We start from the raw sequence: 144,179 nt of genomic DNA, 5'->3' as shown, positions 1-144,179 counted from the left end.
TAATTTATAAGTATTACAATTTAAGGTTAGAGCCTGTCTGTTACAAAATTTCAGCTAAATAAGGATAACATTACCCTTTCTCCTAACCGAAGATTGGTAATGTTTCATTAGATTGTTAATCTCAAATCCTATGGCGCGCATAGTAACTTTAAGTAAAGGCACACCAGTGGCGTATACAGAGGTGGACGTGGAAGAATTTTCTTTCAAAATAGAAGAAGTTGAAAAGAAAAGACATCAATTAGGACTCAAGAAGAGATACAGGAAAGACTAAAACAGACCGGTAAAACTTTTAACATGGATCTTTTCAATATAAATCCCGACTTACCGGAATACCAGAGATTAGCTGTAAGCAATTTATTATACAAATACTGGGATGTTTTATCATACAGTCCGGAGGATATAGGTTATTTTAGGGGATACGAGCATAAAATATGCATAGATAAAAGTGCATCATTTCACCACCGTTCCCCACCTATTCCATTAGGAATTAGGGACCAAATTGATAAGCAGATACAACAACTGTTAGATGCCAAAATCAAAAGTGAGACACAGACGAGTAATTACTCTTCGCCTCTAATTGCGATAAAAAAACAAACATTTTAGATTTCAGGCTTGTGTTGAATCTACAGGCATGTAATAGTTATACCAAATATTTAAGCATCTTATTTCGGTCTAGAAAAGATGTTCTGCACGTTTTGAAAGGAAAACTCTAATTTCGACCCTGCACATCTCCCAAAGTTATCACTAAATCTTATTGCATCCAAAAAGCACCAACTACAAGATTTTGAAGTGAATCATACCTGCAAAAGTTATAAATTCCTAAGGTGCGTGATGGGCAATTGTACTAGTTCCCAATCTTTGAGTATTGTAATTAAAATTATATTAGATATTTTTCCAAAACGTATTACCAGTTTTGCAGATGTCCTCGTGATTGGTTCATATAAGTGAGAACAACGCGTACTCACACTTACCAAGAAAGCACACTCAACCAAGAAGACACACTTACTATACAAATAACTCCCAGTATTGGATTTTCTTGTCTCAGGGGAAAGGATCAGCATCTCACCGAAAATAGCAAATAAGATAAAGAATTTTAAGAAACTAACTACTAAACAAATACTTAAGAGCTTTATAGGTATTTGCTCTTATCTTAAATATTTCACGGCCAAGGTAGAACCGTTTCAACAATTTCTTACTAAAAATGCTAAATTCAAATGGACCGAAGAACACGATGAATTATTTGAGAAGCTGAAAGAAGACATCTCGAATGCCCCATCTCTCTACCATTTTGACGAAAAACTAGAGATAAGACTATATACTGACGCAAGCTCACACCAAATCAGGGGGTACTAGCTTGTTATAACCCCCACACAAACAATGAAAGAATTGTTTCGTATTGCAATCCTTGTCTTACAACAGTCGAAACTAAAAGTTCAATCTGGCAAAAAGAACTATACGCTAGGGTGGGCCGGAAACAAGTTTTTACTTAAGTTGCTATAGCGCGAGAAAGTTGCCTTTGGTACTGATTAGAAAAATTAAGAACAAAAATTTGAAATCGGTTAACATCTTGTGTTCGCGCATCGCAGTTAAAGTTTACCAAAAATGACGTAAATCTTGTGATTTTTAATTTCTTTTGTCTTATAAATAAATTTTAATTAATCGATTCCATGATTTATTCTCTGTATTATAAATTGTATTAAACTGTAAAAAATAGTTATTGTATTTTTTAATTTCACAACATAACTGAAAATTATTTTCCAAAAAATAATATTTTTCATTTGTATAACATAGTTTGGATTATTTCAGTTAAATGGCTGGTTTAAAAAGCAAAATGAACATGTAAAACATTCATGCAACTTTTTTTATTTTTAAAAAAATTGTACTTAAAATTTAAATAATTTCATCTGCAGCTCTTCGCCCATTCGTAAACAGGAATGACCCAGAACTCACCACGAGGAGGTGGCTGCAGTTCGAGTTCCACCCACACCCTTCCCAACCAACCATCCAATGCAGGTGTGGTTTATATATTTTTAGTTAATCCTTTAATTTTGTGGATTTTTTCAGTTGTTTTAGTAATGATGATTCACTTTGAAAAGGTGATTTCTGGCTGAAGTGTGGCATAATAGCTCTGGATTCCAAAGTTGCCCACTCTTGACTCAGCACCACATACTTTGCCAGCTGCTTCTGTTACCAGTTTTGCATGTCTCTCGACAGCTTGTGCGTGGCAAGGGAATCCTCTTACAACTTCCCAATCGGGTATCATGCCACCCTGTATAAGGAGTCTGATTTCATCATTCTTGATCGATGCAACAATGGAGGAGAAGATAGCAGGACGACGAGTCAATCATTTCAGTATAATTTCTAGCACCAAAATTGAGTTTGGGTGGTATGAAGTCCCTGATTGTCTTTCCTTTAGTTTTTGCCTGTCTTGTCTTTATTATTCGTCTAAGAGCAAGTTCTATAATATATTTCCTTTCCGTTATCATAGGCAAGAACAAGTTTTCTGGATGGGCAAAAAATGCGTTTCTCTCAATTACAGGCTCTACCACTTGCCGAAGAGTTTCAGGGTGGTATCTTGTAGCAATTGCTGTTTCGAACCATCTGAAAAAGAATGTCTTGTTTTGATTTTAAACCACAAAGGCACGTACGAACGCAATATAAAAAGTACCAATTCTTTAAGATCTTCTGAGGGATTTTCAGTACTGATGTGCAACCTAAGAATTCTGTTTGCGGCTGTCAGTCATCTTGAGTGCGACATAGGGCCAGGGTCTCGATAGGACAAATCTTTTGGACATTCCCCTGCATCTACTGATCTTGAAATATCCAAAAGGTACTGCTGGTTTTTGCTGAGAATTTGACGGTCTATTTCAGGGATTATGCAGTCAACTCTTTCAAATTCAACTACAGGTATTCTTTCACAGCCATTAAGCAGTTGACCGATCGGCCCACTAAAGGCTTTCGGACCTTTTGTTTCCCATCAACGTGTTGAGATAAGTGGTGGAGAGGGAACTCATTAAAATGGACAAGACATACGGCCCACTACAACGGTCTACCTATATGAAGTTCAATTTGCCGAATTACACCATTCCTCCATCCTGTGTTGGTAACAGTACAATCACAGCCAACAACATCTAATTCATCCAAAGAAATGTTAACTTCAGTCAAGTAGGAAATTATGCTGGAAGCGATATCAGTAGAAGATCCCGATTATGGAGAAACGTGGCCAATATATGTCGACCCAATTCTTGAATGATAGTGTAGTGCTCCTCTTTTTGAAGTATACGAAATAACTTAGAATCACGTTCTTCAACTACAAAGGTATCATCTTTGAGCCCATCAAAGTATAGACCACGAAGCAAAGTATCAGGTTTACACTGCAAAGATCTCCTGATATGACTTTTCTCTCTCCGTATTTTATTTTTATCGACCACGTGAGCGTAGTCCGTGTCCGTCACCATTCCATTATGTTGAAGAACGCTGGAAGCAATTGTAGCAGTAGCACGTTCAGATACACCAAACCTATCACTATTAAGTGCCGTTGCCTTCAGTTTTATTCTCATTTGCCATTCTGACGGAGTTCTGGTGGGGGTATCTGGGATGAACCCATCATTTTCACTTTCACAGAACTCGGAAGAGCCCGAACTGTCTTGTTGGAGTCTTGAACTGAAACAATCTGTAGGGTCGTTTTCAAAAATGGTTCATGAACTCAAAGGCGTATCATTAAAAACACGTTTATGTTTGTAGTTCCTTCTTCTCGGTCTTGAAGTTAGCTTTTCGTTTCTTGAAGATCTATTGATCCAATTTCGCCGAAACTACACTTCCTTTGAAAATAGATGAATCGTAACTCAAGGGCAGGTATCTTCTTCACTTTTCACACTTGCACTTAATAGAAATTAAACATTCACACAAATCTTTTATCTTATCACACGTACAGTTCAAAATGATAGGACATTTGCATGCTGCCACATCAAATAACGTCAATGATCTTTGTTTGAAGTCTTCAATCTTCTTTGCAAATGTTGGCTTGTTCAAATCACGATCGTACGACTTTCTCAGTTTATAGTAACTGCCATGATACGCAACAACAAGCTGCACGATCCTGTACTCAGCAACGGTAGGAATGGACGCTCTATCATAAATATTTTTATTTTTCTTGCTACTATCCCAGCAACGTTTGAAAAGCTCACTTTGCATTGTTTGTTTGTGGGTACAATTGTAGTCTTTCGTGAAAACTACACCGAAGTACATCTTTATATATAGGCAGTTTAGTTAGTGACAGATCTCTGCGATGACCAAAAACAGGACATTCAAAGTTTTCCTCGTAATGATCTTCAAAGCTGCCATTGTAGCGCTACGATAGATCACGCTACGAAAGAACAGAAAGTGTCATATTCCTGTTTCAGGCGATTTAATTTGTACGACATTTCGTACCTTTCCATTTGAATACTCCTCATATAACACATTTTCAAGATTCATCGTCCGAATTTGTCAATAAAGTTCGTCTCATCTATCACAACGTTATTTACATTTATTTACAAGGTTATAACATTTCTGATAAAACTCTTTAATAGGCCTTAGTTTACAAAGAGGTTTTACGTGACGTAGAACCAAAAATTATTGTTAATTATAATTGCTCGAATATCCACACTAATACAAAAGTTATGTTTTGAGCGTTTATATACATATTCTTGATTCAAACTTAAAACATACTAAACACTCCCATCTTATATACCGCTGAAAGAACACGATGTACAAATTATTAGTGATATATGATCAGTTCATCGGAATTTCATTCAATTTTTATCCACCTCTTTATTGAGGAAATTATACCCACTAATTTACAATCCTGAGTCAACAACATTCAATTTATTTACTGAGAATCCATATTTAAATCACGTATTCTCAAAACACCAGCCTAAGCGAATTAGTTACATTGAACACTTCAATGTATACCACAACATCTAACAAAGTAGCCTATTTCTATTCACAATATGCTTTAAAAGTGCCTTAAGTGAACTATACTCTCCGCGTCAAATTGTCACAACAATGTCAGTTCCTGTAAGGTCCTACATAACATATATTTCTGGTTATACTCATAAACTTAAATCAAAAATTAATTTAATACAACATTGTAAACATTACCGTTGCAATAAAATATTGTAAGTAATAATGAAATTAATTCCATCACAACCTAGGTATTATGATGTAAATAACTTTCTTACTATTTGCCTATTAGGCAAATTAGCCGGCTAGTATTACCTTAGTGCTACAATATCTTAGGAATAACAGCAGTGAAAGAACAATAGTATGCTTAATTTTAAAATCGGGACAGAGTAGTAGTGTTATTTTTGTAAACTCATAACATGATATTATCAACAACAAACCAATTGAAGGACTCCACCGAATAATGTTGTATGGCACGTTTTAGTAAATTAATGAAGAACAGAAAAAGCGTATAGTTTGCTTGTGGTGGGAAAACAGTAACATAATTTTGCAAGCACATCATTCATGGTTGAAGTTTTCAGTACGTCTTCCTCAATTTTCGTGACGCTCGATCCCATTGGTAACTCAGTAGATTTCAGAATTACTACGCAGTGTTCTTCCGAGGGGTGGTTTAAATATGTGCTAGTTTGTGATTATTATTTCTTTTAGGTATGCAAAATATCATTTTACCATCACGTTAAAAGTCTAAACCTGTAACTAAAAAGGAAGGTTCTCAACTTAGACGCATTTTAGTTCAATATGAATCAATTCTAGTATTATAAAGTTAACTTTTACAAGATTACCTCTTCGTAATCATTTCTCAATGATTATCGACTGAATGAGTGGAAAAACAAGGTCGATTACTTATTGAAATAGGTAATATCCTAATTTTCAAAGCTTCAGCATTATACTTTCACTTACACAAGAATAGGTCAGTTTTGTTAATTCTTTTATAGAGTCAAATATTTCATTATTATTATCTAAATTTATATCGTTTAATCTACTTTTAAATACATCACCCTCTATGTGAAGTATAACATAATCGTTTTGAAATTAAATAAGAGATTATGTCATATAATCTAGCAGGTCCAACCCTACCACACGATTTAGTAACATATTACCCAAATCTCTTTTGTCATACCCGCGCGCTGATGATATTACCACTTCTTCTGCTGTTTTGTATTCAAAGGATGTACCGAAATTAGTCTTAGTTACCATCATCTACATTTTTTTGCACAAAGTTTACAATTTCCGTTAAGCCCTCTGTTCTTGCTTTATCTAGTGCTGAGTTATAAGTTTGTATACCTGAAACATTACCCATCATTTCTTGATAACTTTCCTTTAAACTTAAGTCTGCTAGTTCTTTATCAATAGACAACTTTTCATTAAAAAATCTTCTTACGACTTTGTAGTTTCCAGTAAGAACTACATTGAATAGAAGTTTGCATATATTCTTTTTAGAAGAGGAACATTTCAACTTGTCACATACAAATTCTGAAGCAAAATACTCAGCAAAAGTACGATGAACGAATCTTGGCTTGTTATCCACAACTTCAATAAGGACACCTGTCTTTTCACTTCCTTCCTTCACTTCTTCTATGAATTTACTTTTGTCCTTTTCCTCCTGCTCGTTGATGATATTTTCAAAATTATAATCGTTAAACATTTCAAACGCAGCTAATATTTTGTGGTTTCTAAGAAACCTCTCGCACTTTTTCTCAATCATGTCAGTGATAATCGGATTGGCAGTTCTCGCAAACATTTTTTCTTCGAATAGAATTTCCAGTAATTTGTGAATAAAATGTTCATAAAGTTTTACCAACTCGAAATTATTCTCAAGGTAACTTTTACACTCCTCAACCAACTGAGAATTTTTGGTAGCCAAATATTCTTCGAATTTACTCTGAAAAACGTCAGGAACCATATGTATATACAAAGGTACACTCATTAACGACCCTTTATCAATAGATTCTATCTTTCTGTTTGTTTCCAATAATGCTTTAATAAAGCTGGTAAGTATTTTCTCATCTTGCTCTTTACGAATTTTCTGTTTCCAAATTGATTGTAACACTTTCTCTTGGTCAGCTTTTGGAAGTGGTTCTAGTGAATAAGAATATTTTTTTAATTCATCTTCTAATTTAGTCAGAACATTGTACGGACGACTAGTTATATACATTTTTACTTTATTGCCACTCTTAAGAAGATCTTTTAGCAGCTTAATGACAATTTCTTTATAGTCAGGACATATTTCATCAAATCCGTCAAAGAAGAAAACTATTTTTCCTTCCTTATAGCATTTGTAAAACACTCCAAAATGTAGCAAACACAAGGCCCGTCGTTTCTCCTCCAAATATTCCACATTTGTTTCCTCATTCTTAATTATGTAATTGAATATTTCTTCTACTAGTATTATATTATCTTTTTCTTTTTCTGTTCGTCTAATCAATTCAAGATTTGTAGTTCTAAAGAAAAACTTGAATATTTCTTCTTCGTTTAATTGCTCTTTCTCTTTCAATTCAAGTAATTCTTCTGATAAATCTACCAAATTGCATCTCAAAATCCAAGAAGAAGGGTTCTTTCTTTTATACTGTAGAGACAAATCAGTCATGAAGGTAGATTTTCCCGTACCTGGATCAGCAGCAATGATTACTGTGTCGTCTTCGAGATCAACAATTGGCCCTTCTAGCGGGTCATCAAACTTATCAAGGACTTTTCTCATTTCTCCCAAACTTACGCTGGAATCTCTCAATAATAGGACACTGTTTCCTTCTTTAACTGTAGTAAATAAAAAGGGATGGGATGAGTATTTTTTATATTCCACTTCTTCAAACCAGTGAATCTTACAATCGGGATGTTTTAAACACAGCTCCTTAAAAGTCTCACCGTTATCAGACACTAGGATAATAGTCAAATTCAAGCGTGATTCAGGAATGTCGCTGTTGTAAGTCACAAAAAAGTTTTCAAGTTTTCCTCTCTTTAGTTCTTCCGTAAATATGGGTTTCATTCTGTAACAGGGAGTGGTCATACGAAGATCAACATAATATGCCATTGCATCATTATATTTTTTATCTGAGAGTGGTTTTCCAATTTCTAATTTCTTACCTTCAATAAGTTTCCATAAGACATAAGAACCTCTTAAACATTTTGAAGGATCGTGCAATAGTGTACCTAAACCAACTTCAGATCCTTGAAAACTAACCTTACGCTCTGCTACTATTTTGTTCCGCGAAGCTTCACTTAAATTGTCCAAGCTATATATCCTATCTTTTCTCTGCATAAATTTGTATTCTATAGAAGACTGAAATTTCTTAGCCAAGGAAGAGTTTTCTTCGCTAATGAGAATCAGTTTCTTTTCCGCGTTTGTCAGTATTATTGGAGAGAGCTTGTCATATAATCTTTTTATACTTGTTTTTACCTCTACACATTCAATTACCAGTATATCTTTGTTTCCTTTGAAACTCTGAATCAAATGATCTTGAAGACGCAAAGCAGAGTCGAGATGAATGAAAAAATACTTTTCATCATATTCATGCATTTTCTTTAAAATCTGGTATATTTTAATAGCACTTAATGTTCTTTGTTCAGTAATAATATTAAGGATTTGCTCAGTGGAGTTCTTGGGACTGAGAAACTTGTCTCGTATATCCTTAATTGAACACTCATCAAATTCTATATCGAATTCTTTAAGTCTTTGTATATTGTCTTTATGAAGACCAAGTAATTCTAACTCTCTTAACTTTTGTTTTACTTTTTCAAAGAACTTCGTACCATCTACAGGTGATATAAACTCGTTCCCTTTACCCTTCAACCAATTTAACATTGCGTCAAACAGTTCATTATACATGTATTCCTTTTCTAAAAGGCTTAACTCTTTACCTATTTCATGTTCAATCATTTTACCTAGTTCTACTTCATTTGGTTGATTTACTGCAAACACAAAATGATCTAAAAAGTCTTCTACGTCTTTAGGACATAGGGGATAGTCTTTGAGCTTACATTTTAGCAATTTAATCATTTCTCCTCCGAAACGATAAAGCACAGGTACATTCTTGGTACCAACACATTCTGCAACTATTTTTAAAATAAAATCTTTCTCTTGTATTTTATTAACTACATCTTGGATTTTTAAATTTGATGACTTATATTTACTACTCAAATCAAAGTTGATATTCGTACAAAGAATTACATTCTTGATTTGTCCATTCTTGAATATTTCTTCTTCTTTACAGCCTTGATAGGAATGGAAATACATACATAAGTTATAGTCACCTTTCTCCTGAAATAAATCACCAAATGTAATTTTTTTGTTTTCATCGCTTTTATGCTTAGCTTGTAAAAGATGATATTCCTTTCCACCATCTTTGTTGGTAATCTCAAAGTACAAATCATCGAATTTTTTTGCTTTCTTTTGCTCTGTACTTAAACGAAATTTATACTTTTCATTCAAACCACGCTTTAGGAATAACATTAGTAATTTCAACTGATATATCCAACCTTGAAGTTGTGGCAACCCTTCTTTCTTTGGACTGTCATCGTTGCTTTGATTAAACATACATGAAGTTTCTCTTACCTTTACAGAAGGCTCTTCAGTGATTGTTTTATTACCACTTGACGTACAGGGAAGATTTTGATCAAACGTGACTTGACTTGTTTTTTTCTTTTTGAAAGGTGGCTCACCATCTGATTGGGAATAGTTTTTCAATAATTCTATAATGTCTTTCCTCTCGAGACATTCAGTTATATCTGATGGTGTATAACCTTCTTTATTTTTGATAGTAAGATCTGGTTCATTGTTTAAGAGTAGCTCTACAATATCTTTAGGGCATATGGAAACAGCAATATGTAATGGCGTATTACCCTCACTATTTTGAGAATTGATGTTCGTTTTACATTTTGGAAGCAACAATTCCCCCAGGATTTTTCTTTTCCGTTTTCTTACCTGTACAGCACAGTGTAAAGGAGTATTATCTTTGTCATTCCTGTCTATAATATCAGTCTTCACTCCGTCATTCAAAAGTTTCCTAACTCTTTTAGGTTTACCCTTTCTTATTGCAAGAAAAAGCTCTGCATTTCTCTCTAGCTTCCTTTCGCTATCAGAGCTATCTGCATTTCTCGCTAGCTCCCCATCGCTATCAGAGCTATCTGCATTCCTCGCTAGCTCCCCATCGCTATCAGAGCTATCTGCATTTCTCGCTAGCTCTCCATCGCTATCAGATCTATAGTCACTTTCTGATAAAGTCGACATACTAAAGATAATTTAATCACAGAAGAAACTAGTACTTTTATAGTTAATCCTAAAGATAGCACATTACTAATTTTAAGTTTTTCAGGAAGTAATATACATAATGCTTTCTCGTTAAAAGGTCACAAAAGATACTTCAACTGTCATTGTGATTTAAACAACATAGACGATTTCTTATAGGATCACACAAGTGACTTTACAAATTCTTTCACTCAATATTTAACAATTGTGTAAAAGTAAGTAGCAAATACTATTTAATTTATATTATTTTACATTAACAAATATCAAGCTGGGTTTATAGTGTTTCAAAGACAAACAGTATAACTCTCACAGAAACATGAACATCTTCTGGGTTGAGCTTTTGTAACAGCTTTGCATAAAGGTTTTGGATTTTCTTAATAGTTTCTATAAGCAAAGAATCCTGATGCACGTTCTCGAGTCATTTACTTTCTTGAAAATTTAAAAAGAAAGGCACTTTAATCTTATGACATAATCACTTCTTTCATTACTGGCAGATCTCAGGTTAAATGTTATTTCCCACTTACTCCATCAATGGCCACGGAGTTAATTTCTTTCTTGTCACGTAACAAATGACATCATCCACCACTGCACAGGAGACCAAAGCATAAATAAACTTTATAGCATATGATTTGATCTATAATTGAACTAAAGTAATTTGTACCTAAAAATTTCAGTTAAAATGGTTGTTTTCGACAAATTTCACTTAAAATGGTTATTATTCAACTAATTACACTTAAAACGTTTGTTTTTCATGCACAGAAAAGGCACCGCCTGTTATTTTGGGGCACGCAAAGAACAAATTATTCAGACAATTACGAAAATATCAATTGATGAAACATTAGTTTTGCAGTTTTATCTTCATTGCTTCTTAGTTTTCATATTCTTCAAACAGATCTGATGAGTTGTCTGAAAAGATATGAATTGTGCTGTAAGCCCAGTTTTTGTAGCAGAAATTACTGTCGTACAGAAACCTATTCAGTTTATAATGGACTGATTTTGAGGGTTATTCAATTTGCAAGAAACACACTACATCATCCGGTTATTAGTTGGGTCAATTTAGCGAAAAAGAGACATTAATCTAAAACAAATTCCAACAAAATGTCTGTGAACTTTTTTTGTCTCTACCAGGTGCACGGATTGACAGAACAAATGTTTACCAAAATGTGGCAACTGGAAGTGACTTATTTCAAGATGGCCGATAATAACGTAAAAAACGAAAGAGAAAACTCCTATAATTTTCTTATTTTTAATCGTAGAACAATTATGGTTCCTTCAAACTTTGCATGTTTCGTGTCTATCAGGTGCAATGATTGACAGAAAATAGTCTACCATGATCTGGAAACCGGAAGTAGATTTTTCAAGATGGCCGCCGCTAATCTGAACTCTCTGTTTGAACGAAACGAGTTATTTGATTCTTCCTGGTTGTTTGTTTGTGACAATGTTGATGACATTGCTATGACAGTAGACGGTAAAGGAACATTTCATGAGATGAGCATGATTGCTGCATTGACACCAGGATTAAAGCAGGCATATCTTGTGTATACGAAAAAATGTCAAAAATTCATACAACAGAGACGTCAAATATTAAAATAGTGGAGTACAGTTTTGCCAGAAATACATTACGAGAAATAAAGGTTAAAGATTTTGCATGTTATCAAAACTGTAATATTACAGCTGATTTCGTTCATTTTGTGGAGCTTTCGTTTCGTTTCAAGCAGCCTGTACAAAATTGGCGTGGAATGAGGTATGTAATTCACTAGTTAAATTCTCATCCTGGCCAGTCCTCAATTTTATTTTTGCTCATGAGCAATATTTGTTCCGGTGACAAAACGTGCATTCTACCAACATTAAAATTTATCACCAAATTAGTCAGCAAACATGTCCCTCCTATAATACCTTTTATCAGTTCTTCTATCAAGTGAGATAACCAAAGCTGCACCACAGGACTCCTACTTAAAAAACATCGTACTTATTGTTGACAGGTTTCACAATTTCATGTTAGTTTTGGGCTGGTGTAGGTTGCGATCTCGTCATTGAACAAACAATAATGAGATCACTCAAAACCTCGGTTGGTTTAACTCACGAAAGCAGGATGAGAGAGGATCAGCGAGCATTGTGGACTATGTCAGCCCACATATTATGTGATTGCAATCTTATCATGCAGGACTTTAATGAACTCTCTTTCGCCACTAGTAAGCAACACAAATAGTCCAATGCTTCAAGAATTGAAAAAGGAGCCTCAGAACTTTCAAAAATATACGAAAAGATGTCGTCATGTTCATCTCTCTCTAGTGGCTATTCATTGAGAAATATTATCAACAGTATTGTGGCAAAAGAAGACATCAATGTGCATGGATTCCAGTCAAGGGAAAGGAGAATTATGTACAATATGATTGAACTAATAATGTATTTTTCTTTGCTTTTAAGAGGACTGACAAAGTAAGAACCCTGTCTAGCCCATCTGGAGTCACAGTTGTTCAGGCCAAAAGCGTTGATCTTGGCTTGCTGTTCCAGCGATTTCGTGTGTAGTCTCTAAGACAGGACAATTAGATCTAGAAATGATGAGGTATGAACTTAGTGGATACCCAACATCACATTTTGAGGATATACACATTCTAAGAATGGCCGGTAAACCATAATTAGCACATGCCATTGATGAGCATTGAAACAATCGAACATCATTTACTTCTGATCTATATAGACATAGATACATTATTAACGGAGGCTATTTGATACACAAGCTGAAGTGGGAGATATTTATCGTCAGATAGCCAGAGTATATACAGACTTACAATTAAACACTACGGTACGGCAACTGTTGTGTTTAATGGGTATGACATAGGTACATCAATAAAGGATGGGATAATACACATAAGAGAAAGCGACGACACATCCATAAGCCAACAGTTCATTTTAGCTCTCATACTGAGTTCAAAAGTAGAAGGAAGAATTGCTTTTTGTGGGAGGTAATAAACAACAATGACTACGGCTATTGAATCCTGTGAAGTAGGGTTGAAAACTCGATGACAATGAACTTGTTTCTGTAAAGTGCGATATGAATGTTGCACCAGACCATCTATTGCAAATTATGTACTGCAGTTGTAAACCTAACTGTAGTTGTAGCACGTATAGACAGCAGAATGAATAGCCTTCATTCAGTTCTGTGTGTGAATCACTGTGAAAACCCGGTGTCTTATAAACTAGCGGACAGTGATAAGGAATAATATACAATGACGTTCTGAGCTTTTACTGCTGCTAATGTTCATTACCAAATAAAAACGCATTTTGTAAAATATATGTTTTATAGAAAATTGTAATATGTTTTAACGAAAACTAGGAATGTAATCAGGCCAATTTAAAAATTCTAACCTAAAACTCATTCCAGTAACATGTATGTGAACAGTTTTGGTTTGTACCAAGTATACAGTAGTGTATAGAGTACAATTAAATTGTGTTATAACGATAAAGTATACAATTTAATATTATATACACGAGATCTAATAACTGGTATTTACATATACTGATCATTATTGGTATCCATTTTTGATCTCATAGATATCATTTATTGGTATAAATAAACTCCTTTAATATTAGAACACTACGTTTGTTGGAAAAATAATTGCTCTGCGATTAAAAATAAGAAAGAAGGAATTTCGCTGATTTTTGAGGCTAGAGGTTGAAAAAGTAACTTCCGGTTTACAGGTTATGGTAGACATTATTTTTCAGTCGATCAGTACATCTGGTAGTGATAAAAACTGTAATTTTAATGGAGAAACAATTGTCCTAAAATTAAATGTATTCAGATGTTTATAAATGATAATATATTCAGATATAAATATATTCGGAAAACAGTGTAAAAGCGATTACCAAGATTTAGACCATGAAAGTTAATTTGGTGACCAGTCAAGACCATAAGGATAAGCAGGAATGGTTCCTAGTTATAAAATAGGTTGCTTATAAATTACTGTGAAAGTAGATTTAGACAATAACTTATATCCTCTAAGGATATAATATATTCGGAAGATAAAGCTACTAATTGGCTAGAAAATTATGTAATGAAACAATAAAAATTTGAGAAATGTGAACCAACAAACTTGTAATATTTTAAGTTAAATTAAACAATTTTAAACGCACTTAAGCAAATTATAAGACATTATTGGTAACAATATATCGATTGTAGATGCTGTATGAAAACGTTTTCATTAGGATAACAGAACACACAACTAGACATACGGTTGCTACCTCAAACAAAAATTTGGTAATCTACAATTGCAGATTACGCTGAGTTTGAAAGCACAACAAAGCATTATTTTAAGATTGAGGCATATAAAAGTAATGTGGAAAATAAACCACAATTCTTTTTAAATTTATTTAAAGTATAATTCTGCGCTAAAAAGGCATAAGCAGATAGATATGTTGAGTTTTTGCTAAATCCGGATTTTTGTACATTTAAGCTTGTTGGGGTGAGATCTATGTGTGACCAAAGTAATATAAGCTAAATCTGCTTACTTACGGAGATATTAGCCTTGGCATTTTCATATATGTTATATTTGCAAAATTTCCAAGATGCCAGAAATAGGTATGTTATTTCGAACATTTTGGCTCTGTTTTTAAACATATTTTGCGTGCAGAATACAGGATGCCCAAATAATATATGCAACATATGTGGTTTTGCCATCCTTAATTTAACAAGCTGGTTCTTTTTCTCAAAGTTGGCAATATAAGTTATGCTAACATATCTGCTTATGCCTTTCTAAAAGAAACTATTATTCATGGCAAAAGAAAGTTGTTTTGTCAACATATCGTCAATTTCGCTCTTATGTTTTCTCTGTGCCGGATCATAGTCGGCTCGTATTCCTTACGGAAGATATGGCCAGTTATTGTTGTTAAATGGTGCCTTCCCCGCCTTCGGCTTGCTCTCTTTATTGTTGATACCCTTTTGTTATACTGCTGATATTGTTTCAAGACCAGCAGTTCACTTGTAATTGGGATGCTGACGTGTACGGAGTGCTCTGGCCGTTTCTATTCATATGTACACTTCTTATCACATACTTGTAAATTTATAAGGCAATAAGGTTGTAATGCGATGGATTTCAACGAATGCACAGAATCGGATGTGAATAAAGAATGTTGTCGATCTGATTCTCTGGACATAGTTACGTCTTCTGAAAGTAGTCAGATTGTTTTGAGTAACGATGCTCAATTGGTTGTCAAGGAGACAATCAGAGATGTAGCTACTAGAAAGAGTGATGAGAATGATGCTAATTTTACTACTATTGAACGTATTAAAGAAGCAAGACTCGAATCTATAGATTGTGTGGGAAAAGATAAAGAAACCGTCAACTGGAGTGATGATTCGACTGTATTGGTAAGTTGATTTTCTAACTCAATAATTTATTATTATTATTATTATTATTATTATTATTATTATTATTATTATTATTATTATTATTATTATTATTATTATTATTATTATTATTATTATTGCATGATTGTGGATTACTGAACTTAGAATTGACAGTTAAATTGTCTTAACATAATTTTGAAACCATATTGGCAATCCAGATATACGGTGACTCATAACGCCTGGAGTGTTTCTTTTTTTCACAATGAAGAAGGAAAATTAACCCTCTTTCTCATGCTGAGTTTCTCGGTAACACGAATGCATTCCATAAAACTTTAAAAGTTCTGGATTCATCAGGAATTACTAGAGACATAGTCTCCCCTCAGTAAAACTCAAGTCTAGCCTTGATAAATCATTTCGTATGTTAAACCCAATGTAAAATGGCTATTGTTGTATTTTCAATTTTTTATAATTTATGCCTACATAAAAAATAGACATGTGAGGAACTAATTTGATATTGAATTCACTCATGTTGAGTTAAAGCTGATTTATTCCTTCGCGTTTAAGAATATCAGGAAAACGAAATAAATTTTCTAGTTTACACTGTTCAAAATTCGTCAGACCCTTTCACTTCAGGATCTTATTAAAATCGACTGTACGTTTATTTTCAGGATGATATTCTTAACCAAGATGACTCGGATGTAGACTTAACTTGGAAACCTGAGAGCGACGTTTCAAAGAGATTTTATGAAAAGCGTTCTACAGTAAATGAAAATGAAATAGAATTCAGAAATCTTGATGGTACGTATGCGTTTTTTGTTAAATATTTTTTTGAAAAATGGAAGTACAAAATTCTGCTTTGATCAACAGTTAATTTTAATTTTGAGCTAAGAGGGATGTGTTCAAAATGAGTATTTTTCAACAATATAAAACTTTTACAATAGGAAACTCACATTTATTATTATGGATATTTTTGTTCTTTTTAACGATATCTTTTTCAATTACAAGCTTTTTTTACAAATATGTTATCTTCATGGTAGTAGGGACAGGGTTTCGTTCATGCCTGAGCAAGGTTAGACTAAGATTCTTATTTTCTATCTAGAACAATCATTGCCAGTAGGAAAGATGACACAATAACTGTATTCATTCCCTTTTATCAAGTAGTGTATTAAAAGAAATCTCAGATAACGTTAATATTAATTTGGATCATTTTAGTGACACGCAGAGTTTACTGTAATCTTTTTTTTTTATCACAGTGAACAAGTAACGCTTCATGTCCTCTACTGGAAAGGTCTCAGCATAACTTCCTAGTGGTGATCTGTCGTAGCATCCTTTTATTGGACAATACTAACAGCCATAAACTCTTAAGTCTAGTGGTTTATCACCTGGTTCAACAAATCATCGCAGCCTACCTTATTAGTGCTCCACCTACTATCCTGCTCGTGGCCGACTAATTAGGAATTCATGATTTTCCATTGTACTGCAGCTGCTGCCATAAAATTACCGCACGTACTTACAATGTTTTAATGCAGATTCTCTCCTTAGAAATCATCCTCATGCGGCTAAGATAATGAATATACATTGTACATTGGCCACTATCGATATAATGTGCTAGAATACGTTTATTTCTATGTTTCCTTTCAGATATTTCTAATGCGGAAAATCAATCGAAACAATGTCGAGGAACCTCTGTCACCCAGCCAGCAAGTTTGCAGCATTCCTCAAATCAGAAGAGGAAATCAAGGATAGGAAAACGTAAAGAGAAGAAGAAGAAGAAGGATATGGGCTTGGCATATACGAACAGGAAAGGTAAGAGGTTTGAAGCCAAACGATTGTACCTGTGCAAAAGTGTTGCGAGAGCTGGTTTCAAAAATGTGTTGAAGGGATTAAAGAATTTTCGTTAATTTTAATGCAATAACGTCACAAACACAAGACCAGTACCTGTGTGACCACATGGAGATTCGCGACAAGGTTCATGAATGTAAAGGAAGAGAGAAGAAGAATGGAACACCACATAATAGGATGATAAAAGTTATTTACAATATACACGTGGGCATTTCGAAACTGGAAATATGTATTTTTTAAATTCAAGTACATGGTGTAACTAAATCAAGATCGATGTACTAATTCAGAAACTTCGAGCGTCTCCTAATGGGATTATTGAACCTGACGGCAGAGATAGACATGAACCAGCAAATAAACTTAGTGAGGAAAGGAAAACAATTAGAGCCTTTACACATAGGTATCCAAAGCATGTTAGTCATTATTGAAGAAAACAGTCAGCGGAAGCAATTTACTTGCCAAGTCATTTAAACATTAGAAAGATGCATAATGAATATGTGCAAGAAAAACAAATGAAGTCAGAAAAATATGTAAGCTACGATACTTTTCGTAATGTTTTCTCCGAAACCGGTTACAAATTCAAAGAACCTTACGTAGATACCTGTAAAAAATGTGATGAATTCAAAGCTCTGAAGATGCATGCGTCTACGCGTGAAGAACGGGAAAACATTTCAACGCGTCACAATTCACATATATTTGAAGCACAGAAGGGAAACGAAAGTGGGCGTAAAGATATAGAAAAGACAAAGACTGATTTGAATACAAGAGTAATAGTTTTTTATCTCCAGCAGGTATTACCAGCACCATTCATTTCTACTGGTGTCACATACTACAAACGAGTGTTGTCTACGTACAATCTCACTATCCGCGATTGTCATTTGACTGAGTCATCAACGTGCTTCATGTGGCATGAACTTGTAGCTAGTAGAGGATCTGATTTCCTCGTGTTTTTAAAAGAAGTTATTGCAACTCCCAAGTTTCGTAACACGCGTTATTACATATTCAGATTCATGCGGTGGTCAGAATAGAAACATTAACATGGCTGTCATGTTCAGCTACGCAATTCTGAAGAGACCATGCATTAAAGTTATTGACCAAAAGTTTTTATTGCCAGGTCATACACGACTTGAATGTGACAGTGACCATTCTAGAATCGAAAAAAGCCAAGAAGCAAAGGGGGATGAGTTCAAGATAATGGTTCCACGAGACTGGTTCCAATTTGTGCGAATCAGACGTAAAAATCATTCAATTTTGTTGAAATGACACAATAAGTTTTTTTTTTTTTAGCTTTCTCGAAACTATTGACAGACGTATTGGTGAAACGAACAATTACGAAGATGGGCAGAAAGTACAGTGTCTGAACATAAAGTGGTTGACATACAGCGAAGAATTTGGTAAAGTGTACTTTAAAATATACTCTAGACGAAGAAGAACCGTTCAGAGTACTAAATTTGAGAAGAGGGAAAGCAAAAGGTAGACCAACGAATCTTACCAATAATGTTATACCGAAATCCTATAATGGTCTATTAGGCATTAATCCTTTGAAGAAGAAAGACCTGCTGTCTATGCTAGATTTGATCCACCGTGATTGCCATGACTTCTATGGTAATTTTCCAGTTTATGCCAGGTCCAGAGAATTTGACGAAGTGGATGACATTAATCAGTTTGATGAGGATGAGTAATGCTCTTATTATGATCATTGTTGTAATCTTGTTTAATTGAGGAGTTGAATGGAAAAAGGGTCCGAGTTCCATAATAAATGCACTCAACTCGGGCCCTTTTTCCATAAAACTCCTCAATTCTGACATTACAGTACATTATTACGCTGTTGTGGGAACTGATAAATTGTAAAATCTTTTCTTTTACAAAAATCCCAGTTACTATAGGTTTCTCATAATATGTATTGTGATCAGGCAAGGATACAGTTCAAAAAGGACAATAGTAAAAGATGGCAAAACAAGATATGTACAAACATCCTCAAAATTCCAAAATGGTGGGTCCTATCAATTTTAAATTGTATATAGTTTTAAAAGCAATGCATCCAAAGATTATTATAAATAAAATCTATTTCCTAGATGTTATTCTTATTTTTCAGAACACTTTAAACTTTAATTCCTTCTCCTGTAAAATTAGAAAATTAAACATATCTGCTTATGCCTTTTTTGCACAGAATTATTAGTTTAATGTTCTAAATAAGAGTTACATTTATTTTAAATTTTTTTGCCAACAAGTATGAAAAACTACAAATTTCATCAATGGATATTAGTAAAAAAATGTTTTCATATATATTCGATTCCCTTGAACTTCCCCGATTTGTTCTGAATTTTGTTCTTATTTTGGCGCATTTATAACAATTCTTTACCTTGACTTGGCTTCTCCGTGTACAATACAACGCATGCCATTTAGAAGACGAGCAGTTTGCCAAGGATTTTATTTTATTGTTTTTCTTTCTTTGATTTAGAACCACTTTGATTAATCTGGAACTAGATTAGTCTGAGCTCGGATAATTGGACTTAGAGAAAATGCATACAATAAAATAAGGAAATATGATAATAAACAACAGACGAATTCGTTTTGAATGTGACTTAAAAATATATATCAAATGTTCATTACAACAGAAATGTAGAAAATGTTTTATAATTGTTCGTTTCTTTGTAATGTACAGGTTGCGTGCCGATGTTCATCGTTCTAACTTGACAGGCTTGGTCCTAAATTGACATTAACTTTTCATAAATTTTCAATCCCAAATTCCCTTAGGATATGCAACGTGACGTGATGAAAGAAATAGTTCGTTATAGATTATAAATACCAGATATATTCAACTATCATTTGAAACAGTTCATCTGTTCTTCCGCTTTTCGATTACAAACAACATGCTTTCTGGTATATATATTAAGTACCGTTTACCTGTTTTTGATCCTTTCGATATTCGATATTAAATCGAACTGTGTAATTAGAAACGCTTAAAACTATTTAAAGCTCTACTCCTCTTAAGGATATATAAATTCTGAAACTTTGCTTTATTTGCGTCCAAAGGTCCAAGGAGAAAATTTAAATAAAATTGCAAGTTTCTACATAAAATAGTTTCAAAGATCTGGCAAACTACAAAAGCTATTTTCGTCCCGAACACTGCAATCTCACATTAGGGTATGTCATTTTCATAGCTTTAGATCTTTACAGCTAAGTCTGCAATGAGAATATTTATACAAAATTTAAATATTCTACGTATAATAGTTTCGGAGATGCGATGGAAAGCAAATATGTCATTTAATTCCCCAACATTCCTACTTAGAACACATATTACCCACAATTCTCTCTTATCTACAGCTTAGGTAGCAAGGGAAACATTTATATCAAATTTCAGCGTTCTACCTCTTACAGTTTCGGAAATCTGCCGAACGCTCACTCCAAATATACAGAGTGTTTCAAAACAACACAGACAACGTTTGGGAGGTGATTCCTGACACCAATATAAGACAAAAAGTAAAGACCAATCTGGCTGACCAAATGCTTCCTTTTCTAAGTTATAGGCTGCCGAAAAGTTGAAAGAATGAATTTCAATTAACTATGGGACCTACCTTAGTCGGGTCAAGACTTTATTTAGGAACTAGTATGTGCCCTATCGAAATATCCTAGTTTCAGAATTTTGCGGTACTTCCGCAACAATTTTTATAGACGGAGTTTAGCTACGGATATTTAATTTGAAGTACTCACGAACTATCCCTAAAAAAAACTGTTGCGCAAGTACCGCAATATTCAGAAACTTGGATATTTGTATAGGGCACATACTTGTTCCTATGTGAAGTCTTGACGCGACTACGGTAGATTCAATAGTTTTGGAGCTATGAACCTTCAAATTTCATTTGTTCATGTTTTCGGCAGGCTATAACTCCGAAATGAAGCATTTGTACACCCAGGTTGGTCTATACTTTTTGCCTTATCTTGGTGTCAGAAATCACCTCCCAAACGTTACCGGTCTTGTTTTGAAACACCCAGTATATAGTAGCCCAATCCTGTTCAGGATCTGCAATTAATGGATATCTAGCAAATGGGAATAATCAAGCCTTCTGTCATTTCCTCTTAAGTACGTGTTTCGTAAAATCTGGTCTTGTTTACACCTAAGGGTGAAAGAGGAACATTTTCACAAAATTTCACATTTTTAGGCCTAGTAACTTTCTGGGAACTATTGTTGAGAGAATCAGTGAGCCAGTCAGTGAATTTCGTATAATCTTGCTGCTGTAAGGAACGCTAAACTCTTATCAACAAACCAACCATTATCTGCTCATAATTCGCTTAACCCAAGTATCCAAAACTTGAATTAAACGACACGAGTTACGATCTACAGAGAATTGAGTAAAAGTAAATTCAAACTCAAGTACTCTAATATAAATTGCCTGTGAATTGTCATGTTCATTCTTATTTACTTCGAAAGTAACTGCAATGGTTAATAGTTTAACAATGTATTTGTTCATCTTTGGTATAGAAGTGATGTGTTTGGTTATCTGTGGGAATACATGTGGTTGATATCGTACATCAAGTGCCAGGTCAATGTGGACACCTAAACAGCTCAATGGCTAACGTGCAAACTTTCTGTGCGTGTATGCTTACGTTTGATTCTGACAGGAATGTTTATGGCATATTCAAATTCAAGGAGCAAATCGGGCTCCACTTTAAACACATATTAATTTATTGTTTTATGTTTTACTTATGTCATTATTAGTTTTGATGGATACTTCCTCAGTAGGTCATTTCTTGAATTTTATTTAGCTTCCGCCCTCAAAGGGAAAATTAAACGCCAATACGAGAAGTCAAGAGCTTCACCTTTGCTGCAGTATCTATAATGACTTTATCAAGTTATAGAATCTTGAAGAACTTTAACTGAAATGCATATTCCAATAATATTGTGAATCACCTCATCACAAAACAACGGCAGAAGATGAAAAACTAGTAGCCAGGATAACAGGTAATGGGATTTAAGAGAAGTACCTCTTGTTAATGAGTTTACATTAACTGTGCTCTTAAATATTCTTGTAAGGCGTAGTTCAAACTAATGGTCCCTCTATTGTAGTGATCTGAGGTATGTTCTTGATTTCGCTTACGTAGGTTTAATGTTTGGAGTTTATCGTACATTTTCATCATCGAGGTTATATGAAATGAAATCTTTAAGTTTAACGGCCCACGGTTATGCCGGTTAGTCTAAAGGAGACGGTGATAATGAGAAATGAGTGAAATGGTGGAATGAAGAAAGTGGGAGGAAACGGGAGAACCCCGAGAAAACCCACGCACACGGTGTTTGTCCACCACAAAGTTCACTTGACGAGGGCTGGGGTTGAACCCGGGACCCCAAGCACCAGAGTTTAGCGCTCTACCACTGAGCCACCACGGTCCTCTGAATAAGTACAAGTACACATACCCACCTGGAATTTATACCACGTCATTTGAGGATTTTGTAGTTTCCAATTTGACCACCAGAGGCTCTGGACATAAAAAATGTAATAATTTCGTTTTCTTGTGGTGAGAAGTCATTCTACATATTGAAATTTAAAACAAAATACCAGTATTCTGCGCAAATGCAACGTTCGTTTCGAATTAAATATGGTAAGAACGGCATATACATTTTGTCACAATTGGGTAATTATATTACCCGAAAACGTCTGGACAATCTGCTGTTCCTGAAGAATGTGTCGAACACGTAAAGGAGATCTTGCAAAGGATTCCGATCAAGTCTGTGCATACAAGGTCCCATGAGATAGGTGTGCCTCACCAGACCGTGTGAAGGATTGTAAAGAAACCTATCTATGCATATGAAGAGATAGAAGTATTAACCTCATCAGGCTAAAACCTTGCGATGAAGAAGAACGATTATAATTTGCACGTAAATTTCAAAAGTTAAGTGATAATGAAATTCGATTTTTAAATAAAACCGCATGTTTTAAGATTACAACTGGCACTTTGCAATTGTTTCCATGGCTCATGGTTTCTAAACTTATTACATTTTTTTAAGTTGGAGTCTTAAAACATGCGTTGAAAATTATGAGTGTTGCCAATTTGAAAGATCGAATATGGACGTTTGTTGCACATTAGAAGCAGTCCTAAATTCATACTGGTTAACTATAGAACAAAAATAAACATACCATTGGCCTTTTGGGAAAATTTGTTATTAAAATGAGGTGTCACATGCTATGGTTTTCATTTTTCAAACTTCATTTTAATTCTAAATGGTGGAATTCGAGATGGCTGCCGTCAAGGATACCCTTACCGTATCACTTTCCTTTATGCATAATATGTATTAACGAAGCTTTTATCCACTTATTATTAATACACGGGTTAGAAGCCGAGGTAAGGGACTTTCGCACGTAGTAAGTGAACAATTAAATGCCTGTAACTTTTCCACAAATGGGTCTATCTCAAAACTAGCTTCACCATTGTCTTCCTGATTAAATTCTAGCCAGAAATTATGTATCATATTACCCTATTCCTATTTTAAAAACTTGACCTTAATTCAAAATGGCGGATTTCAAGATGGCTGCCGTCAAGGTCATACCTACCATACGACTTCTCCCTAGGCCTTATATGTATCTACATGGTTGTTCTTCCATTAACGTTCCGTTTAAAAAGGTTAGAAAGGGACTTCTGCAGTAATCTCTAATAACCGCATCACAACTCTAAAAAAATAATAAATAAATAAATAAAAATAGAAAATATGCACCATGGCAAACATTTCTGTCATCCCAAATAATACATATATGTCCCCTATCAGCTAGAAGAATTTCATTGAAATCGGAGCCGGACAATTAGGTGATGTCTCTTGTTAGAAGGCTACAGGAAGGACTATGTTTACGTGCTTTTGCTTCCAGAAAATTAAGATAAACTGCAAATCAGAATTCAAGAAGCAGCAACATTGATCACACCAGATATACTAACCAAAGTCTGGCAGGAGCTAGCTTTTCACGCGACATACGTCCTCCGTATTTAATCAATTTATTATCTTTAGTCCACCATGAAACCGTAAAGACCCTTGTATGAAATAAAACTGGAACTTACTTGATTATGTACACTATTTTTAAAACATTTTTTTTTCAAAGTGGGACTTTCTTTAGACACACCCTGAACAGTATTACAAGTAATATACCAAAATACTATTAATATGTGGTTTCCCATTCTAAAACAAGCTAGAGCTTCTCAATATGAAACAAGCATTTCAGTATAAAACTTATGGGGAGAAGGTAAGATCCGACAACAGTAAACAAACTACTGAAAGTTTCAGGGATGTCTGAAAATGTCCATATGAGACACTAGGCTCCCCGTACCACTCCCAAGCTATAGACCGCTTTACAATTTATTAGTTTTCGCAGTGAACAACTATAGTACGTCGGTGCTACTGTTTTCTTTGGAAGTGCGTCTGGTTCTTTGTCTTTGGTGTTTGTCATGTTGCAATAATCGAGCAACTGAGTTTGGAAATTCTGAAAACAAGAAAAGGCCAATGACATATGTTTCGTGCATCCTGTAACAATCGTATAATCTTACGTGGAAATAAGTAAACTACGATAAATTTAATATAAAATTGTAAAGTTATAAACACGTAGTTTTAGTTTCATTCAATTTAGATATTCTCTTCACAATTCTGTTTCAGAGGGAGGGAGGAATAAATTTAGAGGGGGCAGTGCCCGGTCTTGACCGTCCTTAATTAAGAGAGTGGCTCAATACAAAACAAAATTTTGTTATAGACAGGACAAGAATTAGGACTGCCAGGTAATTAACAATCTTATTAAAAAGATGTCTTAAAATATTTGTATATCAAAGCACAAAATACATATACCATGCATGGGATTACCAAACAACGGTATTTAGCCTATAAGGAAATAGTATGATATCTCTGTGGTAAAGTTCTCACCCTTGTGGCTTGGGTCCAAAGTTCGATGCTAGTTCGCGCTCAGTGAGCTGGTTGATGGACTAACATTGGGTACATGAGTATTTCTGTTTCCCGTCACTTTCTTTATTCCATTATTGTGCTGATTCTCATCATTACTGCCTTCCCTGGTCCTGCAGCCCTTGAAGATAAGTGTGGATTTTGAACTGAAAGAAAAAGAATGTTGATTTCTAACTTCAGAAATAATTACATATTTTTTTTAAACACTGTCATTTCTTTCATTCTTCGGACGAAACAAACGAATTCTCTCTTTCCTTCCCGGTAACCATTGTCAGTAGGCAAGTTAATTACATACACTTAGTTTCACCATGGGAGCCCCGGGTTCGATTCCCGGCGGGAGCTCATGTGGTTCGGATTCCACGTTAATCAGTAGGTCCACGTCTCATATAGCCTCGCTGCTGAAAGGGACGCTAAACTAAAATCAACTCAACTCAATTAGTTTCACCATTGCAAATGCTGAGTAATTTTTGTTGGAAAGAAAACAAACGAAATATTATATTCTCGGTCGGAGCGTATAGAGGTTTGCAACTCACGCTAAGTTGTAGGTTCACGTCTCATACAACCATACTGCTGGAGAGCACGCTAAACTCAAATCCTAATTCTAAACGAAATGTATTGCAGTAAAACATTGTCAAACTATTACTTTTTCAGTTGTAAAGATCATTTTTTGTATTCCATAAGCATTCATTTCTCTCACATAATTGTAAAAGTAATATCATCTTAGCTTTCCGAAACAGGCCATGTCCAAGACACTTTTCCTTTCCATTAAAAACTTTCTGGAGTCAGATGTTTAGACCAGGCAACACAGTCGTCTTCGCTGGGCAATCTGATCCAATAGACCGAGAAAATAGAACATCTTTCAATTCAGTTGCCAGTCGATTAGTCGGTTTCGACTATCAGGCGATTAAGTCGAAATCCTGTTTACACAATCGAGACAGTGGAAAGCGAAGTCAGTTCCAGAATCGACCACAAATCGAGTAAGTGTAAACGCCCCATAGCATGCGCAACGCAATATTACATGCAAACATTACAGTGTTCGGATGTAAGGGGATCCACATGATTGTAAAATATATATGTTATGTTATTTTGGAACAGAAATATACAAACAACGAAAACATACTGGGGATTTCCAATAATGATTTAGCAACATACAAATACATAGTTTAATGCGTAATGCAAATGCAATTTTATGCCATATACAATATTCTGCGCTATCCTCGTGTACATTCACCTTTGCTGTAACACCTACTCCGTAGGACGCATCCCCCTCGCTTACTCTCGGGCCCACCTGCCGCGCTCCTGTGCTGATTCTGTTAGATGTCATTCTTGTTTTTTATGGCCAACTAGTACACGTTAAGGGCTCGCGGTGGCTCAGTAATAAAGCGTTCAACTGCGGTGCTTGGGGTCCTCGGTTCGATCCCAGCTCGCGCCGAGTGGGCTTTGTGGTGGACAATCACCGTGTTCGTTTGTTTTCTCGGGGTTTTCCCGCTTCATCCCATTTTCTTCATTTCACTCATTTCTCATTATCACTGGCATCACTATGGGACGTTAAATATTTTGTTTCACTTTAGTACACGTTAATGTATTATATCGTGTACCTACACTGAGTGTCATCTAAAGTGAATCTGTACGATAAATGCTAATCTATACCATAAAAACGATTGCTTAGACACAAAAAGTCGATTTACTGTAAAAGGAGTACATATACAATGAGTTTATACATGGATCTGTACAATAAATCTGTACCTTGTATATATTTCTGGCAAATAATAAAATAAAATTAACAGGTAGTAAATATTCGATCAGAAAGTATAAAAACATAGAAAAAAAATAAAAATTTAGTATAAGAACCCGTAATATGAGGATAGGCAAATAAATTAAGACCCCTCCTTATCTTGTGAAGTAATAGCTGAAATCTAGCGGTAGCTGAAATCATATTAAAAATACATTCAATGTGGGGCGATATTTGTTTATCAGAAAAGGAAAAACAACTTCAATTGTTGGAAGAATATTTATATTTTGTAGGATGCATACATTTTCTCTAGTTGCTCATAAATCGTAACTAAATGCACATACATTTTCCTAATTAGAAACGACAGGCGGAAGTGAGTTTTGCTTTCTTTAGAAACAAACGATAAGCGAAAATCGGTCTAGTTAATCTTTACCAACGAGGAGTGACTTAGGGCCTTATGCAGAGTCGTTTTGACGTATGATTAGCGTCATACTAAAAGCCTGACTACTGCAGGAAACATATGTTAGTCGAACTTTCTAGTATAGCAATAATCACGGATCAAAACGACTCTGCATAAGGCGCTTAGTCCTGTGCATAGAGCCAGTAATTTCGTTGGCATTGTGCTGTCATTTTAGACACATTTCTTACTCACTTCATACATATTTGCATGTTAAAAGAAGTGAACAAATCTCGTTACAGTTTATGCGAACAAAAAGTGTCATTTTTTTACAGTGCTTATATTCTAAAATTGAAGAAAATGAAATATATTGAAAATGTAACGTTTTAAATGTTTGTATCATTACAGGATTTGGCTTAAAGACAGTGTTGAATCCCCTCCTACTAGGTACCCCTAACAAAAAGGCAGTGTAGTAACTGGTCACTTTTGTTAATATAATTTTTTATTATTATAGTTTTAGGTATTACCATAGTCCGTAACTTAAATTACACACTCCGCAGAATATATTAAAGTAACACCAGTATCTGTTTATACTTTAATTAATAGTATATAGCATCCTAACTTTTATGGTCACATATTGGGCGTTCTTACCTTAAATGACACTCACGAGCAGGAAACATCCAGCGTGTGCTCACAGTCCCTTGGATTGGAACCTTGTTTCTATAGACAATCGACCACTGCATGAAATCATAATATGGTGTGATGTGTTATTTAAGACATACATTCCTAAGCTTTTAAAAGAGAAAGTGTTATTACTGCTTTACTGTGTGATCAGTTATAACAAAGGAAAAGCAGGATGTTATACCTATTGGAAATTCTTGCGGCAAATCGGTTTTTATGTACTGCTGCTACAGCAAATTATGGTAGAATTATTGGAGGAAACGTTGTAGATATAGAGAAATATAAGTATGTTGTCTATATGTTTGTTATTAGAGAAGACAGTCAAAATCTTTGTGGAGGATCTATTCTCTCTGAGTATTGGATCCTTACTGCAGCACATTGTTTTTCTGAACCATTCAAAGAAATTGTAGTGTTTGCAGGGCATACGCAACTAATCCCGCCAGAACCTGTCAACAGAGTCACGGTTTCTCTTGCGTTTCCACATCCCAATTTTATTCCTCGAGTTCAACATGACATTGGGCTTCTAAAACTTAAACATGGACTAACAAATTTTAATAACTTGTCTGTGGCAACATTGCCCAAGGATATTTTTTCTAGTACAGTCACACCAAACAGTAGATGTACTGCAGTCGGTTGGGGTGTAACGACGGAGGGTGTAAACAAACCGGCCGAAGTGCTAATGGAAGTTGAGATGCCTATCTTGGATGTAAATATTTGTGATAGAATTTACGGTGGTGTAGATTGGAATAATACAATATGTGCTGGAGTTTTAGAAGGGGGCAAAGGTTTTTGTTCCGGGGATTCAGGTGGGCCTCTAACATGTGATAATGTAGTTGTAGGAGTTATTGTAATGAGTGCTTGTGGCAAAGAATATTCTCCCGGTGTATTCACGAAAGTTGCTTCATATCTGAATTGGATTCAAGATGTAATAGCAAATAATTCTGAGGAAGATGGTTCTACATCAACAGATGGTTCTACATCAACAGATAGTTCTACATCAACAGATAGTTCTACATCAAAAGAGGTTTCTACATCAATTGCTCATCAAAATATTCCTAAAACTCATATCATATATCTCTTCTGCATATATATTGTCGTAAACACACTTTTCAGGGTATAATGCAATCAGTGTAAAGCCTTTCAAAATTCGTTGTAAAAATATGTTTGTTTTATTTCCACGAAAATAAAAATTGAACTTATATTCAAGATGTAATAGCTAATAATTCTAAAGAAGATGGTTCTACGACAAAATATGTTTCTAAATCAATTGTTCATCATTCCTAAACCTCATGCCATATATCTCTTTTGCATGTATACTATCGTACACACACTTTCAGTGTATAATACAATTAGTGTAAAACAATTAAAATTTACTATAAACTTTCAAAAATATATAAATAAAAGCTTATATTATATTTGACACTCAATCAATTTGGGGGCCTATTATCCCTCTGCCTCGGGCTAGATCAGTCACTGAGTATCACTATATATATTTGTTCAAAATCCCACAATCATTCTGCGAGACTGAGGTAGATGGTGATGACAATGAAAGAAATGATGAGTTGAAGAAAATGGGACGAAAGATGAGAAACACAGAAAACCCATGTACATGCTGCTTGTCCACCACAAGGTCCATTTGATGAGAGCTAAGATCGAATCACAGATCGATCACCCAAACACCAGAGGTAAGCGCTTTACCTTGACGACTGGTTGTTAAATGATTTGAGAGAGATCACTAACTAAGAAAAAATTAAAAGAATTTTATTTTTTTTTATTTAATTACCGGTATTACATTACTGGAGGATCTCTTTTGCTTTACCTTTTCCTGCTATGAAATTACTGATATATTCAAAATTTGCTGTTACTGTTGCTGAATTCATTGTATACATTTGCGTAAATAGGTAATTGCATATATCATAGGTACTTTTGTATAATAGTACTGCTTCTATGTAAGTACAATATATAATATTTGTATATAAACGATAGTATATAGCATAGTTTTATAAAAAGTACTCTTCAAGAAAAGAAATATAAGTGACTTACTTGCAACTATTGCTTATAATGTATTCTTCTAAGAAAAAGTATTCATGATCCAATACCCAACCATAAATTACACAATTTGGAAACTCAGGTGTAGTGTATAACATCTACTCTGAACACCTCCTTTATTGCAAATGAATTTCAGACTGATTCTACCGAGCTCTGATACCTCGAAGAGAGAAAAAATACTACAATTACACGAGCAGTATTGATCATAAACCTTTTGTTGTGTTTTGGAAACTATGGTGATATATAAACATACCGATTGATCGTCCACTTGTACATTCTAAAGAGTCCTTTGAGAATACAGGCTGCAATATTAGTCGACAACTCACTCTATTATGTTAATAAACTATTAAATACAATATCAATTAAGTTTTGTTAAAAAGGCATCAGTATAATGTTATGGAGCACTCAATTCTCCACACTTTCAAAACTACTTTTCTATGGTAAAGAAATATGTTTAAAACACACTAGTCTACCAAGCTGTATGTCTATACTAAGTACCTAGATACGTATGTCAAGGTAGCCCCCCCCCCAACTTTAGAAAATGGATCATCAATACTATTGGATCATGAATACTTTTTCTTAGAAGAATACATTATAAGCAATAGTTGCAAGTAAGTCACTTATATTTCTTTTCTTGAAGAGTACTTTTTATAAAACTATGCTATATACTATCGTTTATATAACAATGACTAGGTCATTCGTTTTTGCTAGGTTTGTACCGTTTGCACTGCAAATATTTTGTCTGTACGATTTTCGTTATAGGGTTACTTGAGAGGTCAACTAGGGGGACTATTTTGGCGACAAGATAACCCCTCGCTGTATCACAGCACAAAAAATTGAAATACAAAATTCGAAAGCAAATCGTTTGTACCGTTTATACCGAGAAAAGTTTTGTTACTACACTGATAGTTTTCGAGAAAGAGGGGATGACATTTGAGTGCGCTATCTTGAGTCCAAGATAGCCCCTCGTATCACAGCACAGAAAATTGTAATACACCATTCAAAACCAAATCGTTTGTACCGTTTGTACTGCAAAAATTTTGTCTGTACCCTGATAGTTTTTGAGAAAGAGGGAATAACGTTTGGGGGGGCTAATGTGGACATTTTTCATGCCCATTAATATGTATTATGTGAATGTATGTGTATTTAGAGCTCTGATTGTGCATATCTAAATAAAAAAAACTTTATGGGAATAACCCAACGTTAAAATTGAGTCGGCGAGTGGAAAAACAGCGTGAGTCCAAAATAAGCCATTTTGTGGTAAAGGCAAAAATATCACTTAAGATGTAGAGCCAGAAGTTGTAATGAAGAACAGTACAATTTGCAAGACCTCGCACGTTATAGTAGAATTCTACAATGTCGACTGTACGTTTGTTGAATTAACTAACGGAAGTTCTTTCTTCAAATATCTCAAAATGCGTTTCGTGGACTATTAGTGGTTTCCACTCACCGATTCAATTAAATTTTCTCTATTTTTGCCCGTTTCCGTAAGGAAAAACAGTATTATTCAGCAATGGCCTACTTGCTTTAGACTTTTGTCTATGATAGCAGCCAGCTTCTCGAACCGCTAATGTGACAGATATAAACAGTTGATTTCTTCAGTTGGTGTAAAATTGAAACGTGGGAGGACGCTGGAGGTGTGTAAACACTTCATTTTTTTATTTTTCTTTGTTTAAGATTATTTCTGTAAATCCAGTTTCTTTTCTGAATTTGTACACACTTTGTTATTCTTTTTAGTTTTTTTTTTTTAAATTTGGATATAAAGTTTATGTGCCTTGTTTCTAAATAATCGTTTAATTTACAACGTTTAGTTCTACATCTTTAGTGTTATTTTTGCCTTTACCCCAAAATGGCTTATTTTGGACTCACGCTGTTTTTCCAGTCGTCGATTCAATTTTAACGTTGAGGTATTCCCAAAATGTTATTTTTTAAATTAGATATGCACAACCAAAGTTCTAAATACATATAAATTCACATGAATAAATACATAATACTTCTAAATGAGTATGGAAAAAGCACACATTATGGGGCCTATCTTGCGTACAGTCACCCACATATGTACCTAGACCTCAAGTAATGGAATTATAACGGCCAGGGGTCCAGTACTTATGTGGGTGACTGTACAAGATAGCCCCCAAAATGTCATCCCCTCTTTCTCGAAACTATCAGGGTACAAAGAACATTTTTTGGGGCACAAACGGTACAAACGATTTGCTTTCGAATGGTGTATTTCAATTTTTTGTGCTGTGATACGGGGGGACTATCTTGGCGCCAAGATACCCCCCTAGTTGACCTTACAACTAACCCTATAAGGAAAATGGTACTAACGAAAATATTTTCGGTACAAACGGTACAAACGTAGTACAAACGAATGACCAAGTCATTGTTTCAATTTTATAATATCGGGTGGCTATCTTGCCAGACTTACCTAAATACCATGACAAGAGTTATAAGTCCGGGACAATGTCCCTTTAGTATATTAATATTGGCAACAGTGCTGATAGCATAAGAGATATACTTACTTAAAATGTATGTGGAGATACTACACTATTTTCTCCAAGCTTTCAGTTGTCACATAATACATGTACCAAAAAAGGTTTGTTTTGGTTTGATTTGAGTTGAGCGTACCTTTCAGTAGTGAGGTTATATGAGTCGTGAACCTAGAGCTTAATGTGGCATTTGAACCACATGATTTCACTCCGAGTATAGTACCAAGATCTTAAACGACAAAGCACGCTTGCTACCCATATAGCCATGAATGAGGAAATATACTATGAAGATGATCTAGAAAGGTTCCGAATGAAGTGTACATGTATTGGTTATTCCTTGCAATTTCACCTAACTTAGGCCTTTCTCCTACAATTGCTATAAACGAAACAAAAAGGGGCTCTAATAAAAGTTTCACTGTATTTAACACACTCAGAAATGTTCTCTAAAGTTCACCGCTCCAGATAGAGTAATTAAAAATAAAAATATTTTGAAAAATAATAAAAAAAATAATAGAAAAATAATAAAAATGCAAAGTCAAGCATAATTATGATTAAAAATTTTAAAGGCTCATTTTTTCATACATTATGTCATCAAACTTTTCATCTGACTCTAGTTTGATCGTATTTAGTAGCGAATAATAAGTCATTTTCATTTGAAATGGAGCATTTGATAGAAATTTTCTGAAATAAAATCCTTTCTAGTTTCCTTCTAACTTTTCTTCAAGTATAAGAAATAAAAAGCATCTTGCATGATTACTATTGTGGAAATTCTTGAATTTCTTTAAGAAATGGGATGGAAGATATGTTATATGGAAGATATGTGATATTCCTGATATTTAAGTATGAAATGGGTACAAGATACGTTTGAAATATTAATTGTAAATTATGGATAACACGTATACCTATTTGACTCAAGATGAGAACTATAAAGGTAACCAAGAAAGTTCTAACGCCTTTTGTGAAGGTCTGTGTTTAATTGGCCCACACACTGTGAGTTGAATGCGAATGGAAATAAGGTAGTCAGTTGTTTGTGTGGGCATATACAACATACTACCTGGTATACACCGGAAACTTTTGTAAGGACAGAGTGAACATGGCCCTCCATAGAGCTTCATAAGGGAATGAATGCTGTACGAGTTGAAAGTGGGGTTAAACGCCGCTGTAGCAGGGCGGAAGATACGCCAGGCCTTTAGTGAGAATGTTGTGACTACGCACTACGCAGAGAGTGCAACGGTGGTTTAACAAGTTTAAGGAGGGTGACAAAACACTTAGAGATGCGCCACGTACCGGAAAACCAACACATGTACAAAATAAAGATCTTCAGATTGCAATTGAGACGAAAAGTGGCTAGAAATGTTAGGAACTGGGAGTACAATTCAGTGTGAGCAAACAAACCATTCCTTAGCACCGTCATCAACTTGGGAAACACTACAAGTTGGGTCGATGGGTCCCACATGATTTGGCTCCGGGCCACAAGACAACGCGAGCAGATACCTGTGTTTCTTTGCTGTCTCGTGTGAGGAAGGAGCCATTTCTTGACATGTTGTTGACATGTTATGAGAAGTGGGTTCTGTAGGAAGCTCCACCGCGCCGTCAACGTTGCTTAGTATCCCATGAGCCGATTCCAGAACAGCCGAAACCAGTAGTGCATCAGAGGAAGGTCCTCCTGTGTGTTAGATGGACTGCTTGCTGCATCCTGCATCGGGAACTGCTACCAGCTGGTCAGAGCAAGATTGCAACTGTGTACTGTGAGCGTTTGAGCCGTGTTCAAGAAAAACTCTCCTTTCCCCTTCCTCTCTTTCCTGTCACCATACCCTCTAGCACAGTATCTTGTTACCCAATGACCCAACCAGTTCCACTTCAACTTCTTAATAATATTTAAAATTGTTCGTATTTCTACCAATATTTTTAACAACCTCTAGTTAGTTCTCCGCTCGACCCAGATAATTCCCTCCATTCGTCTCCACACCCACATTTCTAAATCTTCCAGTTGTTTTTCATCAATTTTACGTAGTATCCATGTTTCTAACACTTATAGTACAATACTCCACACGAGCCATTTTATAAGCCTTTTCTCAGCTCTTTATTCAGGGTCCCACACATTAATATAAATATGAGTTTGTTTTGGTTACATGAGAAACAAATATGAAAAAGTGTACGAAATGTTTGTTATAACACAACTAATATCTTTATTTATGATTCAAATGCTAATAAATCGATATACAATAACTTCTAAGAAATAATGGAATAAAATGAACGCCTTCTCAGATCAATTTAAGATGTCAATTTGCCTTTGGATGAATTCCTTCTTTTAAAGACCATTCTTTTTTCCCCTAATCGTATTGACATGTTTGAATAGAAACCTCGTGTTCCTAGAGATGCACATGAGATGAAACACGCTTTGTAGAATACTAGAAATTTTGGGATAGGTTTTGCTATTATTTAATTTGTTACTAAGCCAATGAAATCATAATTGGATTGAAGTCCCATTCTTTCAAAATGCGAACATGTTAAGAACACAAACTGCCCACCAAGCGTTGGTTTATGAGTACTAAGCCATTACGTGGAAAATTGTAGGATTATTTTTTGTATTTTAGAACAAAAATGTGACATGTGAACACCATGGGGTACCATCACAATTGAAGTACTGCTAATAGGAAAGTAGCTAAACCGGGGGTGACCATTGGGTCCACACAACCCTTTCGCGAAATTTAAGATAAAACGAAATAATACTGCCTATAGAAGATTAAATAGTGGTTTCTACATTAAATTTTAAAAGTGGCAACAGTGCGGCAACCGAAATAAGGAATCTGGTCATGGGCCTGGCTGCTATAAATACGTTTTGTCAAAGAAAAAAAACTAAGTTCGTGTGAATCTACAAGTTTAAAGTAGGTTTCTTAAATTGCACTTCTTCACATTTACTTTTTCTGTTTGATCTGAAAACAATAACTGTGTATGAATCGAGCATAGTTGTTAACATTTTAAATATCCATTAATAATATGAAATCGAAGGCACAAAATGCAACATATGTTTACTTACCTGCTTTTTTCACTGCGTAATTCACAAACCTTGTGTCCAACAAGCACACTACGTACATGGAACAATCTTTGCTGAATGCGTTAGCCTTGGTTCAATTCCTTTCTATTCCCTAACATAAGAAGAGTGTTCATATCCGATGTGAGTAATTTATTCTTTTAAGAATTTAACGAGAAACTGTGTATGTGGGATAACGCAATATTTTGTGTTAAGGGTAATGTATTGTGATTCTACAATGAACACTCAACAAAGTACTTTGAGCTCTTTCGTGGCTAAGCGGTTAGTGTAAGTGCCTGTGGCGTGGGAGACCCGGGTTCGATTCCCGGCGGGAGTTCATGTGGTTCGGATTCGACGTTAATCAGTAGGTTCACGTCCCATATAGCCTCGCTTCTGAAAGCGACGTTAAACTCAAAATCAACTCAACTCAATGAAGTAGTTTAGAAAACTGATTGACATATTATGCTACCAATGCAATGGATCTTGTGCGCTCGTAGTCAGAAGTGTACAGAGCCTCTTGTTTGTATGCTATCTACTAGAGCAATTGTTCAAAAGTTTACTTGGGTAGAAAGAGTTTTATTGCGCATATTTTCTGTAGCAAGATTTCATAGCAGTGTATTTATATTTGTACTGACTTTAATGTATTTGCGTGAGATATTGTTCTTATCTCTTGTGATTCCAACAACCAAATTGTGCTATATAAACTGTGAGCTGATCCAAGCATCCAAGATCGAATTGCTTGTTGAAGTATTGTTTTCCTTTTCAGCAACCAAGCTATTTCAGACATGACCCTACAATTTAAGATCCGAACTATCTTGATGCGTTCAATGCTTTTAGCTTTCATATTTGACAATGCACAGTAGATTCATATAATAAGATCAATATTCTATACCACAAGTAACAAGTAAACATTGATGCTGTATTCTATATCATACGTTTCGTTGGAACGTGGATGTCTATAGCGGAATTAAATGTAATGAAATTTTGTATTACAAGTTACTATAAAACACGCTCTTTATCCAAAGACACAAGAAAGAGGAACGGTGACTGAATTTACTTCGAAGTTACATTATTAAGATAACAGATCTAAGTTAAACAGTTACATAACTACCTACAACAGAATCTACGATTTGTATATACATACTTTCCTCTATGGGGAAAAAAGTAATGTGCCTATAACGTCTCCTGTTCAATTTACATATTCTGAAGAAAGAGTTCCATACAGGAATCGAAGATGAAAAACATCAGAAGAGCAAGCTAGTTTTATTTTTGGAAGAACCTGTGTGTGATACGTAGATAAATATGATTAAAGTACATTTATTTATTGTTTTGTTTTAGAGATAAAACATATGTATTTGGAGCTACAACTTTGTAAAGCATTTTCTTTACTTTTTTTCCATACCAGAAAATTTTGATTTCATGAAATAATTAGTTGTGAGTAAACAGGATTTTTTAATTTCCGGATTACTGTTACTTTTTAACAGAGCAATAGTCCAACACTTATAAAAAGTAAAGAAAAAATAATATAAATTAGAAAATTAATCTTGTAATGGAAAGCTATCCAACTCGTCGACGAGTATCCCCTTGAAACTTGCACAAGTGGAAGGACATATTGAAAGATGGAAATATGCTTACTCTTAACGATTTGCAACATCCTGGAACAGGAAGTAGAATTATCTTCCCCCATAGCCCTGAAAGTTATGTACTCTGGTAATACATACCAGAATGTGATACACTGGAGCTTATTTTCTCACGAAGGCAAATATTGCTGACTCAAGATGATAACATAGTTGGTGTTGGGATCTCTAATACGTCATTGATGCTAATCAATGTCAAATGGAACACGATACGTGATCGTAAGTTCCAAACGAACACTTTTACCCGGTGGAGAAAAGGGACACGCTGATAGCACCACGCTAAAATGGCTTTCAATTATTATTGTTATTATTAGTATGACGATGATTATTATTATTACTACTATTACTACTACTACTAGTAGTAGTATGATTAGCATTATTAATATGAGCAGTATGATGAATAGAAATAATAATAGTGAGGAGAAGAAGACGACTATTGCTGGGCCCGTTGAGTAACGAAGGACTTCGGCCCGTTTGAGTATCCTCTAGCACTGCTACAAAGCTTTTAAAAACCACAAACAGTCATATCCCGTCCGGGATTCGGAGTCAGGACACTTGAGTCGCTGGCTTCACGCATGAACCAACACGAACATGAGGTCGGTAATAAGATGAAGAAGATGACAAAGAAATAATAATAATAATAATAATAATAATAATAATAATAATAATAATAATAATAAAATAAATAATAACAACCTCTTGGTTGACATTGGAGTTTCCAGCCCAATATAAACAGGCTCGAAGAATTAGCTACAACTTCGTTGGATGTAATCGGAAGTGATTTCTGAGTGGCAGAAAGGGGTCGAAGAGCTTTGCAAATAATATGTTCGGAGTTGTCAGATTATTATGAGCACGAATATATGCAGGTTGATGTCACTTCTGTTTGGAAATCTCGGACCGGAAGTGGTCAAATGCAGCCGGAATTACATATTCTTGGTCCTTAGGCTATAAGGAGTAGGAGGATATATAGTTAATGTCTGGAACCGGTAGTACGATCGGGAAATGGATTCAATATATGAAATGCTGGTTGGACGGAGCCGACAACAGATATATTTTGATCCCAATTTTGCCACTTTCGACCGGACGTGACCTCTTGTAACCAAACGGAAGTGGCCAATTGGGATCGAATTATATTCGTTGTCGTCTCCGTCCGAACAGACTTCCAAATATGCAATCCGTTTTCATCTTCGGGAAAAGAAAGAAGCTCACATGAGCTAAACATGATAAGTAGGGCGGGTGCATAAATGATAATTATGTTGTGGTTTGGAAGATACTCACGAACAAGGATGTAAGTGTTGTTTGGCTGCTTAGTTTTAATAGCTGGCATAATGTCTCACGGATATCCATAATCTTTCACTAGCTGCGGAAAAGTGTTTCAAGATGAAGGAGCACAAAATTCATGGTTTCAAAGATGGAACGATGGCTAGTGCTTTTGTGTATTTGTGGTAGCGATGCATTTTCATCAACACCTTTTTGCTTTTATTTTACTGCAAAGTTCTGCATTGATGCAATCACCAAGAAACTTGCAGGTCAGGAGAAACACGCGAAGAAAATACCAGGCGCCACCTTAGATATCGCGCTCACATCTCGCTGAACAGTTGCTATACAAGCCCGCACGCACCCACAATGCACCAAAATGTTCAAATGTCGTACAGAGACGATATTTAACTGCATGGTAATGTGGTAGGAGAAGACAATGCTGCAAGCAAAGGTCTTGAGCGCACCACGAGCAGCTAATAATGAGACTGGGTCCACAGGAAGTAGTGTTGCAGATGTCATGAACAGCAAAATTTATATCTAGCGCATTTCGGAACGGAAGGGGAGTACCCTGCGCGATGTATCCTGACGTCTTTCACGAATAGCATAGCATAAGCTGGTATTGTGATGTACATAAATGATCATAGATGAAAGAATGGAATCTCAAAATGAAATGTCTGTCATGTTATTTGAAGGCAGGGTCCTCATCGAAACGTATATACTCTTCCAGGCGACGGGCAAATAGTTTATACTGGCGAAAAAATATACATCCAGAGGCTGGCAGTACCTTGTGGCGTTAGATTGTATGATCATTGTCTTCAAAGTAATGTCTGTATTGCCAAAAGGCTTTGGCGGATTTGTCGGTTTGACCAGACCAGGAATCCAATAATAAAAGGAAAGGTCGTTGTACTTACGGTTTAAATCCTTACGCATTCAGGTCAATACCAGAACTGTTGACCTTTTACCACTGGCACTGCAGTCAAATTCGATATTGGGTGGTTTGTTGCTTTGTAGAATTTTGAAAACTTGTTAGCTAAATTTACCACCCGATTCTTGAAAGCAGATGTACAGTTTCTTCGCAAGGCATCGAGAAGAGCACCTGAATGGTATAAGATTGAGTAGTAGATGCAACGGATTGTACGGCAATCGGTCGGTTTCTCCCCAGTCACTGATAGTGTTGTATTAGATGTGAGTTCGTACTTGAATCGACTTTGGTCGGTATTGAACACAATATGGGCGTCAATTGAATTGCCGTATACATAGTCCGTAACCTCTTGTACAAACTCCACTGTTTTGGTTCTCACGGTAGTCTGCATAGTAACATTTTGCCTAGCAACCATCCGGGTGACCTTTCGCGATGATATTTTATAGTGGCGTTTGAAGTGGTGAGGACAATAAATACTTGCTTTAAAATTGGGGATGCCTATCGCTATAGCGGCTTGCTTGTCCCACGATTTTAAATGTACGTTGGAGCCATCCCATCTATTGTGTACATCTGCGTAAAATCCGTCACTAATATTTATACCACAGCATGAGGATTACAAGCCAAAGCTCTAATGGTACCACACTTATTTTCCCACAGAACTAGTTATTAGCGGTCGAACAGGTCCACGCTGTGTCACGCTACTTCCAGGAATAGTCACTGCCATTAAACATGAACGTCATCTACCAGGTATATGCCCTACCACCCATTAGCCTCGTACCATCAGGAAGCCCGGTACTTGATCACTTCGATAGAGAGTATGGCCTGCGCAAATTACTGTACTTTGACGCGAATTACAGTACTACTTCTACTACTACTACTACTACTACCACTACTACTACTACTACTACTACTACTACTACTACTACTACTACTACTACTACTACTAATAATAATAATAATAATAATAATAATAATAATAATAATAATAATAATAATATCATACCAGTAGTTCTCAATCTAGTTCCGATCAGACCCCCATATTACCACATCCTCTTGCCAGCGCACCCTATTATAATTTCTGGCTTGTAATAAGCTTACGTGGGATATTTAGTTAACCTATTGCGGTGATTATAGAATCTACTTCTGTAATAGTAGATTATATTTCTTGTATGTAGTGGATACAGTAACTTCCCTAAAAGCGAATGGATTAAAATCACATTTGGTCAGTTCGTTCATATTACAAATATCGAATATTGTTTAAAAATGGAGGCCGTTTGAAAATTTTGAAACTTCATAACTCCCTTAATTTTGGGTCATATGATAAAAAAAAAATAAAGTGCATTTGCATTCTTATGTTATTTCAATATGCAGTTCTAATTAGTTTCATATCATACATCTTTCATTTAAATTGATTTTAAACCAACTGTGCACCTATTGAAAATGTTTAGTAGACCAATTTTCCGTTATTCTTGAAAGTATGTATACTTTCTCTATTAGAACAAAATTCAAAGTAATATTTAAAATATTTTTCGGTATTAGATTCTATTTATATTTATCTCTTTCGTTTATCTTCGCGAACCCCAAGTTGAGAAACCCTGTCCTATACTATACGTTATTCTTGCCTATCTCGTGTTCGTGTGGGTTCAGACGTACAGCCAGCGACTCAAGGGTCCTGACTTCGAATCCCGCCTGGGGTATGGTTGTTTGTGGATTCTAAAAGCTTTGTAGCAGTGCTAGAGGACACTCTAGAAGGACCGTAGTTTTTCGTTACTTAAGGTGCCCAACAATATATTTGTTGTCTTCTTCTTCTCATTATTATTATTTTTACTCATCATACTGTTCATATTACTAATGCAAATCATGCTATTATTATTATTATTATTAATAACAATAATAATAATAATAATAATATTCATACTACTAATAACAATAAAAATAATAGAAAGCCAGTTTTGCGTTCTGCTATCAGCGTGTCCCTTTTCTCCACCGGGTAAAAGTGTTCGTTTGGAACTGACGATCGTGTATCATGTTCCATTTGACATCGATTAGCATCAGTGGCGTATTACAGATCCCAACACCACCTCTGTTATCATCTTAAGTCAGCAATATTTGCTTTCGTGAGAAAACAAGCTCCAGTGTATCACATTCTGATATGTATTACCAGAGTACATAACTTTCAGGGGCTATGTGGGAAGATAATTCTACTTCCTGTTCGAGGGCCTTGCGAATCGAAGGAGTAAGCATTTTTCCATCTTTCAATATGTCCTTCCACTTGTGAAAGTTTGAATACGATAGTCGTCGAGAAGTTGGATAGCTTTCCTTGTAAGCGTACATATTAAAGTTCTATTAAGTGTCTTTGTTTGCTTTCCTTCGTTTTGCTGTTATTTTCCAGAAGCTTAATTCTGTAGATGGATGCTCTTTTAATAAAACTCGATTCATACACACTATATATATATATATATATATATATATATATATATATATATATATATATATATATATATATATATATATTAATTCATAGAATACATAGGTTAAATAATATTATATACAATTAACTTACAACGAGTAAGTGCCATAGAAAGGTCCAGTTATAGCTGGAACTCAACTTCGCAATGAGCCGCACCTCACCATGAAATATAGTTGTCCCTGGTGTTGACGCTTCAGCGTTATTGAAGCAGCAAGATCTTGAAGTGTACAACTGCTCTTTCTATACCAAAGCTTAGTGAGAGAAAGAAAGAAAAAAATTTAAATGTTTCAACAATTGTAGACTGAATATAAAATCCGTGCTAATTGTCAAAAATAGAAAAGTTCGGGCTAATGTAAAATGTTGCTATGTACCTAACACTAAGCCTACCCAGTGAAAAATTGGTTCGCTAGTATTCACTGTGGAAGTAGTTCAAATAATCCCCAGAATGTGACGCATGCCTCTATGTCCCATCAGTTCTGAAGTAACATCTCGGCTGTTTACTCAATATTTTCGTTTTGGCACTTAGCACAGATTTGATATTCAGTGTACAATTGTTACACTACATACATTGCTAGCTAAATTAATTTATTTTTTCCATTTCAATTTCACTGTTCTATTTATATGGACCTCTGTAATAAATCATATAACTATAAAAGACAACAAAGTGTGCAAAATAAGTTTTAAAAAACTTCTACATTTTAATTTCTGGAAGTTTCTTACTCATAGAAACGAATGAAATGAACCAACCGAACTTATAGAGGTAAATAGCTCTATCCTATACTTCAACTCCAAATTTTTTAATTAGTTTTTTTTTTTTAACTTGAAGGGGACCCTACGTCTACCGAAAATGTTGAAGAGTAATATCACAAATTCCATACTTTATTCAAGAGAAGAAATCTATGTTCTCATCCCTATGATCATGTGTAGCACTAAAGTATTGTCTTAGCGAACTTTGGAGTACTACATTCAAAATCTCAGCTCATGCTAATTAGAATTCCCATCCAAAAATAAAATTCCCGTGAAAACTATTGAATGTTGGTTATTTATAATTTTGACATTTTTATATTATATTATGATATGAGGTGAAGCAACCAAATTTACAGAAGCATGTACTTACGCTCTCGAGAACATTTACCAATTTGTATTTTTAAGAATTCTCAAAATTTAGGTAGGCCAACACACCTCTTCCAAAGTTCAAAACATTGCATCAAATTACAAGTGTTTTATGAAGCACAATTGAACAGTGTATCTATCTCTTTGAGCATATAGTGTATTAAAGCTTTGTCAGAGAAGATAAATTAGAGTAACATCAACCACGTGGTGATTACATGGAAGATATATATATAAATATATTAATTGGATAATTTTGATTTTTTTTTACCCTTAGAAGACAAAAAGCATTAACCAAAATCACAAAAGTATATATAAGATTCGTAGAAAATATTTTGCAACTTTTCCTTGATAATTGCGAAAATTCAAGGGCGGTTCAATATGTCTCTACCGGAAGTTTAGGAGCGATGCATCAATGTACTCACGTCTTTTAAAAGAGAACGACCCCCTGCACAAATTCATGTAACCATATAAGGAATTAAATATGAAAAAACAAACTCTCGCATTTGAATTTTGGACTTTTTGTACGCATACCAGGAAACGAGATGGACCAACGAAACTTAGAAAGTTATATACCTAGCCTACACCAAATTATTAAGTTTCGATATTTTGAAAATTTAAAGAGTGCTTCTTTGCACCCTTTCAAAAACTAAGGAGTTTGGCAAGCTTCCCCTGCCAGAATCAACGGTATGTTGAACCCTATGTCATAATAATACTTAGTCAGATCATGTGACGTACCACAGCCAGTCAGGGTCGAGTTTTCCAGGCAGTGGCGGATCTAGGCCAGGACCAGGGGGGCCTTACTCCCCAGTTTTTTCAGTGACAAAATAATTTAAGCTATTGTTTATCACTAGAAGGACGGCATGAGTCAAAATGACTCTTTTTTTTTTCAAATGGAAAATAATATAACTATTTTTCACTCGGGTTCTTTGACCTTTTCTGACTATTATATATTTTCTCAGTATGTTATGTCTGTATTTTTAAAATATTTGAATGATTAGTTCTCGAGATATTGCTATATATACCTACAAGGACAGTGAGAGTCTTTTTGATTAATTATTATTAGAATATCAGGTTTTGATTAAAATTCTTAATTATTCGAACTAAAATTTTAGTAGCAAGCTTTGATAGCAGCAATGTCTACTTATTATTATTATTATTATTATTATTATTATTATTATTATTATTATTATTATTATTATTATTATTATTATTATTATTATTACTTGACAAACAACAGAACATTCCGTGTTGTAATGTTTCGTGTTTGTCATATCTTGAACTCTCCATGCTACATGTATACCCAGGCACAAATACACATAGTTTTTGGGATATAAATATCTATGAATTCCAAGTGCTGACATAATAGTTTTATAAATACAATGTATTTCAAAACGTTGCTTTCTTTATTTGTCAGTCTTTTTGATTTCAAAATACTTTGTTAGTTTCTATCAAATTATTATTGTTATTGTGCAGTCCAAATCAGATAGCAATGGAATATTTTTTTTTTTTTTTTTTTTTTGGAGAAAAGGTTTTGTGCAAATCAAGGTCAGTATTTCTGTTTCTACATTAGTACAAATTCTGCCTTTCGTGTGAGAAGTTGTGTCGAGATAATGGCTCAAGAATTTTTGCGTACTGAAGAATATATATTACGAGAATTGCAGCAGTTGTCTCCAAATGTGTGAGGTAGTGAAAAGGATGCAATAAAGAAAAAGAGCCCTGGTTCATGCTAGTTCCAGTCCAGAGAACTTAGTAATGTGCTAACATCGCGACCATGGGTTTTCCTGTTCCCTCTTCTTCCTTTATTCCATTCTTTTGTTCATTTTCATCATCACTGTCCCCTTTTAGCCTTTGATCATACACATAAACGTTAAATTAAAAAAGGGGGCGAGGTGGTTTACCTCTAATGCTTGGGCTTCCTGGTTCGATCCCAGCTCGCGCCGTGTGGACTTTGTGGCGGACAAACACCATGCTCGTGGGTCTTCTAGGGGTTCTCCCGTTTCCTCCCACTTTCCACATTTCATTCATTTCTCATCATTAACGTCTCCTTTAGCCTAACCGGCATAACTGTGGGACGTAAAGCTTAAAGATTTCATTTCATTTTTTCATTTAAATTAAAAGAAACAAAACGTTGATTTCTACCTAAAAATCCTCATAAGCGTTTGTTAACCGAAGTCATTTGTTCCATCCTTCAGGGAAAAGAAACGGAATCATCCTTTCCTTCCCCAGTAACCACTGTTGCTAGGTAAGCTAATTACACACTTTCGCTTTCAGCATTCCGCATGCTATCTAATTTATGTTTATCATATGTCCAAACTATGAATTTTCTTCTTATCAATATTGGCCTTCTCTTTCTTTCTATCTTTCCTTCTATGATGCCATGAAGAATATAATTTCATCTTAAGACCTACCAACCCAGTTTTCCTTTTACGCATTATGTTGATTAAAATCGTTTCAAATTTTCGTTGATCGGAAAAACCTCTCTACATTCTACTCAAACACCAATTTTCGGAACTTTTCAACTGATCTCTTATTTTTTGAATGTCTAAGTGTCTAAGCCTTACAGCCAAATGACCCTGCTCTCCTTCGGTACGAGCGGTCCCGTTTTGGATTCCCGGTGGGAACACTCGGTCGAAAAATTGTAAAACACTTTCTAAGACTAGCCACCCTGAATGAGGTTTTCCTGGGTTTTTCTCATTCACACCATGCAAATGCCGGGGTGGTACCTAACTTATAGGTCCCAGGCCGCTTCCTTCCTTCCGTTTTCCCGGATAGTGTGCTCGCCGAGGAACATTATCCCTCAAAAACGTCACGGGATAAATGGCCTTACATGCTGTAAGCCCAGAAATCTAAAAACCTAAAATTCTAAATTAAAAAGCCTGCTCTTCCTTCACATTAATTTAATAGCGATTATTATTTTACTGTTCAGTATGCTACATCCCTATATCTTCTTGACCTATTTCCTCTTCATCATGTTGTAAATATTTACTGGAATATGTTTACTTTATGTAATAGTTGTTTGAGCTCTTATCCTATATCAATAAAATATCTCAAAATCAAGTTCGATTTTCTTTATTTTTAGATGTGTTAAGAAAGTGGAAAATTCCGATCATGATGTACAAATGCGATCAAACTATTAGCTTCGGTGCATTTGCATTAGAGAAACTTATAAGAATATGAAATTCATTATCGTTTGAGTCTTCTGGCACTCTTTCAGAACGGCATACCCCTCCCAAAAAATTTATGAACCAAAATTGGTAGATACTTTACTTGATTAAAATTAGCATAGAATTTAACCTTTGAGAGCTATAACAACGTACTTCATACACATCTAATCCAGGTACTATATCAAAAAATTTAGTAGCAAAACTTAACTAGTGCTTTTATAACCATCCTTTAAATTTGAACGTGACACAGCAGCTTAATGTGTGCTAGTACTCTGACATTTATGGCAATATCAGCTATTTATTGACATTATAGTTTTGAAATGTAATTGGTAAATACTAAAAATCAATCTACATAAATTAATTTTACACTTTGAATTTTAGAATTTATAGTCGCGACTCATAGTATAAGGTCATTAGCGTATTTGAATAATTGCAAATCGTTTATTTTATTAATTGGATAGTTAAAAACAGATAAAGTCTGATTCGGTTAATAATGAAATGTGTTTCATAAAACAATTTCAAATAAAAATTTTAAAGCAAGAATTTTCAAAGAGTTATCGAAAATAATTTTTGAACTAAAAATGTAAACAATTGTTTTAGAAAGATATTTTAAACAAAAGTTTCTCAATAAAAAAATTTAAAACTTTTATAAAACAATATTTTCAAATAAAGCATTCTTTATAACAACATTTTAAATAAAAATATTTTACATAAATGTTCAATGATCCTAAAGCTCATGAAACAAGAAAAAATAAACATATTTTTACAACTCTTGAAAGCATTTCAAAATAAACAATTTTTAAGTGATTAGCTAAGTAGGTTGTTCCGAAAATACTTTCAGTCAATGACTATAGACTACGAATCGAAACTACAGGTCCTAAAGTTCAAAGCGTTGCAAAGATTTTCTAATGAAATCTACTATAGATAACTTTCCACCAATAAACTTAGACTATGATTCACGCCTACAAACTCTAAAGTAGAAAGTATGAAATATTTGTTGTTGTATATAAATTCGTTTTAATTGTTTTTTTATCAGGGTTCAAGCCCTACACTTATAAGCTTTATTTGAAACTATAAACATATATTAATGTGACGTCAGAACATTTCCTTATTACATGTTTCAAACCGTTAGATGAACAGTCTTATTTTATCTGATTTCTATTTGAGGATAAAATATATGGATGAGATACTAGAATATTTGTATGTTAGGCGATAAAACAATAAATATCATCGTTTAATTATTACAATTAATATTGCAAATTACCCGCTTATTGTATAAAAATTAAAATCATTAGTAAGTTTGGTTCCAAACATTAGCAATTTGCACCTTCGGCCAGCAACATGTAAAACACTTAACTTTTCGAATGCTTTCGAGTAGTTCAGGAAAATTGATGTAAGATGATTAAGATCAGGTAAAGTATTTCCCAAATTAAGAGATATCAAATTTACTCAGAAAAGTCAAGCATTACTTTAAATTATGATGTAACAATAGTGTTACTTATACGTATTTTTTTGAATAAGTTCTCTTGTATAATTTCTAATAAATAACAATTTAATCATCATATACAGTTAGCAAAAATAACAAATTTTGTAAATCTATAACAAAAGCTATTATTGCACAAGATCCAAGTTACTGAAACTGTTAACGAATTATCAGACGAGTTTTCTAGACTGAAACAATTTAATCATCATGCATAAATTTTCAAAAATGAAATGTATATCTAACTTAAAGTATAAGAAAGAATCACAAAAGTGAAACTAATACCCAATCAAGCATTTAGTAAACTCTTAGGCGGATTCTTCAAGGACAAACAATTTATTCTCTGAAATAAAATAAAATAAAAAAAATAACGGAAAATAATATCGTAATTCTAATTTTGATGCTGTATAAGAATCATGTTCGTGAAACTGTTACTAATTCAAACTTGTAAACATTCCTCAGGAATAGTTTTCGAGAAAAAACAGTAACAAGTTTATCCTTATGTGCAGCTTTTGAATTCAATCTACGTCATTCGATATTTATTTAATTTTCATTAAGGGAAATAACACACATATTCTTTACAATGACTCATACTATTTTTAAAATGAAATTTTCTTTAAAAAATAAAGTTAAATTTAGTTCAAAATGGTTAAGTTGAATATCGAAAAAATAACTGAGTTAGATATTTAAATACAAAATAAGAAGAGAATAATTGCTTATAAAACATACATTATAATGGTAACGCCTGTCACTGATGCAGATTGTAGAAATGAAATCTAAACACTTTATATCAGACTGACTAATCAGAAATCAAATAAGTAATCTTATAACGACACCCGTAGCCAATGAGAACAAAGCTTACAAATATTGCGCAATATTGCACCATATTGCGCAATGTTCAACGCAAAAAATAGAATACCTGCAATGTCTTTATTCATCACGAACATAATCGGAAAATATCGACTCCAGTGATTGGCTAAGAACTGTCATGACGTCACTCATCAATACAACATAATATTGAATCACAATTACGGAAAATGCGCTTCTCGAAAATTACCGACTGAGTCATCGACATCAATATTTTTGGCATGACATTATTTGATTAGCATAATTTATTTCTTTGTGACATCATTAAGTTGCTTCGATATGTTTTGCAAAAGAAAAATGTTTAATTGACTTATTGCGACATTCAATAATCAAAACAATGAAATCGATTCATAATAAAACCATGAACATTTTTCATTTTAGCAAATGTATTTACAAACACACTTTATTGCATCATTCCATTCAGAAGTACACCGCTCATCTATATAAATTGTGAAATGTCTTTTCATTCCATTTCTTATCCATGATATCAATTCTTTTCAATCACAATCTGTTTTAATGCCGAACTTTATTTTAAAGCAATCACTGCATTTTAACTGAATCAACCTGAATCAACTGCGTCAAAAATAAATAAATTAAACCTGACTTAGCATTAAAGATTATCTTTCTGAACGAACTTGCATTTCTAATGGAATTTGTACTTTTATTGTGTGCAACACACGTAAAGAATCTACGATTCTTTGGATTAGGGTTTAACGTTACTTTCTTTTTTTAATCAGTAGTGCATGTAAGCATAAACCACATGGTCATATTGGATAACAAATACTTCCGTCCTTATCAGAAGTACATACATTAACCCTAAGTGATCAAAGTTAATATTATAATAGCTTAAAATGAAATTGCGAATACATGCGCTTCCGCCAGGAATCGAATCAGGGTATCCCACGTTCAAGGTAAGTATGCTAATCTTTAATGACCTTATCTATATAAAACATTTATACATTTTATTGAAAACAAAACAAAACCCGACCATGGTGGATCATATTGATCATAAATAATTAATATTTCTCTGACCAGAGTATGTACTTATTTATTGAAACTAAAATAAGTCGTAAGAGTTTCAATCACGTATTGTTATCTCTCTCAAAGTGACGTTATTGAAACTGCTAAGACTTATTTTAATTTTAATAAATAAATACATACTCTGGTCAGAAAAATATTAATTATTTAAGTAATAGTTCCAGAGTCAAGATGGAAGAAGTTATATATTGATCATGTATATATTGGTTTTAGGTTCAACGTCTTATGCCATGATTATACTTTTAGGATAGAAGAGAAATGAAACGTCATCATAGAAGATAAATTAGGTCACAAGTCTCCTGAACTTGAATTTTTTTTACCAACTTTATACCCATAATAGGTAACGAGTTCAAAGGACCCATGATCCTGGTCATTAACCCAGGAAGCTTTCAATGACGTCTTGCCACATGAGAAGGGCGCACTTAAAGAATTAAGTTTCCCTTGAAGACGTGAAGGGACATGGCCTGAGACCACAGTATTCACCAAGGAATCTAATTTTATATTAGAAACTAATCTGATTGGTTGTTCTTCCTGAGCTGGTTTTACAATATTGAAACATATCATTCAAATAGCTTTCTTCTCCTATGAGCTGATTTCCACTAAGAATATAAAAGGAACATATTTCACCTTTACGCGTAACAAAAAACAGGACGTTGAAATGAAATTATTTTTAAAAATAGGCTGTATATCCCCTCTCCTAGTTCCTTTATGGAAGTCTTTTGCATTCTAATTCTTTCACTAAATTATTATTATCATGTATAGAATTGTTGTCCTATATCATATCTCTTAAAGATAAATCAAAACTGTTTTAATTTTTATCCAATAATTGCATAACTGTAAATTGTTGCTTTCCTTTTACATTTTTCCATATGTCCTGCCTTATTTATACTTATTTTGCCTTTATATGCCTTACCATATGGACTACCTGCATGTGTAATTCACTGTTACTCTTTCTGTACCAATTGTTACATTTGCATAAAAATATCAATTTGAATGTTTTGTAGTTCTTACATACTAATTGTATGTTCTATATCTGTAATGGTTCTGTGTAAAGCATATTACATAACACACTGTTTTTTTTTTTTTAAAAAAAAGAGTCTTTAACTACATAAGGTATTAGCCACTTACTTGAATGGGTCCATAAGCAGGTATATAATAGTTGTTGCTTCTAAATATAATAAATTTCTAAGCTTTTTAAAAATTAACTACATAAACTATTAGTGACTTACTTGTGACTATTGTTTGTTATATCTTCGTCTAACAGGAGCATTCATAATCAAATACATAGCCTTAAACTACAGCTCCTGGAAACAGAGATATAATATACATCCACTATGAACACCTTCTTTACTGCAAATGAGTTCCTGATTGATTTATTCCATGTTTCGAGACCTCACGGACAGCAAACAAAGATCAGAATTGCATGACTAGTATTCACCATTAAAACTTTTCTGAAGTACACTAGATTATGTTGATAAAATATACTGATCGATAGTTCTACTTTGTATATTCTAGTTAGTCACCGCAGTATTGATTTATAACCCCTTGAGGTATTATTTATACATACAATCGTTACTATATTGTGCAGATATAGAATATACATACATCAATGAATTAATGGACATCGGTGCAATTTTCTGGCACATCCATTTTCTTACACTTTCAAAGTTATTTCCTTAAGGCTATTCAAATTAGTTAACAGGGTACCAATCCACCAATTTTATGGTGGTAGTAGCTAAATAGCTATTATGACTTTTATTACAGGGGCATCAGTCAGGACTAACGCCCGTTTAACGAAATGTGGTTAGCAACAGCGCTGACTGCATAAAACATATCCATGCACAAAGAACCTATGCACGAATGAGCACGAGCTATTCTACAGATGTCTCTGTTAGCGTACAGTTAATGTTGTGTGTATATTAGTAACATAAAACAAAATACACATTATATATAATTGCTAACTAAGTAACTCTATGGCCCACGAAATTCGGAGGTTAAAAACTGAATTCACAAAAGCTCTCCATTGACTTTTGTTCTCAATCAACTGCATCCATTTTCTACTCTGTATTTCTATTTCTGAGAGATTCGTCTTAAGTTGTCTTCTCAACTGAGACTATGTATTTCCAATGGTCTTTTCCAAATTCGGTTTCCAGTTAAAATTTTAAGTATTCCTACTTCCTTCCATTCTGGTTACATGATCTGTTGGCCGTAGCCTCCTAAATTAATTCACCCTAATAATGTTAGGCAAACCATATTAATTATGCAGTTCCTCGTTATGGAGATCCCTCCATTCACCATTCCCGCTCTTCATGGGTCCCAATATTTGCCTCATAATTGTATTTTAAAATCCTTTCAGTCTGCGTTCTTCCATCAACATAAGCGACAGTGTTTCGCATCCATACAGTAGAACAGGCACAATTATCGTTCATCATATTTTAAGTTTCAAATTTTTCGACAGACATAGCGAAGATAAACGATTTTTACTGAATAATAATATGAGTTCTTTCCTTTCAGTACACATTTTTTTCGCGGATGTAGTTTTGATCTGTTAATACTAATTCATATATATTTGAAAGTATCCATTTTATCAAAGGAGTTATTCCATATTTTGACATATCCATGATTTGCATTATTATGGTTACGGCGAGTTTCCAAGTGTTTTGTCTGCACTTACTGCTTAATCTATGTCCCAGCAAACGTTTCGTGAAACCTTGGCGTTTCTTTTGTCATTCTGATTTCAAATTTACCTATAAAACGTCATCAGTATACACCATAACCTGTTGAGTATCATTCAACTCTAGGTTCTTGTTGCTATTTTTGATTTTCCCTATAGCGAATTCAAACACAAAATTAAATAAAACTGGCGACAAGGTTTCTCCCTTTATTTCAGTCAATTCTCGACGTGAGAGCCAGTGGCAAGTATTTTTTCTACCGGACTTTAGTTTAGGATTCACTGAAACACTATTCAATAAATCTACTTAGAATTTTTAGCATTCCAAACTCAATAAGAATGTTGTAGAATGTTTTCCTTTTATTACGGACGTGTTTTTTCTGAAATCAATAAATAATGGATGTTTCGTAGTGTCGTATTTTCATTTCTTTTCGAGTAGTTAACAAAGTTGATAGTTGATCGAAATCTTTGAATTTTACGTCCCAGATAGTTGATCGATTTCGTCTAAATTCGCACTGATAACTTCCTAGAATTTAATCTGCATATAAGACCAATGTTACCAACAGAATATTTGGAAGAATTTTATAGGAAGTTAACAAATAGAGGTGCCTATGTTTTGTCGCCTTTCTGTCAATTGGAACAATGATTAATTCTTTCCCTTCTTGTTTTAGATTAGGAGAATGAGTTTGCGTATTTCGCCTCCAGCTCAGTTGAGATTCCGCCCACACTCAGATATTTGTGTTTGAAATTGCCGATAGACAAGCAGGAAGTTTAAACCCCTAATAAGTGGTACAGTCTATCCAATATTTACTGTTACTATTGTATCCGAAAGGGCTGATAATGTTTATTCATCAAGAAGACTACATTTTTTACTTGAAATAAGTTTTGCTAATGGTACAGATATTCCTTGAAATGCTACGCAATTAAAAAAAATTGTTGACAATCTTTGGTCATTGAGTACATTTTTATTTCCTCTCTTCTCAGTTCAAATTAATTTTCTTCGAAAACAAACTTGAGAAAATCTCTGAGTTTTAATAGATATTCTTGTCAGTTTTTAAATCACAGTTTCACTCTTCATTTTTCTAATTGTTTCATCTAGAAACATCATATCTTCTTTGCCTAAATCATTGTCTTGCCTAAACTTTGTCTAAACCAAGGCAGAAAAGCTAAGACACAAGGTTGATCTGAAGACAGAACATAAAATAAATAACTTTTTGTCACTATTCTTTCGTATGGATGACAAACCACATGCAAGTATGAACCACAAGTCGTAAAGAGAGCGTATCTTCAGATCACGAAGGATCTGGTGGACGTTTATGAAAGTAAATTTCGAATTATATGAGCAAATAATGTTAAAGACAATTTTATTAGTCTTTTAGTAACTCCATAACATTTTTCAGCGACCTGTCAAATACAATTAACTCGTTGTCACTTATTTCGTTCTAAATAATCTGATATAGGGAAATAATATCCTTTCTACTTCTTTCACGAAGGTTTTTTTTTTTCAATTTTTGATGTAATTTTATAAGTTCCAACAGTTTTTAACTCTTTTCTGAAGTGTTCCATTAGTTTAAAATATATGTTCTCACATCTGGATTGATTATTATTAAATGTATGTCAAATTTCAAATTGAAGGAAATAAGAAAGGTCTGCTTCTGTAAGCTGATTCACGTAAAATGGAAATTACTCAGGAATTGTTTGACATCTTGAGGATCACTTCCACCAACTGTTATATTTTCTTCGTAAAGCAATTTATAACACTGTGTTTTATCACATCGTTGGCATGAAAATGTTAGCATATATATATATATATATATATCGTCGTTGCACTTTTCAAACCACAATGTTATACTCTTTCCCTTCATTTTAAAGTCCATTTTCTTTCTTCCATGCGTTGCATAGTCATCATCAAATCCAATTGAAGTAAATAGTATAAATTTTGGTTCCTCTCCATCAAAATACTGTTTCTTTTTAATTTGTGTAAATGATTCAATGAAATGCTTCAGCTACATTATATCTAGTAACTGCCCTCGATGTTCCTTCTTAGGAGCTTTCAGTACCATCCATCCTTTAATTGTATTCTAACTCTTGGTTTGAATTTGATTCCGACCTCTTGTCACTTGAACGAAATATTTCACTTAGCGTCCACTTTTTGTGTAACTGAAAATAATGTCATAAAACTTACATACAAAAGCTTTCTCACCTTCTAAATCGAAATCTATATACCGTTGTAGCATTTCGAACGTAGTGATGCAAATAAGCAACAAGATTTTACTAGCCAATAAAAATTTACTAGCCCACATCCCACAATAGAAATCATTTACTTACCTTCGGTATTTCAATAGCGATATTAAAAACTCGCCCGCACCGATGAACCACTCACCCTTGGCGAGTGGGTAGTGGTTATTTGCATCCCTGTTCTAACGTTAACAGACATCCGACTCCTAGTTGATATTCGATTGCCGGGACGTGTGCTCCTAAGCTGCTGGTAGATTTACCGGCTGAAGAAAGAGTCATTGTTAACTTGCGCATACGTGATAATATTGTTACGATATCCCGGTACTATCGTATTGTGTGGAAGCTGTATTCATACTCATGTTTGACACAAATTCTCCTAGGTTTCCAATACTTGTCAGCAATAAAGTGAATACCTGAAAATTGAGAAAAAAAACACTTATTAATGAAAATTAAAAACAAAAGTCATAGTTTGCGTTTAAAAAATCAATAATTAATAGCAGAGCCTACTACGAACCTCTGTTTCTGAAAAAGTACCAAAATTATTGTCACAAGATAAATGAAAAGTTCCTGTGTCATTTCGCTCATTTACATGTGTTGAAAGAGCTCGTGAGAAGTAAGAAAAATTCTGTCATGCTCTTACATTAAAATAGGTTCAGAAAAGGACCCCACTCAAACCTTACGGAAATTGGATTTCTATGGAATTGTTTGAAACCGTGATATGTTTTATATCTTGTCATCTTGAGGAAAAGTCTCAATGGGCACAACCACCAATTCCTTACCATTTGGCCAATATAGGGCAACTTTTTGAAAAGAGCAGAAAATAATGATTTTCTGGATATCGGTGGAAAAGGCTGAAACCGTTATATGTTGTAAACCTTATTATTCTGAGAAAAAGTCATAATAGGCACAACTACCAAACAGTGGCCGTTAGGGTACTACAGGGTCACCTTTTTGAAAACAGACAAATAAGATTATATTCCGTATTTCAGTGGGAAAGACTGAAACCGTAATATGTTGTAGATCTTGTCATCATGAGAAAAAGTCTTAATAAGCACAATCACCAATCACTGACCGTATCGCCACTTTTTTGAAAACAGCCGAAAATAATGATATTATGGATTTCTGTGCAAAAGACAAAAAAAGTGACGTGTTGTAGATCTTGTCATTATGAGAAGAGTTCTTAATAAGCACCACCTCTAATCTCTGACTGTTTGGCCACTACGAGGCGACATTTTGGAAAACAGCCGAAGGTAATGGTATTCTAGATTTTGGTATAAAGGAGTGAAATCGTTAAATGTTGTACATCTTGTAATCCTGAGAAAAAGTCTCAATGGGCACAAGCAACAACCAGTGGCTGCTTGGCTACTACAGGACCATATTTTTCATAAAAGCAGAAGGTAACGGTATTCTGGGTTTTGGTCGAACTGCATGGAACAGTGAAAAGTTATAGAGCATTTCATCCTGAGAAAGAAAACAGGAATGGGCGCAAACACCGATTAGTGGCTGTTTGGTGGAAAATATACACAGTATGTTAATACAAAAGTGGAGGGAGGCCAGGTTCATTGAAAAAGAGGAAAGCTGTGTTATGAATTGGAATACAGGACTTAAGATCGACGAGTAATGGGGAAAGTTATTTGAAAGTTTTAATTTGTAGCTTATTTTCCACTGGACCAAGGAGGATCTTGGTGTTTAGTTTCAAATGATTAACTTATACTATGATTGGATGATTCTTTATTGATTAGCCAATCAACGTTCAGAATATTAACAATGACTATATATATGTTAAAAGAAATTAAACATTTTTTTAACAATGAATGTGAGTCTATTAAAGAATTTTAAAATTGTCGTAACAATGACTATATATATAAATATATATACAGGGTGGGCCATTTTAATTAATCCACGAGAAATATCTGAAAAATGATAAAACATAGAAGAAACGTTTGAAGTACACGTTATATATTGCTAAGGGGGAAAACCATTTCCGCCAAAAGTACCCCTCCCCACCCCCCGGATATGGGGGTAACGGGAGGTAACTTTGAAATGTCAAATGGGAACATGGGTCGAGTAATACCTCGTTCGAAAGGTCTTGGGAAACTAAGTAACGCTGTACCAAAATTTGTTTCATATGGAGCACCAGTTTCTAAATGGCCGCCATGATATAGTTCGGACACTCCAGTAGCCGTAGTATGAAAACCATGGGAGGTAAATGAATGGAACAAAATTGAAATACGTAAATATCATAGGGCATATCGAATGATGTGACCCCTGCGATCCCAGCGGCTTCCCTGAAGGGATCTTGTGAGCTAACTTCAAAAGTTCAATGTCCGACCGGATAACGGTTCGGGCGTACGCATGACCTACTCAATGCTGTTTGGAAGGCAGACTTCAGGGATAGAGAATTAGTGCACTCAGTTAATGCGGATGGCCACAGTCAAGGGCGCCCATAAGGGGGGCAAGGGGGGCTCTCGCCCCCCTAGAGGAAATTGTGCTTTGCAATATCAAAAACTCAATAGAATTTTTAGAATAGCTACAACAAAATTTGAAACTATATTTGAAATGTTCTTTTTCTTGCCTCCCTTGGAAACCACAACATGGGCGCCCTTGGCCACAGTTACATTTTGATTAACTATTAGCACTCATGTCATATTGTGAGCTTGAGGGACGAAACAGTATGTACGTATATCCCCGAAATGCTTTCCGAATAACCAGCACGCATTGCATAAAAGTTTCTGTGGCGACGGAGATTAGCAAATTCACACGTTTGTAAGTTCCAGCAACTGCATTATTCGACACCTTCTTTCGTATAACGTTCCTTCTGTTTTCGCATCAAATCATACTTAGCCATACAGATATGCGTTACCATTCAAATAAAATTTCACCTTTTTTTAGTCACTACAGCGTCATCCTTACAAACAAATGTTTCAACCATACCATACCTATTTGTAAGGTAGCCTTAATTTGCGAATTAAAGTAGAGTTCTCATTTGAACTTTCACTGTTACTTTCCCCCCCACTCACATACAGAGCACAGGAAAAGATTATTTTGCAGGACTTGGATATCTCTCTATACATTATGGCAATTTTACTCTAACATTTTTTATCTCTATTGTATCATTCTCGAGCCTTGGAACGCCTCCGTGGTTTTCCTATTTAATTTTCGTTATTTTCATTTATCTCTACCCGTATTCATACTATGTGCACTAGACGTTTTCTTAGACACATTCACCATGTCTTGGCGATCATTTTGAAAACGGTGTCTCATGTCGAAAATATTCTTACAGAAGCTGTTTGATATTCATTTGTCTATGTAACATGATGTTACTCGCTTCAAGTTGCTATTTGAAATTTTCAAGTTGGCCCCGGATACCTTTCAGTGGAGTCACCCCGACAACACCTCTCGATGTGGCTTACGTCAGTTACCTACTCCAGTTTTTCTTCTGTTGATTTATCTCCAATCGCTTTCATACTACGGATACTAAACCTTTTCTCTGACACTGATACTATGTTTCGGCGGCCTTTTGAGAACACTGCCATTTCACCTCAATCGTTTTCTCCTGCAAGATGTTTGATTTTGCAAGCTTTATCGAACGAGGTACCACTCGACTCATGTTACTATTTGAAATCTTGAAGTTAGCCCCCAAGACCCCTTCAGGGAGGCCACTGGGATCACAGGGACCACACCATTCGATATGCCCTATGATATTTACGAATTTCAATTTTGTTCCATTCATTTACCTCCCATGGTTTTCATACTACGGCTACTGAAGTTTCCGAACTATATCATGGCGGCCATTTTGAAACTGGTGCTCCATATGTAACAAATTTTGGTACAGCGTTACTTAGTTTTCCAAGACCTTTCGAACGAGGTATTACTCGACCCATGTTCCCATTTGACATTTCAAAGTTACCCCCCGTTACCCCCATTTCCGGGGGGTGGGGAGGAGTACTTTGGGCGGAAATGGTTTTCCCCCTTAGCAATATATAACGTGTACTTCAAACATTTCTTCTATGTTTTATTATTTTTCAGATATTTCCTTGGATTAATTAAAATAGCCCACCCTGTATATATATACATCCGCTAAAGATTATGAAACCAAACACTATTCGAAGCTTTCTTGCACCCACTGGAAAACGTGAAGTATATTAATATTGAAATTTCACTTTTTATTTTGTAGTCAATTTGAAGGCATTTAGTTATATTACTATTAAGAAACCCATATACATCATATTACGAATCAATCATTATGGAACAATTTCATGTGTTACACGCAGCAATGGTACTAGGGGTGTAGCCAGCAGGTTTGTGTAGGGGGGCCCGTCGTTTCTGAGGGGGGCAGCTACAATGTACAAACCCAAAAAAATGTGTTGCTGCTAGTGTTTTTGAGGCCTGAAAGAAAGGAAAATATTTTGACTCCGGCCAGAAGGCAACGCGGCAGTTGCCTGTGTTTATTTACTGTATCGGAGCCATTTCTGGACAGGGCCTTGAATGTGATAAAAAGTGTGTCCTATACGAAGCTCCACGGTGTCGTCATCATTGGTTAGCATCCCATGAACTGATTTCAAAACGGTTGAAACCAGCACTGTACCAGAAGAAGGTCTTTCTGTATGTTTGGTGCATCGTGCATCGGGAACTGCTACCAGCTGGGCAGAGTATCAATGCAACTGTGTAGTGTCAGCAGTTGAGCTGTGCTCAACAAAAACTGAAAACTCTGGAGCCATCACTTCTTAATTGCAAATGGGCCCTCGTTTACGGGACAACGCTAAGTCCGACGTGGCTAGGATCATTCAGGACACCATTTTTCGCCTTGGATGGGAAACAATATTGCAACCACTATATTCCCCGGGTATTGCACCGTCCGAATATCACCTGTTCCATTCTCTGGACAATCACCTTAGAGGACGCCAGTTCAAATCCCTAGTAGAAGTCCAAAATGCACCTGATACTTTCTTCGTTTCACGGCCCACCAAGTTCAACCGCGATGGATTCCATGGCCTTCCAGAACGTTTTCAGAAGGTCGTCGATGCTGATGGGGACTATTTTTGATCTTCCAGGCTAGGTGACATATTGATGTTCGAAGGTGGTGGGTGAAAAAGCAACAAAACTTTTCTTGGTTACCTTTATATTTAAATTTAAGACCTTGTATACAGAACCTATCTACACAAGATTGATTTTCTTTGAAATTTCACTTAATTTCTTTACGGTTTCCTGACAAAAATATTTATTTATTATTCGTGACTAAAAAAAGAAAAAAACATAATTATTTTATTACACCGAGTAGAAATAAAAGAGAGACCGAATGAAATTCAAATTCAATAAAAACATTGTTTCTCACCAAATTTTCCATCCTCTATGTCTTTTAAAATACTTGTTAAAGCATATAAAAATAAACTGTACTTACAAATCAGTTTAGTACCTTTGTTTTATGGCTGTATTTATAGTACCTTGTTAAAACGTTTGTCTTCAAACTGTCAAATATAAATCGCCGTAAATTGTGTAATCTGCTGTCACAAAAAATATCCTATTTTTCGATCGGTATAAGGAAGAGATGCTATACTATTTTTCGATCGGTATGGAAAAACAATATTTCTTCACATTATTTTACCATAAATTATTAATTGTCAATAAACTTTGTTACTTTTAAATGAATGAAGCGAGATAATTTTACTATGATGTTTTAAAATCTGATCATTTGGGGGGCCTGGCACCGATGCCCCCTCCTCTTGGCTACACCCCTGAGTGTTACCAATCTTTGAAAGTTTCATTTACAACTTTTTTTCTTTTTTCTTTTAATTGATTTTGGGAGCAATGGTGCATTCAGTATAAAGGTACAACAAGATTCTCCCTCTCTCTCTCTCTCTCTCTCTCTCTCTCTCTCTCTCTGTGTGTGTGTGTGTGTTTCTAGTTTCCGGCGTAAGCGTGTGGATACTACCAGGTATACTTACTTGTATACATATGCTAGTGTGTTTGTGTGTGGCGGGGGTATATGAGGTATTAATTGGAATCGCGTAGTGGAACTTATCGATATTAGTACGTACATACGTGCGGCCGTTGCTTCACACGATAACTTTGGACGAATGCGAATTTTTTAATTCTGCTTTTTGCAATAAATAAGTAGAGTGAGTCCTCTCGAGGGAGTTCCTAAATGGAGGTGATTCGCCAACTACAAGTGGTAGAAATGGGTCATATCCGATTTTAACGTTGATCACTATAGAGCGGAAATGGTAATAAATAGTAAGAAGCAGTTTTCAACAATCGATAAAGGGTATCAAGGATAACTTTCAGCTTCATCCTTAACATCCTGGTAAAACCGGAAGAGATAGAAATTAACCTAACTATGACTTCTGGCTTCAAATTAATCTACATAGTGAGATAAGAAGAAGCTGTTTTAGGAATAAATAATGCATTGTGGGAATAAATATCATCTTCTCTCTTAAACTTCTAATCAAATCGGAAGTAGCAAAACTCAACTACTTTCCATTTTAGTGTTGATTACAACAGATTAAAGCGATACTGAATAGCGAGAAGAGGTTTTCTGAAATCAATTAAGTGTCCCAAGAATATGTTCTATCTCGACTCTAATTTTTCTACTAAAACTTGAAGTGGTAGAAATCAATCGCTTCCGTTTATAACATTGAGCGTTATAGAATGAATAGTGAGAAGGCTTTCTTAGGTAATTCATTAATTGCTGCAAGAGTATATTCCATCTCGGCAGTAATCCCTATACTGAAATCGGAAGTGAAATAAATGTACTAGAGCTTCTGGTTCCCAAAACCACTACAGAAAATATAACATGATCCTTTTTAAGATTTTATTATTATTAGGATCACTTAGGGAAACTTGTAATATTGTAATGTTAGTACGTACGTACATACATACGTCCGTTACTTCGAACGATAACATTTGAAAGAATGCGAATTTTCTTTTTTTTTTTTTTTTTTTTTTTTTTTTTTGCAATAAGTAGATATTGTGATTTTCTCGAGAGAGTTCATTAATAGAGGTGATTCAACAAACAAAATGATAGAAATGAGTTATTTCAGGTTTTAACGTTGATCAATATAAAACAAAAACGGTAATGGATAGGAAAAAGCGGTTCTCGGCAATGGATTATAAGTTTCAAGGGAATCTCTTATCTTATTCTTAACATACTAGTAAAACTGGAAATGGTAGAAATGAGCCATTTCCGGTTTTAGCATTCGTTACCATAGAGCAAACACGATAATAGATAATAAGATGTTTTCGGCAATCAATTAAACTTTTCAAGGATAACCTTCTTCACATTTAACAAGCTAGTAAATTCTGAAAGTAACAGAATTGAGCCATTTCCGGTTTCAACGTTGATCACTATAGAGCGAAAACGATAATAGATAGTAAGAAGCAGTTTTCGGCAATCGATAAAGCGTTCCAGGAGTAACTTTCATCTTCGTGCTTAACACCCTAGTAAATGAGAAGTGTAGAAATCACTTATAACTTCCGGTTTCAATTTAATTTACATAGAGCATAAACTATAAGATATAAGGAGAAGCAGTTTAACGTTGTGGGGACAGGTAGTTATTATCTCTCTTAAACTCCAAACCGGAAATCACAACTACTTCCAGTTTTAGTGTTGATCGCAATAGATTATAAAAGATAAGGAGTAGGTTTTTTATAATCATTTAGTGTCTCAAGAATATGTTCTATCTCGACTCTAACCTTTATACTAAAAGCAGAAGTGGCAGATATCAATCACTTCTGAAATTGAGTGTTATAGATTGGAGAGCTAGAAGGGATTTTATGTAATTCATTAAGTACCCCAAGAGTGTATTCCATCGCGACAGTAATCTCTCTATTAATACCAGAAGTGAAAGAAATATGATACAAATTCCGGCATCCGTATTAATTGAGAACATATTACGTCATCCTCTTTACGGTTTTTACTAGAGTTAATTTTTGAATTAATTACCAGCCGGATGTTTACTAAATTTTGTGAGCTACTAGCCCATTTCCTAAGAAATAAGTACTGGTATATTCTGTGGTCAAACTCGGCCAAGAACAGGGTGGATACGGGTTGCATTTCATACCTTATTTCTCGATAACTACTTAATTAGCCAGCAGCATTTTCTTTATAACTATTGGCCGAATCGAAACAAAATTCGGTGGTGGGCAGCCCTCAACCTAATTAAGATTTCTACATTTGCTGGCCGAGCTTGTCCAAGTTTTGGGCTTGATTTGCGTGTGGTAATTTATTTCTCGGTAATCTCTTGCCAGATCCAATCTAAAGGATTTGCCATTACGGAAAGCCGCTCGTTCCTATTTATCGATTTTGCTTTATAGTGTTCAGCGTAAAACTGGAAATAGTTTATTTCTACCACTTTCGGTTGGTAACGAAAGGAGATGAAAGATATTCTTGGAATACTTAATCGATTGCCGAAAACTGTTTTTGTTTTATAGTGGTCAACGTTAAAACTTAGAAATGGCTGATTTCTACCACTTTCGGTTTATGGATCACTTCAATTAATTAGCTCTTCCGAAATAATCACTACCCATAGTTTGCAAAAATAAATAAATAAATAAAAATTTGCTTTCTTTCAAGAGCTATCGTGCGCAGTAACTTAGTCGCAACAGCTATCCTGGTCTATTATTATTATTATTGTTATTATTATTATTATTATTATTATTATTATTATTATTATTATTATTATTATTATTATTATTATTATTATTAAGTATTCTATCTGGTGGCAGGTACTGGGACTAATGGGAGATGTGAGTGTGATTGTGTGTTTTCTTAATTTCTGGTCTGGAAATTCTTCTTTCACCTTTCTCTATCTTCAGCTTCCTCTTTTTATTCCAAATATTTGATTCCATTTTTCAAATCATCAACCAACCGCATTCTTCTTCTTACTATTCCTTTCGTACCTTTCATCTCTTACTTTCAACTTTTCTTTTCCTCAGTGGGTTGAGAAGTGGCTAATATTTTTAATCTGGTTCCTTATAATTATTACCAGACTGCAGTTTCCTCTATCTATTTTTGAATACTATTTTTAAGAAATTTAGTTATTATTATTATTATTATTATTATTATTATTATTATTATTATTATTATTATTATTATAAACTTTGACTATATGTATGTTCCTTTTTAATATGTTATATACTTTTTTCCTATTGTATACTCATATCAATATGTTATTATTTTAGTCTCATGACTGGGTGTAGTTTGTTTGAGATGCACTTGAAGTGATATTTCTGCTTATTTGTTTTTTCATTATTATTTTCATTGTATGTTCATCTGTAATACCCATTGCATGTATTTTTTTGCATGTTTCATTTTTATGTCATGTTTAAATGTAAGTGCCCTATATTTGTATACTTCTTCCTGGGGGCACTTTGTGGCTGTAGCTGTTTGTCTCTAATAAACAATTCAACATTATTATTATTATTATTATTATTATTATTATTATTATTATTATTATTATTATTATTATTATTATTATTATTATTATTATTATTATTGCGTCCATGTTCTTTTTATTCTTTTAACTGTTAGAGGAAAGGTTCATTTTTCTACAGTCTCACTTTATCTATAATGGTACTTCGGTATTATACTTGATGTTTAGTTAACTCAAGACGAAGCGGGGCCGCGGTGGCTCAGTGGTAGAGCGTTCACCTCTGGTGCTTGGGGTCCCGGGTTCGATCTAAGCCCCCGCCAAGTGAACTTTGTGGTGGACAAACACCGTGTGCGTGGGTTTTCTCGGGGTTCTCCCGTTTCCTCCCACTTTCTTCATTCCACCATTTCACTCATTTCTCATAATCACAGTCTCCTTTAGCCTAACCGGCATAACCGTGGGACGTAAAACTCAAAGATTTCATTTCATTTTTCAAGACGAAGCGGATCTAGTTGCGTAACCCATTTCATGTTAGCCTTCGGTGATTATTTAGTACTGTTCAGCGAGGTAATTTAACAGAAGTACAATGTTCTTATAGATTAATCGTTGTAGTGTTATAAAGTAGGAAATGATACAAGACGCTGTGTTTTCCAAATTGAAGTTTTGGGATCCTCTGGGGCAATGGTTCCACCCTTCTTAACAAGCGCCTACATTCTTAAACCCTACATACTTCACGCCCACAGCATTCACGCATGTCTTTCACCGTTTCTGCAATTTTAGTTGCAGCATTTTATTCCCAAATCATCAGTAATAGCAACAAAAATAATAACAATAATATTAATAATCTATACAGTATATAAGACAGTATAAGTTAGTTACCCATTATCGACCAAGCCATAATACTATAATTAGCATGAATACACTTTTTGACGAAAACAAGGATAAAGAAGGATTTTTGGAAATAGGTATGCTTAGGGGCGTAAACAGGATAGTGTATCTTGCTAATCCCTGAAGTAAGGAAGATGAAACTAGGCATATAAACTAACCATTACAAATAACTAAACATGTTTCTCACAGTTTCTGAAAATTCCACACCTAAACAAGTGTTGCATCACCGTACATAGAGTCGGTAGGCACTGAAGGCAACCTAATACAGTAAGAAAATCGTTGCCCAACAGATTGGGGATGTTGTCTCCACCACCAGCTTTTATGAAAAGCTGGAAACATGAATAATTAAATTGTATGATTCTTTCATGTAATGCAAAAGATACTAAATTCGAGATGTAGCTTTAACAGGGTTAATATTGTAGTAATAAATAAAATACACAAAATTACATATTTCAAAAGATGCAGCAGAATTTGGGTAGGTAAACTAGAATGTTAGGTCTGTAGAATTGCAATGGTTTGAAATGTGAAGTTCTTTCAATATGTCAGCTAATTACAATACCTTCAAGAATCGAAATAGCTCCATGACGTGTCGTTTAACGATGTTTTCTCCGTCAAAATCTTACTCCCACTTCCTCGACAAACTCGGTGTCCGTGGTTTTATTCAAAGGCTGGTTTTACAAAACCCAACCCCTTTTCTTCTTCTGTCCATAAAAGGTAAAAAAAAAACTTATATGTTCGGGAACACCCACAATCACGTTGTCTTGAAGTAAAATAGAAAGTTCTAGAAGGTTTAGGACAAAAACCTCCAAAGTTCAGTACCACAAACATTACCCTCAATCAACCTCACAAGAGGTGACATCGTCCAACGTGAACTCACCAATATAGCTGATAACGTAGAAAATAAGTATTTCCACAATAAATAATGTTTATGTTTGCGGATATAAATCACTTCACTCAGTAAAAAGAGCATTACCTGGCATGTTAGTCAATTTCAGAATATTGACTCAACAAAGTGACAAAACAAAATATAGCTGACATATGACTCGAAGTGAAATGTGAAAAGTAGCAAGTAAGGGGAAAAAAGGCAGGACAAGGAATAAGGTGTAGACATGTGCAGGGTAAAGGACTTCTGCCATTGCATCTAGTTTAATGAACCAGAAAAGTATTACAAATTGCTTCAAAGAAGCTTGAGGCTACATTTCAAATATTCTTGAAGAGAAAAAAAATAAATGTGACATCCACAAGAATCGAACGACGGACTTCCGGGACCATATCTCTCATCATGTAACATGGCGGCCCCCAAAATAATGTTTTTAGTCCATGAATCGAGAAAATCGCATAGTCTGGACGAAAAACATGGAATCTGAAAAAAACTAAACGAATTTTTAAATAACTGATATCCAAAATAAACACAAGATGAGTATAGAAAATTAATTTAATACCAAAAAGAACCTGTAGATGGCATCTAAGTACAGGTAATCACAATAAGTGTACAAACCCAGAAACAATGGCGCTGGTATCTTGTAGAAGGAATCGGTCGTTCGATAATGTAATCTTCCGACTCCAAAGGAACTGGTTAGTATGAATCAGTAACGAATCGAAAACTCGCAGAGTCAAGCATGATGATTCACAACTCTCTGAGTGTAAACTTGGCATCAGCATGGCGGAAGAAAAGAAGAAAAATATAATGAGTAGTAATATTTGTTACAAATTTATTATAAATGATTAAGATATGGTAAGTAAAAAAACAGTAGTATATATATATATATATATATATATATATATATATATATATATATATAAATTTTGTATAGAAATAATATCAAAAACATAAGTTTTAACTGAAACATAAAAAAATAGTTTAAGTGCAAGGAGATGAGAAAGCACACTTTGATAAACAGTAAGCATGCTATATTATAAGTTGTAATTTAAAATATATTTATATTTAAATGCATTGACAAAGAATAGAGGGAAATGAAATAACAATCAGTAAGGTATAACTAAAAGCAACAGGGGAAAGGTAAATCTTAAAGTGCAAATGGTCCTAGCACTAAACAGTAGGGAGGAAGTGATGTTATATTATGCAAGGAAGTAAATAGTACAAAGAGAATGTAAAATATAGTAAGCATTATTTAAAAAAAAAAACTCTAATTTGAAGAAAATCACTCTAATTTGGTGTACGGGCTAATTAGCTAACCAAAGAAAATAGAAGATGGGGGAGGGGAATAAGAAAACTGTGAAAGGGTTTCAACTCTCAATCCTCGAAAAAGAAAAACTTGAGGTGTTTTAAGTCTCAAGTGACCGAAGAATACAGGTTTATAGCGACCTGGGCTTGCTTGTGAGGGTGGAGAGAGTAGAACGAAAGACCATCACCACTGCTATATCTAACTAAACACGGACTAATTCGAAGAACTGAAGCAATATGAGATAATAACTGTAGTTTATATGCTTGTAGTCTAGGAAATACCAGCGTAAAATAATCAGCAAACTGTCCGTAAAATAAAAAAAAATTACATCCATTTTTCTGCAATATGCTGGCAACAAATTCAAATTCTGCATCCATAATATCACTGTTAACAGAGGGTAGCGTAATATTCATCAAATTCCACAAACTGGAAGAAAACATATCGTAGTAGTTCAAACACGATGTCCAGTATATAATTATCCAAGTAGTAGAATTTATCTCGAGGATGGCGAAATCCAAATAGAAAGGTAATGTTGTATTACACAAATTTTATATTCTCATTTAAACAGTGCGTGAATAAATTAGTTATTATGTTCCCCAAAAAATATACACCAAAACCACCAAAAACATAAATATTTATATGTATTTCCGTAGATTCACTCAATTTGTAATCGTCCTGTAGAATCATTAATCGTTCACTTACACGCTGTAGCAAATATCAGTCTTAACACAGTTGTAAACATTGTCCATGTAAATAACACAACTAACTAACTTCTTCGTCGCAAAATAATATATTCACCATAATAAGTTTCACATTAACTATAATATAGGTATTAGTTCCGTAGAATTATTCTTAAGGTATTTCTTCACTTTTCTAGTAGTATACGTGGAGCAAAATGCAAAATTGTCCATCAACGAAACAATACAATGTCGTCATAGGTCATAAAAATAACTAAATTCAATACTTCATAATAATTTTCACTAACTTTTGTTATTCTTTTTTCCTTTTTCTTTTTAAACGTAAAATATAGTGCAAGTAAAATAAAATATATGCATATATGTACATTTATATATATAATTCCTTAAAATCCACCACAAAATATAAAATATACATAGTAAAATCCAAATATGCATAAGAGTGAATTAAATAATCAACAAAAACAATAAAATAGATGCAACTATAATAAATAAGAGCAAAATGTTAAAACAGGTTAATAATACGTAGTATAATCATTCAAATATGACACAGACGTAGGAATATTGGAAGATGATCGTGCATTTTCGGTGTTAGAAGTAGCAGGGGGAGGAGGGGGTGGCAAGCTTGAAGCACGAACAAGGTGAGGGTTTCTTCGAACAACAACACGTCGTTTATACAGCTTAAACAGTAAGAAAAGGGCCAATAAAAGTAAAGTAATTTCAGTAATGTGGACTACAATCCATAAAACGTCTTGATCCAATGAAATCTTTTCAGCTCTTGCACTACGAAAGCACAATGCACATAAGAAAAATCCTTGACGATTTAATAGAAGAGCTACCGCGATAGACAAAATAACATTCCATATCATAAGGAAAATTGGAATAAAATTTTCTCTATAATATATAGGCTTATAAGGTATAATAGGAGCCACAGAATAACTTGAAATGTTTAAATGGGGCACAGAAAATCTCCAATTAAGGTTCAATAAATTTGAGGAGTTAAAAACTTCATGAGACTTAAATCGTTGATTTAAATTAATAAAATTATTAGAAGCGAGAAATGCAGGGAACAAATGAAGAACTGTTGGGGAAACAGCATTAGGTTGAAAACATGGGAATACAGCTTTAGCAAACAGGTGGGCGTTTACTTTTAAAAGCATGTTGCAAGGTAGCGAAATCAAAAGAGAACCAAATCTTGCTTTTTCTGAAATGTCCATTAAAGTTGTATTATCACCAGTAATCAATTGCACAGTAGAAGGTGGGTGAGTAAGAACATACGTGTGAGGTTTCAATTCCAAAAGTTGAGAATGCGTATTATCTCGGCATACATATGAACACGTAGAAATAATGTCATGAACTGTAGTTCCGAAAAACCCATTAAATATACAACGTGCTAACTGTGAGGATACAGCTATATGAGAAGGAATTTTACATAAGTTAGAAACTTGAAGATTACAATAAAGTAAATCTGAACCAACTAAAGGTAGGGCCAAAACTTGTGATTGAAACACAACATGACTTGGTTCCAAGTTAATAGAGCAAGTCTGATTGTGGTAGCCGAAAGGTATCGCTTTAACAGAATACAATTTAAACAAAATGTCACGTTCTCTAAGAGGTACTTTAAGTTGAGCATAAATGTATCAGTGATTGTGCAGGATAATAATTTGACAGAGTAATACACATCAATATCAGAGGACGGTATCGCAAGTACCATTCGATGAGTAAACAAAGATTCTTCTAATAAACGTAACTGGGCTTCCAAAACATCGTAAGGAACTAAAGTTGGGTCTAACTTTCCCAAGCGGCAACTTTGAACAGCTCTTTCATATTTTTGTAATTCTACCATCTTTAAAATATGCATAGCTAATTGATATATCTCGCCCAAAAGCGAAAAAAGTTGAAGTTGATTTCTATCAGAAAGGCTTTGCAATGATTTAGCTAAAATTTTGGATTGGTCAAGTAGCGTTTTCGAAAATACTTCCATCTTTTGAAAATTCTGGCCTAATTTTGATTGAAATTTTAAGAGTTCCGTAGAAGCATTATGAATATAAATAGAATTATGTAGTAATTGCTGACGAAGCTGTAAAACAGTTTCTTCCAATTTATCCTGTTTTTTCTGATAGGATGATAATTGACCTTGCGTAGCTACACCACAACAATAGGAAAAAAGATTTCCTACAAATCCTAATAAGGCACGTTTAGAACGAGAACTTTCCTTATGCCTATACGGTTCGTTGATAGTCAACAAGTTATTTGCTAGGTGAGAATGTAGGGCATCCAAAGATGAGGCTAGACTACATGTCTGTATCGGGTAAGAGGAATTATCGGCACAATGTAAATCTTTAAACATAGATGAAGCAGGAATAGCCTGCGGAAATTCAAAACTTACATTAAAAAAAGTGGGGCTGAGTGTTGATAAAGAATTTGCCCATGCAGTTCATTAAAATAGAATCCACTCGATATGGATACCTCTAAGTTTGATGAAACATATGCTACAAAGAAGCACAGGATCATCTAAAAGTATAATACAAAGAAACATACAAAATATAAAAACAAAAGAAAACTATTCCCTTAAAATTACAATAATAATACAGTATAAATGCATAATTATAAAAAAAATCTACAATGTTTTCTCTTAAATAAGCTAAATCCAAGTTCGTTAGTGAAATAAGATAAACCTGTTTAAAAAAATACTTGAAAAAAATAAGTTTTTTTTCAATAAACTGACATAAATGTCTCAATTCTTTATTATTATTATTATTCCCTCTCTTCACAGTAAATACGTAATTATTAAGTATCGAAGTTTTACTAAACAGTATCTAACAACAAGCATCCAATGTAAAATATAAGAAATAAAAAAAATATAAAATGTCATAATTCAGGTAAAATAAATATATTAGGAATCCTAGGATTAGTCATGTCCATGAAAAATCAAAATTAGTAAAAAAAATCACAATAGGGATTTTTGAGCTCATAACTATGTAAATAATGTATTCTGAGTAAATAACAGTAGTTCAGGTAAATAAAGTATCAAAGATACAAAATCCATTTAATTGCAGATGGTGTTGGCAATTCACAAATTAGGCGTTAAGTCAAAATATGTCAAATTAGGGAATAAATATTATCCAATGTAATACTATCAATATGTCAAATATTAGTTCATATGCGCATATGGAAAGAAAAAAAATCCCAAATAATCAATTATGGATGGCCATTCCATAATTGAAGGGGAAACGTCTAACAGAGATAGATGTAAATTATCTCAGCGAGAGAAAAAAAACATAGTGTAGTCAAGGCTTTTTTTTAACGGAGATATTCCCGTTATATGTCTTATCTAGAATAAACTAAGCAGACTTATATTCAGTCATAGGAAAATAAATGGAAATATTGTCATAATAGAGATCTTTGTTGTCTTTGTCAAAAACGCAGAAAACAATTCGGTCAAAATCAGCTAAATTTTTCTCCAAAACATTTCGTACTGTTGACAAAGCAATCTTCACGGCTTCAGTTTTGTCAAAATGAAATGCGCCTGTTCCTAAACATGGGATACTCAAAGTTCTATAATTGTTTTCAATAGCTCGCTGACAACAGTTAACATAACATTGACGTAAAATACGCTTATTGTTATCTCTTGGCGCACATGTAAATAAAACAATATCTGCTGGCAAATTGAAACCAGGAGAAATTTTGACCTCACCAGGTTTCAAAGAACCCAGTTTTACACAAACTTCTCGTAATTGTGGCCCGGCTGCAAAATGCAAAGCACCGTCCACTCCTGAAAGAGGTGTTAAAGTTTCATTTGCAGCATTAACGGCTGCATCACACTTCAGTGTGGCAATATTTCCATGATAAATACCAATTTTGTCATTAATTTCCTCATTATAATTATACAACGGTTTTTTAACCGGAAATTTATATTTCATTTGAGTAATAGTTGGTAACTTTAACACGTCGACCACAGCAAAACTTTCAGTGAATGGTTCAGATTCTATTGTTAATGCAGCATGATTAGATTCATTGGGTCGTTGATCTTCTGAGTCAGGAACACAATTACTAGCATGAAACACTTCTTCATCTTCTTCGTTCGGTGTGACATCTGGGTAATAGGGCTTCAATCGTGTAATGACTATCGATTCGATCTTTTCCCTGCCTTTCGAAGTTTTATATTTAACAAAATAAGAATTAGCGTTGTCCTTTCTAACAACTATTGCTGGACCAAAGAAAACTCCTGAAAGTGCTCTGGCGTGGCCACGACGTCTAGTTGGATCATAAATCCACACACGTTGACCCTCATTATACGTCACTGTTGTATGATGTTTCTCGTATGACTTTTGTGATGTCCGAAACCTGTCAAATAATTTATCCTGTGCTTTCTCTCTAATATCGTGAAGAGTTATTAAACGTTCCTCGTTGGAAATATGAAAACAAGGTCCATTTATAATCGCTTGATGTTCTAAGTATGGTTCAAATCCATGAAGAAGATAAAATGGACTATAAGACGTGGATTGATTCACGGTCACATTTTGAGAAAAGGTCACAGCAGAAACATGCTCTACCCAACTTCCATGGTTCATGGGATCCACTTTCCTTTTTAACAACGCTTCCAAATTCCGGACCATAACTTCCGTAGACCATTCGTTTGATGATAGTATGGATTTATAAAATTCATCCTTATGTCCAAAATATTGCATAACTCCTGAAATAGGGAACCAGTAAATGCCGTTGATCTATCCAGCACAATTTCTTTACAAAGGCCAAATCGAATTATTACGTGATTATAAAGAAAATCAGCTAAAGCTGCTGCTGTCTGGTCACCAATAGTAGCAGTAACAACATATCTTGTATTATGATCAACTGCAATTGCTAAATATTTGTGACGTAAAATATTAGCGTCTGAGTAAGGCCCACTTACATCTAATCCGACGCGATAGAAGGGAGCCACCGATGGCATCATCTGAAGAGTTCCTGGAGGCGATCCTGGGACTTTCTTGTGGTGTTGACATACTTCGCACTGGCGGCACCGGGCAGCAATAAATTTCTTCATATGAGGAAAATATACAGTTCTCAGTAACATCTGGTATGTCTTGGAAAAAACAGAATGTGACGATCCCAACGTTGAAGTGTGTGCGGAAAAAAATACTTTTTCACGAAGAGTAGCTGGAATGACAACAAGACACTGTGGGCCAGATGGACCACGATGTTTACGGTAAAGAATTCCATCTTTCATCTCATAACGCAACGCATGCCGTTCCGTGGTGTAATCCTGTAAATTTTGCCCTTCTAAAAACAAAATGATATCCTTGAAATATGGATCCTTTCGTTGTTCTTATTTCAACGTGTCATCAATTTCGATGTGGAAAACTCGCGGATCTTCAAGATTTTTCTCTTCGTCGTCGATGTCTCGAGGCGCTAACACATTTCTGGACAAACTGTCTACCAAAGTGTTCGACTTGCCAGGAATGTGAGAAATAGTATAGTTATACTGCTCTAATTCAGCAAGAATCCGTGCAAATTTAGCCACATTTTTCGTCTGACGAAGATACGTTAAGGCCTTACAGACGGTTCGTAAATAAAAATGTCTACCTAATAAAAAGTAGTGAAAGCGTCGAAGAGTAAAGATCAATGCAGCTAATTCAAGTTCAAAAGGATGATATTTCTTTTCATGGGGACCCACAGCACGACTACAAAACGCAATAGGAACCAATGGATCGTCTGTTTCGTCACTTTCAGGTTGTAGGACGCATCCAGAAAAACCATGGACACTGGCATCTGTATAAACAAATACGTCTCTATGCGGGTGAAATTGCATAAGAGTTGGGGCTGAACAAATGGCATCCTTAAGCCGCTCAAACGCCTGCTGCTGGACGGCAGTCCACTTAAATGGAACATTCTTTTTAAGCAATTTTTGTAAATCTTCAGTTAAAGTTGAAAACTTGTCTATATAATTTCGCACAAAAGAACACAGTCCTAAAAAACTCTTCAGTTGTTTCTGAGTTTTCGGGCGCTTGTAATTTCGAATGGAATCCGTAATGCGATCAGAGATCGACACACCATGACGAGAAATAGTATGCCCAAGAAGTTCTAAAGAAAAGTGTCCTAACTTTGTTTTTTCTGGAGAAAGTTTTAGACCTCTACTTCTCAATCTCTCGAATAACTTTCGGGTGGTTTCAATAACTTCATCAATCGTATCCGATCCCCACACTATGTCATCAAGATAATAATACACGGAATATTTCTCCAAACCAGCAAGCGTTAACTTCATCAGATCGTTCAAAGCAGCTGGAGAAGTAATGCACCCTTGTGGTAACGAACAAAAACAATACTGCTGGTCACCAGGAATCGAAAATGCAGTATATAATTGACTCTTTTCAGTCAATTTCACTTGAAAAAAACCGCTCGAGAGGTCACTAATATTTATATACTTTTTTCCACTAGAACGTACCAGAATGTCTTGAATAGGTGGCACGGGAAAGACGATGGGTACAATACAAGCGTTCAACTGTCTAAGATCAGCAATAAATCTATAAGATCCATTTTTCTTACGAACTAAAATGATTGGGCTGTTGTAAGGGCTACTACATTTCTTAATAACCTTTTGTTTAAGTAACTGCTGCACTTGTTCATTAACAGCTTCACGTAAATGATACGGAATAGTGTATTGACGGACGTTTATTGACTGGTCAGTTTTTAGTTGAATTTCATGCTCATAGTCACGGGCTTGAGAGAAATCGTCCGGGGACCAACTAAAAACATCTTTGAATTCCGTTATTTAATCATAAAATTCGTTGTCTTTCACTATCTGACAGTTCAGGATTCACATTTACTCTAGTACAGTCAAACTGATCACTTTTGGTAGGTTGAGGACCATTTTCAAGCGTAAGGTTAGTACACAAATGTTCTTCCCTATCTTCTACCACATTACCTAAGATCTTATTGCGCCATAAAAGAAATCGCTTCTTGGTGGGGTTAGTTACCCAAATATGTGAATTAACACTATCCACATATAACTCTTGCACTAACAAATTGACAGTACTTGCTAAAAACTTGTTAGGTTGCAACCAATTTCTAGAACCCACTAAATCAAAACATTTGGTGACTGGAACACATGTTTTTGTACGGGGTGGCAACCAAACGGAAGACAAAACCTTAAAAACTGGTGTAATTAAAGTTGCAAATTCATGAGACACATAATTAACATGAGGAGAAGTTGGCAACGTTGATGGCGGAATCTTTCCGAACCTTGTAACTTCTAAAGTCAAATCATTCTGATCTAAGTTAGCCTTGTGTGCAAGCAAAAAATCCTGTCCAAGAAGTGGAGGATGTGTATACGTAGGAACTACTCTAAATGGATGACAAAAAATATGCGATCCCAACCGGAATCGAACTAGAGCTATCTTATTAACTGACAAAGTGTTCCCCGTAACTCCTTTTAAAAATAAACGCGTGCCCATTAACTTAGCACCACGTGGAACCATGTGAGAGCCTATACACGAAATCTGAGAACCAGAGTCAAGAAGAATAGGACCCTCTTGTCCACTTATAATAGCGTTAATATGTGGTAGAGTTCGTTCTATGTATATAGGGACTTTAACACGCTTAAGAGTCAATGGCCCTTCATCATCAACCCTGTGTACTAGTTTAAATTGCTCCTACAATGCTGAGCAAAATTATTCTCTTTGCCACATTTGTGACAAATTACAGGACGTCTATTGAAATTCCGTGAATTGCCACTATTATTGTGGTCACGAGACTCACTGTGTTGTGATCTCTGGCCATTCCCCCTACGAGAGGAAAAGTTACGTCTAAAGTTACTATTATTATTATTACGTCTAAATGAGTTGCGCTGGACAGTATTTTTTTCGCTCTCATCCACTTTTAGAGTAAGCTGATTTAGCTGTTTCTGAATTGCAGCTAACTGATCTTTGTACTCTTCTCTCGGCTGTGAAGCGGAAACAGGAGAGTTCAAAGTCCGAGTCGGAACTTGAGAAGGCTGAGTTTGCACTAAATGTGTTTGTTGCACAGCTGTAGTCTCCGGAGGATTTAACTGAATCGAAGAATTTGCTAGGAATGGATTTTTCTTCATGATTTTCTCTATTGCTTTACGTTCAAGCAACACACGAGCTTTTTCTTCCTCAAGTAAATCTTGAAGCAATGCTTCCACAGTATCGTATTTCTTCTTTATTGCCAACCGCATGTATTCAGGAATAAGTCCGTCTATAATGAGCTGAATTTGTTTCGTAACCGGAGCATCTTTGTCATTACGAAGTATAAGGTTTCTCTTAGCATATACGTACGAAACTACAGATTCAGTCTCATTCTGCTCACGTACCCTCATTTCCTGTTCCGTTAACTGAGGTAACAAAGAATTCTTAAACGCATCAAGAAACCTTTGTTTAAATTGCGCGTATGTCATATCAGGGAAGTCTGACTGTTTCGAAAGTGTGTCAAACCAATAACCCGCAGGACCTTTCATCAAGGAACCTAAAATCCATTTCTTTTTCAAATCCGACTAGTTATTCACCTGGGCTAATATTTCAAAATGATCAACATATCTCTCTACATCATCGCCTATCCGCCCATAAAATGGTTCTGGCCTGAGAATATGTGACAAAACTCCTATGTTCTCCGTCTGTCCACCTTCAGCCATGTCTGATTGAAACACGCCGTCACTATTCTGAAAACCTGAACAGAGGGATCTTCTATACTAGATAGCGAGTGGGAAAACCGTAAATTTTCTTTAAGCTTATCTAAACACTTTCTTGTAAAATGAACACGTCCTGGAGAAGAGGATGCAATAGGTTAAAAAAATTCAGTTATATCTAATTCATCACTAATGTTATAGCCTTCTGCAAAATGACGCAACATAAAAATATACTAATTATAAGCACAAATTAAATATAGCATATTAAAATTACTTTACACCAAACCACTAGACCAATTTCTGCTAGAATTCAATTACGTAGAGCTGTGAGGTACTACAGAGAAAGAAAGAAAAAAAACACAGCATCAATTCCACCATGTTGCATCACCGTACATAGAGTCGGTATGCACTGAAGGCAACCTAATACAGTAAGAAAATCGTTGCCCAACAGATTGGGGATGTTGTCTCCACCACCAGCTTTTATGAAAAGCTGGAAACATGAATAATTAAATTGTATGATTCTTTCATGTAATGCAAAAGATACTAAATTCGAGATGTAGCTTTAACAGGGTTAATATTGTAGTAATAAATAAAATACTCAAAATTACATATTTCAAAAGATGCAGCAGAATTTGGGTAGGTAAACTAGAATGTTAGGTCTGTAGAATTGCAATGGTTTGAAATGTGAAGTTCTTTCAATATGTCAGCTAATTACAATACCTTCAAGAATCGAAATAGCTCCATGACGTGTCGTTTAACGATGTTTTCTCCTTCAAAATCTTACTCCCACTTCCTCGACAAACTCGGTGTCCGTGGTTTTATTCAAAGGCTGGTTTTACAAAACCCAACCCCTTTTCTTCTTCTGTCCATAAAAGGTAAAAAAAAACTTATATGTTCGGGAACACCCACAATCACGTTGTCTTGACGTAAAATAGAAAGTTCTAGAAGGTTTAGGACAAAAACCTCCAAAGTTCAGTACCACAAACATTACCCTCAATCAACCTCACAAGAGGTGACATCGTCCAACGTGAACTCACCAATATAGCTGATAACGTAGAAAATAAGTATTTCCACAATAAATAATGTTTATGTTTGCGGATATAAATCACTTCACTCAGTAAAAAGAGCATTACCTGGCATGTTAGTCAATTTCAGAATATTGACTCAACAAAGTGACAAAACAAAATATAGCTGACATATGACTCAAAGTGAAATGTGAAAAGTAGCAAGTAAGGGGATAAAAGGCAGGACAAGGAATAAGGTGTAGACATGTGCAGGGTAAAGGACTTCTGCCATTGCATCTAGTTTAATGATCCAGAAAAGTATTACAAATTGCTTCAAAGAAGCTTTAGGCTACATTTCAAATATTCTTGAAGAGAAAAAAAAATAAATGTGACATCCACAAGAATCGAACGACGGACTTCCGGGACCATATCTCTCATCATGTAACACAAGAAAGGAGTAATTCGTATAACATTAATTTTTCAACATTATTTTATTTAATTTATTTTTAGAAAATGATAAATGTAAGAATTCTTTATATTGGAATCATCAAATTTCAAAATTAAACTCAATTAAAAACAAACCAATACATGTTTAGCTTTTCCGAAAATTCTGTCCTAAGAGGAGAATGGAGGATAGTGTCTACCTATTAAAATTTCTGCATTTGCTTACGTTTGAGGCGTGAAATTTGGCTTTGATTTCTTAACTAAAAATTATTGAACGTGTGTTTTCGGAAATTCCTCTCTTAAAGATGGAGAAAAGAGACGATTTATATAATATTAAAATTTACCACTTTTTGTTTATTCAGAAAATATCATGAAATGTGAAATTCGCTTAAATTCCAAATGTGAAATTTGGTATACCAACTCTGAACTAAAAAGAATGGAATAGGTATTTCAGAGTTTTCGAAATTCTCCTTTTAAGGAGAGGAAGGGAGAAATTAATTTACTTATTTCTCGACATTCAAATCGGCGTTTGCTGTCTCATCCTCATAGAATGTTCAAGGAGAATTACTGAACATATTTAGAACTACTCTAGAGCATGGTTTCATCATATCGCTTTCATTGAAATACGTATCCTAAGGGGAGGGGTCAACGTCTAAAATATTTGCTAAAAATACAGAATCTTACAAATCTCCATGTATGAAGATAGAATTTAATATAAAAACCAAGTATACACGCAACACAGCGTTCTAGGAAATTCCACTTCCGTCTCATCTCATGAAAAATGATTAAGAATTTTAGAACATAGTTAGTACTTGGCTAAAGCAATTTTTAACCATGTCAGTTTCATTAAAATTCGTATCCTAAGAGGGTGGAGGAGTTAATATATACGGCGAAAATTAAATATCTTCCAAGCCAAGGAGATGAAACTAGGTATATAAACTTTTTACTTAACGAAGTCACCATGTGGAAATGCCCCCGCGTTTTCGAAAACTCTGCTTCCAAAAAAACAGTTACAGGGTTGCAAAGTGTTTGAAACATCTGAAATGAACTTTTAAACATATTTAGCACGTGCGACATTTCTATTTTATCAACTCACTTTGAAAAAAAGAATCGTAAAAGCAAAAGAGAATTTAGATTTCTTGCAAAGAATAAATACCGCAACGTATGAAACACATTTTTGAACATGGTAGAACTTGGGGTTTTATTTCACTTTTTTTCAAATAAGTTACGTAACGGGGAAAGGGTGATCAAACATAACTTTCAAATATTTCCCATAAAACTATTCTACCCGTACGCAGAACGGGCTTGTATATAATAATAGTAAATAATAATAGTCATATTCTCACAAATTTATATTTATTTCCAGCAAGACTCCTGCATAGTATTGTAGTACAGTGAAATATTATATTTTACCAGTTTTGTCCTTAATGAAACCACAGTTCTTACACAATAGTTATTTCGTGTTTAAATGACATTTAATTTAATGTTTGTTATAACATTCGTAATATTTGTAATTTAAAATTTAGTTCTGTCAGAGACTCGCACCCTTAGATTAGGATCCACTGCTCTAGGGACTATCTAGAAACTTTGAATTTACACCTACATAGGATTTGTGACGTAGGGTACCACTAAGAATTTTTTGTTTGAAAATTCACGAAAAGAGGAGGAATTGGGGTGAGAGTTATTTTAATAAGATATCCATATCTCCGAAACGTATAGGACTGGGAAGTTAAAGTTTGGTATTTGGATTTTCAATTTAAAATAATTTAACACGTGTTTCAGCATTTCTTTTATATCTTAGTAATAAAGGGAAGGAAAAGGTGAGAATAGGAATTATTACTCATATAATAGCATATCGGTATCTCAGAATCTGAAAGTTACAAACATGAAATTTGGCTTTAGGACTTCTCATTTAAAACAAAATCTCTTAAAGACAGTAAACAGGACCACCCAATATTCTTCAATTAAAACTGAAACCAGAAGTTCTGGTAGATATCTATCACTTAGTGTTATAGACTAGTGATTACAGTGGAGATAGAATAAATTCTAGGGACGCTTATTCGAATACAAAAACCATGCCTATCTGTTGCCGTTTGTCATATACAATCTTGTTCAAGAAAAGTTTGCCACTCACCTCTCTTTGAAAAGACCTCTAGTTTTACCTGCAGTTAGAACTAAATGAAATAAATGTGAATTTGGTTTGGTCGATTAAGAAGTTTATTTAGAGCCACAGCATTATAATTTCCTTTTGCGGTTGCAAGAATATCATCTTTCATAGCAGGGTGAGTGGTCAAGATTTCTTGAACAAGACTGTACAACGATGAACTTTAAAACCGGAAGTAGTTGATTTCTAATAATTACGTTTGATTACAGGGTAAAAGAAGAGGTGGTACTTATTTTCAGAACGCTAACTCCTTTAAAAAAAAACTCTTCTCGCTGTCTCTTATAGGTCATGTTTTATGTATATTACATTGAAACTGGAAGTCATACTGGATTACCAGGGTGTCTATCGGCCACAAAAGGGATTTTAAAAGTCACGAAATCAGAAAACGGTCGTGAAAGTCAAGAAATTTTGCTTTTGGGTCACGAATTATTTTATCTGTACAAATATAAGCACATACTGGAAAATGTTGTTCTATAGAATGTCAAAATTCACCACCAAAAACGTCTATGGTCTTAGACGCTACCAAATCACAAGTAAAGCACGCTTCTATCACGTGAGTGAAAATTGTCCCAAGTCGCACTCAAATTCGCTTTTGAGAATGTTACTAAATTTAATGGTTTGTTGAAGAAAAGGTCATGAATTTCATTTTGGAATTTTAGTAGACACCCTGTCATTTCTGATTTTATTAGAGTGTTATGGATAGACAAAATGTATTCTTGAGATGCTCAGTCGATTGTTGAAAACAGCTTCTCGCTATCTATTACAGCTTTTGCTCCACAGTAATGAAAAGTAAACCGAAAATTGTTGATTTCTACAGCTTCTAGTTTTATCAAAGTTGTAAGGATAGAAATGAAAGGTGTTCTTGGAATCTTTTAGTCGATTTCCCAAAACTACTTCTTGCTATATATTACCGTTTTTCCCCGTTCAATGTTAAAGCGGGAACTAGTTTATTTCTGCCACTTTCTATTTCAATACAGTATTAAGGATGGAGTTGAAAGGTATTCTTGGGATGCTAAATCGACTGCAGGAAACCGTTTATTTCTATCTATTACCCTTTTTGGTTTACAGGATCAACGTTAAAAGCAAAAATGATTGATTTCTACCACTCCTGGTTTCTGATCCACAACCTCCTGCTTTATGATCCTCTACTAACGAACTCTTTCGAGATAATTACTCTAGCTATCAATTGCAAAAAGCAGAAGTCAAATTCAGTTTCGTTCAAGAGTTTTGTGCGGAGTAACGGACGGGATTGATCAAAGTACTAACTGTACAATATTATTATAAATCGTACTCTGTAATCCCAATAATTAGATACACATTTCAGCGTTTTTGATTGTGATCTAGAAGGGAAGAAAAGGGTTTGGGAGAGAATAGAGGTGGATATTACAACTAGTATTATACTAAGATGTTTATATCTCGGGATCCCGTGAAGTTGAAGACATGAAACGTGATATTTGAACTGAAATTGGTATGCTTCCAGATATATAAAGTGCAAGGCCATAGGCCGAACAAACACGGTGGCCTGGGAGCAAAGCCCCCACTTATTTCAACTGAAATTCAGTATACTTGCAGGTATGTGAGGTGCGAGGCCGTAAGCCGAGCAAACTCTGATGATTACAGGTTTGAGATGCAAAGCGTTAGACCGAACAAATTTGCGGATCTGAGGGCAAAGCCTTCAGCGAGACAAAGGCTTGTATTGAATAAACTCTGATGAAGACACTAAGGAGGCTCACACAATATTTTCTTAATTAATAATGAAATAGGAAGTGATAGTAGATTTATACAACTTCCGGTGTTAGTAGAGGGATTGGATTGGTGACACAATTATATTCTTGGGATGCTTAATTGATTGTAGAAAATTGCGTCTTGCTATCTACTTTAGTTTAGAGGTTGATATCTACTAGTTCCAGTTTTAGTAGAGTGTAAAGGATGAAGATGAAGTGTATTCTTAGTCGATTGTAGAAAACCGGGTTACGGTTTCTGCTCTGCAGTGATCAACGTCAAAACCGGAAAGGGTTGATGTCTACCAGCTCCGGTTTTAGTATAGGGTTAAAGATGGAGATGAGAACGGACGGTTAATCGATTATGTAAAACAGCGTTTTGTTATCTATTACAGTTTTTCTTCCATAGCAATCAACGTTAAAAGCAGGAAATAGTTAATCGCTACCACTTTTTGTTTTAGTTGTAGGTTAAGTACAGAGATAATATTGATTCTTAGGACGCTTAATCGATTTTCAGAAACAGCTTATAGCTTTCTACTAACGTCTTTTGCTCTACAGTGATCAATCGTAAACCGGAAGTCGTTGATTTCTGCCACTTCCAGTTCAAGAGTCAGCTCCATTAATTTTAAACATTTTTTCCTACATAATTATGTAACACTTGGTTTAACTCCAACTAAACTTGATACATATATGTCTTACAATCTGGAAAGAAATACTCGGGAGGTTAAGGAACCCCTAGCATCCCAAGGAGTGGGGATGGGAGAGCTGACATTTTAAAAATAATTGTAATGGTCGATATTCGTATTGAATCCATAGTTTTCGGGTCAGTCGCTGATATGGATAATGACTGTTTCCATGCCGTTCAAGTTCATCCCTGAAGAATCGGGAAGAGTGACATTTTAAAAGTAATCCAAAATGACGGATATTAAAGGCGAATCCATAGTTCTCATTAGTGCTAAGACGAATAGTGGTACTTTTGATACAATTTAAAAAGAAGTTAGAATGCAACTTTTGAATTTAATTAATGTAAACTTATGCATTAAGAAAAACTAGACAATTTTCATCCAAAATTCTAGGAGCGACTGTAGAGTTTATTATTATTATTATTATTATTATTATTATTATTATTATTATTATTATTATTATTATTATTATTATTATTATTATTATTAAAGTATACTTTTTGAATAGCACCACGACATGGGAGGGAGAGAGAGTGAGAGATTTCTTGCCTTTTCAACATATTCTTAAACGTTTATAAAGATTTTGTTAAGATTTTCTTATAATTTTAATTTATGTTTGTTTCTTATATTGCAAGTGCACACAACTTGTAAGATGTAAATATAACTTAATTTTGAAGAGACTTGAAAATGGTGACGCCATTTCCGTTGTTCCAGTAGCTAGCACATGCGCCTTTAGTGCACGCAGTCACACGTTCGATTTCTAGTGTGAGTCTCTTACAAAATAAGGACGATTACTGTGTTTGAATTTCATCATAATCTTTGAGTCTACGCCTCATATAACCTCGATGCAGAAAGGGAATCCTAAACTTAAATAATTAACTAGCTCGAAATCGATGAGAGTACAAAACTCAAGGTTTCGGTAGAAAACTAGCACAAAAATTTGGAATAGAAAAAGTATCAATTATCCAGTTGGAGGGGGAGGGAAAGGACGGGAAGGCGGACATAAGACTATAAACACATTATTGAAATGGCAGTCAGTGATGATTATAGAGGTGGCTCTTGGGCCTAGAGCTTCGAAATTTCCTCTAGGGCATTTCCCGAGCGTGCCCAATCTGAGTTACCAGAATTTTCACAGTACTACATTCACCCATTCCCCACGTTTATTCAATCCCCCCGCACTGGAAAATTTGAAATGAACATTGTCTCCTATCCTGCTCAATATGAATTACATGTATTTTGCAGTACTGCTTTTCAAGTCTAGTGTAATGAAATTCTTCCACTAGATAATCTATAATCAACACTCAGGCACGTAACCAAGGGAGTCCGGACCCCCCTTCGCCCTTTGAGACAAGAAATGAAAAAAATAAGGAAGGATAAAACAAAATAAAATGACAAAAAGAAGGATCAGCGTTAAAAATTAAAAAGAAAACTACAGGAAGCTTTTGCTTACTCTTTCTTATGAGGAGATTTGTATTACTTATAATATGGTGACGAGGTATTCTGGAAGAGTCAGAGAATTTTGAAATTTCAAGAAAAGTTATGGAATTCTCAGAATTCCTACTACTAGTCAGGGAGATTTCAAGCTTTCGAAAGCATAAGTGCCCTTGTGTAACAGCGTGGACATTTTTAATCATAACTTTTCGTCATCACATCCTTGCAGTATCAAACATGTTATTTCAAGGACAATTTTCTGTTGCTCCTTTAACCTGTCATTTGGAACCGACAGTAGTTGACGGAATAAAAAAAACAAAAAATTATGTTGAAAGAAAGTTCTGTTATGTTTTGATTCAACAGAGAAAGGAACCCATATATTGTAAAACTAGTTGAATATACACATGCTTCGCACAGGGGCTGTATCTGAAAGTCAACGCCTGTGGGGCTATCACCATTGATCTCGGTGACCGCGAAAACTATGGATTTCATACTAATATCGGTCATTGTGGGCTATTTTTTATATGTCTCGGTATTCACCCCCGCTGACTCCCGGCCCGCATACTTGCAAATCATCGCTAATGGAAGTGTCACCATTAAGTTCAGCGACCGCGAAAACTATGGATTTGACACTAATATCGGTCATTTTGGATTACTTTTATATGTCTTGGTATCTCACCCCTCTCCGGTGACCCCCGGCCCGGAGCCGAATAGCGTGAATTAGGAAGTTAATGCGACTGGGGTTTCATCATTGATTTCAGCGACCGCGAAAATATGAATTCGACACTAATAGCTCAAGTGGTAGAGCGTTGGCTTCGCATTCGGGAGATTGTGGCTTCGAATCCCGCTGCCTATCATCCTGACTGAGGTTTTCCACGGTTTCTCTCAGTCCTACCAGGCAAATGCCGGGATGGCACCTACTAAACAGGCCCTGGCCGACCTTCCCAAATCACTTCCATTGTTAATGTTGTTGGATATTCAATGTAAAATGGCCTCTGAGCTGTATCTGGTGATTGTTAAATAAATAAATAGTAAAATATCGGTCATTTTCTACTACTTTTACATGTCCCGGTAAACGCCCCCTGGAGACCCCCCTGGTTCGAATTTCGACAAAAACGTTCAACTCTTGTCTGGAGCCTGGACAAAGGTATTCGTGACTAAAATTTGGTAACTCTCGTTCAATTTGTCTGATTCCCAAGCCGGTTCCGGTAAACGCCCCCCCCCCCGAGACCCTACTGTTTCGAAATTTGAAAAAAAACGCTCCGTCTTGATCTGGAGCCTGGGCCAAGGTACCCCTGGCCAAAATTTGGTAACTCTAGGTCCACTTGTCTGGTCCCCAGGCTGCACACAGACAGACAGACAGACAAACACACAAACAAACTCTTTATTTTATTTATATTAGAATATAGTTTACAAGACAGTATTCAGTATGTACTTTTTATAATAATTGAGGTCATAACGAAAGGAAAATTGTTATATTTGAATAAACAGGAGAAGGGCATAATATTGCAAATTTTTTTCAATACTTTTTTTATTATTATTTTGCTCGAAATTTCTTCATAGTTTGTTAAAAAACTTGCCAACATATCCTCATTTTATTGTCCTAACAAACCAATATATGTTGATAGTAAAGTAGTTTAGATTGATCGAACTCCTGGGCCTTTAGAATTTAATGTCATTCCCCCCTTCCCGTTACGAAATCCCGGCTAAACGAACCAATATATGTTCCAGTAAAATAGTTTAGAGTGATCGAGCCCCTTTTGTGATGACCACAGTATTTCATGTCACGGACTCCCCCCCCTTCACGAAATCCTGGCTACGTGCCTGCAACACTGTCAGTAGCTACGTCCTTGACTAATATACATTTACAAGTACAGCTTTATTTTCGTATGTTTTTTAACAGTTAACCAATTTAAAACCGTATTATAATTCAAAATATTTATCATATTTCTATCGTAAACAAGAATACGTAGCTAACTTCTTAAATACTTCGCTCCGCAGGAACCCGTTCAGCGCGTGCAACAAGCAAAAACAACATGTTTGGCGTCTCACTAGTGACAAAGGACAAGAAAGAAAAGCAAATGCAGCACAGAAGTGCCTTATCGCAGTCAGAGCTGACAACATAGTTTCGGTCGTCACTTACGCCAATAGACCTACAAGCGGTGTACAAGAGTTATACAGTTACAATATACACTCATGCTCAAAAATTAAGGATAATTGCAGATTGTGGTATTACACAACGTGGCACTACACATAACTGGCTCTAATAGCATAGGCACATAGTGAACACAACATACGAACAAACTAAACATATCGGTACCGCGGTATTGGTGATATCCACGGTATCCACGGTATTGGTGATAAGTTGAGAAACACATGTGCTACACAACGCCACTGTTTTCTGCACATGTACCCCAACATCAATATGGGATATGATCACCATGCACACGTACCCAGGCCGCACAACTGGTTGGCATACTCTGGATCAGGTGGTCGAGCAGCTGCTGGGGTATAGCCTCCTATTTTTGCACCAGTGCCTGTCGGAGTTCCTGAAGTGTCCTAGGGGTTTGAACACGTGCAGCGATACGTCGACCGAGAGCATCCCAGACATGCTCGATGGGGTTTAGGTCTGGAGAACAGACAGGCCACTCCATTCTTCTGATATATTCTGTTTCACGGTACTCCTCCACGATGGCAGCTCGGTGGGGCCGTGCGTTATCATCCATCAGGAGGAAGGTGGAATCCACTGCACTCCTCAAAAGGCGAACATACTGATGCAAAATGACGTCCCGATACACCTGACCTGGTACAGTTCCTCTGTCAAAGACATGCAGGTTTGTACGTGAACCTTCATAATCCCACCCCACACCATCAAACCACTACCTCCATACAGGTCCCTTTCAAGGACATTATGGGGTTGGTATCTGGTTCCTGGTTCACGCCAGATGATAATCCGGCGAGAATCACTGTTCAGACTATACCTGGACTCGTCCGTGAACATAACCTGGGACCACTGTTCCATTGGCCATGTACTGTGTTCTTGACATCAGGCTTTACGGGCTCTCCTGTGAACAGGGGTCAGTGGAATGCATCTTGCAGGTCTCCGGGTGAATAAACCATGTCTGTTCAATCGTCTGTAGACTGTGTGTCGGGAGACAACTGTTCCAGTGGCTGTGGCAAGGTCCCGAGCAAGGCTACCTGCTGTACTCCGTGGCCGTCTGCGGGCACTGATGGTGAGATATCGGTCTTCTTGCGGTGTTGTATACTGTGGACGTCCCGTACTGTAGCGCCTGGACACGTTCCCTGTCTGCTGGAATCGTTGTCATAATCTTGAGATCACACTTTGTGGTACACGGAGGGCCCGTGCTACGACCTGCTGTGTATGACCAGCCTCCAGTCGCCCTATTATTCTACCCCTCATAACGTCATCAATATGTGTTCTTTAAGCCATTTTCAACACACAGTCACCATTTGCACGCCTGACAACATCTGCACACTTACACGCTGCACCGTACTCTGACATGCACCAACACACCTCTGCGTATTTGGACTGCTGCCAGCGCCACTGTGCGACGACCGCACCGCATGCACCGCACCGAATAGTCAAATGCACCGCACGGTCATGCCCTGAGGTGATTTCCAACCGAAAACCGCCCACCAGAGCGTTGTTTCACCATGTGTCCGCACTATCCTTAATTTATGAGCACGAGTGTACGTTGTGCCACAGTAGCGCTACAGGCGGAATGTGCACGAACTACAAATGAATATGTTTCTTACAAGTATCAGTCACTGTTGCACCCTCTTTACATTTTACACATCCTTTTTTCTCCCACTTTTTGAGCTTAACAATCAGAAGTACCAGGCTTTCCGAGTTCACAACTGTTTGTGTACAGAGTACGTTTTCAGCTCTTAGAATGACTGTGCGCGCGAAGATCAAGGGTGATGATCGGACAACCGTATACGGTAGCTAAAAACACCCGGTTGCAATTTAAATGTAAAATACAAATATAGAGCCTTGACAATGCCGTAAGGATGTATATATACAATTTTATCTATTTTCGATAGTGTCTGAAGAAGGATATGTTAGATATCCGAAACTATTACATTTATTATTTTATAATAAAACGGTGCTTAGCTCAGCATTTGTATTTTAATGTAAGTTACAGTATGTGTATATTTCACTACCAAAGGACCTTATTCCTTGCAAATAAGTATGATGGTTACATCGACGTTTAGTTGATATTTCTAGACTGCTTTGACGATGGTGATGGATGCACGTGTCAAGTCAAGGGTACAATGACCCTTGGCGAACACAGATAAGAATACCGAGACAGTGATGTTAATGACTAGGCCTATCCTTCAAGTACTATCACAGTATTCGTCTCTGAAAAAGAACTAGAAAAGGTCAGTGAGAGCGCTTGCAGCACTGATTGATGTTTCTGCGTATTAAGACTTTTTCTAAGCAGGACAAGATCTATAACATATCTCAGTTTCAGTCTTTTCCACCGAAATCCAAAATATCACTTTCTTCGTCTGATTTAAAAAAAAATGACCCTATAGTGACCTACCGGTCAGTGATTGGTGATTTTAACCATTGAGACTTTTCCTCAGGATGACAAGACCTACAACATATCACGATTTCAGTCTTTTCCACATAAATCCAGAATATAAGTATCTTCGGCTGTTTTCAAAAAAGTGACCCTGTAGTGGCCAAGAGTTAGTGGTATGTGGTTGGGCCCGTTGAGACTTTTTCTCAGGATGATAAAGTCTACAACATTTCACGGTTTCAAGCAATTCCACCGAAATTCGATTTCCATAAGAGTTGTGAGGGGTGCTTTCTTCATGTTTTAAACACACTTGTTCTGTTAGTGGATTATCATTTCGTTAAGTAAGCTAACTCTGGGAAACTATATGGAACGAAACTCAACATTGAAAAATCGAAAGTCATGAGAATATCCCGTGGAAACGCGCCCTTGCGGATCAGAGTAGAATAAAGAGAAATTAAAGAGATCGAAGATTTCAAGGACCTGAGAAGAATTTTGAGGAGAGGTGTTTATTGCACAAAAAAGATCCGTCATAGATTTGTCATATCCAAACAAGCATTGAATAAAAAAAAATATCACTCTTAACTAGTAGGTTTAATATTGAACCAAGGCAGGTTGGTAGAAGTTGGTCAAGTTCTATATATGGAGTATTGGATTGTATGGTTCAGAGACTTTGACATTAAAGATGTTAGGAAAGAAATATGTAGATAGTTTCGAAATATGGAAGAAATATGTAGAGGAGATGAAAAAGATAAATTGGACAGAGAGACTAACAAACAAAGATGTTCTAAAATGTATAGGATAGAGAAGAACATTTTTAGCCAGCATTCTTAGAAGGAAAATCAATTGCATTGCACACATTTTGCGAAGAAATGATGTTCTTCATACCACCATAGAAGGAAAGGGAGAAATAGGAAAAAGAAGAACACAACTGATCAATGATTTGAAAAATAAAGGAAAATATTTGGAGGTAAGAGACGAAGCTGAAGCTCGAGAAACGTAGATTCCAAACTTAAAATTAAGGGAAAGAAAAGCTTATTAGTCCCAGAACCTGTCAAAAGGCAGAATGCTTAATAATAATAATAATAATAATAATAATAATAATAATAATAATAATAATAATAATAATAATAATAATAATGTTGCACAATAATATTTGTTTCGTAATACAGGGAAGTGTAGGGACTGAGACAGGGAAGGTAAGCGAGTAGCACAAAGTGCCCGAATATGCAGGGGCGGCTTCTATTCGAAGTCACAGACAAGTGCATATTACGTATCGTTTAACATGTGACGTTAATGAAATGCTTCTCTTATGGAGGTATATATGGCGGTCACGTTTATATCATCTACCTTATTACTATAATTACAAATTTGACACTTATATTAATGAGTTCCTTAGACATTATACTTTCTTTGTAAAGTAATATATTTCACTTTAAAGTTTCCATTTGTGTGCGGGATCAGTCTCAATCTACGCAACAATAAAAGTTTTTACTTATTAAATCGTCAGACGGTTTTATTTGTAATTTTTTGATGTAAACCTTCAAGTTGAGCGTAGCTCAACCAAAAATTGAGGGCGAGTTGAGCGAGCTGGTTAAAAAAAAAAAAAAAAAACTTGAGTTTGAGCGTAAGTTAGCTAACTTTTACACTCAATGCTTGAGGTGACCTAAGCTAATTACAATCCTGGCAATAACTAATAACTACCCTCTCTAACCAAAGGTGATTTACAGAGAACGGCTCAGCGAAATAGTCACAATGTGGCAACAGAGTAACATGCCTGTCTCTGAATTTCATTTCATTTCTTATTTTGCTCTAAGTACATGAATTGAGGTCATGAAAATTGAAGGAACAGCGACAAATGAAATTTACCAGCACAATGTTATTCAGCACAAGTGTACATGAGTAAGAACCGAACCTGTAGCCTTTTAAATTACAAGCGAACTCTGTACTACTAAAATTACTGTGCCTCCCAACACAAGGTATTTCAATAAAAAACTACATTTTATATTATTTAATGTTTTCGATTTTGAAATACTTTTTTAAAAACTTTATTGTCTAGGAAAATTGGATATTACTATCCCAGAATTCCTTGTACTTTTGTCCTTCACACAAGTTGCTATGGTCACCATACCAAACAACTTATTTTCCTAAACACATGTCGAAAGTATCGACCAAATTTTCTTGCAGAGTATAATGCAGTGCGTGTAACATGCACCATTTATAACAGGTATGCATGTCACTTCAAAAACAAGGAAGGATATTTGGTCCATATTTTTACAGTATTGCCATCTTCGTTAAAAAAAAAAGTATGTAGAATTTCCAACGCAAATGCTTTGGAAACTACCGTAATGTCGTGCAATTTCCAATTTCGATTTTTGGCTGACTCTTCCGAATGTTCATAAGTATCAAAATGTTACGTTAATTTAAGAATAGTTTGGTAACATTATTATAGGTTTCCATAAGAAGTTAGCCTAAGCCCGCAAACAATAATGTTTTATACATCTGTGTAGCAGATCGAGTTCTACTTCCATGTCAAGTTTGATTCAGGTCAGATGAGATCGGTGTTTTTTTTCTTTTCTTTTCTAAAATTGCTGTCCAAACTTTGATAGATTATATAACTCAGGAACAAAACGCCTGCACACTATACTTTCACTTTTTTATGTAGTAAATGAAATTCTACTACCATGCCAAGCCTATCTAGGTTGGATGTGTCTGGTGCATTTTTAATTTTCTTTTAAATTGGATCCAAAATTTGATGGCCTATAACTAGGAAACTAAAAGCCTGTACACGACCTGTAGGAGGTTAAGTTCTACAATCAGTAATCATTTCGAAAGATATTCCTTTGCATAAACTTTGAATAAACAAGAGATGAAGAAGTAGCCCTACGAAAATGCTGGTAATCCACGTTGAGTATGATTGGATATACACTCCGGGGGAAATTTCTTACTTCGGAGGATAAGTGTCTCCCAGAGCCACCTATCCATCATGTCTGAAGGTGCAAGTACTACAATTGAATTTTTAAGAAAAAACAATGAAAGGTGAAAATGTTTAAGTTTTACGTAACACGTTTATCCTGGCTAATCTAAAGGAGACGGTGATGATGAGAAAAGAATGAAATGATGGACTGAACAAAGTGGGAAGAAACCCGAGAAAAACCCATGCACAAGGTGTTTGTCCACCACAAGGTTGACTTGGCGCGAGGTATAATCGAACCTAGGACCCAATGCACCAGAGATGAACATTTCGCCACTTTTTTTTTTTTTTTTTTTTTTTAGGATCAACCGATCATACCTCAGTTTCCTGATCAACCCGAGTTTCCTCGAATACAAGGCCCCTTTGACCTTTACTAAATCCGGCACGGACACGAACACATAGGCCCTACATATCCAGGACAGTTAAAATTCCAAAAGCTCTCCCACCGAGAATCGAACGCGGGACCCCGTACACCAAAGGTGCACGTGCTAGCCACTAGACCAGCAGGCAGGGCTACTACTGAGTCACCGCGGCACCCCGAGCGAAAATGGAAGTAAGCCATAAAATTACCACTTTACATCTATTTTCTGATCTATGTGCTGCATACTAAAATTATTGATAATTTATTTATTTTATTTATACGTATTTCTGGACATTATCGGCTACTATTGTCTTAAACTCATTACATATGAGGGATTACATCTCTCGGTGAGCACACTATAATGGGAAAGGGGAAGGAAAAAAGGGCTGGGAAGGAAGGGAGTGGGCACGAGACCTTACGTAAGGTACCATTCCCGTATTTGCCTGATGTGAATAAGGAAAATGCATAAAAAGATCTCTGGTCTGAAAAAGCTGTTATATTCTATACGGAGTGCCCCAACGGGAATCGAACCCAGGATCGCTCGCACAAAAGTGAGAGAGTTATCGAATACAATTTTCATTTTAATTGATTAGAAAGTAAAACTAATCGCGATATCTTTCGAATTATCTTTAATTCTGCAAGTCTAAGTTCTAATAGCGTTTTCTTTAGTTATCGGCTTCAATTTGTTGCAGTCTGTTCGAAATTGGAAAATTACAACTTCCGGGAGAGAAAGATTTGTAAACACTGGCAGCCGGTAACCCTTCCAAAGCTGGCCTAGTTGTTTCGCGCGCGCTCGCCTTTGGTGTAAGTAATCCCTGATTCCGATTCCCGGTGGACCTGGACAGCTTTTAATTATAAACATATTCCGGATATTTGGATTCCATGTTCAGTCTCATATAGCCTCGGGGCTGAAGGCGGTCATTACAATAATATCCAATGTATGGTCTCTCCAATATGGGACGAAATAAATAAAGTGTAAAATATATTCCTAAACAATGAAGTAGTATTTGGGTGTATTATTTTTCAACAACTACAGATTTACACATTAATATACTGTATGTGCCCCTATATACTCGCGCTTTCTTGAAAACAAAACAAAAGCAAAAAATCGTTTTTTTGAAAAATTTCTTCGACAGCAATTTTATTTCAATAACTTTTAACAGTTTCCACATTTTTGTTGTTGAGAGCTGGTAACGCTGAGCGTAGTTTAAGTCTTGGAGTCAGAAAGACTATGAGGAAACTGTTTGTCGTAAACATGAAATTGCGTGCAGACTGTATTGATCTTAACATAAAAGTAGTTTCTGATATCTGAAGATAATAGTAACAACGTAAATGCATTTATCGACAAAAGCAAATAAATATGTTATCAAGAGTCATACGATGGAAAACTAGAACAGGAAATGAATATGAACTATAGGATTTTCCATTAGAATATGAAAAGGGACGTGCTATCAAGGCGGATAGACACGTGTTTTCGTTGGGTCTAATTACTTTGTGCTTCTCACAGATCTTACGTCTTGTATTAGAATTCTCCATTTTCATTATTCCGACTATATTCTTCCTCTTTCTCACCTCAACCATTGGTTGTCGGGCAACATGGAAATTTTAAACTTTTCTCTCTCTCTTGGGAGAGATGTTTTATAGTTTGATCAGGTCTCTTCTTCATAACTGCATCTAGATATTCTATCCTTGGTCTTTCCTTCCTAGTCTTCCTCTTGCCTTCCCTCTATCATCACGGCGATCCAATCAGAGTGCCGAATAAGATGGCCAAGGAATGTTTCTTCTTTTTCTATTATATTCATGATTTGTCGTCCTTTATAAGTTTCGTTTAGTACGTCAGACGAAGTAAAATACAGTATCATACTTTCATGAAATGATGAAGACCTACTTTTACCCGTATAGCCAGGGAACAAACACAATTTACAGGCCACAGAGAAAACAGTATGAACTCTCATAAGGCGAATGAGTAACGAGTTATCTTAAACCCTTTTAGTAAACGCACTTGGGTGTCAATTAAATAGTAATCTTCATATCTTGTTCGAACATACCAACTTCTTTCGCAAAGCTAATATGCTCCTTTGTGAGTACGAATTTAAAACCATTGTTATTTGGAGTAGAAAATCGGGGCTCGATTATCAATACGAAATAAAATTTTCGGACCTCAGATTAAATTGTAGGCACATGTCTCACATAACCTCAAGAATGGAGATAAATTCTTAAACATCAAACAACCAAATGTTTGTAGTTTCTCGGTTGTTGTAAGCAAAGTGAGTTTCTGGTTTTTAAACCCATCCCTCGAATAAGATATTGAGATAAATATTTACCATATTCATATATTCATGGAAAACACCCTAAAACAATATGAGTTTCAGAGTTTGAACTCACGAAATTTTGACGAAATTTTTCGTACGCTTGTTCCTTATATTGTCAGAACTTTACTTAACTATAAATATGCATTCTACTTAAGACTCTTTGCTTAGGTCAGCTCCATTTTACTTTCTCTATGGGATTTTCCTGACAAACATTAAGAACATCGTATCGTACGAGTTCAACCGAACTTATCCGACCTATATTGAACTTGGCATGGTGTTAGACTTGGATCTGTTATACAATTGTGTGAAATATAATGTTGTGTAGACCTTCTGGTTCAGCAGCAAATTTGCTCTGGGTCAACAAATGTTTGGTCACATTGTCGAAAGTTACAAAAAAAAAAAAAAAAACTCAAACACTCATCTTATCTGATACTAGAGTTTTGGTTTAAAATGAATGATTTTTCTAGCGGAATTAAACTCCGAATAATTTGAAATTAATTGAAATCAGCGTGGTTAGCCTCTAACTTTCGACTCAACTTTCAACTGGGTATCCTTTGTGATACACGAAAAGTTTTGCAGTTATCAGATTTGAGTAGAAGTTAAAATCTAATAAAAATTTTGTGAAATAATCCTATTGTTTGAAGTTGCAATCCATTAATAGTAAGTTGTAAAAAGGATTAAAAATCCCCAATGTTGTGAGTTTGCACAAAAACAAAATTCAAAAGTAATTTTCCGATATGAACAACCCAAAACCTATTGGATGTCGATGAATCATTGTATATATTTTCTGTAAGGTATTTTGATCATCCACGTTGCCTGGAGATGAAATCAGTCAGTGGTAAGTGTGCAATAGTGTTCCCTATATGGTGGTTATAGATCATCCTGTTTCTTGAACTTCCTTAAAAGTCATTAAAATCAAACACTTATGGTCATAAAATATTTATATATATTCACTGCATACTAGACTACTCTGATACCTAATACAGTAGATTTTGGACTCTTTTTGGCGGTATGAGACAAGAATCGCTTTGTGAGTAGTCATTTTCCCTCAATTCGTGGCCTTCCCTCAACCGTTTTCCCCGAATCGGAAGTGAAGTGTCAACGACTCGTCGCTCTACTTTTAAATTTTTGTTGCATCTTTAGCGATTAATACGATGACAAATGTGTTTGATCTTTAGAAAGAACTACAGTCAAATCATTAGCACAAGAGTAATATCTATATGATTGACAAAAGTGCGTTGAAATTAGGTTGGCAGCAAATTTGTTGTAGAAAGTTAATAATTAGTAGTAAAATAGTAGTTTTCCGCGAATCAGAACTTTTCAAATTATTCAGTGAGTTTTTACTTTGCTATACACATACATATGTATTTTATTTTTTAAATAAGTAAATGTCTGGATAATAAATTATAATATACCAAGATCCATCGTAGAAAAGCCTTTGTCGAATCCGTAAGAGGTGCTTTCAACTTGCTTTTCATGTCAAAATCGTACTCGAAAAAGATATATGAACTCACTCATGGTTAAGCGGTTAGCGTATGCGCTATGACGTGGGAGATCCGGGTTCGTTTCCCGGCGGGAGCTCGTGTCGTGCGGATTCCACGTTAATCAGTAGGTCTACGTGTTATATAGCCTCGCTGTTGAAAGGGACGCTAAACTGAAATGAAATGAAATCAAAATCGAAAAAGGGATGAAAAATCGATACGCAAATATAGATTCAAGTTGTCTTTGGTAGAATGTAAGGTGATCAACTTTTATACACACCAAGGTTGAAAAAGTTAGTGTGACAAAAGAAGGCATAACACAAAATATGGGAGATGATTGTCTCATTTTGTTTTTAAAAAAGAAACAACAGAAATGTAAGGCCAAATAATATATTTTGTGCAGCACAACAGTGTTGTTATGAAGTTACTTGTTGGTCAGTGGAGAATCCTTTATTATCTTCACTTAATCATAACACCAACAAAGGAAAAATTTGAGCTGTCACGAAAATTTCTTGTACATTATGAGTTCTCGTTCCTTTTTCTTAGTGAATACACCACATGAGTAGTTATGCCCACGTTTGTCGTCGCTACAACCGCCTTTTTGTACAGTCAATTCTTATATTATAGCAAGCATCGTCGTTTGTTAAGTTGACAGCCTTTCCTGTTGTTATGTATTCAAACAGGAAAGGAAGCGAAGGTCCTTACTGAAATGCTTTAGTTCAGGAACAATTGGTATTACAGTTGAAAAAAATTAGTGATGTTCTCAATCAAGTAAGTATGTTGTTAGAAGAATTATAGAATTTGTATGTAACTTAGCAAAATTTACAATTTGCTTACTGTTTGTTTCTCCAAATATCTTAAAATGTATCCTCGTCGCCAAAAGTGCCTTTACATCAGGGTGACGAGTATGTGACAGCGCAGTACTCTAAGGAAGGGATGGTTGAATTTCTCCTAGCCTGACAATCTTAGAACATGATATATTTTATATTGTATATCATCTTTATACTGAAAGGAATACCTAACTGCATCTGTAATTTTTTGTACTTCGTTACTTCTCTCTGAATGTCAATGATACGTTGAAAGGTCGTCTTTCGTGCTTTGTGAGTGATGTTTTGTTCAATTGTTGACTATCCGGTGATGTGTGCAGTTTCATTTCACGAGCCAGTAAAGCTCGTTACTTTAAGATGAGAATGCTAGCCTAGCTCTTTGTTGTTCGCTATGCATTAATTTCCTTTACAGGATTGTTACTGTTAGTGCATCTTTCAGTGTGCTTTCAGCCAAAATGGCATCAAGTTTAGAAAAACAATTATTTCTGATTAAATATGTGCGCACGTATCTACAGGTACGTAAGGACCATTTCCAAAAACTACTGTAAGAGTAAGTCGATATTTCGTGTTATTTTGAGAGTGCATAACAAGTGTATAGTTATTTTGAAAACCCACTGTATGTTTGTATGGCAACACTTTTTAATAATTTTCTTCGACTTGGTCGCAGCACAAATTCTTGTACTGGTCTATAACAGAAACACAACACAAATGTTTATATGCATGCAGAGTTCTTTCAAGCCGTTGAGATCGTAATGCAAAGATATCGGGAGTTTTGGTTATAGTGGCTCGGATCTCGTCGTGTGACAGCAGCCTCTTGCCAAGCGATATTAACAGTCAATCTGTCGTAGTTTGTTCTGCGAAAAACGGGTACAGAATATATAGTATAAGGGTACAAACTCTCGCTGGGAATACTATAGTCAGATTAGAAGGAAAGAACATCCTGAAGTGACTTGCCAATTCCCCGGATATAAATCTGATTTGGGGTATTTTGTGGTGTTTCATCTGCAGCCACTTACATAAGTGCTTGAACCCCTGACTGTTATAATTCTATTACTTGGGGTCCAGCTCCTTTGTACTTGTGAGAACGCCTAGACAGATGCAATCTAAATTACACGTAACTTTTCTCGGCACTGACAGCAGTTGGTAGCCTTGATCCAGGTGTTTATGCAGGTAAAATTGTAAAGTAGGTGACGAGCGAAACAGTTCTCCATTCTACGATGAAGTCTATGGTTCGGATCGTGTTTTCCAAAGAACACCATATATTAATCTCAATATTTCTGTGTGTGTAATGTATTATTTCTTTATATACTGTGTGTTTAGAGAAATGAAATACTGACCAAGCATGAATCAGAAAATGCTTGAAAGTAGCTGAAAATATAAAATTTAGAACCACTGCTGAAAATAAGTTTGTAAATTATTGCATCCATTGAGAGACATTTCTACAATTCTCCTCAGTCCAACATCTTTTCCTTTCTGGAGGATAGATCTTGCTTGTCACACTAAAAATGTATTGAAATTGTAATTGAAACGTTTGAAAAACTTTCAATCGGGCCAGGATTCGAAACTGGGTTCGCGGAATAGTAGTTCAATACGCTAATCACTTACCTGCCGCGTAACTTCACCTTTTATCTGAACTAATAGCTAGTTAAAATCGTTGCATGTAAGACTATACAAACTACTAATGCTCATATAAAAAGACGTTCCCACAATTACTTACTCAAGATTTCCTTGGTTAACTCGAAAACAAGTTTTAGAGATCTTCGTCAATGAGGAAAATATTACGAAACGTTCTTCGAGTTCATGCTACGTCATCTTCTTTAGCTGCTTAAGATTTATATTACTACTATTCTTCCTCATCGTAACTACTAATTTTCCGAAAAAGAAAAGCCGGCAGGATATACGCCGATCCCAAGAGTTTCAATATTCGCGCGCTACGATAGCCAGCTGTTCGAAGTTGGTCATGTAAAATGTACAGAAAAATTTGGGCAAGAGAACAGAACATAACCAATCCCTGCGGGGCTTCTAACCCATTCCTACTATTACTGTTATTATTACTATTATTATTATTATTTGTACTACTACTATTACTAGTACTACTAATACTAATACTACTTTCACTATGGATTCGTATTGTAAAACTGAAAGCTTATTTTTATGAAAAAAGTGTTACTAAAAATTTTTAAAAAATCGGTAAATGACTTTCTTGAGTATTATTTTCAATTCTATTTTAATGAGAAGAGTGTTACTAAAATTGAAAAAACAAAAATCGTTTGGCAGGGTTTGAAATCATGCCAAAAACTATTTTCAACTATTACTAGGATGCTGGGCTAACCCGCGCAGTTACGAGAGCCGATATATTTTCCTCTATATGTAGATCATGGCTGTTGATGTCCTAACCGTATCGGCAAATAACATGAGAGAATATCTGAAATTCTTGTAATTCGAGAAAATGCAAGACGGCAGACATTATTTTCGCATTCTTTGAACTCTATCAACACCTGTAAAAAAAGGAAGCTCTATATTTGTCTTCCGTAACCACTAGTTTATTGTTTTATCTTTGTATGATGAATTTGTGGTACATTGGCAAATTATGAAACTCGTATGGCAAAGACACGGGTTCGAATCCCGTCGTGGCAATCATTTTTCCGTAATTGCAAGGTATTGTTTATATAATTGATTTGGTAATTATGTTATTCCTCTATTACACTAGTTAACAACGGTTTTGTTAATAAAAGGAAATACCTGTTCTTAAAGGAACTTTTTGCCCTGAATTCGAATATGCACTCGGTTTTTCTCCATCACGTACGATTTTCCCGTAACAGAGGGATTTTCGGGAAAATCCCTCAAAAATTTCCCTTTTCGTTTATTTTACACCCCAAGATCTTGTCCCCTTGCATATACTAACATAGAAATTATACCTAAGTATACTTTGATTCATATTTAACAAACCCTCCAAGTTTCGTAATAATCGCTTTATTCTTTCTAGAGAAATAAATATGTTTGTATGTATACTGTGTGTACTGTTTATTGCACCTTATAGTAATGCTTTCAGATTTCTTAAGTTGAGGTAAAACGTTTTGCTTTATTACCACAAACACATATATAAAATATAATACAATATAATTTACAAGTGTGACAATTTACAATAAACAATAATACAAATGTACCAAAAGGTCATGAAAAGACAATCAAAACTATCACAATATATGAAACTTCCATTGGGTTACAAAAACGTACACTACTTCCTTCTTTTGTAAGAAATGTTGCATTCTCTAACAAGACCCCAACAATAGTCCCCCATCATTGAAGGATCCCATCGTCCCTGGTACCTTTTCTCCATTGCCATTATATCTTGGTGGAATCTTTCCCCCTGTTCGTCGCTGAGAGCACCTAGGTTAGCAGGAAAGAAGCTGAGGTGGGAGTGCAAAAAGTGGATTTTTAAAGACATCCTACAACCCAACTCTTTGTATTTCTGTATCATGTCCTGTACGATTTCTGTGTAACTCTCAGCTTTGTTATTGCCCAGAAAGTTGCGCAAAACACACTTAAATGCTGTCCAGGCAGCTAGCTCAGCACTGTTTAACTTGCTGTCAAAGCTATCATCAAGCATTAATTTCCTAATTTGGGGACCAATAAACACTCCCGCTGAAATCTTAGCATCACTCAGGTTAGGGAACTTATCTCGCAAATACTTGAAACCTTCACCAGATGTGTCCATGGCTTTGACAAAGTTTTTCATAAGTCCTAACTTGATATGAAGTGGTGGTAGTAATATCTTATTAGGATCTACCAAAGGAGCGTATTTGACGTTGCATTCTCCAGGTACGTAATTCACTCTAGGTTCCCATTCCTTCACTTCATAATGTTTGTCATCAGCTCGGCTATCCCATAAACATAAAATACATTGGTACTTCGTGTAACCGCACTGCAGTCCTAATAAAATACCAACTACCTTGAGATCACAACATATTTGCCAACAATGGTCCTTGTAATTTATAAGATTTAGCAAAGTTGACATGGTGTCATAGGATTCCTTAATCTTCACTGAGTGCGCAAGTGGTATAGAAGGTTTTTTATTTCCATTATGTAAAAGGACAGCTTTAAGGCTGACCTTTGACGCGTCGATAAATAACCTCCATTCTTCTGGAACGTAAGGAATTCCTAGCTCCGCCATCAACCCATTTATATCCGTACATACGCACACATTATCTTGCATTGAGAAATAGCTTGAAAATTGAACATGCCTTTTCCTGTACACTGATATGTTCGTTCCGGCATCCAATAAGTTCCACTGCTGGAGCCTTGATCCCAGAAGTTCCGCCTCTTGTTTTGTCAGGTGCAAATCACGGACTAGGTCATTAGGTTCACATTGCCGGATGAAATGTGGCTCGCGAACACAGTCAGGGATGAACGTTGGATCCTTGGATGTACATGTTGATGTCGATGGTTCATCAAGGTCATGATCATCATCAGAGTCTTTTGGCCATATCTCTTCCCAGTTGGTAGGGGGCTCGGGAAGTGGAAGTTCATCCCCGTGCGGAATAGGTCTAATTGCGGATTTAACGTTGGGATAACTTATTGTGTATTTGCTTTTTTTAGAATGTCCCTTTACTACTGTGAGACAAAAATAACAATCATCCAGATGGTTGGTGGGTTCTCTCCACACCATTGGTACAGTAAATTTCATGAACCTCCGTTTCCCTTTGGCCCATGCAAGTAAAGTGACGTAGCACGACGCACAAATTATGTTGGGTGCCCAAGTTTTGTACTGATCTCCCACACGACATCCGAAATATTTATAATATGCTAGTTTCACCGATGGCGTAATGCAAGGTGACCAGATGTCCCGTTTTAGCCGGGACAGTCCCTTATTTTCAACCGTTGTCCCGTTTTTTTCTGATTCTCAAACGGGACACCTAAATGTCCCGTTTTTAAGCAAACATGATCCAGGTGTCCCGTAATTATTATTCGAAATATAAATGGTCAATGGTAGTTCTACACTTTTCCGTACCAACACTCATTGGGAAGATTCAGCCGTGCCTAGAACTTCTGAATAGTCAAATAAAAATTGAGTGTTCTGTGGTTCAAGTGGGAATTGAGTGGGAATTCCGAGTGTTGAAATAGTTAAAAGTATTGATGGGTAGTAATTAAGTTAGAAACACTGTGTTATCATTCTTACTTGTGTATTTTGGAAATTGAAAACACTGTTGAGTCCCAAAATGGAATGTGGAAGTTACCTCTCCCTCCCCCCTCCCCCGTCGCCGATTCGTATGTGTCCCGTTTTTGAAAGTAAAAGTTCTGTTCACCTTGGCGTAATGGATCTACACTGTCCTTTAACTACAAACTGGCCACACACATAACAAAAACTATTTGGTGAGTTAACACACGAACGCCGTCCTCTTGACGCCATTGTACTGATCACAAACTAAACTTCTGGTCTTAGTTGGGTATAATGCCGTTAAGATCAAACATGAAAGCACTCTTAGCAGCAAAGACAACTTTGAAAGTGAAGTAGTGTTAAACCACACGTCTATATAAAAATGTACAAAACTCCCTCACCAGGTGTCAAGAACACAAGAAAGAAAGAAATGCGCGGGGGGAGGGGGGAAACGATACCGTAGTGGAAAATTCAGACTGCATTAGTTCATTGTTGTCAACAACGAGTCTGTATTCCATTCTTTCTTTTGCATTCTGTTACATTTGATAACAAATTTGATAAACATTTCATGAACAAAACGAAAAAACTTGGAGAATTGTATATATATGTATTAAGATATACATATACTGTACGTTTAAAAAAATATACGTTGGAAGTACATTCTATTTTTATACACGTTTCTTAGAGCAATACAAGTGTGTTGTTGACTATTGTAAATATTCATTTTTATGTCTGTATTTGTAGTAATAAAGCAAATCGTTTTTACCCCAACTCAGGAGATCTGAAAGCATTACTATCAGATACAATAAACAGTGCACACAGTATACATACAAATATATTTATTTCTCTAGAAAGAACAAAGCGATTTTTACGAAACTTTTAGGGTTTATTGAATATAAATCAAGGTATACTTAGGTATAATTTCTATGTTACTATATGTAAGGGGACAGGAGCTAGGGGAATAAAATATCTGAAAAAGGGAAATTTTTGAGGGAATTTCCCAAAAATCCCTCTGTTAGGGAAAACTGTACGTGATGGAGAGAAACCGAGTGCATATTCGAATTCAGCGCAAAAAGTTCCTTTAAGATCAGGTGATTTTTCTCATGTGACAAACAAAAAGTTTAAATTTGTTAACTAGTGTTATTATTATTATTATTATTATTATTATTATTATTATTATTATTGCAAATTCGAGACTTGACTACATATTTTATATTTTATGAATTTTCTGATTGGACTTCATGTCTTTTTTGTTGAATAATCAACATACTCCATTGTAGGGGGTTTGCAGGAAGAAAATATTATCCGTTGCTTTTTATTTCTTTACTTGCACCAAGCCTGGATACTGCATTTTACCTTTATATATATATGGGAAGTACCCTAAAGGCTGTTATGATTATAAGAGAGTAAGTGAATAAATGATGAGATCAATAATCTTTGCGTATTAACAACATTTAAAGTATCAGATTGTCGGAAAAGTCATGTCATATTTATGTAAAATATTACAAATGATGATTTGTATATTTACTAGAGTTATTTGGATCATGCAATAGTTATGTCATAAATAGTTAAGATGTTGAGCGTTTTGTATTAATATTGCTCTTTATTTGGTTTGGCTTTACACATTTGACCAGAGATGGCTAGGTCAATGAAAACTTGACCTACGGCCCATCACCCATCGTGACCCCCTCTGACCTACGACCCACCGTGACCCACTCTTACCCTTGATCCACCATGACCCATCACGCAATGTGACCCACTCTGACCCACCACTCACCATGACCCAACAAAAAATCGTCATCAACTCTGATATTTGATTCACGGCCTCTTCTCTACCGAGCACAGATTTTATGCTTTAATAAAACCAGGTTGTCAAATTCTACATAATTGAAGTTTCAATTTCTACGGTCAATCGCTCAAGCAGCGCTCTGTTACAATAACGATGGATCTGACCTTTGCGATATAAAATGGAAAGTGTTTGTCATGGGCAAAATTAAGACGAATTTCAATTAAATTTTCATACTCTAATTATTTCCTTGTTGAATTATCAATACTTTTCAGTGAAAAAACGGATAAAATTTGAATGTCCCAAATCAAGGTAAGTAGACCAACAGACAGAAGCTTACATTACAAATTTTATATCTATTTTGCTCACAACTTCATGGGTTGATTCTTCTGTGCTCTACGCGCTCCATATCATAATCAAATTTCAGCAAATATTGTAAAGCTCATGGTAAGCATATATGGATATATGTGGAAAGCACTATAATTTTTTGTTGAGTTGAGTAGAGTTGATTTTGAGTTTAACGTCCCTTCCAGCAGAGAGGCTATATGAGAAGTGGACCTACAGGATTAACATGGATCCGAAGCACATCAATCCCATCCGGGAATCGAGCCCGGCTGTATTTCTTCTTTCTCAATTTGTTTCTCAACTAATATCGATCGTTTACGATTATTTTTACTAACTAACCCACTATCGATTTATCATATGTAGAAACTTCACCCCTCCATATAAAGGCAAATGTGAAAAAATGCTAGGAGACGTTATGTTTATTTTCCATAAAGAGTTAATATACTGAGTTTCAGCTCCGTGCGTTTAACAGCTTGTGAGGTACTCAATTTTTGTCGCAAATGTTCAGATACCCACTATTCCTTAAGATATTATTATAATCAACGCAATACGATAACATCACAGTTTGGATTAAGGCCTAACTATATACTAAAACCATTTTATTTGGCTGAAATTTGCCATTAGAATCGTAAGTTTAAGCTTCAATTTCTTGAAGAGTTCAAAAAATGAAACTGTAGGTGGATTGATGAGAAAGGTACCGCGACGTAAGAAATAGGCATTAAAGGAGGGAATACTTACGGCTGGTGTAAGAACGAAGTGGCAACGCATCACCACAACAATTTTAGTTAAAGAATAAAATAGTAGTAGTCATATGTGTTCAAACTTTCAAATATAGCAAACTTTGACAGAAGAAAACATCATTATCATCATAGGTATTCTGCCTTTATTGGCAGGTCACTTGCCGCAGCTGAGAAGCTTCCATGCTGCACGGTCCTCCGCTAACCTTTTCGTCTTCACGTATGATCTTTCTGTTTTAATATCATCCAATAATTGTAGTCTCCTTCGCCCCTCCCTCTCTTTCCCGCCACCATACCCTCTAGAACGTCCCTCATGATACAATCTCTTCTTAGGCAATGTCCCAACCAGTTTCTCTTCCTCTTCCTAATAATATCTAAAAGTGTTTTTTCTCACCCACCATTTCTAACACTCTCTCATTCGTTTTCCGCTCTACCCAACTAATTCTTTCCATTCTTCTCCACACCCACATTTCGAAGGCTTCCAGTCGATTTTCGTCACCTTTACGTAATGTCCACGTTTCCGTCCCATACAGTACAACACTCCACACGAAGCATTTTATAAGTCTTTTTCTCAACTCTTTATTCAAGGTCTCACAAAACAGACTTTTTTTCCTCCTAAAGTCTTCTTTCGCCATTCCTATCCTTGCTTTTATTTCACGTTCGCATTTCATGTCAAGAAAACAGGAGAATAATAATTCTTATAGTTCTCAAAAATTCCATACTACTATACATCAAAACTTGAACAGACAAATAATTACATAATGTAATCAACTGATGTTGCCTACGTCTCCAACAGTAATGTAAACTGTAAGACTCCAAGTGTTCTTTCATTTACTATGCTTGGAATTGTATTTCATTACTATAGGTCTCATATATGGGTATTTATTCAATACACAACAACAGTATATCAATGAAGTGTACGAGATTTCTTTTACCAATAAAAATTCGTTACATAGCTTATTCAACTTCCCTACAAGTACAGTACAATGCACGTGGTATTTATTATTTTTTCTCTTTTAAATATATAGCATATTTTGGAGATTTATCACACATAAATATTAATATAGATTATTCTTTTCTATCACAAAACTATTTACATAAAGTGATAACATTTTTCATGAAACTCTTTGCCTAATGTTTTAAACTAAAATACATTTTAACGTTAGTGTACAAAGATATTTAACTTGTCATAGAGTCATATATTATTATTAATGCTAAAAGCTCGAATACAAACGCAAACATAAAGCTTATATTTTAAACTCTGAAACCATATCTTTAATTCTAATTTTAAAAATACTAAACACTTCAATCTTATATACCAACTAAAGGCTACGATGAACGATCAATTAGCAACAAGCTTCCGGGATCTCAGTTCCATTGTTTCTTGATTTGGTAACTGTATTACATGACTTCTCCATTCAAGAAATTCTACTTACTAGTTCACACCCCTGAGTCAACGGTATTCTATTTCCTTACTGAGAATCAATATTTAAATTACGTATTTCCTGAACACCTACCTGAACGAATAAGTTACATGTAACACTTCAACATATACTGCAGAATGAAATCTTATAGTTTAACTTCTCACGATTATACCCGCTTGACTAGGGGAGACGATGATTAAGGCAAGTGAATGTGATGGAAAATTTGGTGGAATGAAGATATGAGAGAAAACAGAAATATCTGGTAAAACCCACGGACAAGATATTATCCACCACAAACTTACTTGGCCGAGAATCGAAGCACGAACCGAACCCCACGCACCAAAGGTAAGAGTTCTACAACTAAGCCACCGTACCCTCGTAACATGTACAACAGCGTCTAATAAAAAATCGTATTTCTAAACAACTAATGTAATCACTATATAGTTTATAAGTAGATCTACAGTAAGTTTAAGACACTCACCTCGTCAACTTGTCACAAATGTGAATTCCTATATGGCACACATTTTTTCTCATAAACTAAAAACTAATTTATCGTAACTTTATACATATTGCCCTCGCTCATGGAACACAGTAACAGTAAATGTAATTCCACTATCTTTATGCGCTGAATAACGTTCCTTACTACTTGCCTATGAGAAAAATAGATCCCGAAGGAAGATATTTGCCTTAATGCTGCAGTAACTTCATTTCAGGAATAACTTACAGCAGTGAAACAACGATATGATTGGTTTAAAATTACAGCAGAGTAGTAATTATATTATGTTTTGGTTATAACTGTAAAGTAATGAAATATTCACTGAATAGTGATTTATGGTATATTTCAGTAAATTAATGAAGACTGGAGGAACGTGTAATATATTGCTTAAACTATATAAAAAGCATTATATAAGCACATTATCAATGGTTGACTTATACTTTAGCTTATTAGTGGACTTTCAGTCTATGAAACTCATGTTCCGTACAACATTATTTCACTGATAATTCAGCAGGTTCCAAAATGTGCTATGCAGTGTCATTCGGAAGAAAGACGCTGCAATTTAATTCTTTGCTGGTTCATGATTACTATCTTTATAAATATGCAAGTGGCAGTTTTAACATCACGTTAAAAGTATAAAAACATAATTGAAAAATTAACTTTTCAATATTAACGCATTTCATTTCAATATAAATCAATTCTGTTATTCTAAACATAACATTTACGAGATTGAAACTTGTTAATTATTTCTTAATGCTTACCGTCTGAATGTCTGGAGAGATCAACTACTCGTTCAGATAACTAATGTCCTACTTCTCAAAATTCATCATTCTACTCTCACATATAATGTTCCAATGTCTTGTCCATATATTTTAGAAAATCAAATATGTCTTTATTATTCTGTAAATTTATTTCATTTAATCTATGTTTAAACGTATCACCCGTATGTGAAGTATCAGCTATAGCTTGTAAAATTGACTCAGAAATTATGTCATATACTGCGGTACATTTAATCTTTCTTACACAATTTAGTAATATATTAGCCAAATCTCTTCGGTCATTGTGCACTGAGGTAATTAGTACTTCTTTATTTACTATAATATCAAAGAACGTATCAAAATTAGTCTTATTCAAAACACCATCTGTACTCTTTAGCAAAAACTTTACAATTTCCATTAAGTCCTCTTCTGTGGCTACACCTATTGCTGAATTACAAGTAAACATATATGAAAAATTAAATATCTTTTCTTTATAGCTTTTCTTTGAACTCAATTCTGCTAGTTCAACATCCATTGATAACTTATCATTAAAAAACCTTCTCACGTTTTGGTAGCTTTTAGAAAGCAATACATTGAATAGAAATTCCCAAATATAATCTTCAGAAGAGGAATACTTTAACTTGTCACACACAAACTCTGAAGCAAAATATTCAGCAAAAGTACGATGAACGAATCTTGGTTTGTTATTCACAATTTCAATGACGACACCTGTCTTCTCTTTTCCTTCCTTCACTCTTTTTAAGAAATTACTCATGTCTCTTTTTTCCTGCTCTTCGATGACATTCTGTAGATCATCACTCGCAAACATTTCATACATAGCTAGTTTTTTGTGGTTTTTTAAAAAATCCTCACGCTGTGTGCGAATATTATCAGCAATTTCTGGAATATATGTGTTCATTTCATATTTTTCTTTGAATAGAATATCAAGCGAGTTCTCAATAAAACGTCCATAAAGTGTTGTTAACTTGAAATTGTTCTCAAGAATTTTTATGCATTCATCAAGTGACTGAGAACTTTCAGAATATAAATATTCATTCAATGCGCTCTGTAAAACGTCAGCAATTATATACAAATATAAAGGAACACACATTATTTCCCCCATATTATCACCTAACTTGTGAGTTGCTGTATCTAATGCAGAAAAAAAAATTGAAAGTTTCTCGTTATCTTCCTCTCCAAGTTTTAAGTTCCTTTTCCAAATTGATCGTAACATATCTTCTCCCTCATCTGGAGTCAGTGGGTCTAGTGAAAAAGAACATGTTCTTAAACTATTTTCTAATTGAATTAGAAAATCGTATGGACGAGTGGTTATGCACATTATTGTTTTATCGACATCTTTAAGATATGTTAGCAGCTTAATAACTATTTCTTTATAGTCAGGACATATCTCATCAAATCCATCAAATAGGAAAACTATATTGCCTTTCTTTAAGCATTTATAAAACACTCCGAGTTGTAACAAACATAATGCCAGGGTTTCTTCTTCGAAATCTACATGTGTTTCACCATTTTTAGTTACGTAATTGTATACTTTTTCTGCTAGATTTATATTATTGTCTTCTTCTTTTGTTTCTCCAAATAATTCAAGGTCAGTAATTAGAAACAGAAACTTGAAAATTTCTTCTTCGTTTAATTCCGTTTTCTTTTCATTCAATTTCCACAATTCTTTTGATAAATTCCTCAAATTATATCTTAAAATCAAAAACGAAGGGTCCTTTTCTTTCTTCCACTGTAGAGACATATGAGTCAAGAACGTAGATTTTCCCATACCTGGATCAGCAGCAATAATTAATGCGTCATCGTTTAGATGAATAATTGATAATAGTATTTGAATTCCATTGAATTTATCAACAAGTCTTTCTATTTCTTTAACACTTCGTGTGGACTCTCTCCACAATAGAACACTGTTCCCTTCTTTAACTGAAGAAAATAATTCATCAGGATACTCTGAGCGTTCTTCATATGTCACTTCCTTGAACCAATGAATCTTACAAGAAGGATATCTGAAACGTAACTCGTTAAAAGCCTCGTAATCATCAGACACAAGCAAAATAGTTTGATTTAGATGCGATTCGGAAATCTCGCTGCTGTAAGTCACAAAAATATTTTCTTTTTCAAGATTTCCTTTCTTTACTTCTTCCGTAAATTTCAGTTTCACTCTTAAAAAGGGTTTCATTATGCGTCGATTAATATAATATTCCATAACTTTTGTATATTTTGCATCTGTGAGTGGCTTCCCAATTTCTAGTTTCTCACCATTAATAACTTTCGACAACACATATGAGCCTCTTAAATATTCCGAACTATCGTCCAATATTGAGCATAAATCAACTTCAAATCCTTGAAAAATAACCTTCCCCTTCTTTAGTACTTTGCTTCGTGAATTTTCAGTTAAATCGTTCAGGCTGTATATTCCATCTTTTATCTGCATGAATTTATCTTCTCCAGAAGACAAAAACTTCTCACCTAAGGAAGAGTTTTCTTTGCTAAGGAGAATAAGTTTCTTTTTCATGTTTCTCTGTGTTATTCCAAAGAGCTCTTCATATAATCCTTTCATGTCTTCTTTTACTTCTACACATTCAATTACCAATGAATCTATGGAATCTTTGAAAATCTGAATCAAGGAGTTTTGATTACGTAAACCAACGTCTAGAGAAATGAAAAAATACCTTTGATTATATTCAGTCATTTTCTTTAAAATCTGGTATATTTTGATAGCAATTAATGTCCTTTGTCTCGTAATAACATTAAGGATTTGCTTATTGCACTTCTTCGGATTGAGAAAGTTATCTCGTATATACTTAAGTGAACGCTCATCAAATTCTATATCAAATTCTTTAAGTTTTTGTATATAGTCTTTATGAAGACCATTTAATTCTAACTCTCCTAACTTTTGTTTTACTTGCTCAAACAAATCCCTACCATCTTCATGTGATATAAACTCTTTTCCTTTACCCTTCAACCAATTTATCATTGTGGCAAACAGTTGATTATACATATATTCATTTTCTAAATTGTTGAACTCTTTACCTATTTCTTTTTCAATTATTTTATCTAGTTCTTCTTCATTTGGTTGATTTACTGCAAACACAAAATGATGTATAAAGTCAAATACGTCATCATCGGAGATATATTGACATAGTTGACATTTTTCTACATGTTTTTGCGTTTGAAGCATATATTTTAGGAATTTAACTATTTTTTCATTGAAGCAATAACGCACAGGTTCTTTCTCGGTATGAAGACAGCTTCTATCAGTTTCTAAAATATTATCCTTCTCTTTTATTCCATTAACTACATCTTGAATTCTTAAACCTGATTCTTTATGTTTACTACTCAAATCAAAGTTGATATTAGTACAAAGAATAACATCATTGATTTTGCCATTCGTGAATATTTCTTCCTTTTTAGAGTGTCGATAGGAACAGAAATACGTACATAAGTTATAGTCATCTTTGTGAAATAAATCACCAAATGTAATATTTTTGTTTTCATCGCTTTTATGCTTAGCTTGTAAAAGACGATATTCCTTTCCACCATCTTTGTTGGTAATCTCAAAGTACAAATCATCGAATTTTCCTGCTTCCTCTTTCTCTGTACTTAAACGAAATGAATAACCTTTATTCAAACCACGCTTTAGAAACAACATTAGTAATTTCAACTGATATATGAAACCTTGAAGTTGTGGCAACCCTCCTTTCTTCGGACTGTCATCGTTGCTTTGATTAAACATATGTGAAGTTTCTACTACCTTTACACAAGGTTCTTTAGTGATTGTTTTTTTACCACTTGACGTAGAAGAAAGGCTTTGATCAAACGTGACTTGACTTGTTTTATTCTTTTTAAAAGGTGGCTCGCCATCTGAATGGGAATATTTTTCGAATATTTCTATAACGTATTCCCTCTTGAGCCGTTTAGCTATATCTAATGGCGTGCAACTTTCTTTATTTTTGATAGTAAGATCTGGTTCATTGTTTAAGAGTAGCTCTACAATATATTTTACAATATCTTTAGGGCATATGGAAACAGCAATATGTAATGGCGTATTACCCTCACTATTTTGAGAATTGATGTTCGTTTTCCATTTTGGAAGCAACAATTCTTCCACTATTTCTTTTTTCCGTTTTCTTACAGCACAGTGTAAAGGAGTATTATCTTGGTCATTCTTGTCTGTAATATCAGTCTTCACTCCGTCATCCAATAGTTTTCTGACTTTAACAAGTTTACCTCTTCTTATTGCCCGAAAAAGCTCTGCATTTCTCGCTACGTCCCCATCGCTATCAGAGTTATGGTCACTTTGTGATGAGTTCGACATAGTAAAGGTAATTTAATCAAACGAGAATGTACTACCTTTATATGTAATTCTAAAGATATCACAATACTAAATTTACGTTTTTCGAAAAGTCTTCTCCATGCATTTCAAATATGATTGTAATTTAAAGAACAAAGATGAGTTTTATACGATCGCACACAGAACTTTGCAATTTCTTACACTCAATATTTAGCAATTATATAAAAGTAAATGGCTAATAATATTTAAGTTATACTAAGTTTCAATAATAAATATCAAAATGAGTATATTCAGTTTCAAAGACAAACAATATAATGCTTTTAAATAAACAGCATTTAGATTGAGTTTTATAACGAATTTGCATGAAGGTTTTCGATTTACTTAATGCTACAATAAACGAAGACTCCTGATACACGTTCTCGAGCCACTTAACTTTTTTTCCAAATTCAAAACCAAGGCACTTTAATATAATGACATAGTTCACTTTTCAATTACTGACAGATCTCCTGTTGATCTGCTTCGTTTCTCCATCAATTCTAATGGATTTAATTTCTTTCGTGTCAAGTGGCAAATGATATCATCCAACACTAGACTTGAGACAAAACTATAAATCAATTTAATTTTAAATAATTGAAATGGGTATACCACATGATACAATCTTTTATAGAACTAAAATAATTTGCATTAAAATACCACCACTAGTTTCACTTAAAAGAGCTAGTTTCTATGCATATAAACGAGGCGGCGAGTTATTTCTGGGCACGCAAAGAACAAATTATTCACATATTTAGGAAAATGTCAGTTGACGAAACATCAACTTTGCAGTTCTATCTTCATTGCTTCTTTTCGTATTCTTCAAACAGATCTGATGAGTTATCTGAAAAGATAAAAAAAAGGTATAATTGTGTTGTAAGCCCAATATCTGTAGCAGTAATCCTGACGTACAGAAAGTTGTTCAGCTTATAAAGGACTAATTTTGAAGGTTACTCACCTTGCGAGAACATTAGATATTCAAACTATAATTTGAGTTAGTAAACACTTGAAATTAGTAGAATAATTTCATCATTTTAAAATTAAAACATTCAAATGGAATTACTTGTCCTGTTAAACGGATGATTTTCAAGCTTGAAACAGGCTTACTAAATTAGTTTCGTTTCAAATTCTTTCATAAAATAATATGTTCAATGTCCTCTCTTTTTCGATGGTTTAAATCGACATCAAGAAAATACATAAGTTGACCTAGATATGTTAACGTAAGAAGGCAATTATTGATTTCAAACAATTTTGATATTGACATAACTAGCCGAAGGCTAGTTGGGGATTTCGCCTCAACCCCTGTAGTTTCTCACCCTACGGCCTCGTAGTTTTGATATCCACAACATATATCTAACCTTAAGGGATTTCGAGATATGTTGATCTTATTATAACAATTTCAACCCTTCACCTTCTAATGAAAACTTCAAAATGCGTTGAGATACGTCTTTAACCAGCAAGTCTCATCTCTTAAAGGATATGGCCATCTTTTAAAAATTACAGCGCCACCCGTTTCTTCTCTTCTAAGAGAAACAACTAGAAACACTTCAAAACATATCAAATACCTAATACCAATTTCCACGCTTCTAACCTTAAGGAATTTCAAGATATAGCATGTTATTCTAAGGATTGCGATCCGGACTCGTTGTTTCTTCCCGCCTTTTTCCTACCCTTGTAGAGGGAGTACCAAAAAATGCTGAAAATCTTGTTTAATTATTTCAAAAATAAAGTTTACGTACCAAATTTAGTCTCTGTAGCCTAACGAATTTCGGAATATGGCTTTCTATGTTGACAATTTTAACCCAAACCTCTTCATCTACAACTCTTTTCTTCCCTTCTACAGTGAATATAAAACATATGCTGAAACACGTCTTTGATTATTTTAATGGAAAATCTAAACCAAATTCCATATCTCTTACTATAACGAATTTAGTGATATGGCCATCCAATTATAACAATTAAACCTCAGTCTGACCTGGGATCTCTATGTTAGTTGCCGTCCCAGCATTTCTCTACTGTGAATGAGAAAATCCCAGGAAAGGATCACCAAGCTTGGATGGCCTGTTAGACCTTTTTTTGACTGACTTTTCCCATCAGAAATTAGAGAAGTTAGTTAATACGTGAGATAAATATAAGGTAATATTTATACACATAAAGTCATATTTAGAAAGTATACTATTAAAATCTCATATTTTCGATTTTTAATTTTAATATTATCTTATTTTCTTTCTTATGCTTCATCTCTTTCTACTTGTACCTAATCAACTGTTAAGCACAAATTCTGATACTTGATGCACAATTATCGTAACGGAACGTATGTAGGATTTTATTTAATTGTAGTCTAAAGTCTTTTAGTGTGTAAAGGTTCAATGTGGGGATAACTCATATAAAAATGTGTAAAATCACCCCTAGTATTGCACTAAATTTACAGAAACGTAAGAATGTTTGGGGCGTCTAAACCCGCAGAAAACCTTTCCGGTTACATCCTTGCATCTAAAGGAAAATAAAACGCAATGAGTTCTCTTGTTTCTTTTCACTTCCGTTATTCATAATCCTTGCATTTTTAATTAATACCTTGTAACTAATGACTCTTTTAGCTCTACATACGAGTAAATGCAGTTACCCGAAGAAAGTCGATCGAATTAATGGTTTCTTTATTTTCATTCAATTGTGATAAAAATTTCTGTTATTCCCCGTCCAATTTAAATTAATGCTTTATATCCTATTAACGGTTTAACAATAAATTATGACTATGATTAAGCAAATACAAAAAGGAAATACGTGACAGTGAGTAGTTGTGTTCATTCCAGTACAGAAAGTATAGAAACTGACATACGCTTCTCTATTTGACGCTCCTCTTCTAATTAACGCCATCTAACAAAGTAATTAAATGTTTGAGCACCAAGTCTTTCTTTCAACGCTACAAATTAGCACTCGTAATTCTAAATTATCAGTTAAAAATCTCAGAAATTGAGCACTGAACATTGGTATAACTTTGAATCGATTACGAGTTAGTGATGTGGTGATTGTGGACACTTCACACTCCTCCAAATCGTCGTTATTCACTTCTACTTTCTCGGTGTAGTAGAAATGCTAAAACATCATACAAAATCTGCACAAATTAAGCACTAAACATTGGCATAGTCTTGAATCGAATTAGAGTTGGTGGGGTGCTAACCTCACACCATTTCCAAACAATCCTTTCTCATTTCCTACCTGTGCGAAACATTATTATCAAGAAAGACAATAATCGTAATGTGAGAGATAATCTGAGGTTTCCTAGTAATAATAATAATAATAATAATAATAATAATAATAATAATAATAATAATAATAATAATAATAATAATAATAATAATAATAATAATACAACCAAATCTAGTTTTAATAGAAATAGTAATGCCATGTATTTTAGTTTCCATTAATTTATGTTCATGATTAGTATTGATTTGTTCGTGAAATTAAAAAAGAAAATGTTTTTCTCTTATATACCTTTAGCGCCCAAACACAAATGCGAACTAATACAAATATAATATTTTATTTTTAATCGCATATTAATTTGAACTGGATCATACGTAGAACCATTGTAACTCTCGGAATAACTGACAATAAAATAGTGGACCAATATTTTATTATAATTCATAATCGTCATATAACGATGTACCTTCACTTTCATGAATTGTTGAAAAATAATTTTAAATATGAATATAATACGTACACACAATAAGAAATGATTGTAGTCTGAATATGATACAATAAAATATGAATGTGTTTACAATTTTATTTGAGGGTTATTCATTAAGTAAGTAAATGTATACGATATGATAGTTTTATCATTTTACCGTCTAGAGTTCTTCGTTAATATATATAGACAACTTAACAAGTCCCACCTCTCGTAAGCCATTTTATGTGAGGATAACGCTTATGTGCGATTACGTTGTATAATCATCAGTGCAAATGTTGCATTAACCGGAAGAGAAAGAAAAGGAAAAAGAAAATTAATTTAAAATGTATTAATTAATATTATTTGTTTGTAGGTCATTGAAAGCTTTTATGTTGATTTCTGTAATTTACTTGCCGTTATGACAGAAATTCGCTATTGATTTCGGTTACTAGATAATGGTATAATATCCGTTTACTTATTTATTAACATAATGAAGATATAACAGATTAGAACGCCGAACTACAAGAACGTATGTAAGTTTGCTGTTCTGAATACTTCAAATGTCTATAGTATATTGAGTACGGGGAGTCCATAAAGTCCTGCAGGAAACTAAAACTTCAAAACTTCGAAACCGTTACGTTTAAGTGTATAAATTTTGGGGGTTGGAAGAAGGGAAGTTCAATGTTTTGTTCTGGCCACAATGCTCGATGACCTAGTAATCACGTGACTTAAGATGGCGTCCAGCAAAAGAAAGGTACAATGTGTTTTGTGGTTTGCGGAATTAAAATCTTGCGTTTCAGCGCGGACAAAGTTCCAAACAACTTATGGGAAAACACCCCCACCAGAAACAAAAATCAAGAGGTGGTACGAGATGTTCAAAGAAACGGGAAGTGTGTCAGATTTACCACGCAGTGGAAGCCCAGGAACGAGTGACGATGAGATTCACACTTTGCAGGACAGCGTAGCCAGGAGTCCAATGAAGTCGCTTAAACGTAGGTCATTGGAACTGGGAACACCGAAGTCAACGTTACACAAGATCGTACGCAAGAATTTGAAGGTCCGGCCCTATAAGTTAAAATTTGTGAACGAGCTGATAGAGGAAGACTGTGACATGAGAATGGAATTCTATGAGTCAGTGCTTACCCGCTTACAAGAAGATGGTGACCTTCTGTCTCGATTTCTGTTTTCAGATGAAGCCACATCTCATGTGTCGGAAAAAGTGAACAGGTACAACTGCTGAATTTGGGGGCTGGAAAATCCACGTGAATTCGAAAAACACAAGCGGGGAAGTTCCAAAGTCAATGTGTGGTGTGCTGTTTCAATGGACCATATTATGGGCCCTTTTTTCTTCCAGGGAGAGACGGTAAATGGTAACAATTATCTGAACATGCTACAAACATTCCTTTTGCCAGAAATTACTAGGTTAGGCATCCTCAATGAGGTCCACATGGAATAGGATTGGGCACCGCCGCACTATGCCCTTTAAGTTCGACAGTTTCTTAATGTAGAATTTAAGGAGAGATGGATTGGCCGAAGAGGACTCACATCTTGGCCTGCAAGATCACCAGATTTGTAGCCTTGTGGTTGCTGGCTGTGGGGACACGTGAAGACCAAGGTGTATTCGTAGAAGCCAGCTAATCTGCACAATCTCAAGAACAAAATAACTTATGTGAGTTTCACATTCTAGACGACCACCGCCAACACACAATTCTTGGTTTCCCAAAAAGACTGCAAGAGTGTTTGGACGTGAATGGTGCACAATTGGACGTTTGGCGATGAACCTTAACTAGCTGAAACAAAACTTTGAGCCTTTCTGGAAGTACAGGAAAAGTATTTGTTAATATATTACGTAGTTTCTAAGTTATAGAGTTTTACTTTCCTGCACGACTTTATGGACACCCTGTATCATGGTTACTATAACTAGTGAGTATTGATTTATGATGTGAGTAGTGTATATTGGTGCGAATAATAATTATAATCATTATAGAAATAAACGAACTGTGGCAATATATATAATTAATTTTATAAAATAAGGTTATAAACTGCAACAATTACTGTGTATTTGGGATATCATATAATGTTCCTTACTGCGATCCTGCATTCCATTTATCCATAAGTTCTTGCACTTTATCATTAATTAGAACAAGTTAATCAAATATCTGGGATCAATATTAAGAAACGAAAACATAGTCGCGAAGAAATTAAATGTCGACTAAAACCAGGGAATTCGTGTTATCATTCAGTTCAAAATCTCTTGTCGTCGCGGATTCTCTGAGGAATTTGAAAATTAAAACATATAAAACGATAAATAAAACGGTTATTACTGTTGTTCTGTATGGTTGCGAAACATGGTCGCTTACTCTGAGGGAAGAACATAGACTGAAAGTATTTGAGAACAAGATTCTGAGCCGAATATTCGGACCCAAGAGGAACGGGAATGGGGAATGGCGGAAACTTCATAACGAGGAACCACATAATGTATACGGTTTACCCAACATTGTTAGGGTTATCAAGTCTAAGAGGCTCAGGTGCGCAAGTCATGTAGCCAGGAATGTAGAAAGTAGGAACGTTTTCAAAATTTTAACTGGAATATCAACCGGAAAACGACCATTAAGAAGACCTATGCGCAGATGTGAGGACAACATTAAAATGGATCTCGCAGAAATAGGAATAAAAGGTAGAAACTGGATCCAATTGGCTAAGGATAGAAGACAGTGGAGAGCTTTTATGAACGCGGCATTGACCTCCAGGTTCCATAGATCATAGAGTTAGTTAGAATAAGTTACTTTAGGAGGTTTGTTGCACAAATATATTTTCGTTCTGATCTTATATTATCATTTCAAAATAGTGAATCTTATCGGCTTTGTTACATAGATCTTTATTTTTTTAAATCTATAGAGTTATGCCATCTATAGATTTTGTCCGCTGCCGAAAAGCTAAGATCTACAACAATGAAGTGTAGTATGTGCTCTTCATTCACCCACAAAATCACTCATCAAAGATTATTGTTTGCGTTGAATGCAATGCAAATGATTTTGATTGCGCATGAATATCGGACATTCAAGAGAGCAAAAGTCATAATCTGAGAGGTGTGTGGAATAGGTTATGATCAGTGGCGGATCTAGAAGGTAAACGCTGGGGGCTGACTGGAACCCAGACTATGATACGAATATCATGAGTTTGCTATGAACTTTCAAAATATATAAATAATAGATTAAATTATTTTTGTCGATCAAAAAACTTGCGGCTGGCTCGCCCCCCGGCACCGTGCTAGATCCACCACTGGTTTTGATATCTTCAAGAAAGGAAAGAAGTAGTGTACATTAAGACAGGTGTGACTTTACAATATTATAATACCTTCTAAGCGGAAAATTCAGGGAAAATATAATTTTGTTTTGTAATATTCTCAATTCAAACACAATATTCTATCAAGTACTTAGCATATTCTGTGTTCTAATTTTCAATGTCATATGTAATGTTCCTGTATTAATATTGTGAAGGAACATATAAATAATTGAAACCTATTAGGAAAACACATTTTTCTATTAAAATTAATTGATACTGTTAGTATTACTCTATACCGCACAAAGTGCTCATGGCGGGAGGTGGTGTTATGGCGTGATACGCGCCCGCTCGAAGGTTAATTCGGCACTATTAAACTTTATAATTTCACAAATTGCATGAAGATTAACGTTTAATTTTAATCAGGAGTGAATAAATCCAAATAGTTCCATGCAGAAAGTTCAAAATGCCTGCATGAGATTTATCTATATATCTCGAAAATGTGAACATATACTGCTCTTACTAAATCAAAACAATATTCTAACAATGTCAAGGGGCGTTTGTTGCATCTGCAATGCCAGATACATAAGGTCATACACAATAATGGCCCCTTTTATCTTAAAAGTAAGCTGACGTTCCGAAATGAAATCCTTCCATACAAAACAAAACGTCCCCGTACATTTGACATCCCGCGGCATACATTAACAAAAGCAGCGAAATAATTCTCTATTTCAGTTGTGAGACCCTGGAATTCATTACCTTCCGATATAATCGAGTGCAAAGGATTCTTGACTATCAAACGTAGGGTAAAGGATCATCTTTTACCTCAACAGAAACTTAGCTTGAACACCTACGCCTTAGACTGCAGCAAGTAAAACAATTTTGTATGCATATTTTAGTATAGAGGACAAGTATTAGACCTATTGTATCTGAACAACTATTATACTCTTACTTCATATTGGTTTTCTTCAATATATATATATATATAATATTAGTTTGTAGTTAACTAAACGATATATGTTTATTGTCGTTATATATGTACGTGTATAATATCTTTATATATATTCCCATGTGACATTCCTGATTGTACTTTTGTTAGGTTAGGTGGTAGAGCACCCTACAGCTGAACCTCGCCTCATGAATAAAGACATTTTCAATTCAATTCAATTCAATTCAATAAACGAAGGCCGACAGAACATAATATAAACTTTATACATTTAGATTACAGATTTTTTTAAGTGGTATGCAAATATTTAGCAAAATGTCTTTCATGGAAGAGATCCTGTAGCTAAGGAACTATCATGTGCATCAAGTTTAAACATAAGTTAAGGATCACGAAACATATATACAATATATCTCACAAAAGCAACACAAAATAAGGGGGCAAATAATAATAACAAGATATATTTGCCCTCAGCCCTTCACAGAGGACTAGAAACATAAATTTCCAACTAACAAGAAAAATGTGTGTAATATTTCCACTTTATTCCAACAGTACGATTATTCAGTTCCATATTCGCTTATATTTACTGAGAACTCCAAATAAATATAACTTCCTTGCACGAGCTAATAATGTTATTGCAACAAAACATTATCAAATATGTAATATGCCAGCCTGAACATTTCATATTTTCATTTTTAATCACGCAATAATGCTTATTAGTAATAGTAAGCACAAGAATGCGAATATCATAATTACATTATTGATATGTACGAACTACACATGCAACTTTAGTAATACTAGTATGTTTATATTATGTGCATATATTGTGCATATATTGTACATACATAATACATACATATATTGTATGTATTATGTGAGGGTATTTAGAGTTAGGAATGATCAACGTATTTTTGTATGAATTGTGACTTACTAAAACATTGAATCGTAGAACATTTAACCAAAATAGGCATACTAACATAGACTGGCCCAAGTTGTATATGTACAAACGAATAATAATTAGGAAAGCAGAATGAAGTGCTTGGGACGCAATGAATACTATGGAGTACGAATGAGGAAAATCCAATACCTGTGCACCTACGATATATGTTATCGGTCGGAGAGACTATCCCACTACTTTGTCTGAAATGTTGCTTCACTCGGGACTTTTGCGGTTAAAGAATAAATAAATAGGTTGCAAAGAGAATATATGTACGAAATTTCAAGGTGGTAAGAGTTTCGAAGGTTTTGGGAATGCGAAAATTAATAAATAATAAGCCTTGTATCACGCTAGGATATGTAATTCCTTAAATATCGATATATACTGTATGCAGCCTAACTTACATATTTCAAGGATAATATACATTGCTAGAATAATATATGTACAAAATCTCAAGATTGGATGTCTATTCTACTTACGAAGATCTGGCGAGCGTCAGAAGAAACTATTTAAGACCTTAATATCTCCCGTTAGAATAAGCAATCAAAATCTAGCCTAATTTGCAACCAAAAGTAGAAACAGAACATTTACACGAAATTTCAAGATATACATCTAATAGTTTCAGAGACCTAACGAACGCTAAAAGAAAATATTTAAGTTCCTAATCTCGCAGAAGCAAAGCTATTTCCGAAACCTTACCTTATTGGAACCTACGGTGCAAGCAGAATATTTATAGAAAATTTCAAGATTCTACTTATAATAGTTTAGGAGATCTGGAGAAAAGGAAAGAAGTTGTTCAAGCCAACAATATTCCTGCTTACAATACGTATTATAGAATCCCGTCTTACCTACAGCTTAGGATGCAAGAGGAACATTTGTACAAACTTTCAACGTTCTATGCCTTATGTTTTCGGAGGTTGACGAATTTCTCCCTCAAAATATGTATAGTAACCTCATCCCCCTTAGAATATGTAGTGGGTGCAGATCTGGCAAACGGCAGAAAATGTTGAAGCCTCCTCATATTTGCTCTTTAGTACATAAAGAATGAGTCAGAAAAAACCTGGCCACTTTCCTCCCTCCATATTTTCTAGTATATAAGATGAACATTGGCAGCACTGTGCATAAGCAAGGGCAGACTGTCGATCTTACTCACGAATAGATTGTCAGTTGTGAAGTGTGCATACTGTGGTAAAGAACGATGAGTCAGTTAGAAAAACGAAAACTAATTGTGAACAAATACCTCGAAAATCCAGGTATGTCCTTAAATAAATTAAGCAAACTCGTAAAATACCCTCGGTCTACTGTGCAAAATGTAATTAAAAAGTACGCACAAGATTTAACTGTTGAAAGAAAACCTGGCTCAGGTAGAAAACCGGGGACTAGCCAACCGAAGCTGGAGAAAAGGGTTACTGCATTGCTGCGTCAAAATCCTTATTTATCGGAAAGAGCAGTTGCTGGTGTGGTCAAAGCGTCCCAATCTACAGTGCACAGATTTAAGCAAGGAAAAGTTTACGATCTTTCAAAGTCCAAAAGGTACCTAACCGAGACGAAAAGCAAAAAGTGACGGCAAAATCCAGAGCAAGAAAACTCTATGATCAGTACCTTACTCAATATGGATGTTGCATTATGGACGACGAAACCTATTGTGTCGCTGATTTCAGTCAAATTCCCGGAAAGGAGTAGTACGTGGCACTGAAGAGGGGAGATTTGCAGGATAAATTTAAACAACGGAAGGCATCCAAATATCCCAAACAATATTTGATTTGGCAAGCTATTTGTTCATGCGGTAAAAAAAGCAAAGCGTTCATCACAACAGGGACAATTAACGGCGAAATTTATACGAAGGAGTGTTTACAAAAACGCTTGTATCCATTTGTGATGTCATACAGTAACTCTGTTTTCTTTTGGCCAGATCTTGGTACCTCTCACTACTCTAAAGCAGCCACTGATTGTTATAAAGAAAAGGGTATCGTCGCAGTTCGAAGAGAGGCAAATTCACCAAATTGCCCTGAACTTAGGCCAATTGAAAAATATTGGGCCCACATTAAAAGAACATTGAAAACATCAAAAGGGAAGGCGGCTGACTTGAAAACTTTTCGTCGCAAGTGGACTGCAGCTGCCAATCAAATAACAGAAGAAGATGTGCGAACTCTTATGAAGCGGATTAAGAGTAATGTACGAGCATTTTTCCATAATTAGTTCTTTATAATATATTTTGTGTGTTTATTTTTTTAAACTTTATAGTCAACTAAAATATGCAAACGACCTTTCTTCTTTTCATTTCTTTACCTACTTTTTTGGTCAAAGTTACTGGCCAAGTTTTTTCTGACTCATTCTTTATTTCGTAAAATCTCGTCTTGTTTACACCTGAGGATGAAAGAGGAACATTTCCCTAAAATTTGAAATTTCTAGGCTTAGTAGCTTTTGGGGATCTGTTGCTGAGAGAATAAATGAGTCAGTCAGTGCATTATTCTTTCATATAGCCTATATATGTATGTGCAGAAGAATAAATCTATTATGTATAGTACCACAGAAAATATGTATTAAATATTATCATAATTTATCATTTAGGAAATAGTATACCCGTTTCAAAACTTCCATTATTTTCCCTGAATGGGCATTTTCTCAAGAAGTTGTCCATAAAGCAATCAAAAAGTTGCAACTAATTAGAAGTATAATGTGAAATTTCTAGAATGTGATTGTTTAACCAGAAAAAAATGTTTGAACATAAGACATACCGTGAAACCAAATGATGGATAATTATAAAGTGAAAAAGAATAATATACTTGAGCACAAAAGCTCATTGAGTATGAGAAAATGAACAAAAAATATCAGTTAATTTGTAAATCTAAAATGGAAGTCGTACTAGAATCAAACCAATTGTTAAGGTGAAATTTGCTACACTCTCATTAAGTTTTTCATTACGATACTAGCAAGACGATAGTAAATTTCAATTGAACTTATTAATAATGCTTTTATAAGCCAATAGATCACATCAAACGTAAGAGGATATCATACGTGAGGATAAATAATTTTATGTAATTTTCAATGAAAATCGAGACGAACTATTTTTTGTCGCTAAATATACAGTCGTTGAACAAAAAATCTAAAAAGGTTGCAAAAGTGTGAAAATTATACCAAGTGTGGAGTGGGGCCTCCTTTTGGGTCCAAAACAGCTTCGATCCGATGTGGAATGGACGTATACAGCTCCTGAATCATAGAGTGTGGAATTTTGTAAAATTGTTCTTCCAAAACATGCTCCAGTTCCTTAAGGGATGCTGGTGGAGGGTAATGAGACCGAACACGCCTTTCTAACTCAGACCACAATGGCTCAATGATGTTCAGATATGGTGATTGCGGGACCAGGGGAGGTGTGATAGCTTCTGCTCATGCTCCTCAAACCATAATTTCATTGCTTTTGCAGCGCGACAGGGTGTCAAATCATCTTGGTACATGCCATCATCACCAGCAATAACAATATTTGGGCCATGGGTAGAACCTGGTCCCCAAAATGGCCTCAAACGCCTTATCATTCATCATTCCATGCAGGGCTATGATGGGACCTAGAGAAAACCACGATATTACTGCCGATAAATTTTAACAGAACCTCCCCCATCCTTTACAGTTGGGAGCAGACAGGTAGGCCTGCGACGGTGTTCTCCATACGTAAACACGACCGGTTGTTGGAAACAATGTGAAAGTCGATTAATCGGACCACATTACGTGTTTCCACTGCTCATGAGTCCACGCTTTGTGGTCCTTGCACCACTGGATACGCCTCTTCCCATTTACTGCTGTGACCATTGGTTTGGCGATAGCGGCCCTGCCATGAATATTCACGTTATGAAGTTCCCGTCGCACTGTTTTCGATGAAACAAGGTTCTTTAGGCCGGAATTGAGTTCAGACGTAATTTTCATTGCAGTGGTCTTCTTTTTATCTGCTGCAATCCGTTTTATTGCCCTCCGGTCACTATTTGACACGATTTCTTTCGACCATTGTTGTGCTTTGCAGACGTCGTTTGCCAATGAATTGTGTGTGCCATCGTGACATTGGACACAGTGCCTTTCGATAAGCCCACAATGTTCGCCACTGTTGCCACTGAAGCTCCAACCAGACGGGCACCAACAATCATGCCTCTTTGGAATTCTGTCAGGTCGACCATTTTACCGCACCACTTTCTCACCACGAAACTCACAGGTGAGCGGGTTACTGAAGAGGAAGGTCCACATGACACTCTGAAAACCAAAAAAAAAAAAAAAAAAACGATCGGCAATCGCACCACGTGTTGTTCAGTGGAGGGCCAAACTTACATGTCCTGTATGGTGTTTTTAGATTTTTTTTTTTTGTCTTATCCCTATATGTCCTTCATTTTTAATTTTCAGTTGAAAGTTTTTGTCTTCCTCAGAGAAATTGTTATTAATTTATGCAATTTTGTCCATCTTGACTCTCAAACTATGTATTAATTAATTAATAATTTTCTGACCAGAGATAAAACAGAGAGTTGAATTGATTTTGAGTGTAATTTCCCTTTGAGCAACGAGGCTATATAAGACGGGATTCACTGATTAACTTAGAGTCCGAACCATATGAGCTCCTGCCGGGAATCAAACCCGGGTCTCCCATGCCAAAGGCGCGTATGAGGTAAAAAAAAAAAGAATAAAGTTATATACAAACATGTAAGAAACAGGACATGAGATATATTTTGAGGTGGTACAAGTTCTAGAAAAACAGAATAGAACAATACTATGAAAATGGAAAGAAGCGCGGAGAACAAAAAATGAAAGAAGTGAAAAATTAATGAACTAAACAGATAGACTTCAAATACATGAATTAGGGAATGGATTGTTAGAACGAATAGAAGATTAAAATCACTGATATGAAAAGTATTAAAAGAAACAATAGAAATAGAATTACATGACACAACATTGAATTGTGAGGAAACTTCAAAATTAACTGGTATTTCGAATAATTTAATAATAATAATAATAATAATAATAATAATAATAATAATAATAATAATAATAATAATAATAATAATAATAATAATAATAATGAAAAGAGAAAAGAAAAACTATAACGATCATAAGAATACTTAAGCTATAAATTTAAGATGAAACCGTGAATTATAACCATACCTGACTGTTACATATTTAAAAAAAAATAAAATTGTAATAAAATAACCATTAAAATTATATATCAATAACAATTTAATGTTATAAAGATATGACAGTTTACGTCTGAAGAAGATAACATTAAGTTATTGAAATAGTTACGCCTTATTTTCATTATTTATGCACTTTATACAGCAAAATACACTTTATAATGTAAGTCTCCTTCTATACAATCTCGCCGTTCACTGCTAGAGTGAAATACAAATCAACCAATCAATTAGTTTGAAGGCGGAAGAACGGCAAAAAAAATCCCACCTTTCCGGAATCAATATATTATCTGAATATTATCTTTTATTGACCGAAATGGATATTCAAGTGGCAAGTGTAGAAAGAACAAAGCAGATAACAATTACTTGAATCCTAAATAATTAGAAAACAAGGAATTAATTAATCTTTTCGCAGAAAACTTCGAGAAAACGTACGCAAACGAGGAAAAATAGAAACAGGGAGTACATGCGGTGGAAATATATTAAACTTTGCATACAAGAGGCTGCAGAACAAGTAATATACTACCGTGGAAGCATGGGTTACAAAACAGATGTATGAGAAAAAAGAAGAAGTGAAAGCAAGTTGATACAGAAAAGCACAGAAAATTAAACAAGGAGTTACGAATGGAAACACACAAAGCAAGGGAAAAGTATTACAAAAAAAAATGCTATGGCATAGAAGAATTAGAAAGGTTTGGGAAATATGAGGAAATATATAAGTAGGTGAAATCTATGAAATCTTGTAGGAAACAACGGGGTATTGCGAAGGCAGTAGAAATTAAGAATCAGACTGTAGCCAGCGAGAGAAATCAAGTCTTAGAAAGATGGAAAGAGATCGTGGCTTCTGTGAAGCAATTTGTTATGCTTTTGTCATTACTTAATTAACATATATGACTCACAACACATATATGTATCCTCTTATAAATAACATAGATACCGACTTTCTCGTGGCTGTGACTGGTATAGCTTACGTTATACTCGTAAAATGTATTCTGTGTAACTATGCGAACATGCAAATACAGAATATATTCCGTGTTTCCGATACCAATTTCTTACTGACACGATAATTTCCAATAATAATTATTGTGCGAGTGTCAACCATGTTGATTCTTTTCCTCCATTGAACTCTAGCAGTTTGACAACTGTAGCACTTACAAAGTGCTAGAAAAGAAAACTCTTTTGTTGATCATTTTGTGTTGCTAGGCTACCCTATTAGATCGCATTGAAAATAGAAATACTAGTTACCTATTATCATTATCATTATCATTATCATTATTATTATTATTATTATTATTATTATTATTATTATTATTATTATTATTATTATTATTATTATTATTATTATTATTATTAAACAAACTCACCTAACATCCATCAACAGGAAACAAGACACTTCATTTATTGTGTGTATTGGCAATAACTTGTGTTCTTTGATTTGTTGATTCTAATTATACAAACTTAAAAATGACTCCACCAAGTATCATTGTTGGTATTTGTATTAAATATTATCAACTTCATGAGTGAAAATATCTTTGATAAAAATATCTGCAACCAATACCGCAATTCTAGCCGTGACAATGATACATCTTTAACACTTGCTACTTGAGAAACAATGTTACTTCTTATCAAGAAATGATAGTATGACATTTTATGAGATAACACTCATAGAAAATACCCGTAGTCTATATTTTTTCTTCGAAATATTAAAGCACAATTAGATAAGAGTAAGTTGATCAGTATCACGCTATTGAATCAAAAAATGATTGAACGTACTGTCTCTTCTTAATCACAATTCTCTTTGATAATAGTGAACAACACGCTCAACTCGGCAGGGCGATCACGGGTCACTCCAAGGACACCAGGATCACTCAAATTCACGAAGACCTTTGCCTTCCAATGCCCCACGAGGTGTGAGCCAGACAATCAACGAATCAACAGAAGACAGCCACCTCCACCAACCCGGAAATAACACAACTAGGACACTCAAACCCTAGACGTCACTGCTTCAAGATGCCACGTCCACCCTGAACACAGCAACCACCAAACCATAGAAGACACCCAAGACCAGGGAGCGCGACAGTTGCGGCCCTACCAATCCAGATGCACCAAACCCCACGCCATGCACAAAAAATAGAAATGGAAGGCAAGGGCTATGGCCCGAAACTTCTAGAAATCAAAAACACGCCAAGATAAGTCTGAAGTCTGAAGTCAACTCTGCGGTGCACTATGTCCGGAATCCCTAAAAACTTCTTAAATCGACATCGTATTTGTAGAGTTTCATAATAAAACCGTGCCTGTTCAGGAGAGAAATTATTGATATCAACGGCTAAATAAGTTTCTTGTGGACAGCATCGTGTCCTTGGGTTTTCTCTAGGTACTCCAATTTCTTCCCACATTCTCATTCCACCAATTTGTCCGTCCATCATTCAGTTGCGTTAATCATCCGTCTTCTTTAACGTAACGCGGATAATCGTGGCAATTTAAACTTAAAGATTTCAAGTATTCTTTATTTTCTTATAAATACGTTGAGAATTTAACAATTACTTACTGTCTTTTTGGATGTAGAATTACAGCGGTTCACTTTTATGTAGTGTCTTGTAATATTGGACTTCCGTAAAAGAAAATAAAAAAGAAAAGAACTCCCAACAAAAATTTCTGAGTGCCCACCTACTCGTAATATTATAATATCGCTTATGTATATTGTGCCAAGAACTGTACTTCAGTCTCAAAACTCAAGTATTAATTCAATATACTAGCAAACGTATATTAATTAATTTTGCGAATCAAACCTTGCGAATGACGATTTTATTTTCTTTACAGTAATTGTACATTGAACATTTTATCTTTTTTTCCTTTTTTAAAGACACAGTTTATTTATTTTTTTTTATTAAAGACACATAACCGTCACCTATGGATTCGTCTCCTGAATCTCAAGATTATTAATTACGTGAAGCAATACGACTTCTGATGTAACTCTTTTCATAACCTTTTAAAAATATGACTGATACATTTTGGCCATAGTACAGAGATGTTTTAAGCGATGTAAAAATAAATAAATAAATAAAAATTGACTCCTATCTCTTTGGAATATGTTCCTTGATTAAGTTATTCATACGTTTTCTTATTTTACTTCAGAAAAAAAATAGGGTTATTTTTTATATTGACGTAAAAGCTCAAGGGCTGCCTCGGAGGTACCCTCGTCAATTTTTAATGCCATTATTGTTAATAGATATTTCGTCCCGTGTCCTGCGCTCTAGAATTCTTCTAATTCTTTGAAATACACCCTCTGATTGCGTTTCCCAAGCATTTTTTTAGTTTACCTCACAAAAAATAGTTATATTTTTTACTAACGTAAAGGCCCAAGGGGTGTCTCTGAGACTCCCATTGAAGTATGTACTTTTCTAATTATTTGATACTGTTCATTGTTAATTATGTTAAATAATTTCATAGCAAAATAGTGACTAATCTTTCCTATTAATGACGCAAAATACAAATGGTCGCGGTGAGTTCAGGTAGCTTGTATATGTAGTAGGGAGCCTCAGAGCCACCCCCTGGGCCTTTTAATTGTAAAATTAGCATGGGCTTTCTCGGGTTAACGCATAATCCTAAATCGAAAACAACAAATTTGTTATGACCGTATAACACATGGAATAAGATAATGTTAACAAAAATATTCATGTTACCTTGACGCTTCTTAGTGTTTATTTATTAGCTTAGTAAGCCTTAAAAATATTTATTTACCTTTGTGGCATTATAGATTCATTTTATGAATCACGTACGGAAAAGATGAACTATACAGTATATTTGCTTTAAAATTGCAGCAGAGGAATAATGCTCTTCTCTTGTGCTTATTACTTGGTGTCATTAAAAATAAAATAATTCTTTTCTGTTTTGTTATGACTATTTCCTGCTATGCAAGTACGTGATCATTTTAACCTCATGTTATGGATCAAAACATAAAACTAAAATGTCTTGTCTATTTTTCAATATTAATACATTATCAACATAAACCAAATAAAATATTCTCAAAGTAATGTCCCAAACACTAAAGCTACTCAGCCATTTATTAATATTTTGGAAGAAAGTCAACCACTTACTAAGATGTTTCATATTCCATTGTTTAAAGCTTTAGAATTATAATACACTCCAATATCATATCACACGGAAGACTAACCTCCATCTTTAGCAAGTGAATAATTTCATTATTCTCTAAGTTGTCTTCCTGTAACTTACAATTTAACATAAGGAATTGTTCATCTGTAACAAACTTCCGCGAACCGCCAAAGATTAGATAATGTAACTAAGAAGGAAGAATATCATTTTGCATCAAATTTGGATCACATTCCTTAGTTATAAAATAAAAAGTGTAAAGGATTTTTATTTATGTCTTCACTTGGCAATTAAATATAGGGTATTAATGTTTAGTAAATTTCTAGAACAAAGTGGCTTGTAGTTCCACTTCTATCTTTTAGTATTTCCACGTCATTAATGGAAGTACTTTTGTTACATAGAAAGACCTCTAGCTGAGATTGTAACTACCACAGAGATACAAAGAATATTTCGTTTTTTAATTCGTTTGATTAGATTAATATATTGTGTGGACTAACGTAACATGTATCATTAAAACATATGACAAGGAAGTATTAGAGGAATAAATATAAAATTCACAAAATATTTCCTGGATCTTTTATTTAAATCCAAAGATTGCTAGAGCGAACAAAATTATAAAACACAAAATATTTTATTTCTCCTCTGCTAGTGAATTAATCAAAACAAAAATTTCAACATATATTTACCACATAACAGAAAATATACGTAACTTTTCCTTCTCGCCTAGAACCCAGCGTTGTCATCTAACAATGGCAAAAAATCGGTAAAAGGGAAAATTTTGAGGAAAATTTCCAAAATGTACCTCATTTACTCCCCTCTTGTGTGTACTACTGATAACTAAATAAAGTCAGTTAAAAGCCCATACTATTGCAAATCGAACGAAGTATAATTTAAAGATTTCTGTCAATTACAGTTTGAGTTAGATGTATTTAAAACGATCAAAGAAAAATTTCGGGATAAGGAAAGGACTATTCAAGATGGCCACCATAGCGTAATAATGATCATGATTCAGAACATGTGACCAATTTTTTTCTAAAACACTAAATATAGTAGAACTCAGTAAAACAAACAAACATTCTGGCTCTCAAACTTCCAACCGGACTCTCCTAGCTGTTAGACTAACAGGGGCTCCTTGTTCGATTCCCGCCCACGAGAGTTTGTGATGGACATTATCGTGTCCGTGAATTTTCTTGATGTTCTTTCTTCCTCACACATTCTCATTCACTATTTTTTAAAATCATTATTTTTCATTAATCACACGTCACGTTTGACATAAAAGGCACAAACGTAGTGATAGATTCATTATCACTACGTAAAGGCTTTTCCTCTTCAAGCCTTTTATCTCGACTGTCATAGCTTCAGTCTGTTTCTTTATGATAAGCATGGTTGCAACTTTTTTCATTTTATAAAGGACAAAAGAGAACAGAAAGAGATTTTTTTGATTTAAATCGATTTTTTTTTTTTTTTTTTTTTTTAGGCAGATCCTTTTAGACTTCCAGACTGTGCTATGCATTAGTATTGGAAGTGTTAAAGAACAGTTACGTCCGTTTATCATTCATAAGGTATCAGAACTAATACGGTAAGAGATGTCAAGAAGTTGTTTTCTGGAATCGATTCAGCATCTCAAGAATAGATTGTATCTTCTCTGATATATGTCTACTTAAACCGGAAATGGTAGAAATAGGCCATTTCCTGTTTCAACATAAATGGCTTTAAAACCAAAACGATAATACATAGCGAAACACAGTTTTTGATGAAGAATTCAGAAAGATACTATGGGTACCCATTCTACTTTACTAATACCGGAAGAAGTAGAAATTGACTGATTTTATGAAACAAAATCGATCAGAAATATCGAGAAGCGGATTTCGAGAATCGACTGTGATTCTCAAGGGTAGGTTCCGTCCCATCCGAACCTCTCAACTTAAACCGGAAGTGGTAGAGATCGGACATTTCCGATTGAAACATAAATGACAATAAAACAAAAATGGTAATAAAAAACGAGAAGCAGTTTTCGAAAGTCGATACAGAGACCCAAAAATAGGTTCTATCTTCTCTGATATCTTTCTGTTTAAACCGGAAGCTCGAGCTTATTAGCTAAGGATGAAGTCGATATTTTTCAGGAATTTTTATCAATAGATGTAAAAAGACATGTTAACATCTGACACAATCTATGAAACAACAGGCATTCAGTCAAGCAGATAGATTAGATTCTTTTAGTTTCATTTTTTTATTTTTATTTTTATTTTTTTTATTTATTTTTTTTTTTTTTTTGTATATGCTTAGCGTCCTTAGAAAAAACATGTAACTGCAAAGTTATGAAGGATGGGACGTGTTGATTGAAGTGACACGCGAACCGCTACTCGGTTTGCACCTGAGAGAAATTTTGTGTCTCTACCTGTAATCGATTCCGGGGCCCTTGAGTATAGAGCGAAAATTAGAATCATTTAACGCAAATGGTTTGAGATAAGTAGACACTTACCATGAAGTGCACATGATTGGCGACTTTTGCTTTAAATTTTTCTTATTTGTACTTTGTAAAATGGTTTAAACCTTACAAAAAGATATTATGTGATGTGTATTTTCATCCAATCTTCAAGTAACATTTATATATGTACTAACTTTCCATTTGTATGTTTAACCCTTTGGGAATCTTATGGTACATTTTGTACCATACGCGTTTTTCATGGTACATTGCGTTATTTCTCTTCTATTTGAGCTTTTTCGTCCGGGTTTTTTTTTTCAAGTCCAGAGGCATCGTAGAAGACATTACGTAAGGTTTCAGACCGTCTTGCGTCCAGATATAGGAGGTGATGACGTCATAATTTTGAAATAGAAATTTTCCCTTATGAAGCCTATGTTCATTATTTTTTGGCGGGCTTATTTTTTCACGTAGAAGACTGAAATTTTGCATAAACATTCAGTCCACCGAGTAGTATTTACCAGAGTTTTTGTTCCGATGTCAGTGTTAAAACAGGGGGGAACCAGAGGGGCAAAGGGATATTTTTACTCCCAAAATCCAGTTTTTCAGAATTTTCCCGCCTCAAATACATGATGGGGACACGTGAGTCATACCGTCTGAAAGGCAGTTCCATTCTCAAGAGAATGACGGTCAAATCATTATCCTAGGGTAATTAGGGACGTCTCAGGGATTTTTTCAAAAATATACTTCTATATAGGGAAAAATGGGACATGGTCGGTATATATATATATTGGCGGGCTTACTTTTGCACCTAGAACATTGAAATTGTGCACAAACATTCAGTCCACCGAGTAGTGTTTAACAGATTTTTTTCAGATTTCTGCGTTAAAACAGGGGGGTCCAGAGGGGCTAAAAGTTGAAAAAAGGGAAATTTAGACCAAAAATTTTTTTCTGGAATTTCCCGCCTTAGATACATGATGGAGACATGTGAATGGTACCGCTTGAAAGGCAATTCTATTCAGAAGAGCATATGGGCAACACATGACCCTAGGGTAATTAGGGATGTCTCAGGAATTTTTTCCCTGAGATCATAGTGTTTTGTGGTAATTTGGGGCATTGTGGGAATTTTTGATAGAATTTATCCCGCCCTTACTATTCCAGATAGAAACTTGAAATTTGGCACACGCATTCAGTATACTAAGTACTATTTCTCAGATTTTTTTTAGATGGCTACGTTCACACAGGGGGAGGGGCAAAGTTCGAGAAAAAATCCTTCCGAAATTTTCACTTTGACATTTTTTCCCACTTCTGGTATATGGTATGAGCATGCAAGTGGTACCATTTGAAAGCCAGCTCTATTCTGAAGAGAATGAGGTATGAACCATGATCCTAGCATAAATAGTGACGATTCAGTAGCTGCTTGACTGAACGTCTAAAAACTAGCCCAAAAAGCCTTGTTCTCCAAAGGGTTAAGAAGTTCTTGTTTTGTTACCATTTTAGTTAGAAAAAAGTTCCCATGTCTTTTGTGATACCCCTTTTATTATTTTCAGTTTAGTATCTATACCAATAGTATCTGGTAATTTTTACTAAATGTTTCGGTCAAATTCCCGAAATGCAGGTTTAATATTCACAACCAAATTATTTAATTCCAGGAACCAAACTTGGATCATTTAACCAAATTTTTGGTATTCCCCACCTAATCCTTCTTATTTGGTCATTATTTGGTCAAAATTAATAAATGCATATTTGGTACTGGTAACCAAGTACTAGGTTCTTGTAATCAAATGATTTCGTGCTGGTGACCAAACATTTGGTTGGCGTTATATTGGCCGAACGATTTGGTCACCAGCACCTATTTTTTGGTCAATCTGACCAAACTTTTTTTTCAATGTAGGTAGACTGTGTGACAGAAATGAAATATTTTTTTATGAAAGTTACCGTTACACATTTTTTTTTAACTAAGGGGAAAAGGGAGATAAGATCACACTCTTTTTCTCGATTTGCTGTAAACCTAAGTAATGGGAGTCAGTCGTGAGAATTTTCTGGGGGGAGGGATCCAAAGTTTGAAGGTCCAATAATACAAGACACTATGTTTAAGAAGTATCAAACGGGTGTTATTCTACAAAGAACAAAATAAGTATTTTTGAAGTACAGACACCTATACTATTGTGAAATTAAATTAGATTGTTTCTATGAGAAATGAAACGGTACAGAAGATGAGTAAGGTACTCTCTGCTAAACAAGTATAGTTTCGTTAAGAAAGTGCGAAGCTGTTTGTCGAGTTACGAAGATTTTTTTTTTTTTTTTGGCGGGGGCGTACCGTATTTGGTGTAGGACTACCACCTTTCACCTGGAGAAATGACGAACATAGCGAGAATTGAAGTCAAGTTAAACGATAGACATGCAAACCTAGTCATAAAGAATCCTTTTTATACACCCACATGCAAGGGTAGAAACTCAATATTAAAAATATATTTTTATTTGTTATTAGCGTAACAAGGTAAAAGAGAATAAGTGAGAAATTGTACTTTTAAAGAGAGAAATATTGAAGTTGGATGCAGAAGGGAAAAAGTCAAAAAATGTTTCTTTTCAAGAAAGTAACTACATATTTTTTATGTATTCTCTTTTACTTTGTGAGAGCTCCTCCGTTGCTAAGCGGTTAGCGAACGCGCCTTTGGCGCGGGAGACCCGGGTTCGATTGCCGGCGGGAGCTCATGTGGTTCGGATTCCACGTTAATCAGTGGGTCCACGTCTCATATAGCCTCGCTGCTGAACGGGATGTAGAAATCAATCAATGAATGTTTTACTTTGTGACTATAGTTTATTAAAATTAAACATGCACATAATATGAAATTCAGTTTACGTTAGACATACACATTGTATGAACATCATTAAAATGCTTACCAAGTAACTTCAAATATGACCTCACAAGCTCATATTAGTACTTATAAAGTTAACTGCATTTAAGTTGTTTATACTTGAATTACGTATTATGATATATATACTGTCGGTTGGGTACAAAACCTCGCGGCCCAAAATCTCGCCGGGCCGAAACCTCGCCTGGCCAAAACCTCGCCGCCCAAAACCTCGCGGGACAAAATCTCGCCTGGCCAAAACCTCGCCGCCCAAAACGTCGTGGGCCAAAACCTCGCGGGGCCAAAACCTCGCCTGGCCAAAACCTCGCGATCCAAAATCTCGCCGAGCCAAAACCTCGCCTTTTCCAAAACCTCGCACCCCAAAATATCGCCATACCCAAAATCTCTCCTGACCAAAATGTAAATGTTCCAACAGATGATAAGGATGACGGTATAAAAGACGCTGTTTGAGAAGAAGTATCACGGGTATTTGACCAAGTCCCGCGATACCATATGAAAATTCTGTTTCTGTATTAGAGAATTTCAATGTGAAAGTAGGGCGACAGGATGTTTTAAAACTGGTTATAGGGAAAGAAAGTCTGCATAAGGAAAGAAATGACAACTAACGGGGTTAGTTTCGTGAACTTTGGAACATCCAAAAACTTAAAATTTTAACAAAAATCTAATAATATTTATGAAAGTATGAAATAATATATGAGTTTTTACGACATCCCTTGATTATGTCCTGTAGGTTAAAGGAGACGTAGATGACCAGGATGAAGGAAATGATCGAATAAAGACAGTGGGAGGAAACGGGAATAACCCGAGAAAGCCCACGCACAAGATGTTTTGTATCTCCTTCTTCTTCTTTTTCTTTTTCTTATTTTTCTTCTTCTTCTTCTTCTTCTTATTATTATTATTTGAAATGTGGAATTGCATATTAAGAAACTCATTGGGTAAATTTTAAAGAAAAGTTTCATTCGCGGCGAGGTTTTGGCCACGAGATGTTTTGGGTGATGAGGTTTTGGCCCGGCGAGGTATTTGGCCGGCGAGATTTTGGGCGGCGATGTTTCGGCCGCGAGATTTTGTCCGTATCCCATATACTGTCACATGTAGATTTATAAGTTTTCATATTCCCGGACATTTCGCGTCCGGAGTAGATGTTACTCCGGACGAATTGTTTAATTTTCGGAATATCCGGTTCAACCCCGGACGGCTGGTAATCCCAATTCGGTGGACACCCGTGGGTGCAACAACGATATTGTATATCTATGCATTATTGTTATGTAAATTACTTCCATTTCTAATTGTAGCAATTTTGGGCAACGGTGCTTAGAAGTGCGGAATCTGTTGTGAAATAGAAGAAGAAAAACGTAGAAGATATGTTGATATAGATTGATAATCAGGTTATGCCAGTTCCTGTAAAAGAAAATAGTTATTTATTTCGTGTTGCTAGGACAACAGATAAATAATACTTATGGAATTTTGAGAATACAAGTTAGTTGTGTAACACACTTGATGTGCCTAATTTTCAAGGTATGCAATTATTAGATATTGCAATTACATGCAAAATTTATGGGCTTGCATCGTGTTGACTTATCTTGTGATTCGGACTGTGGGCATTTATGTAACATCAAGATAACATAACTTTAGATTTGTTACAGTGCGTCCTTGATGTGAGTGACTAAGAAGCCTGAAGCGTATGAGCGATTAATAGGGCAACCCAAAAGCATAAAAAGCAGAACAGCAATTCAGACATATGGTTGGTACCTTGAGCATAGTTGTAACTGTCTAAGGCAAGGTGACCAGAACTTTTACTTTCAAAAACGGGACGCATACGAATCGGCGACGGGGGGGGGGGGTGACTTCCATATTGCATTTTGGGACTCAGCAGTGTTTTCAATTTACAAAATACACAAGTAAGAATGATAACACAGCGTTTCTAACTTAAGTACTATCCAACAATACTTTTAACTACTTCAATACTCAGAATTCCCACTCAATTCCCACTTGAACTCTATTCTCATTTGAATATTCAGAAGTTCTAGGCACGGCTGAACCTTCCCTATGAGTGTTGGTACGGAAGAGTATAGAATTAGCATTGACCATTTTTATTTTGAATGATAATTACGGGACACCTGGGTCATGTTTGCTTTAAACGGGACATTTAGACGTCCCGTTTGAGAAACAGAAAAAACGGGACAACGGTTGAAAATAAGGGACTGTCCCAACTAAAACGGGACGTCTGGTCACCTTAGTCTAAGGGTTCAGAAGAAACTAATTTTAAGAGCATAATAAAGCATAATTTTGAGAATAAAACATAAAGCATAATTTAAAATATACAGGACAATTCCTGGAAAACTCTATGAGAACAATTCTTAAAGAATTCTGTTTAACTGATAATTTTAACATACTGTATTAATATTAAAAAAAAAAACAATTCTTACAATGCAAAATCTTTGAGAACATAACAATGCAACAAAGAAAAGTTTTTTTTTTTATTTCCGTAAATTTCTCGGTGTAATCCTTTGACGTAGAGAAAAGAAAAAAGAACAATAAAACTTTCCGACAACAATGAATAAACAATAGTTTCTTCTAATTGTAACTGCGCAGTTCTGAGAGAAAATGTTAAAGTAACGTTTTGAAGATGGTATAGTCAGCACGCGCCCTGAATCAGGTCTCTTTACAGTGCAATAAGTAGAAAGTGCAATAAATATGAAAGAAATAGGTGGCATATAATATTAATAAATAAATCAAGATATCTAGAATATTTAATGTATAGTGAATATAATACATTATACACGATTAATGTAAAACAATGATTAAAATTAAAAATAAAGCATAATTTGAAAAAAAATAAAGCATAACTAAACAAAGAATAAAGGATAATGTGGGTTGCTTTAGTGATTAAGTAATTAGAGAAACCCTGCATAAAAATCTAAAATTTTTCGAAAGTTCTGGTGGATGATTTCCTTTTATTATTAGAGAGATTTTTGACTGGTTCAAATCCCAAACACTTGGGATTACGAGAAAGAGTTAAGATTATGTAAATAATATTGTCTCAAAATGGAATGAGTTCTAAGAAAATTATCATGGTATGCTTTTAGAAAGATCGGGCAAGCTGTAAATTCATACTTTATCATGGTAGAGCACTAAACTCTGCTTCGTGTGGTCCCTTGTTCGATTCCCGGTCAAGTAAGTTTGTGGTGGACAATATCGTATCAGTGGGTTTCCTTGGCATAATCCTGTTTTCTCCCAGATTCTCATTCTACCGATTATTCCAACATCGTTTACTTATTTTAATCATCAGTGTTCCTTAGCTTAAAGTACAGAATCATGGGACGTTCAAACTGAAAGATTTCTTTCATTTTCATGTACCATGGATGGTAGTGTTGTAAAAAAAAAACGTATTTTTCTGTGAAGTTTTTTTTTCAATAAAAAACATCGTTCTTTTTTTCAAATGTCTGTTTTTTTTCTGGCAACTATTATTTCTTGATTTATGTTGCAGATTATTGAAATAATCAACAGAACTTGAGTCGAAGCCTTCGTAACTTACCAATCGTTTGTTTCTTTGTACCTATATGAGCAAAATTATGTGATTATTCCTTTCGGACCCAGGTCATTTTTGGCGTTTTCCTACATTTTCAGTTAGTGACTTATTGCTCAAAAAACATTCATCCGATTGATATAGTTAAGGTCTTGGTTTTTAGAAAATGGATGTGGCTATGTTTTGGTGTAAGTTGAATTGCAGTGTGGCCACTTGTGGGAAATTATTGAGGGAAATGTAAGGGTGAATATTTACAAAAAATTCCCTAACCGAATTTCAAAATTTTTTGCATCTAGCACCACTGCTGCTATATGGGTTCAAGTCACCTAAAAAATTCTTTGGTATGTTGACAAGGTACAGTGAAATCCTGCACTCGCTGGTTTCCATTCAAAGAGGGAAAGAAAAATTTCTCTGTCATCATACACATGAAATTTTGATACTTTTTACGCCTCAGAATCAAAAATCAACAGATATATCGGAGCTACAGCTTCTATAATTGTCCAATTGAAACTTTTTATGGTGCGTTCTGTAGGGCAAAGAGGAAGCTTTCAGATAGTGGTACGTTTGTTTCAATGTAGCTAGCAAGAGGATAATAACAGAGGGGAAAAGAGAAATTTTCCGAATTTTTCACCTAAAATCGGAATTAATTGTTTTGGCTGGAACACTGCCATCAGATAGACGAAAACTATCTGAAAATAAGCTTTAGTACTCCAAGAATATATTCTACAAGTATTATGGCAATATCTAACAAAGTAAGCATAAAATTTTTAAAAAATATATCTCATTCTACCTCAGAAATTTACCATTTTCTTACCATTTCCAGAACATAGTTTAATATAAACCTGAATTGTACTTTTCCTAATTATTCTAGTGAAACTTTTTATGGTGCGCTGTGTAGGCTAAGGATGAGGCTTTTTAGACACTGGTACGTTTGTTCGAATGTAGCCAACAAGAGGGAAATAATAGAAAAAAGGGATTTTTTCCCAAAATTTGACCCTAAAATCTGGAATTAAAATTTTCTGTAGCTGACAACACTGCTATCAGACACACCCACATACACACACACACAAACTATCTTAAAATAAACTTTGATAGCCCTCTAATGTATCCTACAAGTATTGTTACGATATCTAATAAAAAGCATGTCAATAAAAATATCTCATTCTACCTTTAAAAAATCACAAGTTATCTTTCCAATTAGAGAACAAAGTCTACTGTAAACCTCAACTGTACTTCCCCTAATTATCCTATTGAAACTTTCTATAGTGCGTTGTGTAGGGCAAAGACGATACTTTCAGATACGGGTACATTTGTTCCGATATAGCCAACAAGAGGGAAATAATAGAGACAAAACACATAATTTTCCCAAAATTTCCCCCTAAAATCTGAAATTAAAAATTTTCTGTAGCTCGCAACATGCTACCAGATAGACGCAAACTATCTTAAATTAAACATTGACACATCACTAATATATCATACAAGTATTATGGCGATATTTAAGGAACAAAGCTTCTAATTACCAAAAATACATTACGGTAAACAGAAAAGTAGGGAAAAACTAGAGAAATCAAGGGTTGGAACATAAATACGAATTTTTCGTGCGCCCCCTAATTACCCCATGTAACGATCTGTACTTGCGTTTGGTAAGTAAGGACAAATGTTCGATTGGCGTAAGTTGACTTGCACTTGGACGTATAGGTACGGATTTATAAACAAAAATTTCGATTTTTTTGCCCAAATTTAGGGAAGCTTTAATTTCCCTAACTGGCAACACTGCGCGCAGGTCACTCCAATTGATGTGAACAGTTAGGTATGCATCCGAGGTATCTACCGGGCAAGTCTTAAGGAGGTCTTTCTATAACAAAGGTAGCTACAGAAAAAAATAAGTAAAGGAAATTCGAAATAAGAAAATTCTCGAATATTTGACTGGGGTGAAATTTGAGAAGGAAATTCGACACCAGAAGAAAAAGAAATTAATATGATAAACTATGGTTCAACCATATTTGGCAAGAATAATATCCCGATATCTTAGTGTCCATCCAGGAGCGGATTAAAAAAGTGACACACCCGTGTGTGCCACTTTGGCCAACTGGGCCACCGAGTGTACATTTGATTAAATTTTTCTTACTACTAATCCCTGTTGTTGTTGCAATATCGAGCTTCAATCTCAATATATCAGCTTACAATTCCAGTGCAACTAGTTCTTTCATCTTTATTTCTTGATTTTTCTTCTACATCTTCTAACATTAAAAAAAACTTGTTTCTATCTTCAGTGATAAGGAACTTGTTTCTGATAAAAACATGACTACAGTGCCCGAGAATTAACCTGGCAGTGACGTAGACTTCGCTCTTGCTCAAATGCTATCCCACTGGTTAAAGCGATGCTTCGTTCAATTCAACGTCCAATCCCAGGAAAGAGAAAATGCGCGAACACAAATACCAACTTAAAAGCACGCTCCCTTCTCTACAACAGGAAAGCGAAAGGAAATGAACCGAAATGGGAGATTCATTTTTGATAAATATACTTCTCGTCTTTGTATAATGATAACTGGAGTTCGAGGAGACAGAAATGCTACATTTTTTGCTATTATATTTATATAACTTTCATGAAGAACATGGTTGTTTTATATTTGAATTTTATATTATAAGTATGTGGAAAATAATTTTAAATGATAGCCATTTATGTTTATTCTGTTCTAACAACATCCAGATTTCAACATGCTACAAACTTTCGTTCTATTGAAGATAGACACAAACATGCTGTGGACGAAATGGGAAGGGAAGTCCAAAGTTTATTTTAAAGAAACTCCCATGTCTTTACCTATCACGGTTCTTGAGTTAGAGGATGATATGTGAACGTGTTTCCTGGTCGCGGAAACAGAACGTGGGGGTTAGTGAATGTAGCTTCGAAAATTATAACATTTACCAATAGGACATAAGAACAGCACTTCCAGGGAAAAAACACAAACAAATTAAAAAACAAAAGCGAAATGAAATGAACTGAAAAGCGCGTGTTTTCTTTCTGTAGGGCTGTACAGTCTGTGCTGACTGGTGGAAGTTGTCAATCCTTTGTTTTATTCTCGTTCTCGATCTTTTGTGTATAAGAATGGGTGATAGTACCTTAAAGAAAGGCAAGCCGTTGCATTGTGATGCAGGAGACATTCTTTTTAATGTTTACAACTTTTCTTGCAGCAAACAATAATAAATCTGACAGTGTTCATGAAACCTCTCGAGCAACATGTGTCAGTAAGAGATCCGTGTGGCGAATTGTGAAAGAGAAGGAGTAAAGTCTGGACAACCCGTCGTAACACCCTGTAAAGCAAGGCCAAATACACAGAAAAGACAAATAAATTTAGATTCTTTCGATGAAGTAGTAGTTCATAGAACAATTCACAATCTCTATGCTGAAGGCATTGTCGCCACCTTAAATAAATTATTGTGCGAACTTAAGAAAAGCATTGACTTCAAAGGTTCTGAGTGGGCATTACAACAAATACTGCGCATGTTGAGATTTAGGTCTTAAAAAAAATTCTATTGGAAATAGAAAACTGCTTTTTGAAAGGAAAGATATTGTCGTTTGACGACATAAATATAGAGTCTAATCTTATTTTTTCTTTCTTTGTCGTAACAATGCACATATATATGCTAGTATTATTCAAATACATTGTTATCTAAATTCTCTCTACCCTACCAGCATTATTTTAAACTGTAGTTACGACGTGACGTGCGAAGCGTTCAGTGTACCAGTATTTGTGAATAGCGTAAGTTGGTAGCCTTGCAACTGAGAGCGTTGACGTCACTGCCAAGATAGTTCTCGCCGACTGTAGTTGTCATATCAAAACTGTGGTAACTTACTAAATGAAACAGATATTCGCTACTGTTCGAGAATTGAATTCTTGCATTTGACAACAATCAAGCAATTTATGCTTGGATTTATTCGACCATTTGCTTTAGCATTGTCCATGTGATCTTAAACTCATGCAACCTAAACATAATTTATGAATGTAGTATTCAAAAAGGTCAGCTTAGTAAATGTAACTACCATCATCCTGAAGTCTGTTTCCAACAAGAAATATTTAATTTAAATAATATACTTATGACAGATTTTGCCGGGCCCTCCAAACTTGCCGCTCCACGCAAGTGCACGTGTTGCATATGGTAGAGCCGACTCTGCATATCATATATATCTAGTCGACAAATTTTTATATATGAGATTTAGAAAAATAGTATTAGACAAATTAGTATTAGTTTTTACCGTTAGACAAGTTATTTGAATGTTATACTGTTCGTGACATTATTTTCGTATTTATTATAGGCCTGCTTTCACGAAAAAACAAAATTTCATTTCTACTTTTATTTCTTAGTTGATATTGATGAAAACTGTTGAAACCCGAATTGTTAGTAGGTATGGTATTCATGTAAATTGTAAAATATTTGCAGCGTATCAGTATCTAGCGTTTAATTTATGTTGCATTTTACGGTGATTACATCTACACAGAAATATTTCATACTTAAATAGACGTAAGATGCATTACAAATGACTATTTGAAAAACAAAAACGAAATTTAGAAAAAAAAACGAGAGGCAATGTATTTTTTCTTAAAAAAACGTACATTTCTGAAAAATACGAACGTTTTTTTTCTATTTACAACACTAATGGATGGCCATTTATTTTACTAATACTGCATAAATATTAGTGTAAAGAAATATCAGAACAAGACGCTGCTTTAATTTTCTAATGTAGTGCAATTGTATACAAATGAATAACGCAAATTAAAATCTGAAATACACTGACACCAGTGTTGTCAGACACGGCAACCGAAATTTAGGAAGGCCAGACACCTTCCGTCTAAATTGCACAATTTTACACACAAACTGGAGGACAGTGCACACAAAATTGCACAATACATAACTACTTATCTATATGTAGCTATATTGTGTTTGATGATGTATATACATCCACCAGCCATTGTTCAAAGAATCAGAGTTTGATTATTATTATTATAATAAAATCGTAAACTTCTTCAAAATGAAATGAACTCTTTGAGTTTTACGTCTCACGCTTATGCCGGTTAGGCTAAAGGAGACTTTGATGATGAGTAATGAATGAAATGAAGAAAGTTGGAGGAAACCGGAGAAGTCCGAGAAAACCCACGCACACGGTGTTTGTCCACCACAAAGTTCACTTATCGGGTGCTGGGATCGAACCCGGGACCCCAAGCACCAGAGGTGAACGCTCTACCACAGAGCCAGCGAGGCCCTCTCAACTTCTCCAAGGCAATTGTCACTTCCTTTTTACTTCAATGTAGGCTACTTAATTTTTTAATTGGACATCGGCCGGCCATCCTACCAAGTTTTTACCTTAGTCAAGCCACACCAGTTGATTCAATCAGATAACTTGGTCGCAGTAGTAACTCAAACCTTATACAAATAACGCAATTCTACTGCGACAAATTTTATCCTCCCCTTATCTTATCTGACTGTTAAAAATATCAAGACATGGTAGGACTGGTTATATGTGTTAAAAGAGAGACATACATTCTTTCCCTTCATTGAAACAAAATTTGACGGCTTTTTCTTTCAGTGTCCATAGATGGATAAAGTTTATTTAATTATAGTTAACCATACGTATGGTTAACCATAGAGTTAACCATATAGAATAAAGCAACTCTTTCAAGTCCTAACTCCGCGGTTAACAAAAAATTTCCAAGGTCTTCGGTTTTTGGCACGCGAATGCCGAGAACATACTTCATGATGAACTAAATTTGGAACGTAAAATAAATAGAAAGCGGAATGAAAAGTAATGATTTAATTTTTCTCTCTCTCTTTTATTTTATTTGTTTATTTTTAATTTTTGCCCTTCGTTTAATAAAATACCTCCCA

The 144,179-nt window shown here is 34.9% G+C and overlaps 1 protein-coding gene across 1 annotated transcript; it reads left to right on the top strand.

Moving 5' to 3' along the window:
- Positions 1-28,338: 28,338 nt before the first annotated feature.
- Positions 28,339-29,346, top strand: LOC145671819 (trypsin-4-like). Its single transcript, XM_081741048.1, has one exon. It carries the CDS (start codon positions 28,348-28,350, stop codon positions 29,290-29,292), a length of 945 nt encoding a protein of 314 aa, XP_081597174.1. The 5' UTR covers positions 28,339-28,347; the 3' UTR covers positions 29,293-29,346.
- The last annotated feature ends 114,833 nt before the right edge of the window (positions 29,347-144,179 follow it).

This window comes from Thermobia domestica, chromosome 15 (assembly GCF_964235325.1).
Source record: "Thermobia domestica chromosome 15, izTheDome1.hap1.1, whole genome shotgun sequence".
Taxonomy (NCBI): Eukaryota; Metazoa; Arthropoda; class Insecta; order Zygentoma; family Lepismatidae; genus Thermobia; species Thermobia domestica.
The sequence above is the reverse complement of the archived record's forward strand: the minus strand, read 5'-3'. Positions and strand labels throughout refer to the sequence as shown.

Bases quoted from the DNA above. Each gene is read 5' to 3' on its own strand.
- LOC145671819 (XM_081741048.1), top strand. From the start codon at position 28,348: ATGTTATACCTATTGGAAATTCTTGCGGCAAATCGGTTTTTATGTACT.